Source organism: Mus caroli, unplaced genomic scaffold, assembly GCF_978045245.1.
Source record: "Mus caroli unplaced genomic scaffold, Mus_caroli_1 scaffold_3, whole genome shotgun sequence".
In the NCBI taxonomy this organism is placed as follows: domain Eukaryota; kingdom Metazoa; phylum Chordata; class Mammalia; order Rodentia; family Muridae; genus Mus; species Mus caroli.
Window position 1 is genome coordinate 53,266,789 of NW_028227258.1, and position 144,179 is coordinate 53,410,967.

A 144,179-nucleotide genomic window follows, 5' to 3' on the forward strand; every position below is an offset into this window, starting at 1 on the left:
CTCTCTTTATCTTCATTTTAACCAGTTAATTACTATAAAATTATTATAATTCTTACCCCATACCAAGACCACCTCTAAATCTATTTCTATTTTCAACTTTTTCATTTTAATGAACTAAGGGTGATTTAGCTCTGTGTCTTGGCATCTCTAAAACTTTTTGCTTGGATGCCAAATATTATATATAAAAATGAAGAAGTCTCCATATGATGTTATTTTTCTTTATGGGTGCTCATGTTGTCTATTACTAGACATTTAGAATAGCGATTTTATCTTAGTCTAGTCTTGAGATCAGAATAGGTTCCTTTTAGTGAAGCTATTTGTATATTCTTGGGGCCTGCTACCTAATTAGCAGAAACTGAAACCATTTTCTTTTACGATTACATGCTACTGGGAAATTTCACTGTGACTTACTGGACTGTAAGTCTGAATGGACAAAAAAAAAAAAAAAAGGAAGACAAAGATGAGGCAAGAAGGGAGCAAACAACTATTTTTATTTACTTATAACATTCTTTTTTCCCTTAAAAGATTATTTTTCCCTTAGAATTTAACTAATGTGTTAAAGTGGAAGCCCATTGAATATAGTTTCAGCATTCAAACTGCTTCTTCTTGCTGAAGAGTTATCCCCTGGGGACAACACTAATTTTAATATTATACCCTGGCCCATACAGTCTCAAAGATCTAGTTTCTCTGCCTTTTGACAGCAGAACATAAGTGGAGTGTTCAGATGCTAGTGTGCACCAAATGGGCAAATATTTGGAGTACAGGATGGATGTGAAATATTACACTACCTCTCAACAAAATCCTGATTTCTGGAATTTTTGTACTCTATAGTGATAACTGGTCTATCTTATCCACCAACTTGAAAAAGTTACTGTTGGAAGAACTTTAACTTGGTTCAAGCTTTTCTATCATCATTTAAGCAGAGAAGCCACCACTAACTTTTAAAATATGATAATATGTGATGCAATATATATAAGCATCAAACCAAATCATAATTTATTGATGATTTTCTGTGTAAGATCAATAATAAGGTTACCAGGTTCAGTGGTACAGCATTTGCCTGGCAGGTGCAAAGCTCTGGATACAATTCTAGTAGCACAAAAGAAAATAAGTTATAACATATTCTAAAAAAAATGTTTCTATATGGAATAGATATAAAGTAAAAAGAGAATTTATTTTAATGGCAATCAAAATAAAAAAGAAACCCACAAAATTAATATCTGACAAAAATAAGAGATAATCAAGGGAAATAATCAAATCTTATTTCAATGCTAAATAAGAGAGATCTATCTTAAATGTATACTATAGGATCTGTATTTCCATTAATAGTCAGAGAACTCAATATCATACACACACACACACACACACACACACACACATATATATATATATATATATATATATATGTACATATATATATATATATATGTACATATATATTCTTCACAACTTAGATTATAGATTAAATTTATTCCCAATTAAAAACAGTAACAGAGTCAGGTTTTTTTTTTTTTTTTTTTGGTGGAATCCAAACCTGAAATTCTAACAATTATGTTAAAATGCATAGGGCTTAAACCACTGAGATGTCTTTCGAGAAAAATTTCAATTTGGAATTTGTTTTTAAAATACCAATCCTTTTTGGACACCGGAGGGGATAGGAACTCCACAGGAAGATGAACACAGTCAACTAATCTGGACCCTTGGGGCTCTCAAAGTCTGAACCACCAACCAAAAACCATACATGGGCCTACCTGTACAAATGTAGCAGATGTGTACCTTGGTCTTCATGTGGGCACAAAATAACGGAAACAGGGACCATTCCAAAGCACATGGGATATATCTCCTAGCTGGCCTCAATGGGGAAGGAAGCACCTAGCTTCTCAGAAAATTGAAGTGCCAGCATGTGGGTATACTCAGAGAAGGCCCACCCACTCAGAGGATGAGGAGAGGGGCGTTGCGGGGAGGAAGATTGTGGAGGGGGTGATCTGGAGGGAGGCAGTGAGTGGGATGTAACATGAATAAATAAAAAGTTAAAATAAATTAAAAAATAAAATGCCAATCCTCATTATAAATTTATAATTACGATTTTTTAAGTAACTATGACAGGTTATATTGATTGGAAGATTAAAACACAGATGACATTGTATAGCAAATTGAGAAAAAGGCCCGCATTGAAAGAAGCATCTGCATGGAACAGCTCGATCCAAACAATGGTACCAAAGATTTCACAAAATTATAAGGCTATCAGCCCCTAAAGAACCTTATTCTTGTAAAAAATGCTTTCTCAATAATGCTCAACATTGACTTGAGAAGTTCCTAGCCAAATCTTTCATGAACGATACATGAAGATTCCCTGAACTGTATCTGAGAGCAGTGATTTACAAAATTTGCAATTATAAATACCTTCTCTTTTATTTGAGATGTTCTGCTTTTTAGTTCCAGTGGAAAGGTAAATACTTACATTTCATGGGCATCTTGCTCCAACTTGCATCAAAGCTTTGATGTTTTTCATTCTGCATGTGAGTTTAAACTAGGAAGTCCAGACAATATAATCATATGGTCCCATTCACCTGCTTATCTTTCATTCCCTGTCCTGTAGTGCATAGGTTCTCAACTTGTGGATCACAACCCCTTTTGGGATGGAACAACCCTCTTGACAGGGCACAGGGGAAACTTCTTGAACAGAATAACAATGGAACCAGGCTCTAACATCCAGTATAGACAAATGGGATCTCATGAAATTGAAAAGCTTCTATAAGTCAAAGGACACTGCCATCAGGACATTCAGTATCTTATCAGGCTTCCCTGGAAGGTGGACTATTTCCCCTTTCTTGAGAATATTCTGTGTCATAACAAGCTTATCTCTAAGGTATAATCCTCTATCTCAGAGGAAATTGCTATGTAATATCATCTTTATCAACATCTATGTCCCTGTCAAGGATCAGAGAACATCACTAAAGAGGAGGTGGAAAGAAGGAAAGAGCTGGAGAATTGGGAGGAGTGCTGTGAAAATTTATCTTTTGTATATAACTTCTTAGTATACTCATTAATTCAGTTTTTCTCATTATCTATACAAGATGAAGCCAGTCAAAATTTCAGCATGGATGGAATAGGCACTCACAAGATTGCATCTCTAACTGAGGAGCTGATGGCAGTTGATAGCTGCTGCAGAAGGCAGATTTCTTTGGATATGTACCCACAGCCATGACATTTATTTGACTTAGTAGGTAAATAAGTGGAAAAATAAGATGCTATTTTTTTTTAAAGTTGATGCATGTTCACTTTGAAATATAGAAAGGGGCACCTGGAGCTGATCCTGTGCTATAGGGCTCAATACCCAGATAGCTCCGGGAAAGAACTAACCTCCCAGGAGTGCAGACAAGCCTGTGAGCTCAGGTAAGGCAAACACTGCTGCTCAGAGAAACCCTCCCTGAACAATCAAGGCACAGGAACCTAGGATTAGCCTGAGACAGGAGCCTTCAGGTTTCTGTCTGTGCTCAGAGCTGACACTGTACCACAGCTCTCCATACCTAAATTCCTATGGGAGAGAAATGCTCTCACAGGGGTACTGACACAAAGGCTAGCAGGATGGACAAGCCACAGTGAGAGACAGTAAGTCCAGCTAACACTAGAGATAACAATCTGGAAAAAGGCAAGGGCAAGAATATAAGCAACAGAAACCAAGGCTACTTGGCATCATCAGAACCCAGTTCTCCCATCACATCGAGCCCTGGTTATTCCAACACACCAGAAAAGCAAGACTGATTTAAAATCACATCTCATGATGATAGTAGAGGACTTTTAGAAGGACATAATAACTCCCTTAACAGAATACAAGAGAATAAAGGTAAACAGGTAGAAGACCTTAAAGATGAAAGACAAAAATCCATTAAAGAATTTTAGGAGATCTTGGGTATGATCTTGGCTGAGGGTCCCAAGGTTCCCAGAAGACTCTCCACACTGCAGGCAACCTAGCTCACCCAGGATCTTGAGATCACTGGTGAGTGAAATGCAACATCAGTTCCAAAAAACCCAGAAGGTAATGTGATAGCAGCAACAAGGAACAAGTCAGGCCCTAACACACCCAGAATCTTGGGATTACTGAACAGAATCTACGCAGGAGAGCACATGGGCAGCAGAAGCATTAAAGCTTCTTGGACAGAGTCCCTAAGGGAAAATAGGAATAGATGAGAATGAAGAGTTTCAACTTAAAGGGCCAGTAAGTATCTTCAACAAAATTATAGAAGAAAACTTCCTTTACCTAAAGAAAGAGATGTCCATGAATATACAAGAAGCCTACAGGACTCCAAATAGACTGGACCAGAAAAGAAATTCCTCCTGACACATAACGATCAGAACAACAAATGCACTAAATAAAGATAGAATATTAAAAGCACTAAAGGAAAAGGTCAAGTAACATATAAAGGCAGGCCTATTAGAATTACACCGGACTTCTCACCAGAGACTATGAAAGCCAGAAGATCCTGGACAGATGTTATACAGACCCTAAGAGAACATAAATGCCAGCCCAGGCTACTAAACCCAGCAAAACTCTCAATTACCATAGATGGAAAAACTAAAGTACTCCATGACAGAACCAAATTCACACAATATCTTTTAACGAATGTAGCCATTCAAAGGACAATAAAGGGAAACCACCAACAGAAGGACTGAAATTACGCCCAAGAAAAAGCAAGAAAGTAATCCTTCAACAAACCTAAAAGAAGACAGCTGCAAGAACAGAATCCCAACTCTAACAACAAAAATAGCAGGAAGCAACTACTACTTTTCCTTAATATCTTTTAAATCAATGGTCTCGATTCCCCAATAAAATACATAGACTAACAGACTGGCTACACAAACAGGATCCAACTTTTTGCTGCTTACAGAAAACCCACCACAGGGAAAATACAGACACTACCTCCAGGAAAAAGGCTGGAAAACAATTTTCCAAGCAAATGGTCTGAAGAAACAAGCTGGAGTAGCCATTTTAATATCGAATAAAATTGACTTCCAACCCAAAGTTATCATAAAAGACACAGAGGGGCACTTCATACTCATCAATGGTAAAATCTTCCAATATGAACTCTTAATTCTGAATATCTATGCTCCAAATGCGAGGGCAGTCACATTCATTAAAAAACTATAGTAAAGCTCAAAGCACATATAGAACCTCCCACAATAATACTGGGAGATTGAACACCCACTCTCATCAATGGACAGATCCTGGAAACAGAAACTAAACAGAGACACATTGAAACTAACAAATGTTATGAAAGAAATGGATTTAACAGATATCTACAGAACATTTTATCCTAAAACAAAAGGATATACCTTCTTCTTAGCACCTAATGGTACCTTCTTCAAAATTGACCATATAATTGGTCACAAAACAGGCCTCAACAGATACAAAAATATTGAAATGCATCCTATCAGATCACCACGGACTAAGGCTGATCTTGAAAAACAACATAAATAATACAAAGGCAACATTCACATGGAAGTTGAAGAACACTCTACTCAATGATACCTTGGTCAAAGAAGAAATAAAGAAATTAAAGACTTTTTAGAGTTTAATGAAAATGAAACCACAACATACCCAAACTTATGGGATACAATGAAAGCATTCCTAAGAGGAAAACTCAAGCTCTGAGTTCCTTCAAAAAGAAATTAGAGGGAACATACCCTAGCAGCTTGACAACACACCTAAAAGCTCTAGAACAAAAGGAAGAAAATTCACCCAAGAGGAGTAGAAGGGAGGAAATAATCAAACTCAGGGCTGAAATCAACTAAGTGGAAACAAAAAGAACTGTTCAAAGAATCAACCAAACCAGGAGCTGGTTCTTTGAGAAAATCAACAATAAACCCTTAGCCAGACTCACCAGAGGGCACAGGGACAGTATCCTAATTAACAAAATCAGAAATGAAAAGGGAGACATAACAACAGAACCTGAGGAAATCCAAAACATCATCAGATCCTACTACAAAAGCCTATACTCAACAAAAGTGGAAAACCTGGATGAAATGAAGATATTTCTAGACAGATATCAGGTACCAACGTTAAATCAGGATCAGATGCATGACCTAAACAGTCCGATATACCCTAAAGAAATAGAAGCAGTAAATAATAGTCTCCTATCCAAAAAAAAAAAAAAAAAAAAAAAAAGAAAAAGCCCAGAACCAGATGGGCTTTTAGTGCAGAGTTCTATCAGACCTTCAAAGAAGAAGTAGTTCAAATTCTCCTCAAACTATTCCACAAAATAGAAACAAAAGGTACTTACCCAATTCATTCTATGAAACCACAATTACTCTGATACCTAAACTTCATAAAGACCTAACAAAGAGAGAGAACTTCAGACCAATTTCCCTTATGAATACCGATGCAAAAATACTCAATAAAATTCTCGCAAACTAAGTCCAAGAACACATCAAAGCAATCATCCATCATCATCAGGAATTCAAGGCCCATACCTAAACATAAGAAAAGCAATATACAGCAAACCAGTAGCCAACATTAAAATAAATGGAGAGAATCTCCAAGCAATCCCACTAAAATCAGGAACTAGACAAGGCTGCCCACTTTCTCCCTCCCTATTCAATATAGCATTTGAAGTCCTGGCCGAAGCAATTAGACAACAAAAGGAGGTCAAGGGGATACAAATTGGAAAGGAAGAAGTAAAAATATCACTATTTGCAGATTATATGATCGTATATACAAGTGATCCTAAAAATTCTACCAGAGAACTCCTAAACCTGATAAACAGCTTCAGTGCAGTAGCTGGACATAAACTTAACTCAAACAAATCAGTGGCCTATCTCTACAAAAGGATAAATAGGCCAAGAAAGAAATTAGGGAAACAACACCCTTTACAATAGTCACAAATAATATAAAATAACTTGGTGTGACTATAACTGAGGAAATGAAAGATCTGTATGATAAGAACTTCAAGTCTCTGAAGAAAGAAATCAAAGAAGATCTCAGAAGATGTAAAGATCTCCCATGCTCATGGATTGGCAGGATCAAGATAGACAAAATGGCTATCTTGCTGAAAGCAATCTACCGGTTCAATGCAATCCCCATCAAAATTCCAACTCAATTCTTCAACGAATTAGAATTAGAAAAGGCAATTTGCAAATTCATCTGGAATAACAAACAACCTAGGATAACAAAAAGTATTCTTTTTTATTATTATAATTATTTTTTATTAGATATTTTATTCATTTATATTTCAAATGCTATCCCAAAAGTCCCCTATACCCTCACCCTGCCCTGCTCCCTTGCCCACTCACTCCCACTTCTTGGCCCTGGCATTACCCTGTACTGGGGCATATAAAGTTTGCTAGACCAAGGGGCCTCTCTTCCCAATGATGGCTGACTAGACTATCTACTGCTTCATATGCAGCTAGAGACAGGAGCTCTGGGGGTACTGATTAGTTCATATTGTTGTTCTTCCTATAGAGGTGCGGACCCCTTCAGCTCTTGTGTATTTTCTCTAGCTCCTATATTGGGGATCCTGTGTTCTATCCTATAGATGACTGTGAGCATCCACTTCTGCATTTGCCAGGCACTGGTAAAGCCTCACAGGATAAAGTTATATCAGGGTCCCTTCAGCAAAATCTTGCTGGCATATGCAATAGTGTCTGCGTTCGGTGGCTGATTATGGGATGGATCCCCGGGTAGGGCAGTCTCTGGATAGTTCATCCTTTCATCTTAGCTCCAAACTTTGTCTCTACCAAAATTATTCTTAACAATCAAAGAACCTCTGTTGGAATCACCTTGCCTGACTTAAAGCTGTACTACAGAGCAATTATGATAAAAACTGTGTGGTACTGGTACAGCAACAGACAGGTAGATCAATGGAATAGAATTGAAGACCCAGAAATGAACCCACACACCTACGGTCACTTGATCTTTGACAAGGGAGCTAAAACCATCCAGTGGAAAAAGACAGCATTTTCAACGAATGGTACCAGCACAACTGGTGGTTATCATGTAGAAGAATGAGAATTGATCCATTCTTATCTCCTTGTACAAAGCTCAAGTCTATGTGGATCAAGGAACTCCACATAAAATCAGAGACACTGAAACTTATAAAGGAGAAAGTATGGAAAAGTCTCGATGATATGGGCACAGAGGAAAAAATTCGTGAGCAGAACAGCAATGGCTTGTTCTGTAAGATTGAGAATTGATAAATGGGACCTCATAAAATTGTAAAGCTTCTGTAGAGCAAAGGACACTGTCAATAAGACAAAAAGGCCACCAAAAGATTGGGAAAGGATCTTTACCAATCCTAAATCAGATAGGCGACTAATATCCAATATACATAAAGAACTCAAGAAGATGGACTCCAGGATAGCAAATAACCCTATTAAAAAATGAGGTACAGAGCTAAACAAAGAATTCTCAACTGAGGAATACCGAATGGCTGAGAAGCACCTCAAAAATGTTCAACATCCTTAGTCATCAGGGAAATGCAAATGAAGACATCCCTGAGATTCCACCTCACAGCAGTCAGAATGGCTGATTAAAAATTCAGGTGACAGCAGATGCTGGCATGGATGTGAAGAAAGAGGGACACTCCTCCATTGTTGGTGGGATTGAAGCTGGTATAAACCCTCTGGAAATCAGTCTGGTGGTTCCTCAGAAAATTAGACATACTAGTACCGGAAGATCCAGCAATTCCTCTCCTAGGCATATACCCAGAAGATGTGCCAACTTGTAATAAGGACACCTGCTCCACTATGTTCATAGCAGCCTTATTTATAATAGCCAGAAGCTGGAAACAACCCAGATGTCCCTCAACAGAAGAATGGTTACAGAAAATGTGGTATATTTACACAAAAAAAATGTGGTACTATTCAGCAATTAAAAACAATGAATTCATGAAATTCTTAGGCAAATGGATGGATCTGGAGGATATCATTCTGAGTGAGGTAACCCAGTCACAAAAGAACACACATGACATGCACTCAATGATAAGTGTATATTAGTCCAGAAATGTAGAATATCCAAGATACAGTTGGCAAAACACATGAAACTCAAGAAGAAGGAAGACTAAAGTGTGGACACTTTTCTCCTTCTTAGAATGGGAACAAAATATCCATGGAAGGAGTTACAGAGACAAAGTTCGGACCTGAGAGGGAAGGAAAGACCATCCAGGGACTACCCTACCTGGGGATCCATCCCATATACAACCACCAAACCCAGACACTATTGCATATGCCAGAAAATTTTTGCTGCCAGGACCCTGATATAGCCCTCTCTTGTGAGGCTATGACAATGCCTGGCAAATATAGAAGTGGATGTTCACAGTCATCTATTGGATGACACACAGGGCCCCTAATGAAGGAGCTGGAGAAAGTACCCAAGGAGCTAAAGGGGTCTGCAACCCTATAGGAGGAACAACAATATGAACGAACCAGTACCCCCAGAGCTGTGTCTCTAGTTGCATATGTAGCAGAGGATGGCTTAGTCGGCCATCAATGGGAGGAGAGGCCCTTGGTATTTCGAGGATCATATGCCCCAGTACAGGGGAATGCCAGGGCCAGGAAGTGGGAGTGAGTGGGTTGGGGAGCAGGATGGGGGGAGGGTATAGGGGCCTTTGGGGATAGCATTTGAAATGTAAATGTAGAGAATATCTAATAAAATTCATATTAAATTTTTTAAAATCATATTAAAAAAGCAAAAAAGAATTAATATGAAAACACAACCAAAAATGATGGAACTGAAGAAAATTATCCAGGATCTAAAAATGGAAATAAAAACAGTAAAGAATTCACAAAGGGAGACAACCCTGGAGATAGAAAACCTATGAAAGTGATCAGGAGTCATAGATGCAAGCAACACCAAAAGAAAACATGAGATAGAAGAGAGAAACTCATATTTAGAAGATACCATAGAAAACATTGACACAATGTAAAAGAAAATACAGAATGTAAATAATAAAAAACTAAAGAAAATGTAAAATGCAACAACTCTAAACATCCAGGAAATTCAGGACACAATGAGAAGACCAAACCTAAGGATAATAGATATAGAAGAGAGTGAAGATTCCCAACTTAAAGTGCTAGTAAATATTTTCAATAGAATTATAGAAGAAAACTTCCTTAACCTAAAGAAAGAGATGCTCATGGATATACAAGAAGCCTACAGAACTCCAAATAGACTTGACTGGAAAAGAAATTCCTTTCATCACATAGTAATAGAACACCAAATGCACTAAACAAAGAAAGAATACTTAAAAGCAGTAAGGGAAAATGGTCAAGTACATATAAAGGGAGAACTATCAGAATTACACCAGACTTCTCACCAGAGACTATGAAAGCTAGAAGATCCTGGGCAGATCTCATACAGACTGTAAGCAAATACAAATGCAAGCCCAGACTACTATACCCAGTAAAACATAAAGAGAATTTCAGACCAATTTCCCTTATGAATATCAATAAAAAATACTCAATAAAATTCTTGCCAACTGAATCCAAGAACACATCAAAATGATCATTCACCATGATCAAGTAGGCTTCATCCCATGAATGCAGGGATGGTTCAATATAGGGAAATCCATCAATGTAATCCACTATATAAACAAACTCAAAGAAAAACCCACATGATTATTTCATTAGATGCTGAAAAAGCATTTGACAAAATTCAACATTCCTTCATGTTAAAAGTCTTGGAAAGATCGGGAATTCAAGGCCCATACCTAGGCATAGTAAAAAGGAATATACAGCAAACCAGTAGCCAACATCAAACTAAATAGAGAGAAGCTTGAAGCAATCCACTAAAATCAGGGACTAGACAAGGCTTCTCTCTCCCCTCTCCCCCTTTCCTCCTCTCCCCCTCTCCTCCCCCTCCCCTTCTCCCCTCCCCCTCTCCTCCCCCTTCCCTTCTCCCCCTCCCCCTCTCCCTCTCCCTCTCTCTCTTTCTGTACTCTCTTTCTGTGTATGCATGTGTGTTCGATATTGTATTTCAAGTTCTAGTTAGAGGAATTAGACAACAAAAGGAGGTCAAAGGGATACAAATTTGAAAGGAAGACGTTGAAATATCACTATTTGCAGATGATATAACAGTATACTTAAGTGACCTGAAAACCCCACCAGAGAACTCCTAAACCTGGTAAAGAACTTCAACAAAGTGGCCAGATATAAAAATTAACTCAAACAAATCAGTAGCCTTCCTATACTCAAAGAATAAACAGTCTGAGAAAGAAATTAGGGAAACAACACCCTTCAAAATAGTCACAAATAATATAAAGTATCTTGGTGTGACTCTAACCAAACAAGTGAATGATCTGTATGACAAGCACTTCAAAGTCTCTGAAGAAAGAAATCGAAGAAGACTCAGAAGATGGAACGATCTTCCATGCTGGTGGATTGGCAAGATTAATATAGTAAAAATGCCCATCTTGCCATAAGCAATCTATAGATTCAATGCAATCCCCTTCAAAATACCATCTCAATTCTCCATAGAGTTTGACAGAGCAATTCTCAGATGCATCTGGAATAACAAAAATCTCAGGATAGCAAAAACTATTCTCAACAATAAAAAAACTTCTGGGGGAATCAGCATCCTGGACCTCAATTTGTACTAGAGTAATAGTGATAAAAAAACAAACAAACAAACAAACTGCGTGGTATTGGTACAATGACAGGCAGGAAGATCAATGGTATAGAATTGAAGGCACACAAATAAACCCACACACCTATGGTCATTTAATTTTTGACAAAGAAGCCAAAACCATTCAGTGAAAAAAAGAAAGCATTTCAACATATGGTCCTGGTTCATTGGCAGTCTGCATGCAGAAGTATGCAAATTGACCCATTTTTCTCTCCTTGTACAAAGATCAGATATGCTGAATCTAACAGAAAAAATTGGTAAAGATCATCAAACACATGGGAACAGGAGGGAATTTCCATGAACAGAACACCAATGGCTCAGGCTCACAGATCAACAATTGACAAACTGGACTTCACGAAACCAAAAAGCTTCTATAAGGCAAAGGACAATGTTAATAGGACAAAATGGCAACCTACAGATTGGGAAAATATCTTTACCAACCCTACATCAAATGGAGGGTTAATATCCAAAATATACTAAGAACTCAAGAAGTTAGACTCCAGAAAATCAAATAATCCAATTCAAAACCGGGATACAGAGCTGAACCAAGAATTCTCAACTGAGAAATATTGAATGGCTCAGAAACATCTAAAGAAATGTTCAACATCCTTAGTCATCAGGGAAATGCAAATCAAAATGACCCTGAGATTCCACCTCATACCAATCAGAATGGCTAAGATCAAAAACTCAGGTAATAGCAGACATTATTGAGGATGTGGAAAATGAGGAACAGTCCTCAACTGCTAGTGGGATTGCAAACTGGTACAACTACTCTGGAAATCAATTTGTTAGTTCCTCAGAAAATTGGAAATAGTTCTGTCTGAAGACCCATTTATACCACTCCTGGAAATATATCCAAAAGATGCTCCACCATACCAAGGACACATGCTTCATAATGTTTATAGCAGCCTCATTTGGAATAGTCAGAAGCTGGAACCAACCCAGATGTCCCTCAACTGAATAAAGTATACAGAAAATGTGGTTCATTTACATAATGGAATACTATTCAGTTATTCAAAAAAAGGACATCATGAAATTTTCAGGCAAATGGATGAAACTATAAAATATCATCATCAGTGCAGTAACCCAACCCCCAAAGGACACATATGGTGTGTATTTACTGATAAGTAGATATTAGCCATAAAGTACAGGATATCTAGGATACAATCCACAGACAGTAAGAAGTTTAACAAGATGGAAGTCCCAAGTGACAATACTTCAATCCCACTTAGAAGGGTGGAAGAAAAAAATCATGGGAGGCAGAGGGAGGGAGGTGTTGGGTGGGAGGTGGAGAGAGAAAAGAGGGGCAGGATCAGGTATGGGGAGAGACAGGAGAGGAGCTCAAAAGGTTCAAGGGAATGAATGGAAATATTTAGCTGTGGGGCTTGGGTGGCAGGGGGAACATCTATAAAGTCCCAGTAAACTGGAATGTGAGAGGCTCTCAGGACTCAATGGGAATGACCTTAGATGAAATGCCCAACAGTGGGGAGATGGAACCAGTGGGGAGATAGACCTACTATCTCCAGTAGGTCAAGCACCCAGTGGATAAATGGGGTTACCAACCTACCTTCAAAGGTTTTGACCTGGAATGGTTTCTGCCTAAAAGAAATACAGGGACAAAAATCAAGCAGAGATTGAAAGACAAGACATCCACTGACTAGCCCAAATTTGGTTTAATCCCACGGGTGCACACCAAACCTTGACACTAGTACTTTTACCATGTGCTTGCAGAGGAGCCTAGCATGGCTGCCCTCTGAGAATCTCTACCAACTGCTGACTGAGACAGATGTACATACTCACAGCCAACTATTGTACTGAGGTCAGGGAACCCTATAGAAGAATTATCGGGAAAATTGAAGGAACTGAAGGGAACGGCAACCCCATAGGAAGACCAACAGTGTCACCTAACCTGGACCCCTGGGAGATCCCAGAGATTAAGCCACCAACCAACGAACATGTACTGGTCCATGGCCAGTGAGCCAAATGTAGCAGAGGATTGCCTTGTCTTGCCTCAGTGGGAGAGGATGTACCTAATCCTGTAGAAATTTAATGACCCAGGGAAGGGGGATGCGGGGGCTGGTGGTGACATGAGCTGGTTGTGGGTGAGTTGGTAAGAGCTGTGGGCAGTGGGGTGGGAAACACCCTCTCAGAGGCAAAGGGGAAGGTATATGTGGTGAAGAATTCTTGGAAGGTGGACTAGAAAAGGAATGCAAATAAATGAAACAATAAAAATGTTAAAATTTCAAAAAAATATGCTGTAAACTCTTATCTGAGGATTTGTAAGTTGCTCATTTGGTATGGTTTAAAATATATAAAATATGTAATGCAATTTGAATTTAAACACGTAATCAATGGTTTATAATTTAAAATCCATACATGCAAAAAAAGAAAGAAAGAAAGAAAGAAAGAAAGAAAAGAAAAGAAAAGAAAAGAAAAGAAAAGAAAAGAAAAGAAAAGAAAAGGAAAAGGAAAGAAAAGAAAGAGTATTCTGGATACCTGTATCTAGATGTGGCCAGATGTATAATTTGCCATGTGTTTTTAACATTGGACAAATAATTAATATGCATAACCTATAAAGAACTCAAAAACAAAACAAAACAGAAAACCAACACAAACTCTCAATGGCAAGTAAACCAAGATGGAAGAGGATGCCCCTAAAACACAATAAGAAATTTGGCAATAGGGACTAGCATAATGTTAAGAGCACATACTGTTCTTCCAGAGAACCTAAGTTTGGTTTATAGTATCCACATAGCAATCTGCTCATAACTGCCTGTAATGCTAGTATAAAAAATAAAGGTACAATGTAAAAAATCATCAAATTTAATAAAAACGGAATATTGTTTTCCTACTGCTATGAAGAAGCTATTTTGAGTGGAGCTTTTTCGGTTTTTTGTTTTGTTTTGTTTTGTTTTTGTTTTTGTTTTTCGTTTGTTTGTTTTTTGGTTTGCTTTATTTTTCATTGTTATTATTCACAACTGGATTGCAGTTTCCCCTCTCTCTTCTCCAAGTCCTTCCCCTGCCTCTCCTCTGCACATCTTAATCTACTTCTCCCCCATTTCTATTTAGAAAAGGGCAGGCTTCTCATGGATATCAATGAAGCAGCATTTCAAGTGGTAGTAAGATCGAGTAGTTCCCCTCATATTAAGGCTGGATGAGGTAACCCAGTAGAAAGAAAAAGGCCTCCAAAGCTGGCAAAGGATTCAGACAGCTCCTACTTTCACTGTTAGGTGTCTTACAAGATGATCAAAATACACAACTATAACATAGGCAGAGAAATTAGGTTGGGCCCATGCCAGCTCCCTGCTTTTCTGCTCAGTCTCTATGAGCCCCTGTGAACCCTGATTAGTTGATTCTGTGGGTTTTCTTGTGTTGTCTTTGATCCCTCTAACTTCTAAAATCCTTCTTCCCTCTCTTTAGCAGGATTCCCTAAGCTCCACCTAAAGTTTGGTGGTAGGTCTTTCCATGTGTTTTCATCAGTTGCTAGATGAACTCTCTCTGATGACAACTGGGCTAGGCACCAATCTATGAGTTTATCAGGATATCTTTAGGCATCATTTTGTTGACATCTAGTTCCTGGCATTTTAGGTAGTGTCACGAGTGGGCTTCTTCTTGTGGCATGGGTCTTAGGCTGGTTACTCATTCCCATAATTCTTTATCCTCTTCATCCCAGCACATTTTGTAGGCAGGGCAAATTATAGGTAGCAAGTGATGTGGCTGGGTTGGTGTCCCAATCCCTTCACTGGAAGTCTTGCCTGATTACAGAAGATACCAGTTCAGGCTATGTATTCTCCAGTGCTAGAAGTCTTAACTAGGTTTTTAAGTGACTTCATTATTGGTAAACTGAAAAGCCACTATTTTTTTTTTTTTTTGATTCTTGATTTTGTATCCTGCTACTTTTCTAAAAGTTTTTGTCTTAGGGCTGGAGACTTGCTCAGTAGTTAAGAGTACTCTCTATTCTTGTATATTGCCCAGATTCTCTTCCTAGTGCCCCCCATTGCTGCTCTCCATCTGCAAATCCAGTTCTTGGGTATCCAGTGACCTCTTAAGGTCTCTGTTGAAACCAGGCATACAAGTGAAACAATTTTCCTCAGAAAACTGGACATAGTACTACCCGAAGATCCAGCAATACATCTCCTGGGCATATGCCCAGATGATCTTCCAACTTGTAATAAGAACATATGCTCCACTATGTTCATAGCAGCCTTATTTATAATAGCCAGAACTGGAAAGAACCCAGATGTCCCCCAACAAAGGAATGGATACAGAAAATGTGGTGCATTTACACAGTGGAGTACTACTCAGCTATTAAAAACAATGAATTTATGAAATTCTTAGGCAAATGGATGGATCTGGAGGATATCATCCTGAACTAGGTAACCCAATCACAAAAGAACACACATGATATGCTCTAACTGAAAGTGGATGTTAGCCCAGAAACTTAGAATACACAAGATACAATTTGCAAAACAATGAAACTCAAGCTGAAGGAAGACTAAAGTGTGGATACTTTGTTCCTTCTTAGAATGGGGAACAAAATACCCATGGAAGAAGTTAAAGAGACAAAGTTCAGAGCTGAGACAGAAGGAAGAACCATCCAGAGACTGACCCACTCTGGGATCCATCCCATAAACAACCACCAAACCCAGACACTATTGCATATGCCAGAAAGACTTTGCTGCCAGAACTCTGACATAGCCGTCCCTTGTGAGGCTATGACAATGCCTGGCAAATACAGAAGTGGATGCTCACAGTCATGTATTGAATGGAATACATGGCCCCCAATGAAGGAGCTAGAGAAAGTACCCAAGGAGCTAAAGGGATCTACAACACCATAGGAGGAGCAACAATATGAAGTAACCAGTACCCCCCCCCCAGAGCTTATTTTCTCTAGTTGCATATGTAGCAGAGGATGGCCTAGTCAGCCATCAATGGGAGAAGAGGCCCGTGGTCTTCCTGGCCTTGGCATTCCTCTGTACTGGGGCATATAATCTTAGCAAGACCAGGTCGGGAGCACGGAGGGGGGTGGGGTGGGATGGGGGATTATAGGGGACTTTAGGGATAGCATTTGAAATTTACATGAAGAAAATATCTAATAATAATACAAATTAAATTATAATCTTGAGTGATTATAACCTGTATTCAGAAAGATAAATATATTTTACTTCCATTTATAAGTGGACATTATCTGCTAAATAAATAATAATCAAGTTAAAGTCCAGAGAAGAATGTTCCTGATAAATATAGATGCACAAATTTTTAATAAAATACTTGCAAGCCAAGTACAGGTACACATTGAGAAGATCACCCACCATGATCAAGTTGGCTTTATCCCAGAGACACAAGGATAAAAATGATTCACCACATGTAGGCTAATAAATGAAAACTATAAATGGATTTAAAGAAGAAAATAGAATTCCAATAATAAAGGTCTGGAGATATTGGTCAGCATTTAAAGGTACTGATTTTTCTTCCAGAGGACCTAGCTTTAATTCCAAGCACTCACATCACATCGTAGCTCATAATGATGTATAACTCAAGTCAATTTTCTCATAACCGTTATCTCATTAGATGTAGAAAAAGCTGTTGACAATATCCAACATGCTTCATGATAAAAGTTCTACAGAAGGTAGGACATGGAACAACATAATAACGGCTATCTATGGAAACCCCATGTTTAACATTATTCTAAATTAAAAAAAAAAAAAACCTCAAAGCAATACCATTAAAATCTTCTTGTATATTGGAAGGACTCTTAGTTAACATTTTGCAGAGATGCTTGCATATTCATGTTTATTGTTGATCTATTTGTAATTGGTAGGAAATGGAAATAATCTGTATGCACATTAACAGATGAATAGGTAAAAAAATGTTGGTTTGGAGGGAGAAAAGTGAAGGAGAAATGGTGCAAATATATTATATTCTTTAAAACTCAAAGTAATTAAATTTTAGGCTTGGAGGGAGAGTTTTGAGGGAGGGGAGGAAAAAGAAAATGCTGTAGTTATAATCTCCAAAATATAAAAGTAATTAAAAAAACAGAACAAGAGAGGGATGTCCGTTATTCCTACTCTCAACATGAAAGTAAATCTTTCAGAGTGACCTGGATTACACAGTGAAACCCTGTCTCAAAAAAAAAAATATAGCCCACCCACAAGGCTTGACATTAAAAACATGATATAAAAATTCTAAACAAGGGCTCCATTCTGATAAAAATATACATCTGTGGAGGCAGTAAAAAAGCAAAAGGTGTTTTGGGTGAACTCTTAATAAGGGTGAATTAGTATTTTTACTTGCTGTATTTTCAACAACCTAAAGCATTACTTCTTTAATAAAATGTGCTCAAACATTAATCAAAGAACATAAGATTTCATATTTCCCAAATAAAACAATTCAAACTATATTACAGCTTATCTAGAAATATTTAAGACATAGATTATATGTGGTGAGTTTATACATAAATGTAAAGCCACTTAATGTGTAAGATTTCAACATATATGGATTTTGATATTCTTGATACCGAGACCTTTCAGACACTAAGATTCCATAAAATGTAATATTGCTGAGCAATAGAAAGCAAAGTACTAATATGATACAATATGAATAAATTTTGTATATGAGTGGGTAAGTGAAAAATATCACAAAAGAAAATATACTATATGATTCCATGTACAAGAAGTGTACACAAATGGCAATTTCTACTGAATCATGATGTTGCATAGGATAAATAGGATGACAGTATGGCAAGTGTCCGAAATTACTGATGCTTTTATCTTTCTGAGTATAACTTAAGGGTAAATTTTATGGAATGCAAGTTATACTTCAGTGAAATGATTACTACAAAAAGCAAAAGAATCTAATTAATGTGTTTTGTTCCTATTTATTACTTTGCCGTACACTTTTCTTCTTATTTTTTTTTATTAGATACTTTCTTTATATACATTTCAAATGCTATCCCGAAAGTTTCCTATACCAACTCCCCGCCCTGCTCCCCTACCCACCCATTCCCGTTTCTTGGCCCTGGCATTCCCCTGTACTTGGGCATATACATTTTGCAATACCAAGGAGCCTCTCTTCCCAGTGATGGCCTACTAGGCCATCTTCTGCTACATATGCAGGTAAAGACACAAGCTCAGGGGGTACTGGTTACTTCATATTGTTGTTCCAAATATAGGGTTGCAGACCCCCTCAGCCCAGGAGAGGTATTGCTAGATTTTCCAGTATTATTATGTTCAATTTTCTGAGGAACCTCCAGACTGACTTCTAGAGTGGTTGTATAAGCTTGCAATCCCAACAACAATGGAGGAGTGTTACTCTTTCTCCACATCCTCACCATCATCTGCTGTCACCTGAATTTTTGTCTTAGCCATTCTGACTCTAGTGAGGTGGAATCTCAAGATTGTTTTGATTTGCATTTCCCTGATGATTAAGGATGTTGAACATTTTTTCAGGTGCTTCTCAGCCATTCGGTATTCCTCAGTGGAGAATTCGTTGTCTGGCTCTGTACCCCATTTTAATGGGGTTATTTGAAGTTCTGGAGTCCAGCTTCTTGAGCTCTTTGTATATATAGGATATTAGTCCCATATCAGATTTTTTTTAAAAAAATTTATTAGGTATTTATTTCATTTACATTTCCAATGCTATGCCAAAAGTCCCCCACAGGCTCCCCCACCCACTTCCCCACGCACCCACTCCCACTTCTTGGCCCTGGAGTTCCCCTGTACTGAGGCATGTAAAGTTTGCACGACCAATGGGCCTCTCTTTCCACTGATGGACTACTAGGCCATCTTCTGATACATATGCAGCTAGACACACAAGCTCCGGGGGGTACTGGTTAGTTCATATTGTTGTTCATCCTAAAGGGTTGCAGATCCCTTTAGCTCCTTGGATACTTTCTCTAGCTCCTCCACTGGGGGGCCTGTGATCCATCCAATAGCTGACTGTGAGCATCCACTTCTGTGTTTGTTAGGCCCCAGCATAGTCTCACAAGAGACAGCTATATCAGGGCCCTTCCAGCAAAATCTTGCTAGTGTATGCAATGGTGTCAGCGTTTGGAAGCTAATTATGGGATAGATCCCCGGATATGGCAGTCTCTAGATGGTCCATCCTTTCATCTCAGCTCCAAATTTTGTCTCTGTAACTCCTTCCATGGGTGTTTTGTTCCCAATACTAAGAAGGGGCAAAGTGTCCACACTTTGGTCTTCATTCTTCTTGAGTTTCAAGCGTTTAGCAAATTGTATCTTATATCTTGGGTATCCTAAGTTTCTGGGCTAATATCCACTTATCAGTGAGTACATATTGTGTGAGTTCTTTTATGATTGGGTTACCTCACTGAGGATGATGCCCTTCAGTCCAGCCATTTGCCTAGGAATTTCATAAATTCATTCTTTTTAATAGCTGAGTAGTACTCCATTGTGTAAATGTACCACATTTTCTGTATCCATTCCTCTGTTGAGGGGCATCTGGGTTCTTTCCAGCTTCTGGCTATTATAAATAAGGCTGCTATAAATATAGTGGAGCATGTGTCCTTCTTACTGATTGGAACATCTTCTGGATATATGCCCAGGAGAGGTATTGTGGGATCCTCCCTTAGTACAATGTCCAATTTTCTGAGGAACCGCCAGACTGATTTCCAGAGTGGTTGTACAAGCTTGCAATCCCACCAACAATGGAGGAGTGTTCCTCTTTCTCCACATCCTCGCCAGCATCTGCTGTCACCTGAATTTTTGATCTCAGCCAATTCTGACTGGTGTGAGGTGGAATCTCAGGGTTGTTTTGATTTACATTACCCTGATGAGTAAGGATGCTGAACATTTTTTTCAGGTGTTTCTCAGCCATTCGGTATTCCTCAGGTGAGAATTCTTTGTTTAGCTCTGTACCCCTTTTTTTTAAATGGGCTTAATTGTTTTTCTGGAGTCCACATTCTTGAGTTCTTTATATACATTGGATATTAGTCCCAAATCTAATTTAGGATTGGTAAAAATCCTTTCCCAATCTGCTGGTGGCCTTTTTGTCTTATCAACAGTGTCTTTTGCCTTACAGAAGCTTTGCAATTTTATGAGGTCCCATTTGTCAATTCTTGACCTTACAGTACAAGCAATTATTGTTCTGTTTAGGAATATCTCCCCTGTGCTCATATCTTCAAGGCTTTTCCCCACTTACTTCTCTATTAATTTCTGTGTCTCTGGTTTTATGTGGAGGTCTTTGATCCACTTAGACTTGAGCTTTGTACAAGGAGATAAGAATGGATCAATTTGCATTCTTCTACATGATAACCACCAGTTGTGTCAGCACCATTTGTTGAAAATGCTGTCTTTTTTCCACTGGATGGTTTTAGGTCCTTTTTCAAAGATGAAGTGACCATAGGTGTGTGGATTCATTTCTGGGTCTTCAATTCTATTCCACTGATCTACCTGTCTGTCACTGTACGAGTACTACACAGTTTTTGTCACAATTGCTCTGTAGTACAGCTTAATGTCAGGCATGGCGATTCCACCAGAGGTTCTTTTATTGTTGAGAAGAGTTTTTGCTATCCTAGGTTTTTTATTATTCCAGAAGAATTCGCAAATTGCCCTTTCTAACTCAGTGAAGAATTGAATTGGAATTTTGATGGGGATTGCATTCAATCTATTGATTGCTTTCGGCAGGATAGCCAATTTTACTATAGTAATCCTGCCAATCCATGAGCCTGGGAGATCTTTCCATCCTCTGAGACCTTTGATTTCTTTCTTCAGAGTCTTGATGTTCTTATCATACAGATCTTTCACTTCCTTAGTCTCAGAACAAGCATTTTATATTATTTGTGACTATTGTGAAGGGTGTTGTTTCCCTAATTTCTTTCGCAGTCTGTTTATCCTTTGTGTAGAGAAAGGCCATTGATTTGTTTGAGTTAATTTTATATCCAGCTACTGCACTGAAGCTGTTTATCAGGTTTAGGAGTTCTCTGGTGGAATTTTTGGGGTCACTTATATATACTATCATATCATCTGAAAATAGTGATATTTTGACTTCTTCCTTTCCAATTTGTATCCCTTTGATGTCCTTTTGTTGTCGAATTGCTCTGCCCAGAACTTCGAGTACTATATTGAATAGGGGGGAGAAAGTGGGCAGTCTTGCACAGACTTTAGTGGGATTGCTTGGAGATTCTCTCCATTTAGTTTGATGTTGGCTACAGGTTTGCTGTATATTGTTTTTATTATGTTTAGGTATGTACCTTGAATTACTGATCTATCCATGACTTTTATCATGAAGTGATTCTGGATTTTGTCAAATTCTTTCTCAGCATCTAAGGAAATGATCATGTGGTTTTTGTCTGAGTTAGTTTATATAGTGAATTACGTTGATGGTTTTCCATATATTAAACCATCCCTGCATCCCTGGGATGAAGTCTACTTGGTCCTAATGGATGATCGTATGATGTGTTCTTGGATTTGGTTTGTGAGGATTTTATTGACTATTTTTGCATCGATATTCATAAGGGAAATTGGTGTGAAGTTCTCTGTGTTGAATCTTTGTGTGGTTTAGGAATCAGAGTAACTGTGGATTCATAGAATGAACTGGGTAGAGTACCTTCTATTTCTATTTTGTGGAATAGTTTGAGAAGAGTTGGAATTAAGTCTTCTTTGAAGGTCTGATAGAACTCTGCACTAAACCCATCTGGTCCTGGGCTTTTTTATTTGGTAGACTATTGATGACTGCTTCTATTTCTTTAGTGTAAATGGGACTGTTTAGATCATTAATCTGATCCTGATTTAACTTTGGTACCTGGCATCTGTCTAGGAAGTTGTCCATTTCATACAGATTTTCTAGTTTTGTGAGTATAGCCTTTGGTAGTAGGATCTGATGATGTTTTGGATTTCCTCATATTCTGTTGTTATGTCTCCCTTTTCATTTTTGATTTTGTTAATTAGGATACTCTCCTTGTGCCCTCTAGTTAGTCTGGCTAAGGGTTTATCTCTCTTGTTGATCTTCTCAAAGAACCAACTCCTGGTTTGGTTGATTCCTTGAATAGTTCTTTTTGTTTCCACTTGGTTGATTTCAGCCCTGAGTTTGATTATTTCCTGCTGTCTACTCCTCTTGGGTGAATTTGATTCCTACAGTTCTAGAGCTTCTAGGTGTGCTGTCAGGTTGCTAGTGTATGATCTCCCTATTTTCTTTTTGGTGGCAGTCAGGGCTATGAGTTTTCCTCTTAGTACTGCCTTCATTGTGTCCCATAAGTTTGGGTATGTTGTGACTTCATTTTCATTAAACTCTAAAAAGTTTTTAATTTCTTCCTTTATTTCCTCCCTGACCAAGTCATCGTTGAGTAGAGTGTTCAGATTCCACGTGAATGTTGGCTTCTATTTTTTGGAATTGAAGATCAGCCGTAGTCCGTGGTGATCAGATAGGATGCATGGGATAATTTCAATATTTTTGTATCTGTGGAGGCCTGTTTTGTGATCAATTATATGGTCAATTTTGGAGGAGGTACCATGTGGCGCTGAGAAGGTATATCCTTTTGTTTTAGGATAAAATGTTTTGTAGATATCTATTAAATCCATTTGTTTCATAACTTGTTAGTGTCTGTATGTCTATGTTTATTTTCTGTTTCCAGGATCTGTGCATTTGTGAGAGTGGGGTGTTGAATTCTCCCACAATTATTTTGTGAGTTGCAATGTGTGCTCTGAGCGTTACTAAAGTTTCTTTAATAAATGTGGCTGCCCTTGTGTTTGGAGCATAGATATTCAGAATTAAGAGTTCATCTTGATAGATTTTACCTGTGATGAATATGAAGTGCCCCTCCTTGTCTTTTTTGATAACTTTGGGCTGGAAGTCAATTTTATTCAATATTAGAATGGCTATTCTAGTTTGTTTCTTTGGACCATTTGCTTGGAAAATTGTTTTCCAGCCTTTCACTCTGAGGTAGTGTCTGTCTTTTTCCCTGAGGTGGGTTTCCTGTAAGCAGCAAAATGTTGGGTCCTGTTTTTGTAGCCCGTCTATTAGTCTATGTCTTTTTATTGGGGAATTCAGTCCATTGACGTTAAGAGAAATTAAAAGTAATTGTTGCTTCCTGTTCTTTTTGTTTTTAATGTTGGGATTGTGTTCTTGTGGCTGTCTTCTTTTAGGTTTGTTGAAGGATTACTTTCTGGCTTTTTCTAGGGTGTAGTTTCCGTCCTTCTGTTGGTGTTTTCCCTTTATTATCCTTTGAAGGGCTGGATTCGTGGAAAGATGTGTGAATTTGGTTTTATCATGGAATACTTCGGTTTCTCCATCCATGGTAATTGAGAGTTTTGCTGGTTATAGTAGCCTCGGCTGGCATTTGTGTTCTCTTAGGGTCTTCTGCATAACATCTGTCCAGGATCTTCAGGCTTTCATCGTCTCTGTTGAGAAATCTGGTGTAATTCTAATAGGCCTGCCTTTATATGTTACTTGACCATTTTCCCTTAGTGCTTTTAATATTCTATTTTTATTTAGTGCATTTATTGTTCTGATTATTATGTGTCAGGCAGAATTTCTTTTCTGGTCCAGTCTATTTGGACTTTGTATGTTCATGGGCATCTCTTTCTTTAGGTTTGGGAAGTTTTCTTTCATAATTTTGTTGAAGATATTTGCTGGCCCTTTAAGTTGAAAATCTTCATTCTCATCTACTCCTATTATCCATAGGTTTTGTCTTCTCATTGTGTCCTGGATTTACTGGATGTTTTGACTTAGGATCTTTTTGCATTTTGCATTTTCTTTGATTGTTGTGCCCATGTTCTCTATGGAATCTTCTGTACCTGAGATTCTCTCTTCCATCTCTTGTATTCTGTTTTTGATGCTCACATCTATAGTTCCTGATTTCTCTCCTAGGGTTTCTATCTCCAGTGTTGTATCTCTTTGGGTTTTCTTTATTGTTTCTACTTCCCTTTTTAGGTCTTGGATGGTTTTGTTCAATTCCATCACCTGTTTGGTTGTGTTTTCCTGTAATTCTTCATGGACTTCTACCTCTTTAGCAGTGTTCTCCTGTATTTCTTTAAGTGAGTTATTAAAGTCCTTCTTGATGTCCTCTACCAGCATCATGAGATATCATTTTAAAACCGAGTCTTGCTTTTCGGGTGTGTTGGGGTATCCAGGACTGTCTGAGGTGGGAGTGCTGGGTTCTGATGATGGCGAGTGATCTTTGTTTCTGTTAGTAAGATTCTTATGTTTGCCTTTCGCCATCTGGTAATCTCTGGAGTCAGTTGTTATAGTTGTCTCTGCTTAGAGCTTGTTCATCCTGTGATTGTGTTAGCCTCTGTCAGCAGATCTGGGAGTCAAGTTCTCTCCTGAGTCTCAGTGTTCAGAGTACTCTCTGCAGGCAAGCTCTCTTCTTGCAGGGAAGGTGCACAGATATCTGGTGTTCAGACCTGCCTCTTGGCTGAAGATGAAGGCCTGAAACAGGGCCTGTCCCAGATGTGTTGTCTCTGCAGTCTGCATGCTCACCTGCATAGACTAGTCTCTGAGGGACCAGGGACACAAGATGGCTCTCTCACCTGCTCTGGTGGTCAGAACCCTCCCATGCAGACACCTCTCTTCTGGTGGGGAAGGTGCCAGGATGTCTGTAGCCCTAAAAGGTGTCTGTCCCAGAAGCTGTGTTGCTTCTGTAGTCTGCACTCTCACCTGTGCAGACTAGTCTCTGAGGAATCCGGGACGCAAGATGGCCCCCTCACCTGCTCTGGCAGAGCCCTCCCGGGCAGACACCTCTCCTCTGGCAGGGAAGGTGCCTGGATGTCTGGAGCTCAAAACGGGGTCTGTTCCAGAAGCTTTGTTGCTTCTGTCTGTCCCAGATGCTGTGTAGCTTGTGCAGTCAGCTTGCTCACCCTGCTGACCTGTGGAGACTGCACACTTTTTCCTTTTTGTTCCTACAATTTTCTGGATTGAATTTCTAGATTTTTTTTTTTTTTTTTTTTTTTTTTGAGACAGGGTTTCTCTGTGTAGCCCTGGCTGTCCTCGAACTCACTCTGTAGACCAGGCTGTCCTCGAACACAGAAATCCACCTGCCTCTGCCAAGTGCTGGGATTAAAGGCGTGCACCACCACCACCCGACTAGGTATTTCTTAATAGTTTAACTTGCTAGTCTTGCTAGTCAGCTCCAGGTGTTCACTATAGTCTTAAACTATCCCAAATGAAAAATTAACCAGAGGAAATGGATGCTTCTAAAGAAAAACTATAGTGAGAAAAGTCTTAGATGTGATTACAGTCTAGATCTCAAGTGCTCTTAACTGCTGAGTGATTTCTCCATAAATGTTATCGTTGTAAGACATAATTTGTAAGCCAAAAATAAAGTATACCACCAAATAGCCTAAAGTTCAAACCTTTCTTTAGGAATACAATATTGTAGACATGCAAAACAAAAAACAAAACAAAAAAACAAAAGCCCATACATCTTTCACATTGAAAAATATCTGAATACGTTTATTATAATAGATTTTATTGAGGAAATAAAAATAACAATATCAAATAGATCATATTAAACTCAGTGGTAAAGTTATGCTTACAGCTGACTTCATACCTTGGGTTGTAGAATTTATACACAATATTCTTAGGGTAAGACCTGAGGAATTTAGTTGAAAACATTTAACAGAAACCCTATACAAAATGCTCAAATTTGGAGAATTGCATTTCACAGAAAAATACCCAACTTTTCTTCCAAAACAAGTAAGTCAAAATACTTCATGTAGGTTATTGACAAGTCATGACTCAACCCTTTTGGGAACTTGTTTCACATACAAAGAAACTTTCATAGCGCCTTTACAATTAACAGAGTAGTCCCTTATAACTTGCAGTTACTTTTGTTTTTAGTTCCTCATCATACACAGGTGTCTAAGTATAGATGAGAAACTCCAGAAAGAATGAATTTGTAACTTTTAAATTACTTTCTGAGTTGTGTGACAAAAATTCCAGTTTTTTGTTAAGGATATAGATTATCCTCTTCATTCAGTATATTTATATAACTTGCTTGATATATCTAAGTAGACATTTAGTTGTTAACGCCATGACTTTACAGTGATTTTATACAAGATTTGGTATCATCTCCAGTTTCAGGCATCCAATGGGGATCCCTGATAGGTAGGAGAGAACTACTGTAATAATATAAGTCTTTAACCCATAGAGATTTTATTGTTTTTGGTACATCTTCTTACGCAATTCTTCAAGAGCTGCTTCTTTTTCTCTTAAAATTTGCTTAAGTCTTCTTATTTTTTCATCTCTGATGGTTTCTTCTAGTTCTGGTGGTGTCACTGGAAAAATATCTTCCATAAAGTTTTTATTTAAAAAAGTACTTTGTTCAAAAGATGTGCTTGAACTTAATGTGCCTTTTTCCTGCTTCTCATGAGAACAGTGTTCTGCTTCAGTTCTCTTGTCTTCCCTGGTTGTACTATGGCTTGTGACAATGTTATGTTGTGATATGTCTGATGTTGGTAAAATACTACTAAGGAGTTGGGAACTAGCAACATCAGTTCCATTCATGATATTCATGACTGTGTCATCAGCATTCTCAATTTTTATCTTTTTTGTGTTACCCATCTTCATGCTTTCCACTTTTCTTTTCTTAGAGAAACTCTGTTGCAATGTTGAAAAGGAAAAAAAATATGTTATTACTGTGCCACATGCTCCCAAATCAAAGTTGGCAGACAAATAATAGCAATTAAATTTGACTCCACAAATTTCAGTGCAGACAACTATGGTAAAAACTGAATGCTACTAAGTGGTAGCAAAATGAAAAGTCACAATCATAAGTCTTGGAGAACAAGCTAGTTTATTTACACTTTCTGGCTTAAATTGGGTATTAGAAGCCATGCTGACCCATCAGTAAAATGAAGCCATAATTAAGAAGTACCAAGTTTTTTACTTCATTTGCAAAGTAGGCACATAAAGAAACTTTTCCTTAAGAAAGTTTATCTGAAAAGGTTGAAGATCAGAATGCTAGATTATAATGCTCATAGGCATAACTATAGTGATATATATATTAATGACTATGCTGCTTAAAATATAAGTGTTAATATTCTAATGAATATACATGCTTATATTTTCCCCTCACTTATCTCCTTTAAGAAATTCTTTAAAATAGGATAACTACTTGTAAGGCTTTTGACTATTTTCTTACATTACAAATGGAAGAAAGGTGACTAAAAATACTTAGAACTCAAATAAACCAGGAATATATTTTTATCTCTGTGTAAGATTTGTCATTGTTTAATGTGAGATATCTGCAAATTTGGCAAAAACCATCACTCAACCTAAAGTACATTGAAAACTAAATAAAAGATTATTATAGTCATATGTTTGTCACACCTAAAAAAATGCCATATACTTTAAAAACTGTTACCTGGTTTTTTTCTTCTTTCTTCACCACAAAGTTTGCATCTTTGTAAGAACTACTTTTCACCAAACTGTTAAAGGAATTAAAACTTTTTCCAGAGCCCAGATGGTCAGGAATTCGAGTAAGACATACTCTCAAATCTTTAGTGAGACCAAATAGCTTTTTAAATTCAGCATCATTCTTCAGACATGATGCCTTAATATTAGTATGGCTTCCTTGAGAATATTTCTTGTTATTTCCTTTTTCTTGAATTTCCTTTTTTACTATTGATGCCATCTCATACTGGGTCTGGAAATGAGAAAAAAAAAAAAGACCACATATTGCTAATTCCTTGTTACTTTATAGGACTAGCAAATAAACAATTTTCTAATCTTCCACAAGACACCAGTTCATGTTTTAAAACAATTGCATTACAATTATATTTACCATGCATTCAAACAACTGGATTTAAATACAAACTTAAAATATTCACAAAATTAATCTTTAGGTTATTGTACAGAATAGTAACACAGGTCTGTTCTCAAGTAAATGAGGTGATGCTAGGTATTACAACAACTTTAAAATAATCTAGGCTAGGCATGGTACCCTGTAAATAAGGCACTTGCACGCAGTAGGCAGATGCAGGATGATGATAAATTCAAGGCCAGCGTCAGCTACATATTGAAACACTAAAAAACAAAGTAAAGCAAACCAAAGCAAACCAAACCAAACCAAAATTACAGTAAAATCTGTACAGAAAGTCTGGAGTTTTCTGGAAAACTCTGCTGTCTTCAACCCATCTTGCTTGTATTACAATTTATCTCCTTGTATTTAAAATTCAATGATTTCTGTACTGAAGGGGACTGCCACTAACATTAAGTCATCAAGTAAGCAAGGACAGTGGCTACACACGTATTTTAAGAAGAGAATGGTAGCTGATAGATGTTATTCAATTAGAGTCAACAGAAAAAAAGGCTGAAAGAAACACACATGTCTTAAAAAAACAAAACTCCTGCTATGTCTTAAGTTTAAGGCACCAATAGTCAACGATATGGATAAAATCTTATTTAACTTACAGGTTCTGATGACTTCTACTTCACCCCTTTCATGGCACTTTAAAAAAATGAATTTTTTCTTTTGACCATCACCAAAAACAAAGCAAGAAAATATTTTAAACCCTGTCTCTTATATATATAAAACTATATACAGTATACACATGTACCCATAGTCACATAATTTTACTCATCTTTGAAGACCTATCACTCTCCAAATCTTCTGAACTTTGTTCTGTAATTGACTTTGTCTTATGGATTTGGCAAGCTAAATAATGAAAGAGAAAGATATTGCTTAGGCTCTACTACTTGTACTCAAATATTTATTCAGATAAAAATTTTATGCAAGCATGTGTGATAGGGTGTGTAGGAGACAGGTATCAGATAATTTTGAGAATTAAGAAATAGTTTCCACACACATATATAAATATATATATATATATATAAAGAGCATCCTGACATGGGAAAATTACCTGTGATTCTTGGTCTCTGAAAACACACTGTTGAGAAGTAACAGTTGCTGCATCAACAGAGGAACATATTTTCTCTATGTTCTGGACGAGATTTCCTTTTCTGGGGGCATTCTGTCCTGTCCTAAATCCATCTGGAAAAACTGGGTTTATAAATACAGTCTTACTCTGTTTAAGGCAGTGAGTGGACTGGTTCATAGTATGTGGATTTGTGACAGAAAAAGATGGTCTCTCCACTTTTTCATTCTTCTCTGCTCTTAGATTGGCCATGGAAGCAAGCTGGGAATTTGAAAGTGATTTTGTCTTCAACTGAAAAGATTTACTTTTAACCAAAACACTATTTAAAACCTTTCTGGATATTTCTGTGACTATACTTGAACTTACTAGCTGTGATGAATTTTTTAGTGGAATATCAGAAGAAACAGAATTCTGCTGGTTAATTTTTGATGGCAGAACGTATGTTCCCTTTTCATTCAACCAGACTTTCCCATTAAACATTATCAAAGCATTATCTTTAATAGGTTCACTTACGGACTGTGTCCTGCTAGAACTGTTGGTACTCAACAGAGGTGTATCTACTGTATTATCTCCCAGATTTTTCCTACCTACAAAAGTGTTTAAAATCTTTGTAGTCACATTATTTGAAGACTTAACAGGAATTCCAGGCCGTAGGTACTCCTGAAAAATCGAGTTCACTGGAGCAGCTTGAGGATGCTGATCACCTTTTAATTGTGTTTCTGTAGCAACATTTGGTGGAATTTGCAAAGTATTGAATGTCACTGGTTTGGGGTAAATAGTCTGAGTTTTCTTGGTAACAACAAATTTCACTGAATTTACAGGATGTACATAAACAACTGTTGGTATTTGGGAGGCCTCAACTGTTCCTGAGGTACTTGTGGTTGCAGTTCCAAGTATCTTTTGCTGAACCAAAGGAGGCAAGGATGATGCAAGTACAGATTTCACTTCAGCATGGACTGGAATCTTTAAATGATTCCCAGAAGGCAAAATTGAAGAATTCACATTTGGTAGGAGACTTGGGGTATTGACTATAAAATAAGATGAATCATTTTGTGTTGAGGGAGGAATAGTAAATGTTTGCCTGGTGAGTTTATGACTTTTCACACCATGATTCTGAATGTTAGAAACTGGTGGTGTAAAATTTCCAGTCCTCACAGAAGTAACTCTATCTTTTCCTGTTGTATCTATTGCTCCTGTAAAAACACATTTTGTAGTATTGGCTGGCTGAAAAACAGGCAATTGAATGGATGCACTTGTGGAAGAGCTGGAAATCTGAGTTTGAAAAGTAACTTGAACTGGTTTTTCAGTATTCGCTTTCAAACCATGAGACATGACTGGAGACTGAACTACTGGGATAAGACTTCCAGAAGATTTAGGAATTGGAAGTAATTGCAGAAGTTTTTTTCCATCGGTGCCAATCGTAGGAACTACTTGATACATGCACCCTGAAATACTTAAAAGAACATTTTAAGTAAATAAACACAACATACTACAAGTTCTATACATTTTATTTTAAAACAAGTATTTTCGATTATTTTAGATAGTAAAATTTAATAACAGTATGTAATGTTGAATTTGCAATGTAACACATCATGGAATAGACTTTGAAGAGAAGATAAAATTATATCAACTTTAATTCAGATCTTACAAGCAAGTTATGAAATCTTAACATTTATTCCAAAATGAGAAGGTTTCTAATTTTTTATTCAAATAGTAATGCTATTAGAAAAGACTCATTACACTATAATCATTCTTTTTCTTTAATTCTTTCTATTCTCTTCCTTTACTTTTAATGAGGACTTTAATTCCAACACTAATTATGCTACTTTTATCACTCTCCCCACCTCCAATTTATTCTATCTTCTTTCTTCACAAATTCTACTGCCAACTTTTTTCTCCTGTTTGAGATCTCTCATATGGTGATACTTTAATTTCCCATGTTTTTATATTGTAGACTTAATGGGCATGCTCATGTATCAAAATTTCCTTTTTATTATTTCTGTGTACATTAGGTTTCAAGTTCCACATTGAGTATAGCAATTGTTTCTAATAATTTACTATCAAGCAATTCAAACTTAATACCATGGAAATTTTATTTGAGAGGTGGAGCATACTGGAGAGAGAGAAAAGTTTAAAACTATTCCACTGCAATGTCATTATGAGCCATGTTTTAAATACAAATTTTCAGTTTTACAAAAAACCAAGATAGATAAGTCTCCGTATAATACATTTTTTGTATATTACTTTGTATAGACTTACCAAATTGTTTATACTTAAAATCAGATCCTCAAAAGTATAGTGCTCTCAAGGAATGCAGGACAGTCACATCACTCTAGCTGAGTGCTTCTTTCCTATACAACTCTACTTGGAGCTCCAGTCTCAACATAAATGATACTTCCTAAGTGATACATTCTGTAGCCAATTTAACTATTTTGTCCTTCATAATAAAATGTCATTTAATTTCCTTCATGCCAAATAATTATTATATATCTATGTTTAGGTGTCTACAGACTCTTTCATGCTATTGCCTAAAAATATAACTGGGGAGTACATATTCCATTGAATCAATATATCCTTAGATGACTAAGAACAAATGAAGAAACACTTAAAAAGACAAACATTAATTTTTAAAAGTGTAGAGTTCTGTTTTACCGATGTGATTTTAAAATCAAGTATAAATGAAAAAATTCCATACCCAACATTCTATGTATCCTCATTATAACCCAAATAACATACTATCTTCAGAAAGTTTTGAAATAGTCCTCTATGTATAAAAATGCATACTAGTTTTTAGCAAAGTTAAAGAGAAATATGTTGGAGGGGAGCCTTAATTCTTGCTTTTGGAGTTTGAAGACCCACCTGCATTACCACTGCACAAAGTACACTGTAAGCTCAACATCAATTTATTCAGAAGTAAATAAAAATGTATTCAGTGTGGGTCAAGCATGGTGGCTCATGCATGTAATCTTAGAACTTAGGGGTGGGAGCAACTGGAGTTGAACTTGAGCAACAATACGATACCAAGTCTTGAAACCAACCAACCAACCAACTAACCAACAAGTACTGAGTTTTATGGTTCAAATACTAAGCTCTGTTAGGGAAAAGGGTCAATGATTTACAGCCTGTATCCTAAACCTAAGCCATACCTATGTATAATTTTCACATTTTAAATAGATGAAAAATACTTCAAACAGTAATTCTGTACTATAAAAAATCATGAGACTAAATTACAGTATCCAAAACTAAAGTTTTATTATTACACAGTGGCTGCTGCCTGCAGCAACAGAGTTGAATATTTACAAGAGAAAGGATGGTTCTCACAGTCTAAGTTTTTGCTATTATAATCTATAAACAACATACTTACTAAATCCTTCACTAAAACTAGATAAACAGAAAGAGGTAATTATCATGAAGTAAAATGAATGACATATTTGAAGAGATGGTTTATAACTGCACCTTTCCCTTAAATATACTCATTCTAAAACTTTTAACCATTTTGACAACTTTTCCTAGCTAAAATTATAGAAATCTTTTTTATTCTATACTTGTCACCACATTGTCTCTTAAGTACTAATTGATTCTATTTCATCAATAAAAATATTGCTCTATCATTTTTGGGATACAAGATGTATATGTGACCTCTCCTTTGCCATTTTATTCAAATCTTGTGAGCTTCTGAAATTCCACATGGCCAGAATGTCTTCCATACTCTCAAAATTCCTTGGAATTTTATCTTAGGTGCCGGTATCAAAGTATATAAATTCTGCCTTCTCACCTTGCTATTTAACCTATTCAAAATATCCTGCTGACATTACCTAACTTTCTCTTATCTGTTAAAACTCTTTCCACACTGCTTTTTAAACTTTCTGGTTCAAGGAAACATTATCTCTGTTTTAGCCTACAGTAGCTTTATAATTGATTTTTTCTTCCCCTTTAGGTAGGTGTATATGTGTATTCTTTGCCTTTCAGTTCAATGGGTATATTAGTCTTAATATGCCTAAGCCATATCAGTGATTTCCAACCATTCTTTAAGCAACTGAAAGAGAATAATTATTTTTGATGCAATGGAAGCCAAACAAAGAAAGAGTTTGAACAAAATTATATTAAAAGTTTCTTGGAGTCAAATAGGATTAAGGCTAAACATCTACAGTAGAAACAATGACATGAGTCCTTAATAGTTTTAGTAAGACTAATTTAGGGGAGAAAATCATTGACTTGTAGACATAAAGACAGTGAGTATGGTACAGCAAAAGACAGGGAGATCAATGGAATAGAATTGAAGATCCAGACACACCTAAAGTCACTTGATCTTTGATAAAGAAGCCAAAACCATTCAGTGGAAAAAAGACAGCATTTTCAACAAATGGTGTTGGCTCAACTGGAGGTTATCATGTAGAAGAGTGCCAATTAATTCATTCTTATCTCATTGGACAAAGCTCAAGTCTAACTGGATCAAGGAACTCCACATAAAACCAGAGACACTGAAACATACAGAAGAGAAAGTGGGGAAGAGCCTGGAAGATATGGGCACAGGGGGAAAATTCCTGAACAGAACGGCAATGGCTTGTGCTGTAAGACAAAAAAAATCAACAAATGGGACCTCATAAAATTCCAAAGCTCCTGTAAGGCAAAGGACACTGTCAATAAAAGAAAAATGTAACCAACAGATTAGGAAAATATCTTTACCAATCCTAAATGTGCTAGGGGACTAATATACAATATATATAAAGAACTCAATAAGTTGGACTCCAGAAAACCAAATAACCCTATTAAAAATGGGGTACAGAGCTAAACAAAGAATCCTCAACTGAGGAATACCGAATGGCTGAGAAGCACCTGAAAAAATGTTTAACATCCTTAACCATCAGGGAAATGCTAATCAAAACAACCCTAAGATTCCACCTCACACCAGATCAAAAATTCAGGTGACAGCAGATGCTGGAGAGGATGTGGAGAAAGAGCAACAGTCCTCCATTTCTGGTGGGATTGCAAGGTGGTACAACCACTCTAGATATAAGTTGGCTGTTCCTCAGAAAATTGGACACAGTACTACCTGAAGGTCCATATACCCAGAAGATGTTCCAACTTGTAATAAGGATACATGCTCCACTATGTTCATAGCAGCCTTATTTATAATATAGCCAGAAGCTGGAAAGAACCCAGATGTCCCTCAACAGAGGAATGAATACAGAAAATGTGGTACATTTACACAATGGAGTACTACTTAGCTATTAAAAACAATGAATTCATGAAATTCTTAAGATAAATGGATGGACCTGAGGATATCATCCTAAATGATGTAACACAATCACAAAAGAACATGCATGATATGCACCCACTGATAAGTGGATATTAGCTCAGAATCTCAGAATACCCAAAATACAATTTGCAAAACACATAAAACTCAAGAAGAAGGAAGACCAAAGTGTGGTTATTTCCATCCTTCTTAGAATGGGGAACAAAATACCCATGGAAGGATTTACAAAGACAATGGTTGGAGCTGAGACTGAAGGAAGGACCATCCAGAGATGCCCCACCTGGGGACCCATCCCATAAACAACCACAAAACCCAGACATTATTGCAGATGCCAACAAGATTTTGATGGCAGGACCCTGATATAGCTGTCGACTGTGAGGCTATGCCAGTGTCTGGCAAATACAGAAGCGGATGCTCACAGTCATCTATTGGATGGAGCACAGGGTCCCCAATGAAGGAGCTAGAGAAAGTACCCAAGGAGATGAAGGGGTCTGTAGCCTTGTAGGAGGAGAAACAATATGAACTAACCAGTACCTCCAGAGCTCCCTGGGACTAAACCAACAATCAAAGAAAAACACATGGTGGACTAGTGTTTCTAGCTGCATATGTAACAGAGGATGGCATAGTTGGTCATCTATGGGAGGAGAAACCCTTGATCTTGTGAAGATTCTATGTCCCCTTATAGGGGAATGCCAGGGCCAGGGAATGGGAGTGGATGGGTTGGGGAGCAGGGGGAGGAGGGAGCGAATAGGGGGTTTTGGAGAGGAAACTAGGAAAGGGGATAGTATTTGAAATGTAAATGAAGAAAATATCTAAAAAATAAAAATAAAAAAGAATGATAATAAAAAAGAAAAATAGGAGTACAAGAAAAAGAAAAGTAGAGGTTATGAGGGATATTTTCACAGTGTAAAATATACACTTGTATGGAAATTCTAAACATATAAAATTTATATTTCTACATTATAGACAAAAAGACAGTAAGTATATATAGCTAACAACTTTAACTGTCAGGAGGAGAAAATCGTACAAAGTAGCCAGAGGGGAAGTGGAGTCAGAGGGGATTTTTTTTTTTCTTAAACTGAAATAAACCAGAGCATATATAAATCAGTACTTTATTTTTTCTTCCTTTCTTCCTCTTTCTTTTTATTTTTTTTTCTATTGTGATTTTGAAGAAAATAAGATTTCGTTTTTAAAGGTTGGAGTCATATAGGATTATAAAAAGATTATAAGGCAGATATAAGACCAATGAGAGGAACTTGTTATATAGTGTTAATAAACTACAACAAAGAAGTAGTATTCTATAAAGTTGTCTTGAAGTTATCTTTTGTGGTTTATTTTCTGTGACTCTACTAAAATGTCGCTCTCAAAGTTTATCAAGTATGCCTTCAAACTTAAGCCTGTCATTCTTTCACCTGTTCTTTACATGGGGTGATAGTTACTACACCTTCCTTATGAAGTTCTCCTTTCATGCTTTCTATTGAGCCCAATGTGTTTGTTTTTCTTGACTTTAATATCTCTGTATTAACTTTTCTGCACTTTACATATTCATCTTTGATTATTTTTCCAAATATACTTCTTGCCCAGTTCAGTTTAACCCTGTTTTACTCCTTCAAGATTTTCCCCTTAAGAAGAGACTGAACTAATTTTTAAGGCTTTAACTATTTCTCTCAATTATTTCCTTTGCAATAAAGACCATTTTAGTATATACTTTTACTCCTAACCCACATTTAATCTTCATTTTATATTTGTGGTCTTTTGACAAATACTTTAATTTAAATACCAGCATTTAAAATTCAACAAGTTAAAATTAATCTTTATTAAAACAAGTACTATACTCTACTTTCCAACCATGTAACAGCATTAATTTCTGTTCACATATTGAGCTCACATAGACTAATCATTCAATTAGCTTTGACTTATTCATATTACTTTTTAAATCCATTTATAGCACCACAAATACATGCTTACAAACTGTACAGAGCTCTGAAATATAACTGAACAAATTAAGAGACTTTTTAATATTTCATATGCTATGTTAAAAGGTGTCCCTACTGTTGCTTGACAAAAAATAAACTATATGCAGTATTATCTCTCTCTCCCTCTCTCTCTCCAACTGCCACTTACTCACCAAAGACAGAAAAACAAATGTGGCTTTCTCAAGTCTACATATTATTAGAAATTCATATAATCTATCACAGACCACAAATTCTTTAAGGCTAGCTTATTCTATTCATATCTCCTCTGTGTCTAATACAGCAAATTAACATGTTAGCTGAATTAATTCCTACAAGCTATTAAAATATGATTTGATTTACTACAACAAAATTAAATGAGTTCTTAAAACGGAAATGTGGACTTCCAAAGAGAAAAGTGGTAAGTCAGAATAAAATTCATACATACTCTTTCAACCAATATATACATTTTTCAGATTTAGTAGGAATCTTTGACTTAATAATTTAACTAAAAATCACTACACTTTCTTCAATATATTCCACTTTCTTAGAGATCACATTGTGTAGTCTAATGTCATCAATAGGTTACTTAGAATTATTAGGCAGTTTAGTCACTTAGAATGTTTAGCGCATTAATTATACATTAGACTATTTGAACTGAGAAATGACACTGAAAAAAAAAACAAACAAAATTTTAAGACTTAAAAAGAGAAAGGAGGGATCAAGGAACTTTACATAAAACCAGAGACACTGAAACTTATAGAGGAGAAAGTGGGGAAAAGCCTCGAAGATATGGGTACAGGGGAAAAATTCCTGAATAGAACAGCAATGGCTTGTGCTGTAAGATCGAGGATTGACAAATGGGACCTCATGAAACTGCAAAGCTTCTGCAAGGCTAAAGACACCATCAATAAGACAAAAAGACCACCAACAGATTGGGAAAGGATCTTCACCTATCCTAAATCAGATAGGGGACTAATATCCAATATATATATAAAGAACTCAAGAGGGTGGACTCCAGAAAATCAAATAACCCCATTAAAAAATGGGGCTCAGAGCAAAACAAAGAATTCTCACCTGAAGAATATCGAATGGCTGAGAACACCTGAAAAAATGTTCAACATCCTTAAGCATTAGAGAAATGCAAATCAAAACAACCCTGAGATTCCATCTCATACCAGTCAGAATGGGTAAGATCAAAAATTCAGGTGACAGCAGATGCTGGTGAGGATGTGGAGAAAGAGGAACACTCCTCCATTGTTGGTGGGATTGCAAGCTTGTACAACCACTCTGGAAATCAGTCTGACAGTTCCTCAGAAAATTGGACATAGTACTACCGGAGGATCCCGCAATACTTCTCCTGGGCATATATCCAGAAGAGGTCCCAACCGGTAAGAAGGACACATGCTCCACTATGTTTATAGCAGCCTTATTTATAATAGCCAGAAGCTGGAAAGAACCCAGATGCCCCTCAACAGAGGAATGGATACAAAAAATGTGGTACATTTACACAATGGAGTACTACTCAGCTATTAAAAAGAATGAATTTATGAAATTCCTAGGCAAATGGTTGGACCTGGAGGGCATCATCCTGAGTGAGGTAACACAATCACAAAAGAACTCAAATGATATGTACTCACTAATAAGTGGATATTAGCCCAGAAACTTAGTATACCGGAGATATAAGAGATACTTTGTAAAACACATGAAACTGAAGAAGAATGAAGACCAAAGTGTGGACACTTTGCCCCTTCTTAGAACTGGAAAAAAATCACACCCATGGAAGGAGTTACAGCGACAAAGTTTGGAGCTGAGATAAAAGGATGGACCATCTAGAGACTGCCATATCCAGGGATCCATCCCATAATTAGCCTCCAAACGATGACACCATTGCATATACTAGCAAGTGTTTGCTGAAAGGACCCTGATATAGCTGTCTCTTGTGAGACTAGGCCGAGGCCTAGCAAACACAGAAGTGGATGCTCACAGTCAGCTAGTGGATGGATCACAGGGCCACCAATGGAGGAGCTAGAGAAAGAATCCAAGGAGCTAAAGAGATCTGCAACCCTGTAGGTGCAACAACATTATGAACTAACCAGTACCCCGGAGCTCTTGACTATAGCTGCATATGTATCAAAAGATGGCCTAGTCGGCCATCACTAGAAAGAGAGGCCCATTGAACATGCAAACTTTATATGCCCCAGTACAAGGGAAGGCCAGGGCCAAAAAAATGGGAATGGGTGGGTAGGGAAGTAGGGGGGAGGATATGGGGGCCTTTTGGGATAGCACTGGAAATGTAATTGAGGAAAATACGTAAGAAAAAAAAATTAAAAAAAAAAAAGAGAAAGGAGAAATATAAAGATTACAGGCTTCTAATTCTGACTCTTAGACATACTGGCTAACTAAGTTTGGAAAACCTACATAACCACAGTCGCATATATTTATAGTTCCAGGTACTTAGAAACTCAAGTAGGAGCAGGAGGATCACTAAGTCTCGGTTTAAGACAGCCTGATCAATGCAGTCATAGCCTAGCTCAAAATTAAAAGTCCCGATAAACATGCTAACAAAACTAATTTCTGCGGTGTCTGGTTTTGTTTTTTACTACTCTATATGGATATTTATCACCCATGGATTAGAAATGAAATAATTAACATGTTGGAGGCTAATGAAATTTTATGGTTTTGAAAATAACGTATTTTCATCTGTTAGGAGACCAAACTTTCCCTTCTTGCTATTTATAAAAATACGTAAGAAGTTATATGTTACAATTCATATAATATTAAATACTATACATTATTAATGGAATAATATCACCATTAATTCTAATCCTAAAAGCCAAGCAATATAGACCTCCACTGTCATCAACATTTTAGCTGAAAAAATAATACAAGGGTTTAAAATATTTTCAATAACTTATACAGAATTACATGCTTTCCTTAAGGAGTCTTATTCATACTTTATTTACAAAGCAAGGTTCAACAATTCAATTGCATAAGTCCAGTTAGCTTATATGGTGTTAATGTCTCTCCAAGTTCACTCTGAAGTTGTAAAGATAAAACTTCACAACCATAGACATCAACCAGCAATGAAACATTTCCTTCCCAAGTCAATGAAGCCACATGCTGAGAGCAGTAATTTTAACTGAACATTTATTTGTCTTTGTCTCATTTAATTCACAAATATTGACAAGAAAACTGGTATAACAGCTTCTCAATAAATCTTAGTAATTTCCTAATAAGGTATGTGTAATTTTAATTCCATTTCTTTAAATCTAATCCCTATTCTCTACCATCTTATCCAAGCCCTAGGATTTCTGAAGTCATCTGAAATACAATCTTCATTCTAAATCAGCACTGTCACTAGTTACTCAAACTATACACCTAATCTCATCAATTCTATTCCAAAAATTTTCTGCACACTCAATCTCCAATAGATGAAATAGTTACCACACCAAAGCAAACTTTAGAGCTATTATGCTACCTGTGGTACACAACTGAGTAAATAAGAATTCAATGCAAATCTTAATAAATTAAATGACTACTACACTGCAAATATACAGATTTTTGCACTGCTCTTAGAAAATTGAGTTTCCGCTGGCCGTGGTGGTGCACAACTTTAATCCCAGCACTCGGGAGGCAGAGGCAGGCAGATTTCTGACTTTGAGGCCAGCCTGGTCTACAAAGTAAGTTCCAGGACAGCCAGGGCTATACAGAGAAACCTTGTCTCACCACCACCACCCCCCCAATACCCCAAAAAACCAAAAAACCAAAAAAACAACTGAGTTTCCTATTTTTATGCTTGATTAAATTAGATACATTAAGTAAAAAATATTCTCTATGACAATACTGCTCTGAATATGTTTATGATAATATCAGAAAATTTAAGAAATAAAAGCATGAAAATATAACAAGGCACAATAAACTAATGAATTAAAGAAGTTGAAAGTACTTATGAAAGTAACCAAAACATAATTGAATTTAAAATATTTTTCTGACTTAAAAATTTGCCAAAATTGTTAGAAAGTGTTTAAAAGAGAGCCCAAGGGCATAATAAAAAACTTTAATGCATCACTTAATCTTGTAGGATTGGAAAAGAATATGATCTTTAACACATAAGTTTTATCATCTATAATATATCATATACAGGTAAAACATATAAAATTATTTACTAAAAAGCATTTCTTCTACTTTTGCTTCTCCTTATAGGATACAATTATCTTTAAATTTCCACAAAATACAGACTACCAAAGAGCTGTCTCTATTGATATATAACAGTTCTTTCTATATCAACAGCTAACTAGTTACTGTTAATGACTTTTTTTTGGGGGGGGGGTGGTACTTGCATAGTAACAGCTTCCTATAGATTAAGCTACTGGCAAGGCTGACACAGGATGGTCACTTGTTTTTGTTAGAGCAGTGTTTTAAAGGAAAATGTGTGTGTGGGTTTTTTTAATCACTATTGGTTTTTCATTGCAATTTGGGTTTGTATATACTTGTAACTAAAAGAAACCTAGAAACAGGACACAAATTCATGTTCTTAAACTTGGAGATAATATTTAAATAATCCTTTCTTTCTTAAATTATTTCTTTTCTATTGTTATCAAAATATTCCCTGGTACCATTATTTTTATTAGAAAGTGAAACATTTTTCTCATAAATGGTAACAAACAAAGCTGCAATAAACACCAGGTAGATTTTCTTTTTCAACCACAATCCCCTTTCATGAGTTTTGCTCTTAGATTTTATGTTGTTCATTTACCTTCTACAGATTTACTAATCTTTGCTTCTCAACAAACACACTCATTAACTCTGGAAAGCAAGAATTATTCCTTAAGGAATATTTTGTTGTTCCTGCTTTTATTTCATCTAGAGTAACACAAAATTAAAAGAAAAATGTTACTGGTGATACAATTCCAAACCAAAGAAGACTGTCAGAACCCTTGGTAATCTTGATACTAGGTAAACCCAGGCTGGATTGTGGGCAGTCCTGGCTATAAATAGTGAGTTTCCTACCTAACCAGAGCCATACAGTGTTCGAACTGTTCCTTTGTAGAGACAACCAATGAGATGCACTCCTTTTAGACCTGTTTCAAATGCGTTATCTGGAAAAACACATTTCACATTTCAAGTTTTTACTTTTCTCCGTATTAGTTGAAATTTTCAAATACTAAAGTCCCTTGTTCTAGAACACATTTTCTAAGTACATTAAAATGGGACTATTTTCACTTGAAGTTACAGCGCCGCGGGGCTGCAGTTGCTAATCCACGATGGGTGTTTTGGTAAGTGTTTGAGATTCTTGGAGCATCGCCAAGTTGGTTTTTCTTCCGTGGGTATCTACTTGTTCCGCCTATGAAATTCGAGCGGATGGCGTAGGGCGCGCTGGGGGCCAGGAGACGGTAGCTGCGTTGTAATCGCGGGCTGCTTTACATTTCGGAGAGGACTGGGAGCCAGGGGCTCTGGAGCGCGTGGCGTGGGGTGGGTGCGGTGTAAGGAGGTGTGCTGTGATGGCGCTGTGCTCCCACAGCCCCGCAGCTAGCTCCCGGTGCGCACGGCTGAACGTCAGCTGACGCGGCCATGACAACCTAAGTCACAGGGTGTGGGCGGGCGCGTGAAGGACTGGGAACTGGTACTTACCAGCGCGAGCCCGACTTTTCCTCTGCGGTTTTCAGAATGACGCTCTGGAGACTATTAGACATTTTAGATGGGTGGGAGGGGATAGGGCAGTGAATACTGGGGGGGACAGCGTCCCCAAGTAGGCGCGAACCAGAGCGTGGGTGTGGAGGGGCAGCGTCTGAGGCGAGCGAACAGAAGGGTGTGACGGGAGATAGTTGAGAGGGCGGTTCCCCCAGCTTCCGTGGGAAGTGGCTGTAGAAGCAGGAAGACGCATTCCTCAGGCAAGCTTACCGTTTTCCGGCGAGTCTCCTCTGGCTACGTGATGCATCACAGCCAGTCAGAGAGGACGTGGAGGGCGTGGCATCAATAGTACCACCCACAACAGGGCTGAAACAGAGTGTGTGCACACTAAAACCGAGCCCCTAGAGCCAGCGATCCTAAGCATACAGCTACGTCACATACGGCTACCAAGGCGAACGGATCGCCATGGCCCCGCCCTTATGACGTAGTCCAATCGACAGCGAAGGTTGATGACTCTTCTTCCGGATCAAAGGAGGAACCAAAAGAGAAAGTGCGTTCATTGCCTACATGAAATGAAATACTTCCGGTGTCAGGCTTAAATTTGCACTTGTACATGCTCTTTTGCAAGCCAATGTAATAATGTCCTCCTTAGCAGTTTTATTCAGTAGACACGGGCAGGCATTTGGTAGTTGCCATAAATTGTTGAAAACCTTTATATCCCTTCTCATGGCTAGAAGTGATTATTTTTTCTGTTTCTTGAAGTTTTGCCTCTACATTAATTGGATTAACCATTTTCTCCATTCCCACACTAACACCTCAGTTAAAACTGTATCGTATTGTTATGTATTCAATTCTTTGAGTGTCTGTGTATTAAATCTCCTGTATAAACTTTTTGAAACTCTTAATTTCCAGAAACCAGCTCTCAGAATTCTCTAGAGTCCTGCAGTTAATGACTATTTGAGAATTGGGATCATACTGTTTAATGGGTAGGAGGAATTATAATTTAATTAGGTGTGGAATATTATGAAAGTGTTTTCAAAGATAAAATTTTATTTGACATAGGCAATCTTGTATGCTGCAGTGTTCAAATTCAGGACACTGAAAAGGTTAGACAATTTGAAGGTTTGCATGGTTATTTAAAAATGGAATTACCAGGCTTGGTGACACACATATGCAATTCTAGCACTTGTAAAGTACAAGCAGGAGGATAGGGGTTTTAAGGTCACCCTTGGCTACATAAGTAGAAGGCCATCAAGAACTACATGAAATCTTGTCTTACAAGAAGGGAAGAAGAAAGGTTTACTCATACCCCTAACTGCTAAACGTTAAAGATTTTTAAGAACTTCAGGTTTTGATATGTCAAGAGAAAGTAACATTTTCCTATTTCTGTATAACACATTTATTTGTCAGTAAAGTACCCTGTTCTCATACTAAAGACATCAGGAAAGATAGGCAGCCCTTAATGCTTTCAAGCTTTATGGCATCTTTTGCCTATTAAATCAAAGTTACTAGGAAAAAACAACAATGACAACAACAAAAACAAACAAACAAACAAAAAAATCAAATGCCTTTTTGCTACACATTGTGGTGCACACCTTTTATTCCAGAACTCAGGAAGAGGCAGGTGGGTCTCTGAATTTAAGGTCAGCCTAGTTACCAAAGTGAGTTCCAGGTTAGCCAGGGTTATACAATGAGACCCTCTCTAAGAGTATGTGTGTGTCTAAGTGTGTGTGTGTGTGTGTTGCGGGGGGGCGGTGTGAGTACGGCAGTTGGGAGGCTGCCTACCTTGTTTGCTATCTTATCAATTGCCATTTATTTATTATATTTTCCAGTCGGGTTTTTCTTATTTATCTGGGCTAAAGCTTCAAGACTAATTGTCACAGGTTGGGCTATCCAGATGTTGGGAGGACAGGAAGTTTATTAGATTATCAGTTTCTTTGAAAGAAAAATTTGGCAGATAGAGAAATTAGCCTGAGATACATTTCAACAAAAATCTTCTCTGCCTCATTTCAAATCTGAAATAGCCCTCAAAGTTTTTCCCGTAGAGGAAGAAAACATGAGGGTTTATGCTTATAATAATCAGTCACTGCACCCTTACTGTGACCAAAAGAAAAATGGAGTTTCATCCCCACGTTTAAGAAAGAATTCTGTAGTCAAGGCAATTATGGAAAGAGGCTGATATTTGAGGCATGTCTATTGGCAAGAGTCCAAGTGCTATAATAATAAGACCATAGCCACATCAGAAAAAAATCCTGGGAGTTGGATCACAACATCCTACATACTTATTAAACAATTCATGTAGCTCTTTATTACAATTAATGCAGTTTATCTCACACTTAAAATCTTTAGTCAGCAACATCATTATTCTCTTACTCTTGAAGAAACGGCAATATACTTTTCTTTCTAATTTTTGATCTACTTGGTGTGTTATAAGGGTCCATTTCTGTTTATTAAATAAATGAGTTCTCATTCCTTGTTTCTCTTACTTTCCAAAATTATTGGTCCCCATCTGATAATATTCCTTCCCATGATTTTAATTACTACCTCTTACCTATTATTACTCTACAAAATGTATACATAATAGCATATTCTAGGCACTGATAAGTGCTTAATAAATAGACACTCATTTATGGCAAAAACCCCCAGTAAAATCATTATACAAAAAATTAAGAAATTAAGAAACTAGCCTTTGAAAGAGCAAATAACTCTCTGGAAAACAGTTGGTGATTGGTAGAGCTAAGTTTTAAATTTAGGTTGTTTGTCTGAAGATTCTATGTCTCTCACTCTTAATTCACAAATATATATTCAGTAATTATTATCATTACATGTAGCTGGGTTTTAATGTACATTGGTGAGATCTATTGAGTGTTTTAAAAAAATCATCTTTAAATGAAATATGTTCAAAAATAGCCAGAAGCAGGAAATAACCCAGATGTCCCTCAACCAAAGAATAGATACAGAAAATGTGGTTCATTTACACAATGGAATGGTATTCAGCTATTAAAAATGAAGACATCATGATTCTTTCAGGAAAATGGATATAACTAGAAAATATCATCATGAGTGAGGTAACTCAGACCAAAAGGACATGCATAGTATGTACTCACTCACTGATAAGTAGATTGTAGCCAAAAGGTACAGAATACCTAGAATACAACTTACAGAAGGATAACAAGCAGAAATGCCCAAATGAGGAGGCTTCAACCCCACTTTGAAGGGGGAAGGATATGGGTGGGAGACTGGAGGAGGGAAAGGAGAACAGGATCAGATATTGAGGGAGAAGTGGACAGGGGAGAAGCCCAGAGGGCCTAGAGAATAAATAAAAATAAGCAGCATCAGGGAGTGGGAGGTGGGGAACCCTCTAGAGAGTATCAGTACAAGAGACATAGGAGGTGAAACACTCTCAGGACTCATTGGGTGTGACCTCAAACAAAATGCCTAACAATGGAGAAAGGTAACTCAAAGACTCCACCTCAAGTAGATAAGACTCGGCTTCAAGTGGAGGGACAGAGTTACTAACTAACCCACAGTCAAATTCCTGATCCAGAATTGTTCCTATCTAAAAGAACAGCAGACTTCTACATGATAACCACCAGTTGTGCCAGCACCATTTGTTGAAAATGCTGTGTTTTTTCCACTGGATCGTTTTACCTCCCTTGTCGAAGATCAAGTGACCATAGGTGTGTGGGTTCATTTCTGGGTCTTCAATTCTATTCCATTGGTCTACTTTTCTGTCGTTATACCAGTACCATGCAGTTTTTATCACAATTGCTCTGTAGTAAAGCTTTAGGTCCGGCATGGTGATTCCATCAGAGGTTCTTTTATCCTTGACAAGAGTTTTTGCTATCCTAGGTTGCCCTTTCTAATTCCTTGAAGAATTGAGTTGGAATTTTGATGGGGATTGCATTGAATCTGTAGATTGCTTTTGGCAAGATAGCCAGTTTTACAATGTTGATCCTGCCAATCCATGAGCATGGGAGATCTTTCCATCTTCTGAGATCTTCTTTAATTTCTTTCTTCAGAGACTTGAAGTTCTTGTCATACAGATCTTTCACTTCCTTAGTTAGAGTCACGCCAAGGTATTTTATATTATTTGTGACTACTGTGAAGGGTGTTGTTTCCCTAATTTCTTTCTCAGCCTGTTTATTCTTTGTGTAGAGAAAGGCCATTGACTTATTTGAGTTAATTTTATATCCAGCTACTTCACCGAAGCTGTTTATCAGGTTTAGGAGTTCTCTGGTGGAATTTTTAGGGTCACTTATATACACTATGATATCATCTGCAAAAAGTAATATTTTGACTTCTTATTTTCCAAATTTGTATCCTCTTGATCTCCTTTTATTGTCGAATTGCTCTGGATTGGACTTCAAGTACAATGTTGAATAGGTAGGGAGAAAGTGGGCAGCCTTGTCTAGTCCCTGATTTTAGTGGGATTGCTTCCAACTTCTCACCATTTACTTTGATGTTGGCTACTGGTTGGCTGTAGATTGCTTTTATCATGTTTAGGAATGGGCCTTGAATTATCTACTTGTACTAAGGTCAAATCTAAGTGGATCAAGGAACTCCACATAAAACCAGAGACACTGAAACTTTTAGAGGAGAAAGTGGGGAATAGCCTAGAAGATATTGGCACAGGGGAAAAATTCCTGAATAGTACAGCAATGGCTTGTGCTGTAAGATCGAGAATTGACAAATGGGACCTCATGAAACTGCAAAGCTTCTGTAAGGCAAAAGACACCATCAATAAGACAAAAAGGCCACCAACAGATTGGGAAAGGATCTTTACCTATCCTAAATCAGATAGAGGACTAATATTCAATATATATAAAGAACTCAAGGAGGTGGACTCCAGAAAATCAAATAACCCCATTAAAAATGGGGCTCAGAGCTAAACAAATAATTCTCACCTGAGGAATATCAAATGGCTGAGAAACACCTGAAAAAATGTTCAGCATCCTTAATCATCAGGGAAATGCAAATCAAAACAACCCTGAGATTCCATCTCATACCAGTCAGAATGGCTAAGATCAAAAAACCAGGTGACAGCAGATGCTGGCAAGGATGTGGAGAAAGAGGAACACTCCTCCATTGTTGGTGGGATTGCAAGCTTGTACAACCACTCTGGAAATCAGTCTGGCGGTTCCTCAGAAAATTGGACATATTACTACCGGAGGATCGCGCAAAACCTCTCCTGGGCATATATCCAGAAGATGTCCCAACCGGTAAGAAGGGCACATGCTCCACTATGTTCATAGCAGCCTTATTTATAATAGCCAGAAGCTGGAAAGAACCCAGATGCCCCTCAAGAGAGGAATGGATAGAGAAAACTGGTACATTTACACAATGGAGTACTACTCAGCTATTAAAAAGAATGAATTTATGAAATTCCTAGGCAAATGGTTGGACCTGGAGGGCATTATCCTGAGTGAAGTAAACTAATCACAAAAGAACTCAAATGATATGTACTCACTAATAAGTGGATATTAGCCCAGAAACTTAGGATACCCAAGATATAAGATACAATTTGTTAAACGCTTGAAACTCAAGAAGAATGAAGACGAAAGTGTGGACACTTTTCCCCTTCTTAGAATTGGAAAAAAATCACACCCATGGAAGGAGTTACAGAGACAAAGCTTGGAGCTCAGACAAAAGGATGGGCCATCTAGAGACTACCATATCCAGGGATCCATCCCATAATCAGCCTCCAAATGCTGACACCATTGCATACACTAGCAAGATTGTGCTGATAGGACCCTGATATAGCAGTCTCTAGTGAGAGTACACCGGGGCCTAGCAAACACATAAGTGGAAGCTCATAGTCAGCTATTGGATGGATCACAGGGCCCCCAATGGAGGAGTTAGAGAAAGTACCCAAGGAGCTAAAGGGATCTGCAACCCTATAGGTGGAACAACATTATGAACTAACCAGTACCCTGGAGCTCTTGACTCTAGCTGCATATGTATCAAAAGATGGCCTAGTAGTCCATCAGTGGAAAGAGAGGCCCATTGGACTTGCAAACTTTATATGCCCCAGTACCGGGGAATGTCAGGGCCAAAAAGTGGGAGTGGGTGTGTAGGGGAGTGGGGGGAAGGGTATTGGGGCCTTTTGGGATAGCATTGGAAATGTAAATGAGGAAAATACCTAATTAAAAAAAAATGAGAAAAAAAAAAAAAGAACAGCAGAGACAAAAATGGAGAAGAGACTGAATTAAAGGAGGTCCAATGACTGTCACAACTTGGGATCCATCTCATTGGGAATGTGTGTGCGGGGAACGAAGGCCTGATACTACTATGCTATGATGTGCTTACAGACAGGAGCCTAGCATAGCTGTTCTCAGATAAGCTCTACCAGCAGCTGACTGAGACAGAAGCAGATACTTATACCCAACCATTGGACTGAAATCAGAGACTGATATGGTTGAAATAGGGGAAGGACTGAAGAAGCTGAAAGGGAAAGCGACCCCATAGGAAGATCAGCAATCTCAACTAACCCAGACCCCAGGGAGCTTCCAGAGTCTGAGCCACCAACCAAAAGCATACATGGGCTGGTTTGAGGGCCCTGGCACATATGTAGCAGAGGTCTACCTGGTCTCGCCTCAGTCAGAGAAGCTGCACTTAATCCTGGAGAGCTCTAAGGCCCCAGGGAAGGAGAGGAGGAGCTGTGGGAGGGGTACTGAGGGTAGCAACCCTGAGTAGCCTAGCATATTCAGGACTTATCTCCACCACATCCACACCCCTGCACAAACTCTGCCAGTGCCTTCCACCTGGGAAGATCATCAGTGAGTCTGTGCCTCTTAAGATCCTAGAGTCTGAAAGCCTCCAAGGATACCTGCAGCAATTTAAGGACACCAGAGGCAGGCTTCAGACAGAGACACGCAGGCCAGTTAGCAGAGATAACCAGATGGCAAGAGGCAAGCACAGGACCATAAACAAGAGAAGCCAATATATTCTGGCACGATTAGAACTCAGTTCTCCCACCTCAACAAGCTCTGGATACACCAACACACCTGAAAACCAGGATACTGAACTAAAATCCTATGTCATGAAGATAAGAGAGTTCTCTAAGGAGAATATAAATAACTCACTGAAAGAAATACAGGAAAACACAGGCAAACAGATAGAAGCTATAAAGAGGAAACAAACTCCTTAAAGAAATACAGAACCAGGCGGTGGTGGCACATGCCTTTAATTCCAGCACTTGGGAGGCAGAGGCAGGCAGATTTCTGAGTTCTCGGCCAGCCTGGTCTAAAAAGTGAATTCCAGGACAGCCAGGGCTATGCAGAGAAACCCTCTCTGGAAACAAACAGACAGACAAATACAGGAAACCACAAACAGTTGAAGGAATTGAACAAAGCAGCCCGAGACCTAACATTGGAAGTAGAAACAATAAAGAAAACAAAAAAATACAGATACAAGCATCAACAACATTATAAAAAAGATAGAATACAGAATCTCAGGCATACAAGATACCTTAGAAGATACTGACACAACGGTCAAAGAAAATTCAAAACATAAAATACTCCTAACCCAAAATATCCAGGAAATCCAGGTCAGTGAAAAGATCTAAGAAAATAGGAATAGAAGAGAGTGAAGATACCCAGCTCAAAGAGCCAGAAAATATCTTCAACAAAATCATAGATGAAAACATCCCCAACTTAAGGAAATAAGGGTTTAGTGCAGAGCTCTATCAGACCTTCAAAGAGGACCTAATTCCAATACTCCTCAAACAATTCCAAAAAACATAAACAGAAGGTACTCTACTCAATTCATTCTATGAAGACACAATTACTCTGATACCTAAACCACACAAAGACCCAACAAATTAAAAGAACTTCAGACCAATTTCCCTTATAAATATCGAAGCAAAAATACTCAATAAAATTCTCAAAAACTGAATCCAAGAACACATCAAAACAATCATCCATCATGATCAAGTAGGCTTCATCCTAGGGATGCAGGGATGGTTCAATATATGAAAATCCAACTATGTAAACCACTATATAAACAAACTCAAAGACAAAACAAAAAACAAACAAACAAAAAAACCCACACAATCTACAGACTCAATGCAATTCCCATCAAAATTCCAACTCTATTCTTCACAGAGTTTGAAAGTACAATTTGCAAATTCATCTGGAATAAGAAAAAACATAGGATAGCAAAAACTATTGTCAACAATAAAAGAACCTCTGGTGGAATCACCATCCCTGACCTCAAGCTGTACTACAGACCAATTGTGATTAAACAAAACAAAACAAAACAAAACAAAACAAAACAAAACAAAACAAAACAAAACAAAAAAACTGCATGGTACTGATACAGTGACAGACAGGTAGATCAACAGAATAGGATTGAAGACCCAGAAATGAACTTACACACCTATGGTCACTTGATCTTTGACAAAGAAGCTAAAACCATCCAGTGTAAAGAAGACAGGGCACGGGTCTGTGCTAGCAGCAGGGATGCAGGAAACCCACCTGACCAAGGGCTCAAGTCCCATCCAGTCGGCGCCAGCTCCAGGTCACCTTGGGTGGGAACTCGGCAGATGGTCCCAAGGTCTCCAGAGGACTCTCCAGGAGATCTTAGGATCACTGGGGAGTGGAACACAACATCTGTTCCAAACTAATTGTGATGGGCCTGTGACAGCAGGAGCAAAGACACAGGAGCCCTGCCTGACCAGCAGCTTGGGTTCCTTCTGGTCGATGCTAGAATACCTTGGTTTCAAACACACCACACAGTCCCACAATCCCCAGAGGAGACACCACTTCCAGGCGCTATAACACGCCCAGGATCTTAGGATTACAGTATACCAGGAGCTTGGACACACCAGGATCTCAGGGTCTCAGAGGAAGTTTGACTGCCAAGAATTCTGACACACCCAGAATCTCAGGTTCACAGGATCCCAAAATCACAGGATCACAGAGAAAACTAGATTCTGAGGAGTCCTGAATCAACCATGATTATAGGAAGGACAGGCTCCAATCAGATATATTGAGGGCAGCAAGCACTTGAGATAATCAGATGGCAGGAGGTAAGCATAAGAACAGAAGCAACAGAAACCAAGGCTAGTTGGCATCATCAGAACCGAACACTGCCACCATAGCAAGTACTGGATATACCTTCACACTAGAAAAGCATGATATGGATCTAAAGTCACTTCTCATGATAATGATAGAGAACTTTAAGAAGGAAATAAATAACTCCCTTAAAGAAATACAGGAGAACACATCTAATCAGGTGAAAGAATTGAACAAAACCATCCAGGATCTAAAAATAGAAGTAAAGACAATAAAGAAATCACAAAGGGAGACCACTCTGAAAATAGAAAACCTAGAAAAGAAGTCAGGAGCCAATGATAGCCAACAAAATACAAGTGATAGAAGAGAGAATCTCAGATACAGAAGATATCATAGAAAACATTGACACAACAATCAAAGAAAATGAGAAATGCAAAAAGATTCTAACACAAAACATCCAGGAAATTCAGGACACAATGAGAAGACCAATCCTAAGCATAGTAAGTATAGACGAGAAGGAAGATTTCCAACTTAAAGGGCCAGTAAATATCTTAAACAAAATTATAGAAGAAAACTTCCCTCACCTAAAGAAAGAGATGCCCATGAACATACAAGAAGCCTTCAGAATTCTAAATAGTTTGGACCAGAAAAGGAATTCCTCCCATCACATAATAATTAAAACACCAGATGCACAAACCAAAGAAAGAATATTAAAAACTGTAAGGGAAAAGGGTCAAGTAACATATGAAGGCAGATCTATCAGAATTACACCTGACTTCTCCCCAGAGGCTAAGAAAGCCAGAAGATCCTAGGCAGATGTCATATAGACCCTAAGAGAACACAAGTGCCAGCCCAGGCTACTATACCCAGCAAAACTCTCAATTACCATAGATGGAGAAACCAAGGTATTTCATGACAAAATCAAACACACACATTATCTTTCCATGAATCCAGCCCTTCAAAGTTATCAAAGGGAAAATTCCAATACAAGGGAAATCTAGGGAAAATATGCCCTAGAAAAAGTAAGAACGCAATCTTTCAAAAAACCTAAAGAAGATAGACACATGAACAGAATACCAACTCTAAGAACAAAAATAACAGGAAGCAAAAATGACTTTTCCTTAATACTCTTAATATCAATGGACACAATTCCCCAATAAAAAGACATAGACTAACAGACTGGTTATGTAAAAAGGACCCAAATTTTTTCTGCATATAAGAAACCCACCTCAGGGACAAAGACAGAGACTACATCAGAGTAAAAGGCTGGAAAACAATTTTCCAAGCAAATGTCCCAAGAAACAAGCTGAAGTAGCCATTCTAATATCCAATAAACTCAACTTTCTACCTAAAGACCTCAAAAAAAGATAAGGAGGGACACTGTTTACTCATCAAAGGTAAAATTTACCAAGATGAACACTCAATTCTGAACATCTATGCTCTAAATGCAACGGCAACCACATTCATTAAAGAAACTTTGCTAAAACTCAAATCACACATTACACTTTACACAATAATAGCAGGAGACTTCAACACCCCAATCTCATCAATGGACATATCCTGAAAACAAAAACTAAACAGAGACACAGTGAAAATTAGAGAAGTTATGAAACAAATGGAATTAACAGATATCTATAGAACATTTCATCTGAAAACAAAAGCATATAGCTTCTTGTCATAATCTCATGGTACCTTCTCCAAAACTGACCATATAATCGGTCACCAAACAGGCCCCAGTAGATACAAAAATATTGAACTAATCCCATGCACCTTATCTTATCACCATGGACTAAGGCTGATTTTTAATAACAAAATAAAGAATAGAAAACCCACATACACGTGGAAGCTGAACAATCTACTCAATGATACCTTGGTCAAGGAAGAAATAAAGAAAGAAATTAAAGAGGTTTTAGAGTTTAATGAGAATGAAGCCACAAAATATCCAAACTAATGGGACACAATGAAAGCAGTCCTAAGAGGAAATCTCATAGCTCCGAGTGCCTCAAAAAAAAAACAAAAAAAACAAAAAACAAAAAACTGGAGTGAGCATACAGTAGCAGCTTGACAGCACACCTAAAAGCTCTTGAACAAAAGGAAGCAAATTCACCCAACATGATTAGAAGGCAGGAAATAATAAAACTCAGGGCTGAAACCAACCAAGTGGAAATAAAAAGAACTATACAAAGAATCAACCAAAGCAGGAGCTGGTTCTTTGAGAAAATCAACAAGATAGATAAAACCCTTGTCAGACTAACTTAAGGGCACTGGGACAGTATCTTAATTAACAAAATCAGAAATGAAAACGGAGATATAACAACAGAATCTGAGCAAATCCAAAACATGATAAGATCCTACTACAAAAGCCTATAGTAAACAAAACTGGAAAACCTGGATGAAATGGAAAAATTTCAAGACAGATACCAGGTGCCAAGGTTAAATCAGAATCAGATTAACCATCTGTGATGGTTTGTATATTCTTGGAACAGGGAGTGGCACCATTTGGAGGTGTGACCTGGTTGGAGTAGGTGTGTCACTGTGGGTGTGGGCTTAAGACTTTCACTCCAGTTGCCTGAAAGTCAGTCTTTCACTAGCAGCCTTTGGATGAAGACATAGAACTCTCAGCTCTGCCTGCGCCATGCCTGCCTGGATACTGCAATGCTCCCACCTTGATGATAATGAACCTGTAAGCCAGCCCCAATTAAATGTTGTTTTTTTTTAATAAGACTTGCCTTGGTCATGGTGTCTGTTCACAGCAGTAAAACCCTAACTAAAACACCATCTAAACAGTCCCATATACCCTAAATAAATACAGTCATTAAAAATAGTCTGTCAATGAAAAAAAAACACTCAGGACCAGATGGGTTTAGTGCAGAGGTCTATCAGACCTTCAAAGAAGACCTAATTCCAATACTATTCAAACTCTTCCAAAAAATAGAAACAGAAGGTACTCTACCCAATTAGTTATATGATGCCACAATTACTCTGATACCTAAACCACACAAAACCTCAACATATTAATAGAACTTCAGACCGATTTCCCTTATGAATATACATGCAAAAATATTCAATAAAATTCTCGCAAACTGAATCCAAGAACACATCAAAACGATCATCCATCATGGTCAAGTAGGTTTCATCCCAGGGATGCAGGGATGGTTTAATATATGGAAATCCATCAATGTAATCCACTATATAAACAAACTCAAAGATTAAAAACCACATGATCATCTCCTTAGATGCTGAGAAAGCATTTGACAAAAATCCAACACCCACTGATGATAAAAGACTTGGTAAGATGAGGAATTCAAGGTCCATACCTGAACATAATAAAAGCAATATACAGCAAACCAGTAGCCAACATCAAACTAAATGGTGAGAAACTGGAAGCAATCCCACTAAAATCAGGAACTAGACAAGGCTGCCCACTCTCTCCCTATCTATTCAATATAGGACTTGAAGTCCAAACCAGAGCAATTAGATAACAAAAGGAGATCAAAGGAATACAAATTGCAAATGAAGAAGTCAAAATATCACTATTTGCAGATGATATGATAGTATTTATAAGTGATCCTAAAAATTACACCAGAGAACTCCTAAACCTGATAAACAACTTCAGTGAAATAGCTGGTTAAAAAATTAACTCAAAAAAATCAGTGGCCTTTCTCTACACAAAGGATAAACAGGCTGAGAAAGAAACTAGGGAAATAACACCCTTCAAAATTGTCACAAATAATATAAAATACCTTGGTGTGACTCTAACCAAGGAAGTGAAAGATCTGTATGAAAAGAATTTCAAGTCTCCTAAGAAAGAAATTGAAGATCTCAGAAGATGGAAAGATCTCTCATGCTCATGGATTGGCAGGATCAATTTAGTCAAAATGTCTATCTTGCTGAAAGCAATCTACAGATTCACTGCAATCCCCATCAAAATTCCAACTCAATTCTTCACAAAGTTAGAAAGAGCAATTGGCAAATTCATCTGGTATAACAAAAAAAACAAAAAACCAAAAACAGAAAAGAAAAGAAAAGAAAAAAGACCTAGGATAGCAAAAACTATTTTCAACAATAAAAGAACCTTTGTTGGAATCACCATGCCTGACCTCAAGCTGTACTACAGAGCAATTGTGATAAAAACTGCATGGTACTGGTACAGCAACAAACAGGTAGATCAATGGAACAGATCTGAAGACCCAGAAATGAACCCACACTCATATCGTCACTTGATCTTTGAAAAAGGAGCTAAAACCATCCAGCGGAAAGAAGACAGCATCTTCAATAAATTATGCTGCCTCAACTGGTGGTTAAAATGCAGAAGGATGTGAATTGATCCACTCTTATCTCCTGTACAAAGCTCAAGTCTAAGTGGAACAAGGAACTCCACATAAAACTAGAGACACTGAAACTTATAGAGGAGAAAGTGGGGAAGAGCCTCGAGCACATGGGTACAGGGGAAAGATTCTTGAATAAAATAGCAATGGCTTGTGCTGTAAAATCAAGAATTGACAAATGGGACCTTATAAAATTGCAAAGCTTCTGTAAGGCAAAGGTCAGTGTCAATAAGACCAAAAGGCAACCAACAGATTGGGAAAAGATCTTTACCAATTCTAAATCTGATAGGGGACTAATGTCCAATATATATGAAGAACCCAAGAATTCAGACTCTAGAAAACTAAACAACTCTATTAAAAAATGTGGCACAGAGCTAAACAAAGAAGTCTCAACTGAGGAATACTGAAAGACTGAGAAGCACCTAAAAAATGTTCAACATTTTTCATCATTAATGTTTCAACATTAATCATCAAGGAAATGCAAATAAAAATAATCCTGAGATTCCACCTCACACGAGACAGATGGCTAAGATCAAACACTCAGGTGACAACAGATGCTTCTGAGGATGTGGAGAAAGAGGAACACTCCTCCATTGCTGGTGGGACTGCAAGCTGGTACAACCACTCTGAAAATCAATTTGGTGGTTACTCAAAAAATTGGACAGAGTTCTACTAGAAGGTCCAGCAATACCACTCCTGGACATATACCTAGAAGATGCTCCACCATGTAATAAGGACACGTGTTCCACTACGTTCATAGTAGCCTTATTTATAATATCCAGAAGCTGGAAAGAAACCAGATTTCCCTCAACAGAGGAAAGGATACAGAAAATGTGGTACATTTACACAATGGGGTACTACTCAGCTATTAAAAATCAATGAATTTATGAAACTCTTAGGCAAATGGATGATCTGGAGGATATCATCCTGAGTGAGGTAACCCAATCACAAAAAAAAGCATACATGATACGCACTCACTGATAAGTGGATATAAGCCCAGAAGCTCAGAATCCTTTTTAGAATGGGGAAGAATATACCCAAGGAAGGAGGTACAGAGACAAAGTTTGGAGCAGAGCCTGAAGAAACAACCATCCAGAGACTGCCCCACTTGGGTATCCATTCTATAAACAACCACCAAAAACAGACAGTAGGCAGATGCCAACAAGAGTCTGCTGAGAGGAGCCTGATATAGCTGTATCATGTGAGGCTCTGCCAGTCAGTGACTGGAAAATACAGAAGTGGATACTTACAGTCATCCATTGGACGGAGCACAAGGTCCCCAATGAATGAGCTAGAGAAAGTACCCAGGGAGCTAAAGGGGTATAAGTCCCATAAGAGTAACATCAATATGAACTAACCAGTACCCCCAGAGCTCCTTGGAACTATACCACCAATCAAAGAAAACACATGGTGGAACTTGTGGTTCTAGCTATATATGTAGCAGAGGATGGCCTTGTCAGTCATCAATGAGAGGAGAGGCCCTTGGTCCTGTGAAGGTTCTATGCCCCAGTATAGGGGAACCCCTGATCAGAAATGAGAGTGGGTCGGGTGGGGAGCAGGGGGAGAGGGAATGGAATAGGGGATTTTTGGAGGGGAAACTAAGAACAAGAATAACATTTTAAATGTAAATAAAGAAAATATCTAATAAAAAACTGAAAAGAAAAAAGAAAAAAAATAAACAAATACAGACCACAGGTAAACAGGTAGAAGCCCTTAAAGAGGAATCCCCAAAAATACCTTAAAGAATTATATGAAAACACAATCAAACTGGTGAAGGAAAGAAACAAAACCATGAAGGATCTAAAAGTAGAACTAGGAACAATAAAGAAATCACAAAGTGAGGCAACTCTGGAGTTAGAAAACCTGGGAAAGAGGTCAGGTGTCAGAGATGCAAGCATCACCAACAGAATCCAAGAGATAGAAGAGAGAATTTCAGGTGCATAAGATACTATAGAAAACATTGGATCTTCAGCGCAAACCCAGTGGAGGGTCCCAAGGTACCGAGAGGACTCTCCACTTTGCAGGCCCCCTAGCACACCCAGGATCTTGGGATCACTGGTGAGTGGAATGCAACATCAGTTCCAAAAAAAACCTGGAGGGTCTTATGCCAGTAGGAACAGGGACAAAGGAACCCCACCCAACCAGAGGCTGGGATTCCTTCTGGTGGCTCCAGCTCCATGACATTTTGGGTGGGAACTGGGGAGTCCCTAGCACACCCAGGATCTTGGGATCACTGAGACCAGTTTAAGCAGGAGAGCAGGTGGACTGGAGAAGGAAAAGAGCTTCTTGGACAGGATCCCTTAGGGCTTTCATCCTCGACCAGGAGGCAGAGCTGAGACACAGAACCCTGGGCACCTTCCTTGCCAGGGGAGAGTCTCCAGGGAGGGCTCTGAACCCAGGACTCAGAGGAGTATCTGAACTCCAGACTTCTGGCCGCCTGCCTTGCAAGAAGAGAGCTTGCCTGCAGAGAGTGCTCTGACCACTGGAACTCAGGAGAGAGTTGGAATCCCAGGAGTGCTGACAGAGGCTAACAGAATCACAGGAGGATCAAGCTCCAGCCAGAAACAGCTAGAACATCTAAAACCAGAGATTACCAGATGGTGAAAGCCAAACATAAGAATCTTACTAACAGAAACCAAGATCACTGGGCATCATCATAACCCAATAAGCCCACCACAACGAGTCCTGGATACCCCCAACACACCCGAAAAGCAAGACTCAGATTTAAAATCATATCTCATGATGGTGGTAGAGGATTTTGAGACGGGCATTAATAACTCACTTAAAGAAATACAGGAGAACACTGCTCAACAGGTAGAAGCTCTTAAAGAATTACAGGAAAATATTGCTAAACAGGTAGAAGTCCTTAAAGAGGAAACACAAAAATCTCTTACAGAATTACAGGAAAACACAACTGAACATGTAATGTAAGTGAACAAAAACCATACAAGATCTAAAAATGGAAGTAGAAACAATAAAGAAAACACAAAGGAAGACAACTCTGGAGATAGAAACCCTAGGAAAGAAATCAGGAACCACAGATGCAAGCATCAGCAACAGAATACAAGAGATGGAAGAAAAAAATCTCAGGTGCAGAAGATTCCAAAGAGAACATGGAAATAACAATCAAAGAAAATGCAAAATCCAAAATATCCTAACTCAAAACATCCAGGAAATCCAGGACACAATGAGAAGACCCAACCTACCAAAAATAGGAGTACATGAGAATGAAGATTTTCAATTTAACGGGCCAGCAAATATCTTCAACAAAATAATAGAAGAAAACTTCCCTCACCTAAAGAAAGAGATGCCCATGAAAATACAAGAAGCCTACAGGACTCCAAATAGACTGGACCAGAAAAGAAATTCCTCCAGACATACAATGATCAGAACAACAAATGCACTAAATAAAGATAGAATATTAAAAGCAGTAAGGGAAAAAGGTCAAGTAACATATAAAGGCAGACCAATTAGAATTACACCAGACTTCTCATCAGAGACTATGAAAGCCAGAAGATCCTGGACAAATGTTATACAGACCCTAAGAAAATACAAATGCCAACCCAGGCTACTATACCAGCAAAACTCTCAATTACCATAGATGGAGAAACCAAGGTATTCCATGACAAAATCAAATACACACAATATCTTTCCACGAATCCAGTCCTTCAAAGGATAATAAAGGCAAAATTCTAATACAAGGAAGGAAAGTATGCCCTGGAAAAAGCAAGATAGTAATCCTTCAACAAACCTACTAGAAGACAGCCACAAGAACAGAACCCCAACTCTAACGACAGAAAAATAACAGGAAATAATAATTACTTTTCTTTAATATCTCTTAATATCAATGGACTCAATTCCCAAATGAAAAGACATAGACTAACAAACTGGCTATGTAACCAGGACCCAACATTTTTCTCAATACAGAACACCCACCCACCTCAGGGAAAAAGACAGAAATTACCTCAGAGTAAAAGGCTGGAAAATTTTTTCCAAGCAAGTGGTCCGAAGAAACAAGCTGGAATAGCCATTTTAATGTCGAATAAAATTGACTTCCAATCCAATGTTATTAAATAAGACAAGGGGCACTTCATACTCATTAAAATTAAAATCTTCCAAGATGAACTCTCAATTCTCAATATCTATGCTCCAAATGCAAGGGCAGCCACATTCATTTATAAAAGTATAGTAAAGCTCAAAGCATACATTGCACCTAACACAATAACAGTGGGAGACTTCAACACACCACTCTCATCTTTGGAAAGATCCTGGAAACAGAAACTAAACAGAGATACTTTGAAACTAACAGAAGTTATGAAACAAATGGATTTTACAGATGTCTACAGAACATTTCATCCTAAAACAAAAGGATATACCTCCTTCTCAGCACCTCATGGTACCTTCTCCAAAACTGACCACATAAAGGTCACAAAATAGGCCTCAACAGATACAAAAATATTGAAATTATCCCATGCATCCTATCAGATCACCACAGACTAAGGCTGATCTTCAATAACAACATAAATAATAGAAAGCCAACATTCACATAGAAGCTGAATAACACTCTACTCAATGATACTGTGGTCAAGAAAGAAATTAAAGACTTTAAAAAGTTTAATGAAAATGAAGTCACAACATGCCCAAACTTATGGGACACAATGAAAGCATTCCTAAGAGGAAAACTCATAGCTCTGAGTGCCTCCAAAAAGAAATTAGACAGAGCATACAGTAGCAGCTTGACAGCACACCTTAAAGCTCTAGAACAAAAGGAAGCAAATTTACACAAGAGGAGTAGACAGCAGGAAATAATCAAACTCAGGGCTGAAATCAACCAAGTGGAAACAAAAAGAACTATTCAAAGAATCAACCAAACCAGGAGCAGGTTCTTCGAGAAAATCAACAATATCAACAAACCCTTAGCCTGACTAACTAGAGGGCACTGGGACAGTATCCTAATTAACAAAATCAGAAATGAAAATGGAGACATAACAACAGAACATGAGGAAATCCAAAACATCATCAGATCCTACTACAAAAGTTTATATTCAACAAACCTGGAAATCCTGAATGACAGGAACAACTTTCTAGAAGATATCCGGTATCAAAGGTAAATCAACATCAATCATTTAAATAGTCCTATATCCCCTAAAGAAATAGAAGCAGTCATGAATCGATTTCCAAACAAAAACAAAAAACAAACAAACAAACAAACAAAAAACAAAAAAAGCCCAGGACCAGATGGGTTTAGTGCAGAAGTCTACCAGACCTCAAAGAAGACCTAATTCTAATTCTTCTCAAACTCTTCCAAAAAAATAGAAACAGAAGGCACTCTACCAAATTCTTTCTATGAAGCCACAATTACTCTAATGCCTAAACCACAAAAAGACCTAAACCAGCAAAGAAAGAGAACTTCAGACTACTTTCCCTTATGAATATAGATGCAAAAATACTCAATAAAATTCCCACAAACCAAATCCAAGAACACATGTAAATGATCATCCATCATGGTCAAGTAGGCTTCATCCCAGGGATTCAGGGAAGGTTTAATATACGAAAATCCATCAATGTAATCCACTATATAAACCAACTCAAAAACAAAATCCACATGATCATCTTGTTAGATACTGAGAAAGCACTTGACAAAATCCAACACCCACTGATAATAAAGTCTTGGAAAGATCAGAAATTCAAGGCCCATACCTGAACATAATAAAAGCAATATACAGCAAACCAGTAGCCAACATCAAACTAAATGGAGAGAAACTCGAAGAAATCCCACTCAAATGAGGGATTAGACAAGGCTGCCCACTTTCTCACTACCTATTCAACATAGTACTTGAAGTCCTAGCCAGAGCAATTCAACAACAAAAGGAGATCAAGGGGAAACAAATTAGAAATGAAGAAGTCAAAATATCACTATTTTCAGATGATATGATAGTATATATAAGTGACCCTAAAAATTCCACCAGAGATCTCCTAGACCTGATAAACAGCTTCAGTGCAGTAGCTGAATATAAAATTAATTCAAAGAAATCAGTGGCTTTTCTCTACACAAAGGATAAACAGGCTGAGAAAGGAATTAGGGAAACAACACCCTTCACAATAGTCAAAAAAATAACATAAAATACCTTGGTGTGACTCTAACTAAGGAAGTAAAAGATCTATATGATAAGAACTTCAAGCCTCTGAAGAAAGAAATCAAAGAAGATCTCAGAAGATGGAAAGATCTCCCATGCTCATTGATTGACAAGATTAATATAGTAAAAATGTCTATCTTGCCGAAAGCAATCTACAGATTCAATGCAATTCCCATCAAAATTCCAACTCAATTCTTAACTGAGTTAGAAAGGGCAATTTGCAATTTCATCTGGAATAACAAAAAAACTAGGATTGCAAACACTATTGTCAACAATAAAAGAACCTCTGTTGGAATCACCATGCTTGACCTCAAGCTGTACTACAGAGCAATTGTGATAAAAACTGCAAGGTAATGGTACTGCGACATACAGGTAGATTAATGGAATAGAATTGAAGACCCAGAGATGAATCCACACCTATGGTCACTTGATCTTTGACATGGGAGCTAATACCATCCAGTGGAAAAAAGACATAATTTTTAACAAATGGTGCTGACACAACTGGCAGTTATCAAGTAGAAGAATGTGAATTAATCCATTCTTATCTCCTTTAAAAAGCTCAAATCTACGTTGATCAAGGAACTCCACATAAAACCAGAGACACTAAAACTTATAGAGGAGAAAGTGGGGAAAAGCCTCGAAGATATGAGTACAGGGAAAAAAAATTCCTGAACAGAATAGCAATGGCTTGTGCTATAAGATTGAGAGTTGATAAATGGTACTTCATAAAATTGCAAAGCCTCTTTAAGGCAAAAGACATTGTCAATAAGACAAAAAGGCCACCAACAGATTGGGAAAGGATTTTACCAATCCTAAATCAGATAGGGGGACTAATATCCAATATATATAAAGTAAACAAGACGATGGGCTCCAGAAAATCAAATAACCACATTAAAAAATGAGTCTCAGAGTTAAACAAAGAATTCTCACCTGAGGAATGGCTGAGAAGCACCTGAAAAAATGTTCAGCATCCTTTAATAATCAGGGAAATGCAAATTAAAACAACCCTAACATTCCACCTCACAGGAGTCAGAATGGTGAAGATTAAAAATTCAGGTGACAGCAGATGCTGGGGAGGATGTGGAAAAAGAGGAACACTCCTCCATTTATGGTGGGAATTCAAGGTGGTACAACCACTCTGGAAATCAGTCTGCTGGATCCTTGGAAAATTGAACATAGTACTACCTGAGGATCCAGCAATACCTCTCCTGGGCATATATCCAGAATGTGTTCCAAATGTTCCACTATGTTCATAGCAGCCTTATTTATAATAGCCAGAAGCTAGAAAGAACACAGATGTCCTTCAACAGAAGAATGGATACAGAAAATGTGGTACATTTATTTACACAATGGGGTACTGCTCAGCTTTTAAAAACAATGAATTTATGAAATTCTTAGGCAAATGGATGGATCTGGAGGATATCATCCTGAGTGAGGTAACCCAATCACAAAAGAACCCACATGATATGCACTCACTCATTAGTGGATATTAGCCCAGAAACTTAGAATACCCAAGACATAAGATACAATTTACAAAACACATGAAACTCAAGAAGAAGGAAGACCAAAGTGTGGATACTTTGTTCCTCCTTAGAATGAGGTACAAAATACCCATGAAAGGAGTTACAGAGAAAAAGATTGGAGCTAAGAGGAAAGGAAGGACTATTCAGAGACTATCCCACCCAGGGATCCATACTATAATCAGCCACCAAACTCAGACACTATTGCATATGCCAGCAAGATTTTGCTGAAGGGACCTTGATATAGCTATCTCATATGAGGCTATGCCAGTGCCTAGCAAATAGAGAAGTGGATGCTCACAGTCATCTATTGGACGGAACACAGGGTCCCCAATGATGACGCTAGAGAAAGTATCCAAGGAGCTGAAGGGGTCTGTAACCCTATAGGAGAAACAGCAATATGAACTAACCAGTATCCCCTGAGCTTGTGTCTCTAGCTGCATGTGTAGCTGAAGATGGCCTAATCAGCCATCATTCAGAGGAGAGGCCCTTAGTCTTGCAAAGATTATATGCCCCAGTACAGGAAAATGTCAGGGCCAGGAAATAAGGAGTGGGTGGGTTGGGGAGTAGGGCGGGGAAGGTATACTTTCAGGATAGCATTTGAATTGTATAAGAAGAAAATATCTAATAAAAAAATGTTTAAATAAAAAAAAGAAAAAAGTGTAAAATTTGCTACAGAATATGACTATTCATTTAAAAAGTAAATTTTAAAATATTAAAATTATTGACTCCCTTGAACAACAAAACAACAACAACAAAAACTACAACAAAACGTTGACACAACAGTCAAAGAAAGTGCAAAAAGCTCCTATCGAAAAACATCCAGGAAATCCAGGACACAATGAAAAGACCAAACTAGGGAAATAGGTAGAGAAAAGAGCAAAGATTCCCAAATTAAAGAGTCAGTAATATCTTCAACAAAATTATAGGAGAAACCCCCCTTAACCTAAAGAAAGAGATGCCTATGAACATGCAAGAAGCCTACAGAACTCCAAATAGATTGGACCAGAAAAAAAATCCCTCCTGTCATATAAAACCAAAACACCAAATGCACTAAACAAAGTAAGAATATTGAAAGCAGTAAGGGAAAAAGGTCAAGTAACATATAAAGGCAGATCTCTCATAATTATACCAGACTTCTCACCAGAGACTATGAAAACCAAAATATCCTGGGTATATGTCTGAAAGACCCTAAGAGAACACAAACACCAGCCCAGGCTACTATACCCAGCAAAACTCTCAATTACCGTAGATGGAGAAACCAAGATAATCCATGACAAAACCAAGTTAACACTATCTCTCCACAAATTTAGCCCTACAAAGGATAATAGATGGAGAACACCAACACAAGGAGGGAAAGTACAACCTAAAAAAGGAAGAAAGTAATCTTTCAACAAATCCAAAAGGAGATAGGAACACAAACATAATGGCCCCCCAAACAACAAAAATAACAGGGAATAACAATCACTTGTCCTTAATATCTCTTAACATCAATGGACTCAATTCCCCAATAAAAAGACATAGACTATAAGACTAGATACATGAACAAGACCCAGCATTTTGCTGCATACTGGAAACACACCTCAATGACAAAGACAAACACTACCTCAGAGTAAAAGGTTGGAATACAATTTTCCCAGCAAATTGTCCCTAGAAACAAGCTGGAGTCAACATTCTAATATCAAATAAAATCAACTTTCAACCAAAAATTATCAAAAAGGATAAGGAAAAACACTTCATATTGGTCAAAGGAAAAAAATCTACCAAGATGAACTCTCAATTCTGAATATCTATGCTCCAAATGCAAGGGCATCCACACTCATAAAAGAAACTTTAGTAAAGCTCAAAGCACACATTGCACCCCACACAATAATAGTGGAAGACTTTAACACCCCACTTTGAGCAATGGACAGATCATGAAAACAGAAACTAAAAAGACACAGTGAAACTCATATATAGTTATATCTATTTGGTTCATAACTCAGAAGTTATGAACCAAATAGATATAACAGATATTTATTGAACATTTCATCCTAAAGCAAAAGAATATACTTTCTTTTCAGCACCTCATGGTACCTTCTCCAAAATTGACTATATAATTGTCCACAAAATAGGCCTCAACAGATAAAAGAAGACTGAATCAATCCCATGTGCCCTATCAGATTATGTGGACTAAGACTGGTCTAAAGTTCCAACAAAAACAACGGAAAACACACGTAGACAGGGAAAGTGAACAACAATCTACTCAATGATAACTTGGTCAAAGAAGAAATAAAGAAAGAAATTAATGGCTTTTTAGAATTTAATGAAACATACCCAAACATATGGGACACAATGAAAGTAGTCCTACGAGGAAAACTCATACCTCTAAGTGACGCCAAAAAGAAACTGGAGAGAGCTTACACTAGCAGCTTGACAGCACAACTAACAGCTCTAGAACAAAAAGAAGTAAACACACCCAAGGGGAGTGGTCTGCAGGAAATAATCAAACTCAGTTCTCAAATCAACCAAATAGAAACAAAGAGAACTATATAAAGAATCAACAAAACCAGGAGCTGTTTCTTTGAGAAAATCAACAAGATAGAGAAACCCTTAGCCAGAGTAGCCAGAGGGCTCAGAGACAGTATCTAAATTAATAAAATCCAAAATGAAAAAGGGAGACATAACAACAGAAAACATGGAAACTCAAAAAATCATCAGATCCTACTACAAAAGTTTATATTCAACTAAATTGGAAAATCTGGATGAAATGGACAATTTTCTAGACACATACAAGTGCTAAAGTTAAAACAGGATCAGATAAACCATCTAAACGGTTCCATAACCCCTAAAGAAATAGAAGCAGTCATTAAAAGTCTCCCAACCAAAAAAGCCCAGGAACAGATGGGTTTAGTGCAAAATTCTATCAGATCTTTAAAGAACTAATACCAATACTCTTCAAACTATTCCGCAAAATAGAAACAGAAAGAACACTACCCAATTCTTTCTATGAAACCACAATTACTCTGATACCTAAACCACACAAAGACCAAACAAAGAAAGAGAACTTAATGCCAATCTCCTTCATGAACACTGATGCAAAAATACTCAGTAAACTTCTTGCCAACCGAATCCACGAACACATCAAAATGATCATTCACCACCATCAAGTAGGCTTCATCCCAGGGATGCAGGGATGGTTCAATATATGGAAATTCATCAACTTAATCCACTATGTAAACAAACTCAAGTTAAAAACCCAAATGATCATCTCATTACATGCTAGAAAGCATTTAACAAAATTCAGCATCCCTTCATGTTTAAAGTCTTGGAAAGATCAGAAATTAAAGGCCCATACCTAAACATAGTAAAATCAATACACAGCAAACCAGTAGCCAATATCAAACTAAATGGAGAGAACCTTAAAGCAATCCCACTAAAATCAAGGCTGCCCACTCTCTCCCTATCTACTCAATATAGTACTCCAAGTTCTAGCTAGGGCAAGAAAAGGATGTCAAAGGGAAACAAATTGGAAAGAAAGACATCAAAATATCACTATTTTCAAATGATACGATCATATATTAAGTGACCCCAAAAATTCCACCATAAAATTCCAAGAGGTGACAAACAACTCCCGCAAAGTGGCCGAATATAAAATTAACTCAAATCAGTGGCCTTGCTCTACTCCAAGGATAAACAGGCTGAGAAAGAAATTAGGGAAACAACACCCTTCACAATAGCCACAAATAATATTACATACCTTGGAGTAATTCAAAGTAAAGAAGTGAAAGATTTATATGACAAAAACTTCAAGTGTCTGAAGAAAGAAATCAAAGACGATCTCAGAAGATGGAAAGATCTCCCATGCTCATGGACTGGCACAATTAATATAGTAAAAATGGTCATCTTGACGAAAGCAATCTACAAATTCACTGCAATCCCAATCAAAATTCTAACTCAATTCTTCATAGAGTTAGAAAGAGCAATTTGTGAATTCTTTTGGAATAACAAAAGACCCAGGACAGCAAAAACTATTTTCAACAATAAAAGAACCTCTGAGGGAATCACCATTCCTGACCTCAAGCTCTATTACAGAGAAATAGTGATAAAAACGGAATGGAATTGGTACAGAGAAAGGCAGGAAGATCAATGGAATAGAATTGAAGATCCAGAAATGAACCCACACACATACCATCACTTGATATTTAACAAAGGAGCTAAAACCATCCAGTGGAAAAAAGACAGCATTTTTAACAAATGGTGCTGGTTCAACTGGTGGTTAGCATGTAAAAGAATGTAAATCAACCCATTCTTATCTCCTTGTACAAAGATCAAGTCCAAGTGGATCAAGGACCTCCACATAAAACCACAGACACTCAAACTTATAGAGGAGAAAGTGGGGTAAAGCCTCGAAAGTATGGGCACAGGGGAAAAATTCCTGAATAGAACAGCAATGGCTTGTGCTGTAAGATCAAGAATCAACAAATGGGACCTCATAAAATTACAAAGCCTCTGTAAGGCAGACACCGTCAATAAGACAAAAAAAAAAAAAAAGCCACCAACAGATTGGGAAAGGATCTTTAACAATCCTAAATCAGATAGGGGACTAATATCCAATATGTATAAAGAACTCAAGAAGGTGGACTCCAGAAAATCAAATAACCCCATTAAAAAATGGGGCTCAGAACTAAACAAAGAATTCTCACCTGAGGAATATCGAGTGGCTGAGAAGCACCTGAAAAAATGTTCAACATCCTTAATCATCAGGGAAATGCAAATCAAAACAACCCTGAGATTCCACCTCACACCAGTCAGAATGGCTAAGATAAAAAATTTAAGATCTGAGAGCAGATGCTGGCTAGGATATGGAGAAAAAGGAACACTCCTCAATTGCTGATGGGATTGCAAGCTGGCACAACCACTCTTGAAATCAGTTTGACGTTTCCTCAGAAAAATGGACACAGTACTACCTGAGGACCCAGCAATACCACTTCTTGGCATGTACCCAGAAGATGCTTCAACACATAATAAGGGCACATGCTCCACCAAGTTCACAGCAGCCTTATTTGTAATAGCCAGAAGCTGGAAAGAACCCAGATGTCCCTCAACAAAGAATGGATACAGAAAATGTGGCATATTTACACAATTGAGTATTACTTAGCTTTTAAAAACAATGAATTTATGAAATTCTTAGGCAAAGGAATAGAACTAGAAAATATCATCCTGAGTGAGGTTACTCAATCACAAAAGAACACACAAGGTATGCACTCAAAAGTGGATAGTAGGCCAGAAGCGCAGAATACCTATGATACAATTCACAAACCACACGAAGCTCAAGAAAAAGGAAGACCAAAATGTGAATCCTTCTGTCCTTCTTAGAAGGGGGAACAAAATACCCATGGAAGGAGTTATGGAGAGAAAGTATGGATCAGAGACTGAAGGAAAGGCCCAGAGACTGCCCCACCTGGGGATCCATCTCATATACAGTCCTCAAACCTAGACACTATTGTGGATGACAAGAAGTGCTTGCTGACAGGAGCTTGACATAGAGGTCTCCTGGGGGAAGGGGCTTTTCCAGTACCTGACAAATACAGAGATAAATGCTTTCAGGCAATCATTAGACTGAGCACAGGGTCCCTGTAGGGGAATGCCAGGACTAGGAAGCAGGAGTGTGTGGGGGAGGGGGGAGTAGGGGGGGATAGGGGATTTTCAGAGGGGAAACCAGGAAAGGGGATAACATTTGAAATGTTAATAAAGAAAATATGTAATTTAGAAAAAACACCAAAAAAAAACGAAGAAAGAAGAAAGAAGAAGAAGGAGGAAGAGGAGGAGGAAGAGGAGGGTGAAGAGGAGAAGAAGAAATGGGCATATATATAATTGTATAAGGATTCATGGAATATATCCAATTGGCCTCCCTGTCAGGTACTTGGAAGAAATGGAATTTTGAAATTTATGACAAAACATTGAAGGAAGAGGTATGTGGATAGGGATACCTGAATGACTATAAATATATATTTAATGTAAAAATGGCAAAGATCTGAGTAGAACTCTCATTAAAAAAGTTATATAGACCATTCTTTAGTCTATTTCTGAATCAGTTACAATTTAGACTAGATAATTTACAAAGAGAAATTCCCTCTAATTCCAGAAACTAAGAAATACAATGTGGGGAAACTAAAATCTTATGATGGCTGCTATCTAACTCTAACATGAACTTTTGTTGTTCTGCTCTCAGATGGAGTTGAGTGGAAGAACAAGTCTCATGAGGGCAGACAGCTCACAGTCTAATCATGGTCTACGGCCGCTACTTCTTAATAGCATCACATTGGTTCTTACTTTTGCAGATGTGAATTGTGAAGGAACAAAAAACACTCATATCATTGCATCTGGTCAATTAATAAATTAAAAGAAGTATTATTTACTACTTCCCACCTATTACAATGGCCAAAATCAATAGGCAAAAATAAATGATAGTGAAAATATGAAGAGATACTAGACATAGTGAGCACAGAACTTTATAGTTACTCTGAAAATAAAAGTTTGAAATGAATTTTTCTTTGTTTATTTGGTTGATTTGGTTTGAAATAAATCTTCTGGGTATTTACATAAATTGAAAACTTGTGTCCACATGCCATATAATAGTTTATTCTGAGATTAAAAGTCTCAATCTTGGAGGGAAATTCCTTAAGACATCAGATGATATTTTAAGACACAGTATTTACAGGAAGGTTAAACAACTGGGTATTAACTAAGAGGAGGTGAAACATTTTATCCTCCAGAGATGGTCTTAAACTCACAAAGTAAACTCAAAGAGTTTCAGGAAGTTCCTGAAACTAACCAGATTCACTAGGTGCCTCCTTCCCAAATGTATAAAAGCAGTAAAGATTGCTAATAACCACTCTCAGGAAAATGGAGCTGTCTAGAAAATTCATACCAGTAAAGCTTCCTGGAAGTATCAGAGAGCAGCCTAGCTGCCTGAGAGTAGCACAGAGCAGCCCAACTACCTAGAAGAAATTCAGACAAATGGAACTACTTGGAACCTGTTGAGCAGCCAGCAGGCTATGAAGTGTGCTCCAGCTTTCCTACTTTCATAAGCTTCCACTTATGTTGGTTTGGGCTTTTATTGATGCTTCTGTCTTTGAATCATTTTCCTCTTGTAAGCAATCATTCACACACACTCCTCTAAGTAACTCCAATGAAACTCACCAAGTTGGAGTTTTGGGATAGCTGTTCTTTGTTCTGTTATCAGTTCCCTAGCTGAGGCAAGTTGTTCATGTCTTCCCAGGAATAATGTCACGCAGTATCATACTAAACCTTAAATACATGCCTTCATAACCACTTTCCTTATAATTGTAAAAATTCAGAAACAACCAGGATGTTTTCCAATAGGCAAATGACTAAGGAAATATGACATAGCCAAATGATGGAAGTTTTAAAATGACACATCCAACTGTAAAAAGTCATGGAAGAATCAAGTAGATATTGCTAGCTAGAGGTTATCTGAAAGCCTGTGTGCTTCATAATTCCAACTACATGGCATGCTGATAAAGGCAAAATTATAGAGGTATTAAAAGAGCTATGGTTGCCATGCTCAAAGGAAAAGGAAGAATGAATAAGTAGGCATAGAAGATTTTTACAGCAATGAAACAATGATTTTGTAATAGTAAATACATACATTACTTATGTTTATAAATGTAAATGTATTCATGGATTGGTAAAAATAAACATAGCATATAATAACACCAAGAGTAAACATTTGTATCATTATTGGCCTATAAATTGTAACAAGTAAACCACAGGAATATACCATACTAACAATATGGGGGAAAATGGTTGGAGGTAAGAGGGTAAATGCAAAGTTTCCAGTTCCTGTTTAGTTTTTCCTGGCTCTCTAAAACTATTTAAAAACAAACCATTTTTAAACATGAAAGAATACCTCCCAAGGAGTAAATATCTACACTAAAAAGTGTGGTTTCAATCAATGACCGTGACTCACTTGCATTAATGGGAGTTCTTCAGAGCAACCAACACATGTTTTGTTTTGTGTTTTTTGTTTTTTTTGTTTTTTGGGTTTGTTTGTTTGTTTTTTGTTTTGTTTTGTTTTGTTTTTCAAGACAGGGTTTCTCTGTGTAGCCTTGGTTGTCCTGGAACTCACTTTGTAGACCAGGCTGGCCTCGAACTCAGAGATCCGCCTGCTTCTGCCTCCCAAGTGCTGGGATTAATGTGTGCACCACCACGCCTGGCCAACACATGGTTTTTATTGACTATACATTTTTATTTATCCACAATATTTACCAGTGGGCAATTACCTTTTATCCCTCTCCTAAGCTCTTGGTAATAATTTTGCATTCTACTTCAGTGGAATAAACTATACCTGACAGTGCATATACACTTAAACTGTTGGAATGTTTTGTGTTTGCCTAATCCTTTTTATCAATATGCTTCTGAACTCAGGTCCAGTTGTTGCATGTGCCAATGCATCATTTATTCATGTATAGTATGGTATCTTAATGCATTTCACCAGTTGGTGGGCATTTGGACTGTTTCACTTTGGGCCACTGGAAATGCTGCTACTATGAACACACTAGTAGAAAGTTTTGTTTGGGAAGCTGCCAGACATGGTGGTATATACTTGAAATCACAGCACAGGGACATGGAGAAGGAGAATCAACAGTTTAAGGTCATCTTTACGTACCCAGAAAGTTCAAGACAAGCCTGAACTACACATAAAACCTTATCTCAAAAACATTCAAAGAAATAACATTTTATGGATTGATTAGGTATGTGTATAAATAAAGACAATTTGTTGAAAAGAGGTTCATGAATTTGAAGCAGAATTGGGAGGGGTTTATGGAAGGTTTTAAAGAAGAGAGTGAAGGGGACAATGTTTTAATTATATTATTGTCTCAAAAATAAAAATAAATGTTAAGAAAAACAAGCAAAAAAAAAAACCATCTTGTTTTCATGTCTTTACAACTGCTGGGTCAAATGGTAAATTTTTCATTTAGTTTTTGCAAAACTGCTAACCTGTTTCCAATAGTAGATATTTCATTTATGATCTCAGCCAAAACATGTAGCTGTTCAAATTCTTCCCCATACTGGCTGTTATGCAATATTTAAAAATCACAGCCATCCTAGTGAATAAGCTGGACTCCATGATTTGCATTTTCCTATGACTAAGGGTTTGTTTTCATCTTCACTATTTATGTACTTTCTGAGGAGAAATGTCCACTAACATCCTTTGTCAACTTATGAATTGGCATTTAAATTTTATGTAGTTATTCACATCCTATTGTATTGTAAATATATTTCAGCTGGCACAGTAATTGTATGTTTCAGGGGCAGTGTGACATTTCAATACATTATGCAATATGCACTGATCAGAGTAACTGGCATATCTTCACTTCAGGCATTCTTCATTTCTTTATAGTAAAAAAAAAATTGGTTTACTCTTTACACGCTTTTCCACAGGAGGTTCTCTTGACCAGTGAAGATCCGAGAGCCTCTGCCGCTCACTCAAGCTGCACAGTCAGCTGGTCCTTCAGCGCCAGCGGTACTCACCGGCTTTGCCTTGTTTGCCCTGCTCCTTGCGCGGGTCCCGCCAGCCATGACAGCCAAGCGATGCAAAGTGCTTGGGAGAGTGAGCTCCGGATCTAACGATCTAGGAACGCTCAAGTACACAGCTCCCAAGTCAAAGTCCTGCACCAGCTATTGTAGCTTCGGTTGTGACATCACGCCCGGAAACTGCGGATCCCGCGAGATAGCGGCTGAAGTAGGTTGCCTGGGAAACACGCATAAGTAGAAGACTGGTTAGGGATGTAGGCGGAGACATCCTTGAGGTCTTTGCTGCCAAACCTTTCAGCCCCAGAGCTGGAGCCAGAGGTAAGCTGCTGCTGCAGACTGCTTTTAGTCAACCAGGTGGGGCAATTTTGAGCTGTGATCATAGAACAAACATTTAACTTTGTAAAACAGAGTAAAAGAGTGCTTTTCAACTTAAGTTGGAAAAGGCAAGCAAGTACATAGTAGCTTTTCATTTAGACATCTAGCAATTATATTTTATATCTTAATTACTAACAATTTATCGACATGTACCTTATGAAGATTAGGTTTCTCCACACATGTACCTTAAAGAGTTCTCAAAATCAAAAGGACGAAATATCTTGTGTAGCTCAGGTTGGTCAGTAACTGGATTGAGGCTAAAGATGACTTTCAACTCATGTTTCTACTTCCAGTTTTGGAGTGCTGGCATTAAAGGCTTGTGTGCCACTATTTTGGTTTAGTCAGTTTGGAGAACCCATGGCTTCTTCAGGTTAGGCCAGCAGCCAGCATAATACCAACTGAAGAATAATATAAAATAACTTTTATAACCTGTCCAATTTCATCAAATATGAATAGGCTACTTGCAATGTGCTTGATCAGGAACAATAAATATATTTAATCCACGGGTATTATTCAAAATTCTATCCATACTCTTGATTTTACACTTTTCTTTTTTTATGGGTTATTTATCCCCCTTCCTATTTTTCTGCCCCAAATTCACTATTCCCCCGCCCCCTGCTTCTATGAGGGTGCTCTACCACCCACCCACCCATTCCTACCTCACCACCCTGGAATTCCCCTTTGTTGAGGCATGGAGCCTCCACAGGAACAAAGGCTTCTCCTCCCATTGATGCCAGACAAAAAATCCTCTGCTGCGTATGCAGCTGGAGCCATGGGTCCCTCCATGTGTACTCTTTGGTTAATGGTTTATTCTCGGGGAGCTCTGAGGGGTCTGGTTGGTTGATACTGTTGTTCTTCCTATGGAGTTGCAAACACCTTCAGCTCCTTCAGACCTTCCCCTAACTCTTCCATTGGGATCTCCATGCTTAGTCCAATGCTTGGCTGCAAGCATCTGCATCTGTATTGGTCAGGCTCTGACAGAGCCTCTCAGGGAACAGCTACACCTGGCTCCTGTCAGCAAGTGCTTCTTGGAATCAGCAATAGTGTCTGGCTTTGGTGTCTGAAGATAGGCTGGATCCCCAGGTGGGGCAGTCTCTGGATGGCCTTTCCTTCAGTATCTGTTCTACCTTTTTGTCCCTGAATTTCATTTAGACAGGAGCAATTCTGGGTTGATGTTTTTGAGATGAGTGGGTGGCCCCAACCCTCAACCAGGGGCTGTGTCTAATCACTGGCTAGGGTTTCTATAGGTTCAATCTCCCCTTTGTTGGGTATTTCAGCTAATGTCATACCAGTTGGATCCTGGGAACCTCTTGCTTCCTTGGCAATAGGAACTTTCTAGTGGCCACTCTCAGTTCCCCATCCCCCATTGCTACACAGCTCTGTTCTCCTGACACTCTGTACTTCTCCTGGTCTCAGTCTCTACTCACACCTGATCCTTCCCCCCTTTCCCTCTTCCTCCTCTCCCCCCCAGACCCCTCCCTCCCTCTACTTCCCATGATTATTTTGTTCCATTCCCCCTCCTAAGTAGGACTGAAGCACTGACCATTTGGTCTTCCTTCTTTTAGAGCTTCATATGGTCTGTGAGTTGTATTGTGGGTATTTCAGACTTTTTGCCTAATAGCCACTTATCAGTGACCACATACCATGTGTGTTCTTTTGTGACTGGGTTACCTCACTCAGGATGATCATTTCTAGTTCCAACCATTTGCCTGCATATTTCATGAAGTCTTTTTTTTTTTTTAATAACTGAGTAGTATTCCATCGTGTAAATGTACCATCCTCTGTTGAGGGCCATCTGGGTTTTTTCCAGCTTCTGTCTATTAGAAATAAGGCTGCTAAGAACATAGTGGAGCATGTGTACTTGTTATATGTTGGAGCAACTTTTAGGTATATGCCCGGGACTGGTATAACTGGGTCCTCAGATATTACTATTTCCAATTGTCTGAGGAGCCACCAGACTGATTTCTGGAGTGGAAGTATCAGCTTGCAATACACCAACAATGGAGGAGTGTTCCTCTTTCTCCACATCCTTGCCAGCATCTGCTGTCACCTGAGATTTTCATCTTAGCCATTCCTACTGGAATGAGGAGGAATTTCAGGGTTATTTGATTTCCATTTCCCTGATGACTAAGGATGTTGTCTACTTCTTGGCCATTTGATATTCCTCAGTTGAGAATTATTCGTTTAGTTCTTTACCCCAATTTATGATAGGGTTATTCGGTTCTCTGGAGCCTAAGAAGTGAAGATATCACTATTTATTTATGGATGATATGATAATAAACTTAAGTGACCCCAAAAAGTTTGCTAGAGAACTCCTAAACCTGATAAACAACTTCAATAAAGTGGATGGATATAAAATTAACTCAAACAAATCTTTAGCCTTCCTTTATTCAAAGGATAAATGGCTGAGAAAGAAATTAGGGAAAGGGCACCCCTCACAATATTCACAAATAACATAAAATATCTTCGTGTGACTCTAACCAAGCAAGTGAAAGATCTGTACAACAAAAACAGCAAGTCTCTGAAGAAATCAAAGAAGACCTCAGAAGATGGAAAGATCTCCCATGCTCATGGATTTGCAGGATTAATATAGTATTAATGCCCATCTTCCCAAAAGCAATCTATAGATTCCATGCAATCCCCATCAAAATTCCAACTCAATTCTTCACAGGGATAGGAAGAGTAATTCTCAAATTTATCTGGAATAACAAATTCCTCAGGAGGGCAAAAGCTATTCTCAACAGTAAGAGAACTTTTCACCATGCCTGGCCTCAAGCTGTACTATAGAACAATAGTGATAAAAACTGCATGGTATTGGTACACAGACAGACAAGTAGATCAATGAAATAGAACTGAAGACCCAGAAATAAATCCATACACCTATGGTTACTTGATCTTTAACAAAGGAGCTAAAATCATCCAGTGGAAAAAAAGACAGCATCTTCTTTTTTATTTTTATTTTTTGAGTTTTTTAAGACAGGTTTTCTCTGTGTATCCCTGGTTGTCCTGGACCTCACTCTGTAGACCAGGCTGGCCTCGAACTCAGAAATCCACCTGCCTCTGCCTCCCAAATGCTGGGATTAAAGGCATGCACCACCACTGCCTGGCAGCATTTTCAACAAATGGTGCTAGTTCAACTGGTGGTCAGCATGTAGAAAAATGCAAATTGATCTATTCTTTTGTTTGTTTGTTTTTCTTTTTTTAAAATTGGATATTTTATTTATTTACATTTCAAATGTTATTTCCATTCCTGGTTTCCCCTCTACCAACAACCTATTCCACCCTCCCCCCCCTTGCTTCTATGAGGGTGCTCCCCCACCCACCTACCAACTTTCACCTCACTGTCCTACATTCCTCTACAATGGGGCTTCATGCCTTCACAGGACCAAGGTCTCCCCCTCCCATTGATGCCAGACAAGGCTCCTTCAGCTCCTTCAGCTCTTTCTCTAACTCCTCCATTCGGGTCCCTGTGCTCAGTTCAATGCTTATCTATGAGGATCCACATCTGTATAGTTCAGGATCTGGCAAAGCCACTCAGGAGACAGCTGTATCAGGATCCTCTCAGCAAGCAATTCTTGGCATTAACAAGAAGTGTCTGGATTTGGTATCTGCACATAGGATGGATCCCTAGGTGGGGTAGTCTATGGATGGCCTTTCCTTCAGTCTCTACTCCATTCTTTGTCCTTGCATTTCCTTTAGACAGGAGCAATTCTGGGTTAATATTTTGGAGATTGGTGGATGGCCCCATCCCTCAAACAAGAGCCATGCCTAACCCCTGGATATGGTCTCAACAGGTTCTCTTTCCCCTTTGAGGGGTATTTCAGCTAATGTCATCCTGGTGTGGTGTAGGAGGCTTTTGCTTTCCTTGTATCTGGGTCTTTCTGGTTGCTACCCTCAGTTCCCCATCCCCCATTGGTACCTACCTCTGTTCAATTTCCTGACCCTTTGTCCATTCCCTCCATTTACTACCATACCTTATTCTTCTCCTCTTTTTCTCCTTCCACTCTCCTCTCCTTACCAAGTCCCTCCCACCCTCTACTTTTTTTGTTTGAATTAACTTTATATCCAAAAACTTTGCTGAAATTGTTTGTCAGCTGTAGGAGTTCTCTGGTGGAATTTTTGCAGTCACTTAAGTATACTATCATATCATCTGCAAATCATGATATTTTTACTCCTTACTTTCCAATTTGTATCCTTTTGACCTCCTTTTGTTGTCTAATTTCTCTAGCTAAGACTTCAAGTACTATATTGAATAGATAGGGAGAGAGTGGGAAGCCTTGTCTAGTCCCTGATTTTAGTGGAATTGAGTGAAGTTTCTCTTTATTCAGTTTAATGTTGGCTACCGGTTTACTGTATATTGATTTTAGAATGTTTAGGTATAGGCCTTGAATTCCTGATATTTCCAAGACTTTTAACATGAAGGGATGTTGGATTTTGTCAAATGCTTTTTCAACATCTATTGAAATGATGTGGTTTTTTTCCCTTTGAGTTTGTTTATGTAGTGGGTTATATTGATGGATTTCCATATTTTTGAACCATCCTTGCATCCCTGGGATGAAGCCTACTTGATTGCGCTGAATGATCATTTTAATCTGTTCTTGGATTCAGTTTGCAAGTATTTTATTGAGTATTTTTACATTGATATTCATAAGGAAAATTGATCCGAAATTCTCTTTTTTTTGTTGGGTCTTTGTGTGGTTTTGGTATCAGTGTCACTGTGGCTTCATAGAACAAATCAGGTAGTGTTCCTTCTGTTTCAATTTTGTGGAATAGTTTAAAGAGTATTGGTATTAAGTTTTCTTTGAAGATCTGATAGAAATCTATACTAAACCCATCTGGTCCTGGGCTTATTTTGGTTGGGAAACTTTTAATAGCTGCTTCTATTTTTTTAGAGGTCATGGGACTGTTTAGATGTTTTATCTGACCCTGATTTAATTTTGGTATCTGTCTAGAAAATTGTCTTTTGCATCCAGATTTTCCAGTTATGTTGAGTATAGGCTTTTGTAGTAGGATCTCATGATTTTTTAAAATTTGCTCTGTTTCTGTTGTCATATTTCCCTTTTCATTTCTGATTTTGTTAATTTGGATAATATCTTTGCATCCTCTGGTTAGTCTGACTAAGAGTTTATCTATCTTGTTGATTTTCTTAAAGAACGAGCTCCTGGTTTGTTTAATTCTTTGAATAATTCTTTTTCTTTCTACTTGGTTAATTTTAGCCCTTAGTTTGATTATTTCCTGCTCTTTACTCCTCTGGGGTGTATTTGCTTCTTTTTGTTCTAAAGCTTTCCTGTGTGCTTTCAAGCTGACAGTGTATGCTTTCCTCAGTTTCTTTTTGCAAGCACTCAGAGCTATGGGTTTTCCTCTTAGGACTGCTTTCATAGTGTCCCATGAGTTTGGGTATGTTGTTCCTTCATTTTCATTAAATTCTAAAAAGCCTTTAATTTCTTTACTTCTTCCTTGACAAAGCTATGATTAAGTAGAGTGTTGTTCAGCCTCCATGTATATGTGAGCTTTCCATGGTTTTTCGTTGTTATTGAAAACCAGCCTTAGTCTATGTTGATATGATAGGATGCATGGGATTATTTCAGTCTTCTTGTATTTGTTGAGGCCTTTTTTGTAACAAACTATATGGTCATTTTTAGAAAAAGTACGATGAGGTTCTAAGAAGGTATGTTCTTTTGTTTTAGGATGAAATGTCCTATAGTTATCTCTTGGATCCATTAGGTTAATAACATCTGTTAGTTTCACTGTGTCTTCTTTTCTTGTTCATTTCCTAAGATTTCTGTTAATAACACTATCACATTATAAACATTCTAACATTTAAAAACTACAATATTAGAAGAAATGATGGAGGGGAACACATAGATTTCACTGAGAGGGGAAATAAGATAGATTTGTACAGATGTACTAAGTTCAGGGGCCAAGGAACAGGAAGATAGGATGGGACGATGCAACAGATTGAGGGAGGTAATGTAATGCAGAGAGAGAGAGAGATCTAGAAGTGAGGGGCATTTGAAGTACAGTAAGAAAATTTAGAGCAGTAGAAACTTCCTAGAATATATGAAACCAATCCTAATGAAGTCTCCAAAGAATGAGGGAAATGTATCCCAACTGACCATCTCTTGTCACCAAACAAAGCTTTCCATTTCTAGGACTGGATTACATACAACTGTTGATCAAAAGAGTCCCAAGTAAATCCCCATACAACCCAAAATGTTGCCAGATAATAATAGGCTGCTTTCCAACATTCGACAGTAAAGCCCAATTGCTGCAGACAACAGCCACACAACTCATTGAGCATGGAGGTAGACCTGGTGTTTCCATAAAACTTTTACCCCTTATCCAATGTTCTAGCGGCTATGATATAATAAAGTAGTCTGCAGGCTACCAAAAAGAGAAATATAAACACCAACTCAGCTTCAAAACCTTTGATCTATAATCTTTAGTGCCTGCAAAATATGCTAGGGCAATGGTGGCACAAAGCTTGTTGGGAGTAAGGAACCAATGTATGATTTGAATTGAGGACAACTTAACATATAAAACTCATACACAACACTACTTGGGTAACCAAAAACTGAAGACTACATAGTCCATAGATCTAGGGTAAAACCAAATTACTTCTTTAAAAAATTAAAATAACCCTTATTGATATTATTTTATATTCATAGATCAATTCGCTGTTTAACCATCATCAGAGAAGCTTCCTCCTGAAACAGATGATAACAAACACAGAGACCCACAGACAGGAGAGAGAGAGAGAGAGAGAGAGAGAGAGAGAGAGAGAGAGAGAGAGAGAGAGAGAGAGAGAGAGAGAGAGAGAGAGAGAATCCTGGAATACACATCTTTCAGTGGGATATATTCATCAAATCCCTCTCCTCAGAGCTCAGGGAACCCTGAAGAAGAAGAAGCAGAGGGAGAGGGAGTATGGAAGTTAGAGGAGATGGGGGAAATCAGAAAAAAAGCCCTCTGATCAAATGAGAAGAGCTCATATGAACTCACAAAGACTGAAACTACAGGGGCCACATGAATCTGCACCAAGACTTCTGTGCAATCTACTCAGAAAAAAAAAATATATATATACATGCATACATATATATGTATGTATGTATGATTTTCAGCTTATTTCTATTATGGAAATACTGTAGGTGCAAATAAGTGGGTGTCTAATTCTTGTGTCTTGTCTTGTTATTTTTCTCCTGTTTGTCTCTTCAAATTTTGATGTGATGGTTTTGTTTTATCATATTATATTTTGTTTAAAAACTAATAATTTAAAAAAGTCTCACAGTCTTAAAAAAACAAACATTGTAAAAGTTCAGGCTCTTTAAAACATCTAAAGTATTTTAAAAAGTTCAAGACTCTCTAATACATCTAAATGTCTTAGTCAGGGTTTCTATTGCTATGAAGAGACACCATAAACATAGCAACTCTTATAAGTAAAACATTTTATTGGAGCTGGCTTGCAGCTTAGACTGTTGACATCACATCAGGGAGTATAGCAGCATGCATGGAAACAAAGTACTAGAGAGGTAGCTGAGAATTTTACATCTGGGTCAGCAGGCATCAGGAAGAGCAAATGAGCCCCTGGGCCTGGATTGAGCTTCTGAACCTACCCTCAGTGAACACTTCCACCTACAAGGCCACACCAACTTCAACAAGATCCAATCACATTATAGTGCTATTCTCTATGAACCAAAAGGGGCCATTTTTAGTCAAACCATATTTAACGTTATGGCTGCCCTAGACTTGTAGTTATATCTTAATGCAAAACTGCACTCAATCCGATTTCAAAAGTCCTCATCCAGGTTACAATCCCACCAACAATGGAGGAGTGTTCCTTTTTCTCCACATCCTCGCCAGCATCTGCTGTCACCTGAATTTTGATCTTAGCCATTCTGACTGGTGTGAGGTAGAATCTCATGGTTGTTTTGATTTGCATTTCCCTGACGATTAAGGATGCTGAACATTTTTTCAGGTGCTTCTCAGCCATTCGATGTTCCACAGTTGAGAATTCTTTGTTTAGCTCTGTACCCCATTTTTAATAGGGTTATTTGATTTTCTGGAGTCCATCTTTTTGAGTTTTATATATATATATATATATATATAAAACTCAATATAATATATATATATATCATATATATCATATTAGTCCCCTCTCTGATTTAGGATTGATAAAATACTTTCCCAATCTGTTGGTGGCCTTTTTGTCTTATTGACAGTGTCTTTTGCCTTACAGAGGCTTTGCAATTTTCTGAGGTCCCATTTGTCAATTCTTAATTTTACTGCACAGGCTATTGCTGTTCAGTTCAGGAGTTTTTCCCCTGTGCCCATATCTTCGAGGCTTTTCCCCACTTTCTCCTCTATAAGTTTCAGAGTCTCTGGTTTTATGTGGAGTTCCTTGATCCACTTAGACTTGAACTTGAACTTGGTACAAGGTGATAAGAATGGATCAATTCGCTATCTTCTTACATTCTAACCACCAGTTGATCCAGTACCATATATTGAAGATATTGTCTTCTTTCTGCTGGATGGTTTTAGCTCCTTTGTCAAAGATCAAGTGACCATAGGTGTGTAGGTTTATTTATGGGTCTTCAATTCTATTCCATTGGTCTACCTGTCTGTCGCTGTACCAGTTCCATGCAGTTTTTATCACAATTTCTCTGTAGTACAGCTTGAGGTCATGCATGGTGATTCCACCAGAGGTTCTTTTATTGTTGAGAATAGTTTTTGCTATCCTAGGTTTTTTGTTATTCCACATGAATTTGCAAATTCAGTGAAGAATTGAGTTGGAATTTTGATGGGGATTGCATTGAATCTGTAGATTGCTTTCAGCAGAATGGCCATTTTTACTATATTAATCCTGCCAATCCATGAGCACGTGAGATCTTACCATATCCTGAGAACTTCAGTTTCTTTGTTCAGAGACTTGAAGTTCTTGTCATACAGATCTTTCAGTTCCTCAGTTATAGTCACAGGAAGGTATTTTATATATTTGTGACTATTTTAAAGGGTGTTGTCTCCCTAATTTCTTCTTCTACCTATTTATCCTTTTGTAGAGAAAGGCTACTGATTTGTTTGAGTTAATTTTATATCCAGCTACTGCACTGAAGCTGTTTATCTGGTTTAGGAATTCTCTGGTGGAATATTTAGGATCACTTTTATATAAGATCATATCATCTTCAAATAGTGATATTTTGACTTCCTCCTTTCCAATTTGGATCCCCTTGACCTCCTTTTGTTGTCTAATTGCTCTGGCTTGGACTTTAAATACTATATTGAATAGTGAGGGAGAAAGTGGCCAGCCTTGTCTAGTCCGTGATTTTAGTGGGATTCCTTCGAGTTTCCCTCCATTTAGTTTGATGTTGGCTACTGGTTTGCTGTAGATTGCTTTTATTATGTTTAGGTTTTGGCCTTGAATTATTGATCTTTCCATGACTTTTATCATTAAGGGGTGTTAGATTATGACAAATGTTTTCTCAGCATCTAATGAGATGATCATGTGATTTTTGTCTTTGAGTTTGTTTATATAGTGGATTACATTGATGGATTTCCGTGTATTAAACCATCCCTGCATCCCTGGGATGAAGCCTACTTGGTCATGATGGATGATCATTTTGATGTGTTCTTGGATTCGGCTTGTGAGGATTTCATTGAGTATTTTTGCATCTATATTCATAAGGGAAATTGATCTGAAGTTCTCTTTCTTGTTGGATCTTTGTGTGGTTTAGGTATCAGAGTAATTGAAGCTTCATAGGATGAATTGGGTAGAGTACCTTCTGTTTCTATTTTGTGGAATATTTTGAGGAGTGTTGGAATTAGGTCTTCTTTGAAGGTCCCATAGAACTCTGCACTAAATCCATCTGGTCCTGGGCTTTTTTGGATGGGAAACTATTAATGATGGCTTCTATTTCTTTAGGTGAAATGAGACTGTTAAGATCATTAATCTGATCCTGATTTAACTTTGGTACCTGGTACCTGTCTAGGAAGTTGTCCATTTTATCCAGGTTCTCCAGTTTTGTTGAGTATAACTTTTGTAGTAGGATCTGATGATGTTTTGGATTTCTTCATGTTCTGTTGTTATGTCTCCTTTTTCATTTCTGATTTTGTTAATTAGGATACTGTCCCTGTGCTCTCTAGTTAGTCTGCTTAAGAGTTTATCTATCTTGTTGATTTTCTCAAAGAACAAGCTCCTGGTTTGGTTGATTTCAGCCCTGAGTTTGATTATTTCCTGCTGTCTACTCCTCTTGGGTGAATTTGCTTCCTTTTGTTCTAGAGCTTCTAGGTGTGCTGTCAAGCTGCTAGTGTATGCTCTCTCTAGTTTCTTTTTGGACGCACTCAAGGCTATGAGTTTTCCTCTTATGACTAAGTTCATTGTGTCCCATAAGTTTGGGTATATTGTGGCTTCATTTTCATTAAACTCTAAAAAGTCTTTAGTTTCTTTCCTTATTTATTCCTTGACCAAGGTATCAGTGAGTAGAGTGTTGTTCAGTTTCCATGTGAATGTTGGATTTCTATTACTTATGCTGTTATTGAAGATCAGCCTTAGTCTGTGGTGATCTGAAAGGATGCATGGGATAATTTCAATATTTTTGTATCTGTTGTGGCCTATTTTGTGACTGACTATATGGTCGATTTTGGAGGAGGTACCATGAGGTGCTGAGAGGAAGGTATATGGATAAAATGTTCTGTAGATATCTGTTAAATCCATTTGTTTCATAACTTCTGTTAGTGTCCATGTGTCTCTGTTTAGTTTGTTTCCAGGATCTTTCCATTGGTGAGAGTGGGGTGTTGAAGTCTCCCACTATTACTGTGTAAGGTGCAATGTGTGCTTTGAGCATATAAAGTTCCTGTAATGCATGTGGCTGCCCTTGCATTTGGAGCATAGATATTTAGAATTGAGAGTTCCTCTTGGAAGATTTTACCTGTGATGCGTATGAAGTGCCCCTCGTCTTTTCTGATAACTTTGGGTTGGAAGTCGATTTTATTCGATATTAGAATGGCTACTCCAGCTTGTTTCTTCAGACAATTTTCTTGGAAAATTGTTTTCTAGCCCTTCACTCTGATGGAGTCTCTGTCTTTGTCCTTGAGGTGGGTTTCCTGGAAGCAGCAAAATGTTGGGTCCTATTTGTGTAACCAGTCTGTACTGGCTAGTTTTGTGTCAACTAGACACAGTTGGAGTTATAACAGAAAAAGGAGCTTCAGTAGAGGAAATGCCTCCATGAGATCCAACTGCAAGGGATTTTCTCAATTAGTGATCAAGTGGGAAAGGCCCCTTGTGAGTGGGAATATCTCTGGGTTGGTAGTCTTGGTTCTATAAGAAAGCAGGCTGAGCAAGCCAGGAGAAGCAAACCAGTAAAGAACATCCCCCCATGGCCTCTGCATCAGCTCTTGCTTCCTGACTGCTTGAGTTCCAGTCCTGAACGTCCTTGGTGATGAACAGCAGTATGGAAGTGTGTAAGCCGAATAAACCCTTTCCTCCCCAACTTGCTTCTTGGTCATGATGTTTATACAGGAATAGAAACCCTGACTAAGACAAATTGGTACCAGCATAGTGGAGTATTCATGTGACAACGAGTCCATGTTTTCAGGAGGACTGTGGAAGGATTTTGGAACTTTGAGCCAGAAAATCCATTCGCTGTTAAGAACTCTGTGAGATGTTGTGTAGGGGCTTGGAAGATAATGTTGAGAACAGTGCAGAAAAATGGAGACCTGGCTTGTGAAATTTCAGAGGGAAAATTAAAGACTCTTTTCAGGGCCATTGCTATTTTGATTGGGAAGATTCTGTGGTTCTGGTTAGTTGGGGCTGAAGAATCAGCTGTCATTAACAAGATGCCAGAATTACTAAAGTGAAATTTTTGCTTTACTGGGACTATTGATGCTGGTTAGCTGGAGCTAAGAAATTAGCGGTGATTAATAAGAGACTGGCATCACTGAGGTAACATCTTCTGGGAAGTGTTTTCTGAGAGCACAGAGGCTGTGTTCCAGAGATAGCTAAGGTTGTACCTTGTGCTGTGGCTGCAGTTGGTAATGTGTAAGAGTCACCCAGATGGTACTGGTTTTGAAGGCATGAAGGGGTCATACAGAGAAGGTGAGGCTCAGCACTGTGAGAGACCATGGAAGGCCATTGGTGAAGGTGCAGCCTCAGTTGCAATTGATGGCCCAGGACTGAAGGGGTCATGCAGTGTTTTGAAGATGCCCGTACCATGAGATGACCACCAAGAACAGCAGTGGTGGAGAACAGGCATCTGGAGCCTAGAGGACGACACGTGTGCTACAAAGGGCATGACTGGAGAAGTGACTCAAGCCCTTGGAGGAGCCCAGAAGATTGTGATTTGAATCCCAGACATTGGATGGTTGGAGATTGATTTTAGCTTTTGATCATGACTGTGTCCTGATATTTTTCCCTCTTGAAGGAAGTTTTTTTTTTAGTAAAGCCTACAGTTAAGAGACTTTTAATTGTAAATACTTTGGATTTTAAGAGAGATTGAAATTTTTAGAATTTGTAAAGTCTGTGGGACTTTTAAAGTTATTTAGATCTTGGGGATGAATAAGAAACTAAGGGTTGAGGCTTACCAGTGATGTGTTTGTGTGTCAAGTTGTCAAGGGGTCAATTGTATTGTCTAGTTTTGTGTCAACTTTACACAGCTGGAGTTATCACAGAAAAAGGAGCTTCAGTTGAGGAAATGCCTCCATGAGATCCAACTGCAAGGCATTTTCTCAATTAGTGATAAAGGGGGAAAGACCCATTGTGGGTGGGACCATTTCTGGGTTGGTAATCTTGGTTCTATAAGAGAGCAGGCTGAGCAAGCCAGGGGAAGCAAGACAGTAAAGAACATCCCTCTATGGCCTCTGCATCAGCTCCTGCTTTCTGAATTCCAGTCCTGAACTTCCTTGGTGATGAACAGCAGTATGGAAGTGTAAGCCGAATAAACCCTTTCCTCCCCACTTGCTTCTTGGTCATGATGTTTATACAGGAATAGAAACCCTGACTAAGACACAGTCTATTAGTCGATGTCTTTTTATTGGGGAATTGAGTCCATTGATGTTAAGAGAAATTAAAGAAAAGTAATTATTGCTTCCTGTTATTTTTGTTGTTAAAGTTGGGATTCTGTTCTTTTTGATGTCTTCTTTTATGTTTGTTGAAGGATTACTTTCTTGCTTTTTCTAGGATGTAGTTTCCATCTTTGTGTTGATGTTTTCCCTTTATTATCCTTTGAAGTGCTGGATTCATGGAAAGATATTGTGTGAATTTTGTTTTGTCATGGAATTCTTTGGTTTCTCCATCTATGGTAATTGAGAGTTTTGCTGGGTATAGTAGCCTGGGCTGGCATTTGTGTTCTCTTAGTGTCTGTATAACCTCTGTCTAGGATCTTCTGGCTTTCGTAGTCTCTGGTGAGATGTCTGCAGTAATTCTAATAGGCCTGACTTATATGTTACTTGACCTTTATCCCTTACTGCTTTTAATATTCTGTCTTTATTTAGTGCATTTGTTGTTCTGATCATTATATGTCGGGAGGAATTTCTTTTCTGGTCCAGTCTATTTGGAGTTCTGTAGGCTTCTTGAATGTTCATGGGCATCTCTTTCTTTAGGTTTGGGAAGTTTTCTTCTATAATTTTGTTGAAGATATTTGCTGGCCCTTTAAGTTGAAAATCTTCATTCTCATCTACTCCTATTATCCGTAGGTTTGGTCTTCTCATTGTGTCCTGGATTTCCTGGATGTTTTGACTTAGGATCTTTTTTCATTTTTCATTATCTTTGATTGTTGTGTTCATGTTCTCTATGGAATTTTCTGCACCTGATATTCTCTCTTCCATCTCTTGTATTCGTTGCTGTAGCTCACATCTAGGATTCCTGAATTCTTTCGTAGGGTTTCTATCTCCAGAGATGTCTCCCTTTGTGTTTTCTTCATTGTTTCTACTTCCATTTTTAGGTCTTGGATGGTTTTGTTCAATTCCATCATCTGTTTGGTTGTGTTTTCCTGTAGTTGTTTAAGGGATTTTTGTGTTTCCTCTTTAAGTTCTTCTACCTGTTTAGCAGTGTTTTCCTGTAATTCCTTGAGGGATTTTTGTGCTTCCTCTTTAAGGGCTTCTGCCTGTTTAGCAGTGTTCTGTATTTTTGAGTGAGTTATTAATGCCCTTCTCAAAATCTTCTACCACCATCATGAGATATGATTTTAAATCTTGTTTTTTGGGTGTGTTGGGGTATCCAGGACTCGCTGTGGTGGGCATATTGGGTTTTGACGATGCCCAGTGTTCTTGGTTTCTGTTACTTAGATTCTTACCTTTGCCTTTCGCCATATGATAATCTCTGCTGTTAATGTTCTAGCTGTCTCTGCCTGGATATTGATCCTCCTGTGATTCTGTTAGCCTCTGCCAGCACACCTGGGAGTCCAACTCTCACTTGAGTGCCAGTGGTCAGAACACTCTCTGCAGGCAAGCTCTCCTCTTGCAGGGCAGGTGTCCAGAAGTCTGGAGCTCTGATCCACCTCTTAAGTTCTGTGGTCAGAGCCCCCACCCCTGTAGGCCAACTCTCCTCTGGCAAGGAAGGTGTTCAGGCATCTGGGTCTCAGCTCTGTCTCCTGGCTGAGGATGAAGGCCCGAAGTTACCCTGTCCAAGAAGCTCTGTTGCTTTTGTCACCCACATGCTCTCCAATGATCACGAGGTCCTGGTTGTGGTATGGGTCCTTTGGTGTGGAGAGTCCTCTGGGGCCTTCGAAGCCCTCAGCTGGGTTCATGAGGAAGATGGCGGGGCTGGCCCGACTGGAAAGAATCCAAGCCTCTGGTTGGGAGGGTTTCCTTTGTCCCTGTTCCTGCTGGCACAAGACCCTCCGTGATTCTTTGGACCTGATGTTGCATTCCACTCACCCTTGATCCAGAGGTGATTCAAAGTTCCTGTGGTGTAGAGAGTCCTCTGGGGTTTTTGGCAGCCTCTGCTGGGTTCAGGTGGAAAATAGTGGGGCTGGCCCCGACTGGAACTTTAAATAAGCCACAATTAAATTATTTATCTTTTAAGAGTTACTATGGTCATGGTATCTCTTTACAGCATTAGGGCACTTAAGACAATTTAGATATATGGCTAGGAACAATCTAGTTAGGTCATTTAGTAGTTCCATTTTAAATATTTTGATAAATTCCCAGACTGTTTTTGATCATGGTTGCATCATTTACACTCCTATCTAGAATATATAATGGATCTTACTTTTGCCATATCATCTTCAGTATTTGTTGGCATTTGTTTTCTTGAGGATTGCCATTTGGTTGGGGTAAGATGAAATTTCCCTGGCTAATATGCATGTTAACTTTTTTTAGACAACCTATTCACTTTTTTGTTTTACTTATGATACCTGTATATTCAGTTCATTAGTCCATTTATTAAATGGCATGTATTTGATGTTTGATGTTTGTACTTATTTATGTATTCTAGATAGTAGCACCTATGTGAAGTAAAGCTGATAAGTATTTTCTATCATTCTATGGGCTTACTGTTCATTCTCTGATAGTTGGTTTTCTTTTTAATTTTATCTAATCTTATTTGTTAAATTTTGGGACAATTTTATGTGTTATTAGGTTCCTATTTAGATCCATTTTGCTTGTATTTATATTCCAAAATTCATTACCTTTCTTTTATTTTAGCAGTTTCAAAATTTCTGGTTATAAACTAAGGTCTTTGAAATGCCTTGAATTGTTCTTTTATTTTTTCTTTTTGTATAGGAAATTAGATATAGATCCAATTTTATATATTAGCAGGTGAACACTCAGTTTTGCCAGCACCATTTATTACCAGTGTATGTATTTTGCACCTATTAGAAATCTGGTGTTCACAGATATACTTGTTTATCTCTGGGTCCCCCATTATATTTCACTCATCTCTACTTTTGTACCACACTATCTTTGTTACTATGGTGGTATTGTATTGTTTGAGGTTGGGTAAAGTGTTATCTCTAGCTGTTTTATTTTCTGTTTAAGATTGCTTTAGCTTTTTGTAGCTTTTATATTTCCATGTGAATTTAAGGATTGGCTTTCATATTCTATGTAAAATGGCTTTGGGACCAGGCTTAAGAATGAGCAAAGTGTTCCTCTTCTCCACATTCTCTCCAGCATCTGCTGTCACCTGAGGTTTTGATATTAGCCACTCTGATTGGTATGAGGTAGAATCTCAGGGTTGTTTTAATTTGCATTTCCCTGATGATTAAGGATGTTGAACATTTTGTTAGGTAATTCTCGGGCATTGAATATTCGTCAGTTGAAAATTCTTTGTTTAGCTCTGGACCCCATTTTTAATAGGGTTATTTGGTTCTCTAGAATCTAACTTCTTGAGTTCCTTGTATATATTGGATATTAGCTCTCTATCGGATGTAGGGTTGGTAAAGATCTTTTCCCAATCTGTTGGTTGCCATTTTGAAGACCCAGAAATGAATCCACACACCTATGGTTACTTGATCTTTGACAAAGGAGCTATTGTGGATACCAACAAGTGCTTGCTGACAAGAACCTGATATAGCTCTCTCCTGAGAGTCTCTGCCAGAACCTGACAAATACATTGCCAAATATTGGACTGAGTGCAGGATCCCCAGTAGAGGAGAGAGGATCCAAGGAGCTAAAGTGGTTTGCAGCTCCATAGGAGGAACAACAATATGAACCAACCACTAACCCAAACCCAGTTTGGCAGTTCCTCCTAAAATTTGGACATAATACTACCTGAGAACCCACTAGTACCACCCCTGGGCATATACGCAGAAGATGTTACAACATGTAATAAGGACACATGCTCCACTGTGTTCACAGCAGCCTTATTTATAATAGCTAGGAGTAGGAAAGAATACAGATGTCCCTCAGCAGAGGAAAGGATACAGAAAATATAGTACATATACAGAATGTAGTATTACTCAGCTATGAAAAAACAGTGAATTTATGAAATTCTTTTTTTTTTCCTCTTCCTCTTTTCCTGGCATAGAATTGTGAGCCCCACAGTGACTATTAAAAGTATTTTTCCTTCATATCAAACGATATATAAGCATGTGTTTGTGTTTCCATTCAGCTCCAAGCTAAGGTTCTATGTGGCAGAAGAAGAAGACAGCATGAAGTCAAGAACTGTCTAGCAAAGAGCAAATGTTCACCAGTGGATGGAAACTAACTGAACTTGGGGCTCTAAGTGCAGGTCTTGGGGCTGAACATCAACATGATCAGTCTTAAGAAGGGGTGACATTCAATGCATGGATCACTGCAGTGTTGAAATATCAGATCTCTTGAGTACCATTTGGGGAAGTGTCTGCTACTGGACATCATCATTTGAGGATCTCTGAAATCTATCAGGTTAATTGTTCAACATGCCGCGAGTTCTTTTTTTTTTTTTTTATTTCTTTTTTTTTTGATTTTTAATATTTTTATTACATATTTTCCTCAATTACATTTCCAATGCTATCCCAAAAGTCCCCCATAGCGCCCCCCATTTCCCTACCCACCCATTCCCATTCTTTTGGCCCTGGCATTCCCCTATATTGGGGCATATAAAGTTTGCAAGTCCAATGGGCCTCTCTTTCCAATGATGGCCGACTAGGCCATCTTTCGATACATATGCAGCTAGAGACAAGAGCTCCGGGGTTCTGGTTAGTACATCATGTTGTTCCAACAATAGGGTTGCAGATCCCTTTAGCTCCTTGGGTACTTTCTCTAGCTTCTCCATTGGGAGCCCTGTGATACATCCAATAGATGACTGTGAACATCCACTCCTGTGTTTGCTAGGCCCCGGCATCGTCTCACAAGAGACAGCTATATTTGGGTCCTTTCAGCAAAATCTTGCTAGTGTATGCAATGGTGTCAGCATTTAGAAGCTGATTATGGGACGGATCCCTGGATACAGCAGTCTCTAAATGGTCCATCCTTTCATCACAGCTACGAACTTTGTCTCTGTAACTCCTTCACTGGGTGTTTTGTTCCCAATTCTAAGAAGGTGCACAGTGTCCACACTTTGGTCTTCATTCTTCTTGAGTTTCATGCGTTTATCAAATTGGATCTTATATCTTGGGTATCCTAAGTTTTGGGCTAATATCCACTTATCAATGAATACATATTGTATGAGTTCTTTTGTGATTGTGTTACTTCACTCAAGATGATGCCCTCCAGGTCCATCCATTTGGCTAGGAATTTCATAAATTCATTCTTTTTAATAGCTGAGTAGTACTCCATTGTGTAAATGTACCATAATTTCTGTATCCATTCCTCTGTTGAGGGACATCTGGGTTCTTTCCAGCTTCTGGCTATTATAAATAGGGCTGCTATGAACATAGTGGAGCATGTGTCCTTTTTACCGGTTGGGACATCTTCTGGATATATGTCCAGGAGAGGTATTGCTGGATCCTCCGGTAGTACTATGTCCAGTTTTCTGAGGAACCGCCAGACTGATTTCCAGAGTGGTTGTACAAGCTTGCAATCCCACCAACAATGGAGGAGTGTTCCTCTTTCTCCACATCCTCGCCAGCATCTGCTGTCTCCTGAATTTTTGATCTTAGCTATTCTGACTGGTGTGAGGTGGAATCTCAGGGTTGTTTTGATTTGCATTTCCCTGATGATTAAGGATGTTAAACATTTTTTCAGGTGTTTCTCTGCCATTCGGTATTCCTCAGGTGAGAATTCTTTGTTCAGTTCTGAGCCCCATTTTTTAATGGGGTTATTTGACTTTCTGGAGTCCACCTTCTTGAGTTCTTTATATATATTGGATATTAGTCCCTTATCTGATTTAGGATAGGTGAAGATCCTTTCCCAATCTGTTGGTGGTTTTTTTGTCTTATTGATGGTGTCTTTAGCCTTGCAGAAGCTTTGTAGTTTCATGAGGTCCCACTTGTCAATTCTCGATCTTACAGCACAAGCCATTACTGTTCTATTCAGGAATTTTTCCCCTGTGCCCATATCTTCAAGGCTTTTCCCCACTTTCTCCTCTATAATTTTCAGTGTCTCTGGTTTTATGTGAAGTTCCTTGATCCACTTAGACTTGACCTTAGTACAAGGAGATAGGAATGGATCAATTCGCATTCTTCTACATGTTAACAACCAGTTGTGCCAGCACCATTTGTTGAAAATGCTGTCTTTCTTCCACTGGATGTTTTTAGCTCGCTTGTCGAAGATCAAGTGACCATAGGTGTGTGGGTTCATTTCTGGGTCTTCAATTCTATTCCATTGGTCTATTTGTCTGTCACTATACCAGTACCATGCAGTTTTTATCACAATTGCTCTGTAGTAGAGCTTTAGGTCCGTCATGGTGATTCCACCAGAGGTTCTTTTATCCTTGAGAAGAGTTTTTGCTATCCTAGGTTTTTTGTTATTCCAGATGAATTTGCAGATTGCACTTTCTAATTCGTTGAAGAATTGATTTGGAATTTTGATGGGGATTGCATTGAATCTGTAGATTGCTTTTGGCAAGATAGCCATTTTTACAATGTTGATCCTGCCAATCCATGAGCATGGGAGATCTTTCCATCTTCTGAGATCTTCTATAATTTCTTTCTTCAGGGACTTGAAGTTTTTATTATACAGATCTTTCACTTCCTTAGTTAGAGTCACGCCAAGATATTTTATATTATTTGTGACTATTGAGAAGGGTGTTGTTTCCCTAATTTCTTTCTTAGCCTGTTTATTCTTTGTGTAGAGAAAGGCCATTGATTTGTTTGAGTTAATTTTATATCCAGCTACTTCACCGAAGCTGTTTATCAGGCTTAGGAGTTCTCTGGTGGAATTTTTAGGGTCACTTATATATACTATCATATCATCTGCAAAAAGTGATATTTTGACTTCATCTTTTCCAATTTGTATCCCTTTGATCTCCTTTTGTTGTCGAATTGCTCTGGCTAGGACTTCAAGTACAATGTTGAATAGGTATGGAGAAAGTGGACAGCCTTGTCTAGTCCCTGATTTTAGAGGGATTGCTTCAAGCTTCTCACCATCTACTTTGATGTTGGCTACTGGTTTGCTGTAGATTGCTTTTATCATGTTTAGGTATGGGCCTTGAATTCCTGATCTTTCCAAGACTTTTATCATGAATGGGTGTTGGATCTTGTCAAATGCTTTTTCCGCATCTAACGAGATGACCATGTGGTTTTTGTCTTTGAGTTTGTTTATATACTGGATTACGTTGATGGATTTCCGTATATTGAACCATCCCTGCATCCCTGGGATGAAACCTACTTGGTCAGGATGGATGATTGTTTTGATGTGTTCTTGGATTCGGTTAGCAAGAACTTTATTGAGGATTTTTGCATCAATATTCCTAAGGGATATTGGTCTGAAGTTTTCTATCTTTGTTGGGTCTTTTTGTGGTTTAGGTATCAGAGTAATTGTGGCTTCATAGAATGAGTTGGGTAGAGTACCTTCTGTTTCTATTTTGTGGAATAGTTTGTGAAGAACTTGGATTAGATCTTCTTTGAAGGTCTGATAGAACTCTGCACTAAACCCATCTGGTCCTGGGCTTTTTTTAGTTGGGAGACTATTAATGACTGCTTCTATTTCTTTGGGGGATATAGGGCTGTTTAGATCATTAACCTGATCTTGATTCAACTTTGGTACCTGGTATCTGTCTAGGAACTTCTCCATTTCATCCAGGTTCTCCAGTTTTGTTGAGTATAGCCTTTGGTAGAAGGATCTGATGGTGTTTTGGATGTCTTCAGGATCTGTTGTTATGTCTCCTTTTTCATTTCTGATTTTGTTAATTAGGATGCTTTCCCTGTGCCCTCTAGTGAGTCTGGCTAAGGGTTTATCTATCTTGTTGATTTTCTCAAAGAACCAGCTCCTTGATTGGTTGATTCTTTGAATAGTTTTTCTTGTTTCCACTTGGTTGATTTCACCCCTGAGTTTGATTATTTCCTGCCGTCTACTCCTCTTGGGTGAATTTGCTTCCTTTTGTTCTAGTGCTTTTAGGTGTGTTGTCAAGCTGCTAATGTGTGCTCTCTCTAGTTTCCTTTTGGAGGCACTCAGATCTGTGAGTTTTCCTCTTAGAAATGCTTTCATTGCGTCCCATATGTTTGCGTATGTTGTGGCTTCATTTTCATTGAACTCTAAAAAGTCCTTAATTTCTTTCTTTATTCCTTCCTTGACCAAGGTATCATTGAGAAGGGTGTTGTTCAGTTTCCACGTGAAGGTTGGCTTTCTATTATTTATTTTGTTATTGAAGATCAGCCTTAGTCCATGGTGATCTGATAGGATGCATGGGACAATTTCAATATTTTTATAGCTGTTGAGGCCTGCTTTGTGACCAATTATGTGGTCAATTTTGGAGAAGGTACCATGAGGTGCTGAGAAGAAGGTGTATCCTTTTGTTTTAGGATAGAATGTTCTGTAGATATCTGCCAGATCCATTTGATTCATAATTTCTCTTAGTTTCACTGTGTCCCTGTTTAGTTTCTGTTTCCATGATCTGTCCATTGGTGAAAGTGGTGTGTTGAAGTCTCCCACTATTATCTTATGAGGTGCAATGTGTGCTTTGAGATTTACTAAAGTTTCTTTAATGAATGAGGCTGCCTTTGTATTTGGAGCATAGATATTCAGGATTGATAGTTCCTCTTGGAGGATTTTACCTTTGATGAGTATGAAGTGTCCCTCCCTGTCTTTTTTAATGACTTTGGGTTGGAAGTCAATCTTATCAGATATTAGAATGGCTACTCCAGCTTGTTTCTTCATGCCATTTGCTTGGAAAATTGTTTTCCAGCCTTTCATTCTGAGATAGTGTCTATCCTTTTCTCTGAGATGAGTTTCCTGTAAGCAGCAAAATGTTGGGTCTTGTTTGTGTAGCCAGTTTGTTAGTCTATGTCTTTTTATTGGGGAGTTGAGTCCATTGATATTAAGAGATATTAAGGAAAAGTAATTGTTGTTTCCTGTTATTTTTGTTGTTAAAGTTGGCATTTTGTTCTTGTGACTGTCTTCTTTTAGGTTTGTTGAGGGATTACCTTCTTGTTGTTTCTAGGGCGTGGTTCCTGTCCTTGTATTGGTTTTTTTCTGTTATTATTCTTTGAAGGGCTGGATTCGTGGAGAGATAATGTGTGAATTTGGTTTTGTCGTGGAATACTTTGGTTTCTCCATCTATGTTAATTGAGAGTTTGGCTGGGTATAGTAGCCTGGGCTGGAATTTGTGTTCTTTTAGTGTCTGTATAACATCTGTCCAGGATCTTCTGGCTTTCATAGTCTCTGGTGAAAAATCTGGTGTAATTCTGATAGGCTTGCCTTTATTTGTTACTTGGCCTTTTTCTCTTACTGCTTTTAGTATTCTATCTTTATTTAGAGCATTTGTTGTTCTGATTATAATGTGTTGGGAGGTATTTCTTTTCTGGTCCAGTCTATTTGGAGTTCTGTAGGCTTCTTGTATGTTCATGGGCATCTCTTTCTTTAGATTTGGGAAGTTTTCTTCTATAATTTTGTTGAAGATGTTTGCTGGTCCTTTGAGTTGAAAATCTTCATTCTCATCCACTCCTATTATCCGTAGGTTTGGTCTTCTCATTGTGTCCTGTATTTCTTGGATATTTTGAGTTAGGATCTTTTTGCATTTTACATTTTCCTTGATTGTTGTGCTGATGTTCTCTATGGAATCTTCTGCACCTGAGATTCTCTCTTCCATCTCTTGTATTCTGTTGCTGATGCTCGTATCTATGGTTCCAGATTTCTTTCCTAGGGTTTCTATCTCCAGTGTTGCCTCATTTTGGGTTTTCTTTATTGTGTCTACTTCCCTTTTTAGGTCTAGTATGGTTTTGTTCATTTCCATCATCTATTTGGATGTGTTTTCCTGTTTTTCTGTAAGGACTTCTACCTGTTTGATTATGTTATCCTGTTTTTCTTTAAGGATTTGTAACTCTTTAGCATTGTTCTCCTGCCATTCTTTAAGAGATTTTTGTGCTTCCTCTTTATTGTCTTCTGCCTGTTTAGCAGTGTTCTCCTGTATTTCTTTAAGTGTGTTATTAAAGTCCTCTTTGAAGTCCTCTATCATCATCAGGAGATATGCTTTTAAATCCGTGTCTAGCTTTTCCGGTGTGTTGGGTTCCCTGGACTGGGCGAAGTGGGGGTGCTGGGTTCTGATGATGGTGAGTGGTCTTGGTTTCTGTTAGTAAGATTATTACGTTTACCTTTCGCCATCTGGTAATCTCTGGGGTTAGTTGTTATCGTTGTCACTGTTTAAAGATTGGAGCAGAAGCTGTGTTCCACTCACCAGCAGTCTCTAAATCCTGCGGCGGGGGTCGTGGGTAGCTGACGGTACCCCGGTGCTGGTCCAGCCGGAAGAGGCCTGTGGTCCTACTCAGGCCGGTTTTCTGCTTCCCTAACTAATGCAGTCTCTGGTCCCGCGTGCAATTGGATTGGAGCAGAAGCTGTGTTCCACTCTCCAGAAGTCTTAAGATCCTGTGGCGGGTGTTGTGGGTAGCTGGCGAGTGTCAGCCGACCCTGCGCCCCAGCTGCCCCGGTGCTTTTCTGACCGGAAGAGGGTTGTGGCCCTATGTAGGCCGGATTTCCCTCTCCCCAACCAGAGCAGTCTCAGGTCCCGCATGATTGGACTGGAGCAGAAGCTGTGTTCCACTCACCAGCAGTCCCAAAATCCTGCGGCGGGGGTCGTGGGTAGCTGGCGGGTGTCAGGCAACCCTGTGCTCCCGCTACCCCGGCGCTGATCCGGCCAGATGAGGCCTGTGGCCCTACTCAGGCCGGTTTCTGCTTCCCTAACTAATGCAGTCTCAGGTCCCGCGCAATTGGATTGGAGCAGAAGCTGTGTTCCACTCACCAGCAGTCCCAAAATCCTGCGGCGGGGGTCGTGGGTACCTGGCAGGTGTCAGGCAACCCTGCGCTCCCGCTACCCCGGCGCTGATCCGGCTGGATGAGGCCTGTGGTCCTACTCAGGCCGGTTTCTGCTTCCCTAACTAATGCAGTCTCAGGTCCCGCACAATTGGATTGGAGAATTTATGAAATTCTTAGGCAAATGGATGGAACTAGAAAATTTCATCCTGAGTGAGGTAACCCAATCCCAAAGAACATACATAGTATGCACTCACTGATAAGTGCATATTAGTCCAGAACCTAAGAATACCCAAGATACAATTCACAAACCACATGAAACTCAAGAGGAAAGAAGACCAAAGTGTGGATACTTTGATCCTTCTTAGAAGAGGGAACAAAAATCCCATGGAAGGAGTTATAGAGACAAAGTGTGGAGCAGAGACTGAAGGAATGACCATCCAAAGGTTGCCCTGCCTGGGGATCCTTCCCATATACAGTCACCAAATCCAGATACTTTTGTAGACGTCAACAAATGCGTACTAAAAGAAACCTGTTATAGCTGTCTCTGGAGAGGCTCCTCCAGTGCCTGACAAATAACAGAGGTTGATCCTCACAACATACCATTGGACTGACCACAGGATCCCCAATGAAGGTGCTAGAGAAAGGATCCAAGGAGCTGAAAGGGTTATCAATCCCATACAAGGAACCATATGAACCAACCAATACCCCCAGATCTCCCAGGGACTAAGTCACCAACCAAAGAGTACACATGGTGTAATTTATGGCTCCAGCTGCATATGTGGTAGACCTAGTTCGTCATTAATAGGAGAGGCCCTTGGTTCTGTGAAGGCTGTATGCTTCAGTTTAGGGGAATGCCATGGCCAGGAGGCAGGAGTGGGTAGGCTGGTGAGCAGGAGGATAGTGGAGGGGATATGGGGTTTTCATAGGGTAAATGAGGAAAGGGGACAACATTTGAAATGTAAATAAAGTAAATAATAAAAAAATTCTGAAAAAAAAACCAGAAAATATCTAATAAAAAGTAAGTAAAAACAAAAGGGGAAAGAGAGTCTGCACAGGTGAGAGTGCGGACTACTGAAGCTACACAACTTCTGGGGCAGGTGGAAGCCACAAAGCTTCTGGGGCAGACCCCATTTCAGGCTCCAGACATCCGGGCACTTTCCCTTCCAGAGGAGAGGTGTCTGCCCAGCCCAGGAGGGCTTTGCTGGAGCACCTGGGGGAGCCATCTCTGGTCCAGGATCTCTCAGAGACTAGTCTGTGTACGTGAGAGTGCCAACTACAGAAGCTACACAGTTTCTGGGACAGGCAGAGGCGATACAGCTTCTGGGACAGGACCTGTTTTGGGCCTTCATCTTCTGCCAGGAGGCAGGTCCGAACGCCAGATATCTGTGCAACTTTCCTGCAAGAGGAGAGCTTGTCTGCAGAGAGTACTCTGACCACTGAAACTCAGGAGAGAGTTAGTCTCCCAGGACTGCTGATAGAGGCTAACAGATTCATGGGAGGAGCAAGCTCTAACCAGAGACAACTATAACAACTAACTCCAGAGATTACCAGATGGTGAAAGGCAAATGTAAGACACTTACTAACAGAAACCAAGACCACACACAATCATCAGAACCCAGCACTCCCACCTCAGCCAGTCCTGGGCACCCAACCACACCAGAAAAGCTAGATCCGGTTTTAAAAGCATATCTCATGATAATGGTAGAGGACATCAAGAAGGACTTTAATAACTCACTTTAAGAAATACAGGAGAGGCCTCAACAGATACAAAAATATTGAAATTATCCCATGGATCCTATCAGATCACCATGGACTAGGGTTGATCTTCAAAAACAACATAAATAATAGAAAGCCAACATTCACATGGAAACTGAACAACACACTTCTCAATAATAGCTTGGTCAAGGAAGGAATAAAGAAAGAAATTAAGGACGTTATAGAGTTTAATAAAAATGAAGCCACAACATACCCAAACTTATGGGACATAATGAAAGCATTTCTAAGAGGAAAACTCATAGCTCTGAGTGCCTCCAAAAGGAAACTAGAGAGAGCACACACTAGCAGATTGACAACACACCTAAAAGCTCTAGAAAAAAATGAAGCAAATTCACCCGAGAGGAGTAGATGGCAGGAAATAATCAAACTTAGGGGCAAAATTAACCAAGAGGAAACAAGAAGAACTATGAAAAGAATCAACCAAACAAGGAGCTGGTTCTTTGAGAAAATCAACAAGATAGATAAACCCTTAGCCAGACTCACTAGAGGGCACAGGGAAAGCATCCTATTTAACAAAATCAGAAATAAAAAGGGAGACATATCAACAGATCCTGAAGAAATCCAAAACACAGTCATATCCTTCTACAAAAGGCTATACTCAACAAAACTGGAAAACTGGATGAAATGGACAAATTTCTAGACAGATACCAGGTACCAAAGTTAAATCAAAATCAGGTTAATGACCTAAACAGTCCTATATCCCCTAAAGAAATAGACGCAGTCATTAATAGTCTCCTAACCAAAAAAAAGCCCAGGACACTAGAGGGGTTTAGTGGAGAGTTCTATCAGAACATGAAGGAAGATCTAAATCCAGTTCTTCACAAACTATTCCACAAAATAGAAGCAGAATGTAGTCTACCCAACTCATTCTATGAAGCCTCAATTACTCTGATACCTAAACCACAGAAAGACCCAACAAAGATAGAGAACTTCAGACCAATTTTCCTTATGCATATCAATGCAAAAATACTCAATAAAATTCTCGGTAAGCAAATCCAAGAACACATCAAAATAATCATCCATCCTGACCAAGTAGGTTTCATTCCAGGGATGCAGGGATGGTTTAATATACGGAAATGAATTATATAAACAAACTCAAAGACAAAAACCACATGATCATCTCCTTAGATGCGGAGAAAGCATTTAACAAAATCCAACACCCATTCATGATAAAAGTCTTGAAAAGATCAGGAATTCAGGCCCATAACTAAACATGATAAAAGCAATCTACAGCAAACCAGTAGCCAACATCAAAATAAATGGTGAGAAGCTAGAAGCAATCCCACTAAAATCAGGTACTAGACAAGGCTGCCCACTTTCTCCCTACCTATGCAACATTGTACTTGAAGTCCTAGCCAGAGCAATTCGACAACAAAAGCAGATCAAGGAGGTGCAAATTGGAAAGGAAGAAGTCAAAATATCACTATTTTCAGATGATATGATAGTATATATAAGAGACCCTACAAATTCCACCAGAGAACTCCTAAACCTGATAAACAGGTTCAGTGAAGTATCTGGATATAAAATTAACTCAAACAAGTGAATGGCCTTTCTCTACACAAAGGATAAATAGGCTGAGAAAGAAATTACGGAAACAACACCCTTCTCAATAGTCACAAACAATATAAAATACCTTTGTGTGACTCTAACTAAGGAAGTGAAAGATCTGTATAAGAACTTCAAGTCTCTAAAGAAAGAAATTAAAGAAGATCTCAGAAGATGGAAAGATCTCCCATGCTGATGGATTGGCAGGATCAATATAGTAAAAATGGCTATCTTGCCAAAAGCAATCTACAGATTCAATGCAATCCCCATCAAAATTCCAACTAAATTCTTCAACATATTGGAAAGGGCAATCTCCAAATTCATCTGGAATAACAAAAATACTAGGATAGCAAAAACTCTTCTCAAGGATAAAAGAACCTCTGGTGGTATCACCATGCCTGACCTAAAGCTGTACTACAGAGCAGTTGTGATAAAAACTGCATGGTACTAGTATAGCAACAGACAAATAGACCAATGGACTAGAATTGAAGACCCAGAAATGAACCCACACACCTATGGTCACTTGATCTTTGTCAAGGGAGCTAAAAACATCCAGTGGAAAAAAGACAGCCATTTTCAACAAATGGTGCTGGCACAACTGGTGGTTATCATGTAGAAGAATGCAAATTGAGCCATTTCTATCTCATAGTTCAAATCTAAGTGGATTAAGGAACTCCACATAAAACCAGAGACACTGAAACATAGAGAGGAGAAGGTGTGGAAAAGCCTCGAAGATATGGGCACAAGGGAAAAATTCTTGAATAGAACAGCAATGGCTTGTGCTGTGAGATCAAGAATCAACAAATGCGACCTCATAAAATTGCAAAGCTTCTGTAAGGCAAAAGACTCCGTCAATAAGACAAAAAGGCCACCAACAGATTGGGAAAGGATGATTACCTATCCTAACTCAGATAGGGCACTAAGATCCAATATATATAAATAACTCAAGAAGGTGGACACTAGAAAATCAAATAACCCCATTAAAAAATGGGACTCAGAGCTAAACAAAGAATTCTCATATGAGGAATACTGAATGGCTGGGAAGCACCTGAAAAAAATGTTCAGCATCCTTAATCATTAGGGAAATGCAAATAAAAACAACCCTGATATTCCACCTCACACCAGTCAGAATGGTTAAGATCAAAAATTAAGGTGACAGCAGATGCTGCCAAGGATGTGGAAAAAGAGGAACACTCCCCAATTTTAGGTGGGATTCTAAGCTTGTACAACCACTCTGGAAATCAGTCTGGCGGTTCCTCAAAAAATTGGACCTAGTACTACCAGAGGATCCTGCATTACCTCTCCTGGGCATATATCCAGAAGATGTCCCAACCAGTAAGAAGGACACATGCTCCACTATGTTCATAGGAGCTTCATGTAAAATATCCAGAAGCTGGAAAGATCCCTGATGCCCCTCAACAGGAGGAATGGATATAGAAAATGTGGTACATTTACACAACGTAGTGCTACTCACCAATTAAAAGGAATGAACTTATGAAATTTCTAGGCAAATGGATGGACCTGGAGGGCATCATCCTGAGTGAGGTAACTCAATCACAAAAGAACTCACATGATATGTACTCACTTATAAGTGAATATTAGCCCAGAAACTTAGAATACCCAAGATATAAGATACAATTTGTGAAACACATGAATCTCGGGAAGAAAGAAAACCACGGTGTGGATACTTTGCCTCTTCTTGGAATTGGGAGCAAGGCACCCATGGAAGAAGCTACAGAGACAGAGTTTGGGTCTGAAATGAAAGGATGAACCATCTAGAGGCTGCCATACCCGGAGATCCATCCCATAATCCGCCTCCAAACGCTGACACCATTGCGTACACTAGCATGATTTTGCTTAAAAGACACTGATATAGCTGTCTCTTATGAGACTATGCTGGGGCCTACCAAACGCAGAAGTGGATGCTCACAGTCAGCTATTGGATGGATCTCAGAGCCCCTAATCGAGAAGCTGAACGAAGTAACCAGGGAGCTGGGGGGATCTGCAACCCTATAGGTGGAACAAAAAAATGAACTAACCAGTAACATCCCCCACCCCAGAGCTTGTGTCTCTAGTTGCATATGTATCATAAGATGGCCTAGTCGGCCATCAGTGGAAAGAGAGGCCCATTGGTCTTGCAGACTTTTTATGCCTCAGTACATGGGAACGCCAGGGCCCAGAGGTGGGAGTGGGTGTGTAGGGGAGTAGGTGTGGGAGGGTGTAGGGGACTTTTGGGATAGCATTGGAAATGTAAATGAAATAAATACCCAATAATAATAAGAAAAAGGAAAAAAAAAAGAAATACAGGAAAACACTTCTAAAGAGGTACAAGTACTTAAAGAAAACCAGGAAAACACAACCAGATGATGGAATTGAACAAAACCATACAAGACCTAAAAAGGGAAGAGAACACAATAAAGAAAGCCCAAAGTGAGGCAACACTGGAGATAGAAAACTTAGGAAAGAAATCTGGAACCATATATGCGAGAGCTAGAGAAAGTATCCAAGGAGCTAAAGAAATCCGCAACCCTGTAGGTGCAACAACAATATGAACTAACCAGTACCCCGGAGCTCTTGACTCTAGCTGCATAGGTATCAAAAGATGGCCTAGTTGGCCATCACTGGAAAGAGAGGCTCATTGGACTTGCAAACTTTATATGCCCCAGTACAGGGGAACGCCAGGGCCAAAAAGTGGGAGTGGGTGGATAGGGGAGTGGGGGGGAGGGTTTGGGGGACTTTTGGGATAGCATTGGAAATGTAATTGAGGAAAATACGTAATAAAAAATATTTAAAAATGGGGTAGATTTTTTCTTTTTTTTCTTTTATTTATTTATTTATTTATTTATTTATTTATTTATTTATTTATTCATTTATTTATTTATTTAATCACTATAGTAGTACAGCTTGAGGTCCCGGATGCTGATTCCCCCAGAAGTTCTTTTATTTTTAGAATATGTTTTGCTATCATGGGTTTTTTGTTATTCCAAGTGAATTTGAGAATTTCTCTTTCAAACTCTATGTAGAATTGAGTTGGAATTTTGATAGGGATAGCATTGAATCTGTAGATTGCTTTCAACAAGATAACCTTTTTTTTATGAGCATGGGAGACTTTTCCATCTTCTGAGGTCATCGATTTCTTTCTTCAGAGACTTGAAGATCTTGTCATATAGATCTTTTACTTGTTTGGTTAGAGTCACACCAAGATATTTTTTAATTTTTTGTGACTATTGTGAAGGGTGTTGTTTCCCTAATTTCTTTCTCAGCCTGTTTAGTCTTTGAGTAGAGAAAGGCCACTGATTTGTTTGTTAATTTTGTATCCAACCACTTCGCTGAAGTTTTTTTATCAGCTGTAGGAGTTCTCTGGTGGAGTTTTTGGGGTCACTTAAGTTTACTATTGTATCATCTGCAAATAGTGATATTTTGAGTTCTTCGTTTCCAATTCATATCCCTTTGACCTCCTTTTGTTGTCTAATTTCCCTAGCTAGAACTTCAACTAGTATATTGAATAGATAGGGAGAGAGAGGGTAGCTTTGCCTAGTCCCTGATTTTAGTTGGATTACTTCAAGTTTCTCTCCATCTAGTTTGATGTTGGCTACTAGTTTGCTATATATTGATTTTACTATGTTTAAGTATGGGCCTTGAATTCCTGATTTTTCTAAGACTTTTATCATGAAGGAATGTTGGATTTTGTCAAATGCTTTTTTAGCATCTAATGGAATGATAGTGTGCTTTTGTTCTTTGAGTTTGTTTATGTAGTGGATTACATTGATGATTTCCCTATATTGAACCATTCCTGCATCCCTGGGATGAAGCCTACTTGGTCGTGGTGAATGATCATTTTGATGTCTTCTTGGATTCAGTTGGCAAGAATTTTATTGATTATTTTTGCACAAATATTCATAAGGGAAGTTGGTCTGAAGTTTCCTTTCTTTGTTGGGCCTTTGTGTGGTTTTGGTATGAGCATAATTGTGGCTTCATAGAATGAATTGGGTAGTGTTCCTTCTGTTTCTATTTTGTGGAATATTTTGAAGAGTATTGGTATTAGGTCTTTGAAAGTCTGATAGAATTCTGCACTAAAATCATCTGGTCTTGGGCTTCTTTTTTTATTTTTATTTTTATTTCTTGGAAGAATTTTAATGGCTGCTTCTATTTCTTTAGGGGTTACTGTTTAGGTGGATTATCTGATCCTGATTTTCCTGATTCAACTTTGGTATTTTGTATCAGTCTATAAAATTGTCCATTTCATCCAGATTTTCCAGTTGTGTTGAGTATAGGCTTTTTTTAGTAGGAGCTGATAAGGTTTTTAATTTCCTCAGTTTTTGTTGTTATGTCTCCCTTTTCATTTCTGATTTTGTTAATTTGGGTACTGTCTCTGTGCCCTCTGGTTAGTCTGGCTAAGGATTATATATCTTGTTGATTTTTCTCAAAAACCAGCTCCTGGTTTTGTTGATTCCTTGTATAGTTCTTTTTGTTCCTACCTGGTTGACTTCAGCCCTTAGTTTATTTCCTGCCAACTACTCCTCTTTGATGTATTTGCTTCATTTTGTTCTAGAGCTTTCAGTTGTGTTGTTTAACTGCTAGTGTATGCTCTGTCTAGTTTCTTTTTGGAGGTACTCAGAGCTATGAGTTTTCCACCTAGCACTACTTTCATTGTGTCCCATAAGTTTGGATTAAAAGCAATGAATTGATGAAATTCCTAGGAAAATGGATAGAGCTAGAAAATATCATCCTGAGTGAGGTAACCCAATTCCAAAAGAATACACATGGTATACACTCACTCACTGATAAGTGGATATTAGCCCAAAATCACAGAATACCCAAGATACAATTAACAGACCAAATAAATCTCAAGACGAAGGAAGACCAAAGTATGGAATCTTTGGTCCTTCTTAGAAGGGGGAAAGACAGAAGATGTTCCAACTGGTAATAAGGAAACATGTTCCACTATGTTCATAGCAGCCTTATTTATAATAGCCAGAAGCTGGAAAGAACCCAGTTGTCCCTCAACAGAGAAATGGATACAGAAAATGTGGTACAATTACACAATGGAGTACTACTCAGCTATTAAAAAGAATGAATTTATGAAATTCTTGGGCAAATGGATGTATCTGGAGGATATCATCCTGAGTGAGGTAACCCAGTCACAAAAGAAGTCACTTGATATGCACTCACTGATAAGTGTATATTAGCCCAGAAACTTAGAATACCTAAGATACAATTTGCAACACACAAGAAAATCAAGAAGAAGGAAGACCAACGTGTGGATACTTCATTCCTATTTAGAATAGGGAACAAAATACTCATTGAAGGAGTTATAGAGATAAAGTTTGGAGCTAAGACAAAAGGATGGACCATCCAGAGACTGTCCCACACAGGGATCCATTCCATAATCAGCCACCAAACGCAGACACTATTGCATATGCCAGCAAGATTTGCTGAAAGGACCCTGATATAGCTGTCTCTTGTGAGGCTATGCCAGTGCCTGGCAAATACAGAAGTAGATGCTTACAGTCATCTATTGAATGGAACACAGGGCCTCTAATGGAGGAGCTAGAGAAAGTATCCAAGGAACTGAAGGGGTCTGCAACCCTAGAGGTGGAACAACAATATGAACTAACCAGGACCCTCAGAGCTCATGTCTGTAGCTGAGGATATCTTCTTGGATATGGTGGGGGGAGAAATGGAATGAGAAACTGTGGGAGGGCAGACCAGGAGTGGGGAGTAAAGAGTGGACTGTAGAAACATAAAAGCAATAAAAAATGGTGGGAGACTTCAACATCGCACTCTCATGAATTGATAAGACATCCAGACAAAAACTAAATAGAGAAATAATGAATCAGACATGAATCAAATGGTCCTAACAGACATCTATAGAATATTTTACCCAAACACGAAAGAATATACCTTCTCAGCAACTCATGAGTATTTCTCCAAAATTGGCCATATAGTCTGCCACAAAGCAAGTCACCAGATACAAGAAAGTTGATGTAATGCCTTGTATCTTATGAGAACATCATGGATTAAAACTGGACTTCAAGAACAACAAAAACCCTGGACAGGTTCCACAGTCGTGGAATTTGAACAACTGTACTCAGTGATGTATGGGTCATGGAAAAAATGAAGAAAGAAAGAAATGACTTTCTAAAATTTAATGAAAATGAATTTTAGAGAGATTTATTTAGAGAATTTTTGGGAGGCAATAGAAACAGAGCTAAGAGGAAAGTTCTTAGTACTTAGTGCCTCCATAAAGAAATTGGAAAGTTCTCATGTCAGCAATTTAAAAATATTTCTGAAAGCTCTAGAGGAAAAAAAGCAAACACATTAAAGCTGAGTAGAAGGCAGGAAATAAAATCAGTGCTGAAATCAATAAGTTATAAACAAATAAAACAATGCAGAAGTCAATAAAACTAAGAGCTGGTTCTTTGAAAAAAAATCAAGATAGACAAACTAACCAAAAGACAGAGAGTCAATATCCTAATTAAAAAAAAAATCAGTAATGAAAAGGGAGACATAACAACTGAGGAAATTTCAAAGAATCATTAGGTCTCACTTCAAAATCCTGTACTCCACAAAATTGAAAATCTTAATGACATGGACAATTTTCTAGACAGATACCACTTACCAAAGTTAAATCAACGTTAGGTAAACAGCCCCATAACCCCTAAAGAATTAGAAGCAGCTATTAAAAGTCTCCAAACCGAAAAACAAAACAAAACAAAGCAAAACAAAAAACAAAAACCAGAGCCAGATGGTTTTAGTATAGAATTCAACCAGACTTTGAAAGAAGACCTAATACTCCTCAAACTATTTCACAAGTTAGAAATTGAAGAAACACTGCCAAATTCATTCTATAAAGCCACAGGCACCCTGATACCTAAACCATGTAAAGACACAATATAGAGAACTTCAGACTGATTTATGGATGTTGATGTAAAAATACTCAATAAAATACTCAAAAACTGAATACAGAAGACATCATCCATCAAGTAAGCTTCATCCCAGGGAATAAAAAAATCATTCAATCGAAAATCCATCAATACAATCTACTGTACAAACAAACTGAAAAAAAATCAGATGATTATCTCATTAGACAGTCAAAAAGCCTATGATAAAATCTAAATCCCCTTCATGTTAAAGTATTAAAGAAATCAAGGATAAGGGCACATAGCTAAACATAATCAATACTATATACTGCAAGCCAATAGCCAAAATCAAACTAAATGAAAAGAAACTTAAAGCAGTTCCACTAAAACCAGGGACAAGACACATCTGTCCACTCTATCCCTATATACTCAATATAGTACTTGAAATTCTAGATAGAGCAATAAGACAACTAAAGGAGATCAAGGAGATACAGATTGGAAAGAACCAAGTCAAAGAATTGATATTTGTGGATGATATAATATACATAAGAAACCCAAAAACTTTTACAAAACTCCTACAGCTGATGAACATCTTCATCATGTTGGCTGGATACAAAATTAAAGAAACCAGGAGCTCTCTTTTATTCAAATGATAAATGCACCAAGAAAGGAATTATGGATCCAGAACCCTTTATAATAGCCACAAATAATATAAAATATCTGGCTGTAACTCTAATCAACCAAGTGAAAGATGTATAAGTCAAGAACTTCAAGTCCCCAAAGAAAGAAATTGAAGAAGACTTCAGAAGATAGAAAGGTCTTCCATGCTCATGGACAGGTAAGCTTAACATAGTGAAAACTGTCATCTTATCAGAAGCAATCTACAAATTCAATGATGTCCATATAAAAATTCCAACACTATTTTTTTATAAAACTTGAAAGAGCAATTCTCAGCTTCAAATGGAAAAACAAAACAATAAAAAAACTGAATAACCAAAACAATCCTGAAAAATAAAAGAACTTTGGGTGGAATCATCAAACATGACCTCAATCTACACTATAGAGCAATAGTGATAAAAAGTGTTCCAACACCTATGGACACTTGACTTTTGGTAAAGAATACAAAACCATACATTGCAAAAATGAAAGCATCTTCAACATAGGGTGCTGGACTAACTGGATGTCTACATATAGAAAAATGAAAATAGATCCATAGTTACCCCTCTGCATAAAACTCAAGTCCAAGCAGATCAAGGAAATCAACATAAAACTGGATATACTAAATCTTATAGAAGAGAAAGTGGGAAATATACTTGAATGCATTGATAAAAGAGACAATATAGTGAACAGAACACCAATGACTCAGGCTTTAAGACTATACATGGATAAATGAGAAATCATAAAATTGCAAAGTAAGGCAAAAGACACTGTCAATAAGATAAACAGAAGCCTTCAAATTGAGAAAGAATCTCCAACACACCTATATCTGACAGAGGGCTTGTATCCAAAATTTACAAAGAACTAAAGAAGTTCTAACAACCCAAATAACCCAATTAAAAATTGGGACACAGATCTAAACAGAATTCTCAACATAGGAATATCAAATATTGGAGAAGCAGTTGAAGAAATGATGAAAGTCCTTAGTCCTCAGGAAAATGCAAATCAAAAGAAATGTGAGACTCCATCTTACAGTCATCAGAGTGGCTAAGATCAAACACTCAAGTGATTGCATCCTGGACAGATTGTGGATCAAGGAGAACAATTCTTCACTGCTGGTGGGCATACAAACTTGTACAACCACGTGGAAATCAATTTAGCAGTTTCTCAGGAAACAGAATAGTTCTGCCTCAAGAATCAGCTATACTATTACTTGGCATATACCCAAAAGATGCTCCAACAGCCCACAAAGACATTTGCTAAATTATTATCACAGCAGCTTTATTTATAATAACTAGAAAATGGAAATAACCTAGATGTCCCTCAACACTAAATCTAATAGAACAGAAAATCTGGGATAGACTTGAACCCATTGGTACAGGAGACAGCTTCTTGAACAGGACACCAATGAGTCAGGCACTAGGCTAAGCTCAACAATTAATAAATGGGACCTCATGAAACTGAAAAGCTTTTGTAAGTCAAAGTACTTTGTCAACAGAACAAAACAGCAACCTACAAATTGGGGAGAGATCTTCACCAACCTTATACCTGACAGAGGGCTAATATCCAAAATATATAAAGAACTCATGATATTAGACACCACCAATCCAAATAACCGAACTAAAAATGAATACAAAGTTAAACAGAATTATCAACAGAGGAATCTCTAATGACTGAGAAACTTAGTCTAAAAGAAATGTTCAGTGTCCTTAGTCATCAGGGAAATGGAAATCAAAACAACTCTGAGATTCTACCTCACACCCATAAGAATGGCTAAAGTTAAAATTTCAAGGAACCATGCATGTTGGCAAGGATGTGGAGCAAGGGGAACATACCTCCATTGCTGATATGAGTGTAAATTTGTACAATTACTCTGGAAGTCAATTTGGTGGCTTCTCAGAATATTGGGAATAGCTCTATCTCTAGACCCAACTATACCACTTTTTGGCATATACCCAAAAGCTGCTCCATCATACTACAAGGACATTTGATCATCTATGTTCATGGAAGCTTTATTAGTAACATCCAGAAACTAGAAACAACCTAGATGTCTCTCAGCTAAATAGTGAATAAACTAAATGTTCCTTATTCACACAATGGAATACTACTCTGGTATTAAAAACAAGGACAACATGAGTTTTTGCAGGAAAAAGGAGGGAACTAGTAAATATCCTGAGTTAGGTTATCCAGGCCCAAAATGGCATATATGGTACATATTCACTTGTAATTAGATATCAGTCATAAAGTATAGGATAACAATCTACAGACACAAGAAGCCCAGTAACAAAGAGAGTCTAAGGGAGGGTGGTTGAATCTTTCTTAGAATGGGACATAAAATAGATATCAGAAGTATAAGAAGGGAGGGCATTCTGAGTCCTGCATGGCCATGTGGAAGGGAAGGTATGACACAGTTCCTCCCTATGGAGAAATGGAACTAGGGCATGAGCCTGCATGTGGGTTGATAGTTGCAAGGTGCAAGGCTTGCTTGTATAATGATGTACATAACTTATTTTATTATTCCCTCAGGAGATTTTCTCCCACCAAGATTAATGAATCTATGATTATCAGAAGCTTAGGAGTCTGGGAGGTAAAGGTGTATCTAATGTCCTTAGTAAAATGGTAAATTCTGTGACCTTCATGAGAACCCTTAAGGCTGTGTGAAAGAACTCTAAAAGCATGATTTCAAAAATATATAAACAAGACTTCTCAACTAGTTAAAATATAAGGATGCAGAATGAATTATGTGAGGGGCTTCATGGACCTAAAAACCCAGAGGCAACTCTACGATCAGCCAGCTTGTCAGAAAGATATCAATAAAGTAGATAAAGAGACATGGAAAGTAATGGTTGTGGGACAAGGTCCCACCCACCTAATTGTATTTTTTATTTTTTTTTAATTTTATTTTTTATTAGGTATTTATTTCATTTACATTTCCAGTGCTATCCCAAAAGTCCCCCACCCACTCCCCCACCCACCCACTCCCACTTCTTGGCCCTGGCATTCCCCTATACTGAGGCAGATAAAGTTTGCATGACCAATGAGCCTCTCTTTCCACTGATGGCCAACTAGGCCATCTTCTGATGCATATGCAACTAGAGACAAGAGCTCCTGTAGGTACTGGGTAGTTCATATTGTTGTTCCACCTATAGGGTTGCAGATCCCTTTATCTCCTTGGTTACTTTCTCTAGCTCCTCCATTGGGGGCCCTGTGATCCATCCAAAAGCTGATTGTGAGCATCCACTTCTGTGTTTGCTAGGCCCCGGCATAGTCTCACAAGAGACAGCTATATCAGGGTCCTGTCAGCAAAATCTTGCTGGTGTCTGCAATGGTGTCAGCGTTTGGAAGCTGATTATGGGATGGATCCCTGGATATGGCAGTCTCTAGATGATCCATCCTTTCATCACAAAGGAGACAATACAAGGAGAAAATAAGTATTCTTATTAAGCATGATATGATTCTGTACATGAGACCCTAAATGTTCAGTAATGTAATTCTATACATGAGACTGTTGGAGTATGCTGTGTGGAGGCATGCCTCTCTACAGTCAATTGTTAATTCAGAGAGCAAAATACTGGCAGGATCTTGATATTGTTATTTCTATGGTCCATCATCAGTCTCATACTTTGTAAATATTATGTCTCCCTCACCTGCCGTAGGCAATATAGATTTGTATCTGATGGGCTATAATAAAGAGCTGATGGCCAATATCTAAGTAGGAAGTTGAAGGCAGAGAGATACATGGATGATGAGAGGAGAGGTAGATGTGGTCTCTTGCTCTTAATCTTCTTATTCCCCTTACTCTTCTCTCTCCTCTCCTCTGTCTTCTCCTTTGTCCTCTCCTCTCTCCTCTCACTCTCTCCCTCTTACTCTCTAGCCTTTCTTCTCTCTCTCTCTCTCTCTCTCTCTCTCTCTCTCTCTCTCTCTCTCTCTCTCTCTCTCTCTCTCTCTCTCTCTCTCTCTCCTCTCTCTCCTCTTGGCCATGGCTGGTCTCTCTCTCTTCTGCCTTCTCTTTCCCCCTACCTTTCTATAATAAAGCTCTAAAACCATAGACTGGTCTCTGTTCATCAAGGCCCTCTGCTGCACTTTCTCTCACCTGTGTAGGAACCTTTCTCCCTCAGCCCTCTCTCCCATAACCCCAGGGCTACAGGATGTCATCCCAGGGCCCCCAGTCTGGGGCTTCCCCTTGTTTACCACTCTCCCCCCTCCCCCCGGGTGGCTTAGAAGCCCACCCGGGGCCAAGTGGAAAGTGTCTGGCAGCCCTCCTTCGTCCTCCTGCCCATGGCATAGGAGGAACTCTGTCCAGGCACAGCTATCCTCCCTTTCCCCCTCCTTCCCCTACCCCCTTTTAGTTCCCACAGAACTGACCAGAGTAGAGCAGAGACTCCACTAGAACTGGACACATAGAGGACCTCCTGATAGGATTAGTCAAGTTAAGTTAGATGAGGCAGCTTAAAGATTGCCCAAGGTGAAAGGCCTAAACTTTAAAATATTAAAAAGCCTCTGTGTCATTATTTATATTGCTGGCAGTCAGGTCTGAGATAGTCCCACTATATGAGAACCAAATGCTCAATGATATGAGACACTAAAGGTTCAATAAGATTATGTACATGAGATCCTAAATGGTCAATGGCATTATTCTATACATGAGACTCTAAATGCTCTTCCAGAAAACTTTTTTTTTGGGTATTTTTTTTTATTACCTATTTTCCTCAATTACATTTTCAGTGCTATCCAAAAAGTCCCCCATACACCCCCCCACACACTTCACTACCCACCCATTCCCATTTTTTGGCCCTGGTGTTCCCCTGTACTGGGGCATATAAAGTTTGCGTGTCCAATGGGCCTCTCTTTCCAGTGATGGCCTACTAGGCCATCTTTTGATACCTATGCAGTTAGAATCAAGAGCTCCGGGGTACTGGTTAGTTCATATTGTTGTTGCACCTACAGGGTTGCGGATTTCTTTAGCTCCTTAGATACTTTCTCTAGCTCCTCCATTAGAGGCCCTCTGATCCATCCAATAGATGACTGTGAGCATCCACTTATGTGTTTGCTAGGCACCGGCCTAGTCTCACAAGAGACAGCTATATCAGGATCCTTTAAGCAAACGCTTGCTAGTGTATGCAATGGTGTCATCGTTTGGAGGCTAATTATGGGATGGATCCCTGGATATGGCAGTCTCTAGATGGTCCATTCTTTTTTCTCACCTCCAAACTTGGTCTCTGTAACTCCTTCCATGGGTGATTGTTTCCAATTCTAAGAAGGGGCAAAGTGTACACACTTTGGTCTTTGTTCTTCTTCAGTTTCATGTGTTTTGCAAATTATATCTTATATCTCGATATAATAAGTTTCTGGGCTAATATCCACTTATCAGTGAGTATATATCATATGAATCCGTTGTGATTGTGTTACCTCACTCAGGATGATGCCCTCCAGGTCCAACCATTTGCCTAGGAATTTCATAAATTCATTCTTTTTAATAGCTGAGTAGTACTCCATTGTGTAAATGTACCAAATTTTCTGTATCCATTCCTCTGTTGAGGGGCATCTGGGTTCTTTCCAGCTTCTGGCTATTATAAATAGGGCTGCTATGAACATAGTGGAGCATGTGTCCTTCTTACCAGTTGGGACATCTTCTGGATATATGCCAAGGAGAGGTATTGCGGGATCCTCCAGTAATACAATGTCCAATTTTCTGAGGAACCTCCAGAATGATTTCCAGAGTGGTTGTACAAGCTTGCAATCCCACCAACAATGGAGGAGTGTTCCTCTTTCTCCACATCCTGGCCAGCATCTGTTGTTACCTGAATTTTTGATCTTAGCCATTCTGACTGGTGTGAGATGAAGTCTCAGGGTTGTTTTGATTTGCATTTCTCTGATGATTAAGTATGTTGAACATTTTTTCAGGTGCTTCTCAGCCATTTGGTATTCCTCAGGTGAGAATTCTTTGTTTTGCTCTGAGCCCCATTTTTTAATGGGGTTATTTGATTTTCTGGAGTACACCCTCTTGAGTTCTTTATATATTGGATATTAGTCCCCCTATCTGATTTAAGATAGGTAAAGATCCTTTCCCAATCTGTTGGTGGCCTTTTTATCTTATTGACAGTGTCTTTTGCCTTGCAGAAGCTTTGCAGTTTCATGAGGTCCCATTTGTCAATCCTCGATCTTACAGCACAAGCCATTGCTGTTCTTTTCAGAAATTTTTCCGCTGTGCCCATATCTTTGAGGCTTTTCCCCACTTTCTCCCCTATAAGTTTCAGTGTCTCTGATTTAATGTGAAGTTCCTTGATCCACTAAGATTTGACCTTAGTACAGGGAGATAGGAATGGATCGATTCACATTCTTCTACATGATGACAACCAGTTGTGCCACTACCATTTGTTGAAAATGCTGTCTTTCTTCCACTGGATAGTTTTAGCTCCCTTGTCGAAGATCAAGTGACCATAGGTGTGTGGGTTCATTTCTAGGTCTTCAATTCTATTCCATTGTTCTACTTGTCTGTCACTATACCAGTACCATGCAGTTTTTATCACAATTGCTCTGTAGTAAAGCTTAAGGTCAGGCATGGTGATTCCACCAGAGGTTCTTTTATCCTTGAGAAGAATTTTTGCTATCCTAGGATTTTTGTTATTCCAGATTAATTTGCAGATTGCTCTTTTTAATTCATTGAAGATTGAGTTGGAATTTTGATGGGGATTACATTGAATATGTAGATTGCTTTTGGCAAGATAGCCATTTTTACAATGTTGATCCTGCCAATCCATGAGCATGGGAGATCTTTCCATTTTCTGAGATCTTCTATAATTTCTTTCTTCAGAGACTTGAAGTTTTTATCATACAGATCTTTCACTTCCTTAGTTAAAGTCACGCCAAGATATTTTATATTATTTGTGATTATTGATAAGGGTGTTGTTTCCCTAATTTCTTTCTCAGCCTGTTTATTCTTTGTGTAGAGAAAGGCCATTCACTTATTTGAGTTAATTTTATATCCAGCTACCTCACTGAAGCTGTTTATCAGGTTTAGCAGTTCTCTGGTGGAATTTTAGGGTCACTTATGTATACTATCATATCATCTGCAAAAAGTGGTATTTTGACTTCATCTTTTCCAATTTGTATACCCTTGATCTCCTTTTGTTGTCGAATTGCTCTGGCTAGGATTTCAAGTACTATGTTGAATAGGTATGGAGAAAGTGGGCAGCCTTTGTCTAGTCCCTGATTTTAGTAGGATTGCTTCAAGCTTCTCACCATCTACTTTGATGTTTGCTACTGGTTTGCTGTAGATTGCCTTTATCATGTTTAGGTATGGGCCTCGAATTCCTGATCTTTCTAAGACTTTTATCAGGAATGGGTGTTGGATCTTGTCGAATGCTTTTTCTGCATCTAACGAGATGATCATGTGGATTTTGTCTTTGAGTTTGTTTATATAATTGATTACATTTATGGATTTCCGTATATTAAACCATCCCTTCATCTCTGAAATAAAACCTTCTTGGTCAGGATGGATGATTGCCTTAATGTGTTATTGGATTCGGTTAGCGAGGATTTTATTGAGAATTTTTGCATTGATATTCATAAAGGAAATTGGTCTGAAATTCTCTATCTTTGTTGGATCTTTCTGTGGTTTAGGTATCAGAGTAATTGTGGCTTCATAGAATGAGTTGGGTAGAGTTCCTTCTACTTCTATTTTATGGAATAGTTTGTGCAGAATTGGAATTAGATGTTCTTTGAAGGTCTGGTAGAACTCTGCACTAAACCCATCTGGTCCTGGGCTTTTTTTGTCTGGGAGACTATTAATGACTGCTTCTATTTCTTTAGGGGATATGGGACTGTTTAGATCATTAACCTGATCCTGATTTAACTTTGGTACCTGGTATCTGTCTAGGAACTTCTCCATTTCATCCAGGTTCTCCAGTTTTGTTGAGTATAGCCTTTGGTAGAAGGATCTGATGGTGTTTTGGATGTCTTCAGGATCTGTTGTTATGTCTCCTTTTTCATTTTTGATTTTGTTAATTAGGATACTTTCCCTGTGCCCTCTAGTAAGTCTGGCTAAGGGTTTATCTATCTTGTTGATTTTCTCAAAGAACCAGCTCCTTGATTGGTTGATTCTTTGAATAGTTTTTCTTGTTTCCACTTGGTTGATTTCACCCCTGAGTTTGATTATTTCCTGCCGTCTACTCCTCTTGGGTGAATTTGCTTCCTTTTGTTCTAGTGCTTTTAGGTGTGTTGTCAAGCTGCTAATGTGTGCTCTCTCTAGTTTCCTTTTGGAGGCACTCAGATCTATGAGTTTTCCTCTTAGAAATGCTTTCATTGCGTCCCATAAGTTTGGGTATGTTGTGGCTTCATTTTCATTGAACTCTAAAAAGTCCTTAATTTCTTTCTTTATTCCTTCCTTGACCAAGGTATCATTGAGAAGAGTGTTGTTCAGTTTCCACGTGAAGGTTGGATTTCTATTATTTATTTTTTTATTGAAGATCAGCTTTAGTCCATGGTGATCTGATAGGATGCATGGGACAATTTCAATATTTTTGTATCTGTTGAGGCCTGTTTTGTGACCAATTATGTGGTCAATTTTGGAGAAGGTGCCATGAGGTGCTGAGAAGAAGGTATATCCTTTTGTTTTAGGATAGAATGTTCTGTAGATATCTGCCAGATCCATTTGATTCATAATTTCTCTTAGTTTCTCTGTGTCCCTGTTTAGTTTCTGTTTCCATGATCTGTCCATTGGTGAAAGTGGTGTGTTGAAGTCTCCCACTATTATTGTATGAGGTGCAATCTGTGCTTTGAGATTTACTAAAGTTTCGTTAATGAATGTGGCTGCCTTTGTATTTGGAGCATAGATATTCAGGATTGATAGTTCCTCTTGGAGGATTTTACCTTTGATGAGTATGAAGTGTCCCTCCCTGTCTTTTTTAATGACTTTGGGTTGGAAGTCAATCTTATCAGATATTAGAATGGCTACTCCAGCTTGTTTCTTCATACCATTTGCTTGGAAAATTGTTTTCCAGCCTTTCATTCTGAGGTAGTGTCTATCTTTTTCTCTGAGATGAATTTCCTGTAAGCAGCAAAATGTTGGGTCTTGTTTGTGTAGCCAGTTTGTTAGTCTATGTCTTTTTATCGGAGAGTTGAGTCCATTGATATTAAGAGATATTAAGGAAAAGTAATTGTTGTTTCCTGTTATTTTTGTTGTTAAAGTTGGCATTCTGTTCTTGTGGCTGTCTTCTTTTAGGTTTGTTGAGGGATTACCTTCTTGTTGTTTCTAGGGCGTGGTTCCTGTCCTTGTATTGGTTTTTTTCTGTTATTATCCTTTGAAGGGCTGGATTCGTGGAGAGATAATGTGTGAATTTGGTTTTGTCGTGGAATACTTTGGTTTCTCCATCTATGTTAATTGAGAGTTTGGCTGGGTATAGTAGCCTGGGCTGGAATTTGTGTTCTTTTCGTGTCTGTATAACATCCGTCCAGGATCTTCTGGCTTTCATAGTCTCTGGTGAAAAATTTGGTGTAATTCTGATAGGCTTGCCTTTATATGTTACTTGGCCTTTTTCTCTTACTGCTTTTAGTATTCTATCTTTATTTAGAGCATTTGTTGTTCTGATTATTATGTGTAGGGAGGTATTTCTTTTCTGGTCCAGTCTATTTTGAGTTCTGTAGGCTTCTTGCATGTTCATGGGCATCTCTTTCTTTAGAATTGGGAAGTTTTCTTCTATAATTTTGTTGAATCTGTTTGCTGGTCCTTTGAGTTGAAAATCTTCATTCTCATCCACTCCTATTATCCGTAGGTTTGGTCTTCTCATTGTGTCCTGTATTTCTTGGATGTTTTGAGTTAGGAGCTTTTTGCATTTTACATTTTCCTTGATTGTTGTGCCGATGTTCTCTATGGAATCTTCTGCACCTGAGATTCTCTCTTCCATCTCTTGTATTCTGTTGCTGATGCTCGTATCTATGGTTCCAGATTTCTTTCCTAGGGTTTCTATCTCCAGTGTTGCCTCATTTTGGGTTTTCTTTATTGTGTCTACTTCCCTTTTTAGGTCTAGTATGGTTTTGTTCATTTCCATCATCTGTTTGGATGTGTTTTCCTGTTTTTCTTTAAGGACTTCTACCTGTTTGATTGTGTTATCCTGTTTTTCTTTAAGGACTTCTACCTGTTTGATTGTGTTATCCTGTTTTTCTTTAAGGACTTGTAACTCTTTAGCCATGTTCTCCTGTAATTCTTTAAGTGAGTTATTAAAGTCCTTCTTGATGTCCTCTACCATCATCATGAGATATGCTTTTAGATCCGTGTCTAGCTTTTCCGGTGTGTTGGGGTGCCCTGGACTGGGCGAAGTGGGGGTGCTGGGTTCTGATGATGGTGAGTGGTCTTGGTTTCTGTTAGTAAGATTATTACGTTTACCTTTCGCCATCTGGTAATCTCTGGGGTTAGTTGTTATCGTTGTCACTGTTTAAAGATTGGAGCAGAAGCTGTGTTCCACTCACCAGCAGTCTCAAAATCCTGTGGCGGGGGTCATGGGTAGCTGGCGGTACCCTGTGCTGGTCCAGCCGGAAGAGGCCTGTGGTCCTACTCAGGCCGGTTTTCTGCTTCCCTAACTAATGCAGTCTCTGGTCGCGCGTGCAATTGGATTGGAGCAGAAGCTGTGTTCCACTCACCAGAAGTTTTAAGATCCTGTGTCGGGTGTTGTGGGTAGCTGGCGAGTGTCAGCCGACCCTGCGCCCTAGCTACTCCGGTGCTTTTCTGACCGGAAGAGGCTTGTGGCCCTACGTAGGCCGGATTTCTGCCTCCCCAACCAAAGCAGTCTCAGGTCCCGCGTGATTGGACTGGAGCAGAAGCTGTGTTCCACTCACCAGCAGTCTCAAAATCCTGTGGCGGGGGTCGTGGGTAGCTGGCGGGTGTCAGGCGACCCTGCGCTCAAGCTACCCCTGTGCTGATCCGGCCGGATGAGGCCTGTGGCCCTACTCAGGCCGGTTTCTGCTTCCCTAACTAATGCAGTCTCAGGTCCCGCGCGCAATTGGTTTGCAGCAGAAGCTGTGTTCCACTCACCAGAAGTCTTAAGATCCTGTGGCGGGTGTTGTGGGTAGCTGGCGAGTGTCAGCCGACCCTGCGCCCCAGCTGCCCCGGTGCTTTTCTGACTGGAAGAGGCTTGTGGCCCTATGTAGGCCGGATTTCTCTCTCCCCAACCAGAGAAGTCTCAGGTCCCGCGTGATTGGACTGGAGCAGAAGCTGTGTTCCACTCACCAGCAGTCCCAAAATCCTGTGGTGGGGGTCGTGGGTAGCTGGCGGGTGTCAGGCAACCCTGCGCTCTAGCTACCCCGGTGCTGATCCGGCCGGATGAGGCCTGTGGCCCTACTCAGGCCGGTTTCTGCTTCCCTAAGTCCCTGTATTTCTTTATGTGAGTTATTAAAGTCCTTCTTGATGTCCTCTACCATCATCATGAGATATGCTTTTAAATCTGGGTCTAGCTATTCGGTTTTGTTGGTGTGCCCAGGACTAGGTGGGGTTGGAGTGCTGCATTCTGATGATAGTGAGTGGTCTTGATTTCTGTTCGTAGGATTGTTACCTTTGCCTTTCACCATCTGGTAATCTCTGAAGCTAGCTCTTATAGTTGTCTCTGGTTAGAGCGTGTTCCTCAGGTGACTCTGTTAGCCTCTTATCAGCAAACCTGGGAGGCTCGATCTCTCCTTAGTTTCAGTGGTTAGAGTATTCTCTGCAGTCAAGCTCTCTCCTTGCAGGGAAGGTGCCCAGATATCTGGTGTTCGAACCTGCCTCCTGGCAGAAGTTGTCTTAGGATCCCGTGGGTAATCTTGTGTGGGTCCTTGAGGGTGTCTGGAGACTCCGCTGGCAAGGCACCCCGGTGCTGGAGTGGACAGGAATTTAACTGAGATTAATAGCTTTTTGACTTTTTGTAGATCTATCTGTTCCCCATTTCCACCCTAAGTGTACTAATTTCTGTTTAAATTATCTATGTTTGCAGAAAACTCTGATACTAAAATACCATCTATAGGATTTCAGCAACAAGAAGGCTTAGAAAAAAAACTGTGTACATGTCCCGAAGTCCTAGAACATAAGAAATGGCTAAGTCTCCTAAATTACCCATGAGCTCATGTCAGCATAAAATGGACCTAGCAGAGACATGTCAATATGATGTACCAGGAAGAGACATTCTGTGTTGCCAGCTACACAGGTGGAATCTGAGAAAGCACTTGGGTCCAGCCCTTCTTGGCAATGGTCAGAAATAAGATTAACTGGCAGCACTGAATCCCATGGAAATACAGAGCTGTGTTTCAAGCCTCAGTTACCACAGCAGAACCTAACATGGCTCTAAGTTTTGACCTTATTCTTTTTCAGTAGTGGTCTAAAATCTGTCCCAATACTGGTCCTGAAACTCCGAAATAATTATGACTTCCTGAATCTTTTTTGTTTACCTTGGTGCTGAGAAGGGCCCTATTACAACCCTGAAACTCAATTTCCTTCTCCTCAAAAATTGAACTGGCAGAACTGTTAGCCTAAAAATCTACCCAGTGACCTTGTAAGACTCTTCCATGGACTCAAAGGAAGCTACATTTATTTATACACCCAATAGTAGGCCCACTGTTTGCAGTTACTGAAGTGGATCATCATATCAGAACAGCTACCAGACACCGTGGTAACAGCTGTGTTAATCATACTTTTTTTTCACTGTCACTAAATACTAAAACATTTTAAAAGGGTAAGTTTTGAATTGGATTATAGTTTTAGAGGGTTTAGTCCATTGTAGTAGGAAGAACATGGAAAAGCAGATAAGCCTGAGATCATAGAAAGCAGGGGAGAGAGAATGTTGGCACTAGAACTCTTATTTTATCTGGCCTCACAATCAATAGATTATACTACTCATATCCATTTGTGTGCCTGGAAACGTTCTCGGACATGTCTACTTTACTAATCTTAGATGCTTCAGATTCTAGTTAAACTTAAAGCCAAAGTTAATCATTTCTGATTCCCAAGAGGTTGATGAACATCTCCTAATGTAAAATACTTTCAGTCCATCTTCAGTAGTCCCCAGAGTCATAATAAATTCAGTAGAGCAGTAGAACTCACAGAATTACAGTTCGTGCAACATATTCTCTGTGTGGTTTTATCTCAACAATTGAATGGCTCTTGAATTTCTGACTACATTTAATCTGAGTGTGAACAAAAGAGCTTGCTTAGCTGTACTAGTTGAGATGTTTGCTTTCATTCTCTCTAATTATTTCATAAAATATTGGTAATATATATCTTGAGCTACTGAATGATTTGAATAATTATATTCCTTTGTTGGTAATGGTTTTTCCCTTGCTAAAGAATATGTAGATTGAGAGAAACTTCAAAAGGGCCTTGGCTATAAATGGTAGTGGTGTCATTACAAATTCCTCAAGTATAACATATTAGTCTTTCGGTATAGGTTGACTGGGTACTTATCTGAAATCTAGGCTTGTCTTCATTAGATAGTCTGGAATTTTGTGAGCAGCCTCCTAAATTTTAGGAGAGAAACTGGGATTTAGTATATGAAGAAAGTGCCCTACCTACCCTAGATAACCAGGAATATGTGCTTTCTTTTTTCTTTTCTTTTAAATTTGAGATTATTTTAGAAAGAAAATTTCACTCTTTAAAAAAAAAACCTTTTTATTATTGGTTCTTTGTGAATTTCACATCATGTACTCCAATCATCTCCCCATTTCCTCATATCTGCCTTTGAGTTTGCAATCTATCCCCCAACAACAACAAAAAAATTGTTGCAGAAGCTGTAGTGTGTCATGTGTCCCTCAGTATACCCTGTTGTTAACACTTATTTTCTTGAAGATTTTCATACCAATAAGTCTTTGGTCTGGTTTGAGGCCTGTGGATTCTACTACACTAACAATATTGTATGCTCACTGGGAATTTCTCTTGTATATCCTATGTTGCCCTATGTCATGATGATTTGTAGGAATGGCCGCATTATGTGTATTCTAGAAATTCATCGATGGGGTAGATATTGGGGTGGGCCATCTCGAAGCCCAGGATCTGGGCCTGGAAGATAACTGAGCTGGCCAGCTTGTCAGCTTTTCAACATGCACATTACCAGGGCAAACTCTCTAGCACTTCCCTGGCTAAGAGCTGGCACAGAACAAAGCCAGTTCCCTGTTCATGCCCTTGGGGGTGGCCCACACACAATCCCCACAACCAGCTCTACTTTGCTATCCAGATGATGTGCAGCCAATAAGGGACAAGGACAGCTCTCCTTTTCTTATGAACCCAGGGCTAGCTCTCCTGCCTGCCACAGGTGGTGAGGGCTGATCGAGGGGCATGGAGAGAGGTCATCCCTTGTTCATGCCCTCATGGCTGGCTGGCTAACCAACAATTTCTACAATAAAGGCCAGTTCTATTGTGTTTCTCAGACAAGGTGCAGGGCCACATCTCCCAAATGCTACTGCTGTTGATGGCTAGGGCCAGATCTACTAGGATGCCTAGTTGAGGGATGGAGACAGTTCTGCATAGCCCTCAGACATCAACATTGAACCAGTTGGCATCTCTGACCAGAGACATCTGCTTGACTTTTGGTACTAACCTACCCCTGATTCTTCAGGGCCACAAACCTAGATATGGCCGTCAGTGACAGCACAGGCCAGCATATCACCATGGTCTTTGGTAGCATTGACTGGTTACTCACATCAGGTTGTTCCTCAGTACCCTTGAGTCTCCAGTTCTGCTGCTCTTCATTGTGCACACATCTTTCTCTTCCATTTCTACACCACTTGCTCAGAGTAATTGTGGCTTCATAGAATGAGTTGGGTAGAGTTCCTTCTACTTCTATTTTGTGGAATAGTTTGTGCAGAATTGGAATTAGATCTTCTTTGAAGGTCTGATAGAACTCTGCACTAAACCCATCTGGTCCTGGGTTTTTTTGGCTGGGAGACTATTAATGACTGCTTCTATTTGTTTAGGGGATATGGGACTGTTTAGCTCGTTAACTTAATTCTGATTTAATTTTGGTACCTGGTATCGGTCCAGAAATTTGTCCATTTCGTCCAGGTTTTCCAGTTTTGTTGAGTATAGCCTTTTGTAGAAGGATCTGATGGTGTTTTGGATTTCTTCAAGATCTGTTGTTATGTCTCCCTTTTCATTTCTGATTGTGTTACTTAGGATGTTGTCACTGTGCCCTCTAGTGAGTCTAGCTAAAGGTTTATCTATCTTGTTGATTTTCTCAAAGAACCAACTCCTCGTTTGGTTAATTCTTTGAATAGTTCTTCTTGTTTCCACTTGGTTGATTTCACCCCTGAGTTTGATTATTTCCTGCCATCTACTCCTCTTGGGTGAATTTTCTTCCTTTTTTTCTAGAGCTTTTAGATGTGTCGTCTAGCTGCTAGTGTGTGCTAGTGTGGGGATTCAAATTGGAAAATAAGAAGTCAAAATATCACTTTTTGCAGATGATATGACAGTATATATAAGTGACCCTAAAAATTCCACCAGAGAACTCCTAAACCTGATAAACAGCTTCAGTGAAGTAGCTGGATATAAAATTAACTCAAACAAGTGAATGGCCTTTCTCTACACAAAGAATAAGCAGGCTGAGAAAGAAATTAGGGAAACAACACCCTTCTCAATAGTCACAAATAATATAAAATATCTTGGCGTGAATCTAACTAAGGAAGTGAAAGATCTGTATGATAAAAACTTCAAGTCTCTGAAGAAAGAAATTATAGAAGATCTCAGAAGATGGAAAGATCTCCCATGCTCATGGATTGGCAGGATCAACAATGTAAAAATGGCTATCTTGCCAAAAGCAATCTACAGATTCAATGCAATCCCCATCAAAATTCCAACTCAATTCTTCAACGAATTAGAAAGTGCAATCTGCAAATTCATCTGGAATAACAAAAAACCTAGGATAGCAAAAACTCTTCTCAAGGATAAAAGAACCTCTGGTGGAATCACCATGCCTGACCTAAAGCTTTACTACAGAGCAATTGTGATAAAAACTGCATGGTACTGGTATAGTGACAGACAAGTAGAACAATGGAATAGAATTGAAGACCCAGAAATGAACCCACACACCTATGGTCACTTGATCTTCGACAAGGGAGCTAAAACCATCCAGTGGAAGAAAGACAGCATTTTAAACAAATGGTGCTGGCACAACTGGTTGTTATCATGTAGAAGAATGTGAATCGATCTATTCCTATCTCCTTGTACTAAGGTCAAATCTAAGTGGATCAAGGAACTTCACATAAAACCAGAGACACTGAAACTTATAGAGGAGAAAGTGGGGAAAAGCCTTGAAGATATGGGCACAGGGAAAAGATTCCTGAATAGAACAGTAATGGCTTGTGTTGTAAGATCGAGAATTGACAAATGGGACCTCATGAAACTGCAAAGCTTTTGCAAGGCAAAAGACACCGTCAATAAGACAAAAAGACCACCAACAGATTGGGAAAGGATCTTTACCTATCATAAATCAGATAAGGGACTAATATCCAATATATATAAAGAACTCAAGAAGGTTGGACTCCAGAAAATCAAATAACCCCATTAAAAAATGAGGCTCAGAACTGAACAGAGAATTCTTACCTGAGGAATACCGAATGGCAGGGAAGCACCTGAAAAAATGTTCAACATCCTTAATTATCAGGGAAATGCAAATCAAAACAACCCTGAGATTCCACCTCACACCAGTCAGAATGGCCAAGATCAAAAATTCAGGTGACAGCAGATGCTGGCGAGGATGTGGAGAAAGAGGGACACTCCTACATTGTTGGTGGGATTGCAAGCTTGTACAACCACTCTGGAAATCAGTCTGGTGGTTCCTTAGAAAATTGGACATAGTACTACCGGAGGATCCAGCAATACCTCTCCTGGGCATATATCCAGAAGATGTCCCAACCGGTAAAAAGGACACATGCTCCACTATGTTCATAGCAGCCTTATTTATAATAGCCAGAATCTGGAAAGAACCCAGATGCCCCTCAACAGAGGAATGGATACAGAAAATGTGGTACATTTACACAATGGAGTACCACTCAGCTATTAAAAAGAATGAATTTATGAAATTCATAGCCAAATGGATGGACTTGGAGGGCATCATCCTGAGTGAGGTAACACAATCACAAAGGAACTCACACAATATGTACTCACTGATAAGTGGATATTAGCTCAAAACTTAGGATACCCAAGATATTAGATACAGTTTGCTAAATACATGAAACTCAAGAAGAATGCAGACTGAAGTGTGGACACTATGCCCCTCCTTAGAATTGGGAACAGAACACCCATGGAAGTAGTTTCAGAGACAAAATTTGGAGCTGTGACTAAAGGATGGACCATGTAGGGACTGCCATATCCAGGGATCTATCCCATAATTAGCTTCCAAACGCTGACAGAATTGCATTCACTAGCAAGATTTTGCTGAAAGGACCCAGATATAGCTGTCTCTTGTGAGACTATGCCGGGGCCTGCAAACACAGAAGTGGATGCTCACAGTCAGCTAGTGAATGGATCACAGGGCCCCCAATGGTGGAGCTGGAGAAAGTACTGAAGGAGCTGAAGGGATCCGCAACCCTATGGGTGGAACAACATTATGAACTAACCAGTACCCTGGAGCTCTTGACTCTAGCTGCATAGGTATAAAAAGATGGCCTAGTTGGCCATCACTGGAAAGAGAGGCCCATTGGACATGCAAACTTTATATGCCCCTGTACAGGGTTACGCCAGGGCCAAAAAATGGGAAAGGGTGGTTAGGGAAGTAGGGGGGAGGGTATGGGGGACATTTGGGATAGCATTGGAAATGTAATTGAGGAAAAGATGTAATAAAAAATAGTTTTATATGAAAAAAAAAGAAATACAGGAGAACACAGGTAAACAGCTAGAAGCCCTTAAAGAGGTAACACAAAAGCCCCTTAAAGAGTTACAGAAAAATAAAATAAAACAGGTGAAGGAAAGGAACAAAACCATCCAAGATCTTAAAATGGAAATAGAAACAATTAAGGAATCATAAAGTAAGACAACCCTGGAGTTAGAAAACCTAGGAAAGAGATCAGGAGTCAGAGATTCAAGCATCTGCAACAGAATATAAGACATGGAAGAGAGAATCTCAGGTGCAGAAGATAACATAGAAAACATTGACACAACAGTCAAAGAAAATGCAAATGCAAAACGCTCCTAACCCAAAACATCCAGGAAATCCAAGATACAATGAGAAGGCCAAACTTAAAAATAATAGGTGTAAAAGAGAGTAAAAATTGCCAACATAAAGGGCCAGCAAATATTTTCAACAACATTATAGAAGAAAATTTCCCCAACCTAAAGAAAGAGATGCCCATGAACATGCAAGAAGCCTACAGAACTCCAAGGAGATTGGACCAGAAAAGAAATTCCTCCCATCACATAATAGTCTAAACACCAAATGCACAAATCAAAGAAAGAATATTAAAAGCAATAAGGAAAAAAGCTCAAGTAACTTTTAAAGGCAGAACTATCAGACATTTGGGAATAGATCTACCTCAAGACCCAACTATACCACTCTTGGACATATACTCAAAAGATGTCCCACCATGCCACAGGGGCACATGCTGCACTATGTTCATAGTGACCTTATTTGTGATAGCTATAAGCTGGAAACAACACAGATATCTCATAATGGAAGAATGGTTACAAAAAATGTGGCTCCTTTACACAATGGAATACTATTCAGCTACAAAGAATGAGGACATCATGAGTTTTACAGGCAAATGGATGGTTTGTATATTCTCGGACAAGGGAGTGGCACCATCTGGAGGCGTGGCCTTGTTGGAATAAGTGTGACCTGGTTGGAATAGGTGTGTCACTCTGAGTGTGGGTTTAAGACTCTCACTCTAGTTGCCTGGACAGGCAGAGCTGAGAGTTCTACTTCTTCATCCAAAGGCTGCTAGTAGAAGACTGACTTCCATGGTGGCAGAGATGAGCTCAAATAATATGGACTTCAAGGTTAATCTGGTTGTTAACTCAAAAAATTAATCTGGCTACATCTGCTACTGAGTGCCAGATCAGTCAACAGAAGAGACTAACACTAAGCCTCAGATATGACACCATTCTCCTAAGTGACAAGCCAGCAGCCTAGTGGCAGGTTGACTATATTGTATCAGTTTCTTCATGGAAGAGATAATTAACACTTTGTACATACTTACTCTGGTTGTGGATTGCCTTTTCCACATGCAGTGATTCTTTCAAAACCACATTCCATGGACTTACATAGTACTTTTATCCACCTTCATGGTATTCCACACAGTATTGTTTCTGGCCAGGGAAATCACTTCACAGCCAGAGAATTATAACAGTGGGCCTACAATCATGGAATCTAGTGATCTTACCATGTTCTACACCATCCTGCAACAGCTGTCCTGATAAATGCAACACACTCTTGAAGATACAGTAATAGCATCAAATCAGTTGGTAGCAGCCTGGAGGGCTGGACTAAGATTGTCCAGAAGGTAGTACCTACTTTGAATTGCGTCCAATGTATGGTTTCTCCAATACCCAGAATCCATGGGTCCACTAAATAAGGGGTGAGAAAAGGGAATAGCTCCACATGTTCCACATGAAAACATTTTGTTTCCTGTTCCAGGAACTGTAAGTTCTGCTGGAGTAAAAATACTGGTTCCAGCTTCTGGCTACTATAAATATGGCTGATTTGAACATAGTGGAGCATGTGTCCTTATTACATGTTGGAGCATCTTCTGGGTATATGCCCAGGAGTAGTATAGCTGGCTCCTCAGGTAGAACTATGTCTAATTTTCTAAGGAACTGCCAGACTGATTTCCAGAGTGGTTGTACCAGCTTGCAATCCCAAGAACAATGGAGGAGTGTTCCTCTTTCTCTGCCTCCTTGCCAGCATCTTCTGTCAACTGAGGTTTTGATCTTAGCCACTCTGTCTGGTATGAGGTGGAATCTCAGGGTTGTTTTGACTTGTATTTCCCTGATGGCTAAGTACGTTGAACATTTATGTAGGTGCTTGTTGGCCATTCAAGTTTCATCAGTTGAGAATTCTTTGTTTAGCTCTGTTTCCCTTTTTTGATAGGGTTATTTGGTTCTCTGAAGTCTAACTTCTTGAGTTCTTTGTATATATTGGATATTAGCCTTCCATCAGATGTAGGATTGGTAAAGATCTTTTCCCAATTTGATGGTTGCTGGTTTGTCCTATTGACAGAGTCCTTAAAGATGACCTGCAATTTTATGAGGTCCCATTTGTCGATTGTTGATCTTAGAGCATAAGCTATTGGTGTTCTGTTCAAGAAATTTTCCTCGGCGCACATGTGTTTGAGGATTTCCCCCACTTTCTCTTCTATTACATTCAGTGTATCTGTTTTTTTAAAATATATTTTTTATTACATATTTTCCTCAATTACATTTCCAATGCTATCCCAAAAGTCCCCCATGCCCCCCCCCCACTTCCCTACCCACCCATTCCCATTCTTTTGGCCCTGGCATTCCCCTATATTGGGGCATATAAAGTTTGCAAGTCCAATGGGCCTCTCTTTCCGACTGGCTATCTTTCGATACATATGCAGCTAGAGACAAGAGCTCCGGGGTACTGGTTAGTTCATCATGTTGTTCCAACTATAGGGTTGCAGATCCCTTTAGCTCCTTGGGTACTTTCTGTAGCTTCTCCATTGGGAGCCCTGTGATGCATCCAATAGCTGACTGTGAGCATCCACTTCTGTGTTTGCTAGGCCCCAGCATAGTCTCACAAGAGACAGCTATATTTGGGTCATTTCAGCAAAATCTTGCTAGTGTATGCAATGGTCAGTGTATCTGTTTTTATGTGGAAGTTCTTGGACCATTTGGACTTGAGCTTTGAACAAGGAGATAAGAGTGGATCAATTTGCATTCTTCTGCATGATGACCACCAGTTGAAGCAGCACCATTTGGTGAAAATGCTCTTTTTTTCCACGTGATGGTTTTAGCTCCTTTGTCAAAGATCAAGTGATCATAGGTGTGTGGGTTCATTTTTGGGTCTTCAATTCTATTTCATTGATTGACATGCCTGTCACTGTACCTGTGAGGAATGGGTGCGGCCGCCGCCCCAAGATGGTGCCCCAGACAGATGCCAGGTCTTATGACCTGTGCCTGACTTCCTTATTATCTCAGATTTAGCCACATCCCAGCCGCCTGCACTGTGCAGATGCCATGCCTCATCAACTCGCCTGAGGTGCCCTCACTTGCTGTGAACCTGTGGATTGCCATTACATGTCTGGGGTAATTGGGAGGAGTCAGTAGGGTATTTAAGGCGTGCCCCCAGCGTTGTTCCAGAGATTCCTGTTCCTGCATTGCAATGCTAAGTGTTCCTGAATAAACCTGCCTGAAGAAGGACAATGTGGTGTTTCGTCTTTCCTGCTGGTCGGGGTGGATGCGACATGTACCAATACCATGGAGTTTTTATCATGATTGCTCTGCAGTATAGCTTAAGATCAGGGATGATGATTCCCCCAGAAGTTCTTTTATTGTTGAGAATAGTTTTCACTATCCTGGGTTTTTTGTTATTCCAAATGATTTTGAGAATTGCTTTTTAACTCTATGAAGAATTGAGTTGGAATTTTGGTGGGGATTGCACTGAATCTGTAGATTGCTGCTGGAAAGATGGCCATTTTTACTATATTAATCCTGCCAATCCATGAGAGTAGGAGATCTTTCCATCTTCTGAGGTCTTTGATTTCTTTCGTCAGAAACCTGACATTCTTTTTCTTTGTTTGTTTGTTTGTTTGGTTGGTTGGTTGGTTGGTTGGTTTTTGAGATAGAGTTTCTCTGTATAGCCCTGGCTGTCCTGGAACTCACTATCTAGACCAGACTGGCCTTGAACTCAGAAATCTGCCTGCCTCTGCCTCCCAAGTGCTGGGATTAAAGGAGCACACCACCACTGCCCGGCGAACCTGACATTCTTTTCATACAGATCTTTCACTTGTTTGGTTAGAGTCACACCAAGCTATTTTATATTGTTTGTGACTATTGTGAAGGGTGTTCTTTCTCTAACTTCTTTCTCAGTCCATTTATTCTTTGATTAGAGGAAGGCTACTGATTTGTGTGAGTTAGATTTATATCCAGCCACTTTGTTGAAGTTATTTATCAGGTTTAGGAGTTCTCTGGTGGAATTTTTGGGTCACTTAAGTATGTATACTAGGATATCATCCTCAAATAATGATATTTTGACTTCTTCCTTTCCAGTCTGTATCACTTTGACCTCCTTTTGTTGTCTAATTGCCCTGGATAGATCTTCTAGTTCTATATAGAACAGAGAGGGAGAGAGTGTGCAGCCTTGTCTAATCTCTCATTTTAGTGTGATTGCTCCAGGTTTTCTCCATTTAGTTTGATGTTGGCTACCTGCTTTATATTGCTTATACTGTGTTTAGGTATGGTTCTTGAATTTCTGATCATTCCAAGACTTTTATCATGAAGGGGTGTGTTAGATTTTGTGAAATGCTTTCTCAGCATCTAATGAGATGATCATGTGGCTTTTTCATTGAGTTTGTTTATATAGTGAATTACATTGATGGATTTCCATATATTGAACCATCCCCGAATCACTGGGATGAAGACTACATGATCATGATGCATGATCATTTTGATGTGTTCTTATATTTGGTTTGTGAGAATTTTATTGAGTATTTTTGCATCCGTTTTCATAAGGGAAATTGGTCTGAAGTTCTCTTTGTTGGGTCTTTGTGTGGTTTAGGTATGAGAGTAATTATGGCTTCATAGAATGAGTTGGGTAGAGTTCCTTCTGTTTTTATTTTGTGGAATAGTTTGAAGAATATTGGTATTAGGTCTTCTTTGAATGTCTAATAGAATTCTGCACTAAACCTATCTGTTCCTGGCTTATTTTGGTTGGGAGACTATTAATGACTGCTTCTATTTCTTTAGCGGTTATGGTTTATCTGATCCTGATTTAACTTTGGTACTTGGTATCTGTCTAGAAAATTGTCCATTTCATCCAGATTTTCCAGTTATGTTGAGAATAGGTTTTTGTAGTAGGATCTCATGATTTTTTTAAAATTTTCTTCAGTATCTGTTGATATATCTCCCTTTTCATTTCTGAATTTGTTAATTTGGATACTGTCTCTGTGCCCTCTGGTTAGTCTGGATAAGGGTTTAATCTATCGTGCTTATTTTCTCCAAGAACCAGCTCCTGGGTTTGTTGATTCTTTGTATAGTTCTTTTTGTTTCTACTTGGTTGACTTCAACCCTGAGTTTAATTATTTCCTGCCATCTACTGCTCTTGGGTGTATTTGCTCCTTTTTGTTCTAGAAATTTCAGTTGTGCTGTTAAGCTGCTAGTGTTTTCTCTCTCCAGTTTCTTTTTGGAGGCACTCAGAGCTATGAGTTTTCCTTTTAGCACTGCTTTCATTGTGTCCTATAAGTTTGGGTATGTTGTGCCTTCATTTTCACTAAATTCTAAAATGTCTTAAACTTCTTTCTTTATTTCTTCCTTGACCAAGTTATCATTGAGTAGAGTGTTGTTCAACTGCCAAATGTTTTCGGGCTTTCTGTTATTTTTGTTGCTCTTAAAGAGCAGCATTAGTCCATCGTGATCTAATAGGGTGCATGGGATTATTTCTATGTTCATGTATCTGTTGAGGCCTGTTTTGTGACTGATTATATGGTCAATTTTGGAGAAGGTACCATGAGGTACTGGTAGTTCTTCAACTATTCTTTCTTCTTCTGGACCATCCTTCTTCCAAGATTCATGTAGTATGTATGTAAATGCACATAATAATGTACCATGAGATCTTTAGCCTCAATCTGGCCACTTTCCCAGCCAGAGGATAGGGGCTCGCCCTGCGCAGGAGCTCTTTGCCTGAGCATCGGCAGCAGACATCTTGGTTCCAGGACCCAGCCAAGAGTATTCTGCACAGGCCCCAGACATCCCCCACTTTCCCAGCCAGAGGATAGGGGTCCGCCCGGCCCAGGATCACTTTGCATGAGCATCAGCAGCAGACATCTTGGTTCCGGGACCCCACCTAGTGTATTCTGCACAGGTGAGAGTATGGAATAGAGAAGCTAACAGCTTCTGGGACAGGCGGGAGCCACAGAGCTTCTAAGGCAGCTCCCTATTCAGGCCCCAGATATCCGGCCACTTTCCCAGCCAGAGGATAGGGGTTCGCCCAGGCCGGGAGCACTTGGCCTGAGCATCGGCTGCAGAACCTTGGTTCCAGGACTCCTCCAAGAGTATTCTGCACAGGTGAGAGTGTAGAATACAGAAGCTAACAGCTTATGGGACAGACCAAAGCAACTCAGCTTCGGGAGAGGTCCTGTTTTGGGCCTTGGCCTTCGGCCAGGAAGGAGGTCCTAAGGCCAGATATCTGTGCAAATTTCCTGTAAGAGGAGAGCTAGCCTACAGAGAGTGCTCTGACCATTGAAACTCAGAGGAGAGATCTAGTCTTCCAGGTCTGCTGATAGAGGCTAACAGAAGCACCTGAGGAACAAGCTCTAACTAGAGACAACTATAACAACTAGCTCCAGAGATTACCAGATGGCAAAAGGCAAACATAAGAATCCTACTAACAGAAATCAAAAACACTCACCATCATCAGAACGCAGCACTCCCAAACCACCTAGTCCTGGGCACCCCAACACAACCCAAAATTTAGACCCGGATTTAAAAGCATATCTCATGATAATGGTACAGGACATCAAGAAGGACTTTAATAACTCACTTAAAGAAATACAGGAGAACACTGCTAAAGAGTTACAAGTCCTTAAAGAAAAACAGGAAAACACATCCAAACAGGTGATGGAAATGAACAAAACCATACGAGACCTAAAAAGGGAAGTAGACACAATAAAGAAAACCCAAAGTGAGGCAATGCTGGAGATAGAAACCCTAGGAAAGAAATCTGGAACCACAGATGTGAGCATCAGCAACAGAATACAAGAGATGGAAGAGAGAATCTCAGGTGCAGAAGATTCCATAGAGAACATCGGCACAACAATCAAAGAAAATACAAAACGCAAAAGGATTCTAACTCAAAATATCCAGGAAATACAGGACACAATGAGAAGACCAAACCTACAGATAATAGGAGTTGATGAGAATGAAGATTTTCAAATTAAAGGGCCAGCAAGTATCTTCAACAAAATTATAGAAGAAAACTTCCCAAACCTAAAGAAAGACATGCCCATGATCATACAAGAAGCCTACAGAACTCCAAATAGACTGGACCAGAAAAGAAATTACTCCTGACACATAATAATCAGAACAACAAATGCACTAAATAAAGATAGAATATTAAAAGCAGTAAGGGAGAAAGGTTAAGTAACATATAAAGGCAGGCCTATCAGAATTACACCAGACTTTTCACCAGAGACTATGAAAGCCAGAAGAGCCTGGACAGATGTTATAGACACTAAGAGAACACAAATGCCAGCCCAGTCTACTATACCCCACCAAAGTCTCAATTACCATAGATGGAGAAACCAAAGTATTCCACCACAAAACCAAATTCACACATTATCTTTCCAGGAATCCAGACCTTCAAAGGATAATAACAGAAACAAAAAACAAAAAACAAAACAATACAAGGACGGAAATCACGCCCTAGAAAAAGCAAGAAAGTAATCCCTCAACAAACCAAAAAGAAGACAGCCACAAGAACAGAATGCCAAATCTAACAACAAAAATAAAAGGATGCAACAATTACTTTTACTTAATATCTCTTAATATCAATGGACTCAATTCCCCAATAAAAAGACATAGACTAACAGACTGTCTACACAAACAGGACCCAACATTCTGCTGCTTACAGGAAACCCATCTCAGGGAAAAAGACAGACACTACCTAAGTGTGAAAGGCTGGAAAACAATCTTCCAAGCAAATGGTCTGAAGAGACAAGCTGGAGTAGCCATTATAATATCGAATAAAAGTAACTTCCAACCCCAAGTTATCAAAAAAGACAAGGAGGGACACTTCATATTCATCAAAGGTAAAATCCTCCAAGAGGAACTCTCAATTCAAAATATCTATGCTACAAATGTAAGGGCAGCCACATTCATTAAAGACACTGTAGTAAAGCTCAAAGCACACATTGCACCTCACACAATAATAGTGGGAGACTTCAACACACCACTTTCATCAATGGACAGATCGTGGAAACAGAAACTAAACAGGGACACAGTGAAAATAACAGAAGTTATGAAACAAATGGGCTTAACAGATATCTACAGAACATTTTATCCTAAAACAAAAGGATATACCTTCTTCTCAGCATGTCACGGGTCCTTCTCCAAAATTGACCATATAATTGGTAACAAAACAGGCCTCAACAGATACAAAAATAATGACATTGTCCCATGCAACCTATCAGACCACCATGAACTAAGGCTGATCTTCAATAACAAAATAAATAATAGAAAGCCAAAACACATTTGGAAACTAAACAACATTCTTCTCAATGATACCTTGGTCAAGGAAGGAATAAAGAAAGAAATTAAAGACTTTTTAGAGTTTAATGAAAATGAAGCCACAACATACTAAAACTTATGGGAAACAATGAAAGCATTTCTAAGAGGGAAACTCATAGCTTTGAGTGCCCCCAAAAAGAAAATGGAGAGAGCACACACTAGCAGCTTGACAATATATCTAAAAGCTCTAGAAAAAAAGGAAGAAAATTCACCCAAGAGGAGTAGATGGCAGGAAATAATAAAACTTAGGGGTGAAATCAACCAAGTGGAAACAGGAAGAACTATTCAAAGAATTAACCAAACGAGGAGTTGGTTCTTTGAGAAAATCAAGAAGATAGATAAACCCTTAGCTGGACAAACTAGAGGGCACAGGGACAACATCCTAATTAATAAAATCAGAAATGAAAAGGGAGACATAACAATAGATCCTTAAGAAATCCAAAACACCATCAGATCCTTCTACCAAAGGCTATACTCAACCAAACTGGAAAACCTGGACGAAATGGATAATTTTCTAGACAGATACCAGGAACCACAGTTAAATAAGGATCAAGTTAACAATCTAAACAGTCCCATATCTCCTAAAGAAATAGAAGCAGACATTAATAGTCTCCCAGACAAAAAAAAAGCCCAGGACCAGATGGGTTTAGTGCAGAGTTTTACCAGACCTTCAAAGAAGATCTAATTCCAATTCTGCACAAACTATTCCACAAAATAGAAGCAGAAGTAACTCTACCCAACTCATTCTATGAAGCCACAATTACTCTGATACCTAAACCACAGAAAGATCCAACAAAGATAGAGAATTTCAGACCCATTTCCTTTATGAATATCGATGCAAAAATACTCAATAAAATTCTTGCTAACCGAATCCAATAACACATTAAAGCAATCATCCATCCTGACCAAGTAGGTTTTATTCCAGAGATGCAGGGATGGTTTAATATATGGAAATCCATCAACATAATCCATTATATAAACAAACTCAAAGACAAAATCCACATGATCATCTCGTTAGATGCAGAAAAATCATTCGACAAGATCCAACACCCATTCATGATAAAAGTCTTGGAAAGATCAGGAATTCAAGACCCATACCTAACTATGATAAAAGCAATCTACAGCAAACCAATAGCAAACATCAAAGTAGATGGTGAGAAGCTTGAAGCAATCCCACTAAAATCATGGACTAGAAAAGGCTGCCCACTTTCTCCCTACCTATTCAACATTGTACTTGAAGTCCTAGCCAGAGCAATTCGACAACAAAAGGAGATCAAGGGGATACAAATTGGAAAAGATGAAGTCAAAATACCACTTTTTGCAGATGATATGATAGTATACATAAGTGACCCTAAAATTCCACCAGAGAACTCCTAAACCTGATAAAGAGCTTCAGTGAGGTAGCTGGATATAAAATTACCTCAAACAAATCAATGGCCTTTCTCTTTACAAAGGATAAACAGGCTGAGAAAGAAATTAGGGAAACAACACCATTCTCAATAATCACAAATAATATAAAATATCTTGGCATGACTCTAACTAAGGAAGTGAAAGATCTGTATGATAAAAACTTCAAGTCTCTGAAGAAAGAAATTAAAGAAGATCTCAGAAGATGGAAAGATCTCCCATGCTCATGGATTGGCAGGATCAACATTGTAAAAATGGCTGTCTTGCCAAAAGCAATCTACAGATTCAATGTAATCCCCATCAAAATTCCAACTCAATTCTTCAACGAATTAGAAAGAGCAATCTGCAAATTCATCTGGAATAACAAAAAACCTAGGATAGCAAAAACTCTTCTCAAGGATAAAAGAACCTCTGGTGGAATCACCATGCCTGACCTTAAGCTTTACTACAGAGCAATTGTGATAAAAACTGCATGGTACTGGTATAGTGACAGACAAGTCGACCAATGGAATAGAATTAAAGACCCAGAAATGAACCCACACACCTATGGTCACTTGATCTTCGACAAGGGAGCTAAAACCATCCAGTGGAAGAAAGACAGCATTTTCAACAAATGGTAGTGGCACAAGTGGTTGTTATCATGTAGAAGAATGCGAATTAATCCATTCCTATCTCCTTGTACTAAGGTCAAAACTAAGTGGATCAAGGAACTTCACATTAAACCAGAGACACTGAAACTTATAGAGGAGAAAGTGGGGAAAAGCCTTGAAGACATGGGCACAGGGGAAAAATTCCTGAATAGTACAGCAATGGCTTGTGCTGTAAGATCGAGGATTGACAAATGGGACCTCATGAAACTGCAAAGCTTCTGCAAGGCAAAAGACACTGCCAATAAGATAAAAAGGCCACCAACAGATTGGGAAAGGATCTTTACCTATCTTAAATCAGATAGGGGACTAATATGCAATATATATAACGAACTCAAGAGGGTGTACTCCAGAAAATCAAATTACCCCATTAAAAAATGGGGCTCAGAGCGGAACAAAGAATTCTCACCTGAGGAATACTGAATGGCTGAGAAGCACCTGAAAAAATGTTCAACATACTTAATCATCAGGGAAATGCAAATCAAAACAACCCTGAGATTTCACTTCACTCCAGTCAGAATGGCCAAGATCAAAAATTCAGGTGACAGCAGATGCTGGCGAGGATGTGGAGAAAGAGGAACACTCCTCCATTGTTGGTGGGATTGCAAGCTTGTACAACCACTCTGGAAATCAGTCTGGCGGTTCCTCAGAAAATTGGACATAGTACTACTGGAGGATCCGGCAATACCTCTCCTGGGCATATATCCAGAAGATGTCCCAACTGGTAAGAAGGACACATGCTCCACTATGTTCATAGCAGCCTTATTTATAATAGCCAGAAGCTGGAAAGAACCCAGATGCCCCTCAAGAGAGGAATGGATAGAGAAAACTGGTACATTTACACAATGGAGTACTACTCAGCTATTAAAACGAATGAATTTATGAAATTCCTAGGCAAATGGTTGGACCTGGAGGGCATCATCCTGAGTGTGGTAACACAATCATAAAATAACTCAATAGATATGTACTCACTGATATGTGGATATTAGCCCAGAAACTTAGTATATGGAAATATAAGACACAATTTGCAAAACATATGAAACTGAAGAAGAGCAAAGTGTGGACATTTCCCACTTCTTAGAATTGGAAACAATCACCAATGGAAGGAATTACAGAGACAAAGTTTGGAGCTGAGACAAAAGGATGGACCATCTAGAGACTGCCATATCCAGGGATCCATCCCATAATTAGCCTCCAAACGCTGACACCATTGCATACACTAGCAAGATTGTGCTGATAGGACCCTGATATAGCTGTCTCTTGTGAGATTAGGCTGGGGCCTAGCAAACCCATAAGTGGATGCTCACAGTGAGCTATTGGATGGGTCACAGGGCCCCCAATGCAAGAGCTATAGAAAGTATCCAAGGAGCTAAAGATATCTGCAACCCTGTAGGTGCAACAACATTATGAACTAACCAGTACTCCGGAGCTCTTGACTCTAGCTGCATAGGTATAAAAAGATGGCCTAGTTGGCCATCACTGGAAAAAGAGGTCCATTGGACAGGCAAACTTTATATGCCCCAGTACAGGGGAATGCCAGGGCCAAAAAGTGGGAGTGGGTGGGTAGGGGAGTGGGTGGGAGGGTATGGGGGACTTTTGGGATAGCATTGGAAATGTAAATGAGGAAAATACCTAATAAAAATTAAAAAAAAAAAAAGATCTTTAGCCTCTACTCAACTCTCTTTTTGTGACCTGTCCAGCAGGTCCTGTTATTCAAGGGTCTCGAGGGGACCTTCTCCTAAGAACCAAATGGGTGAAAGAGAAGTACGAACACCAAGTGTGAGAAATGGCATGTAAACAGTCTGATTAGCATCAAGGTGTTGCTGTATTCAGAAAGGCCCAAGGCTTAAGTGCACAAGCAAAAAGGGAAGTACTTTTCAGCAGGAGGGGTGAGGCAGTAATCATACACAAGTAAGTGGGGAAGTACAAGTACTTCTCAGCAGGAGGTGTGGGGCTGTGGAAATGCACAAGCAAAAGGGGAAGTACAAGTACTTCTCAGCAGGAGGGGTGGGGCAGTGGAAATATTTCTTTTGGCAGGTACACGGGGAAACAGGAACTTGGTAGTATCAGGGTGTGGTCAGGACATCTGGCGCTGACTTAGGGGTGGAACATTCTGTGGCTGTTCTCGGAACAGTGCGTTGGTGGCCCACTTTTGACCCCCTTTTCTTCTCGGGGGGAGAGGCCCAATTCAGAGATCAGTACAATAGCGTTGTCTTAATAGCTCCCAATATCTCCCCATTTTAATATCTTTATAAAGGCATATTGTATAATAAATTTGTGGCCATGTTTTTAACGACCACCTAAATGTCTGTTTGCTCACCGGGTGATTCTCTAAAACCAAGAAGGACACAAGGACAAGTCATCTATGAGCCTTGAATTAGTGGTTCCAGTCTGTTGGGTATAACCTGGGCTAGCCAAGGGTTTTAGGAATGAAGCATGCTCCGTGGGTAGAGGTAGAGGTCTGATCCCCAGTGTGCAATGTTAGGGGCCATGTACAGGATTGACTCTCAGGCCCACAGATTTTTACCCAGAGTAACCCTGACCTGCTCCCATGCTGTTTTTCCTGGGGGAAGGACCCTAGGACACTCAACCTTCATGCAATCAGACATGCCTCTCAGAGACTGTCGTACAGCTTCCAGACTAATCTCTGTGCAGTGCTTTAGCCTTACAACTCTCACAGGCGATGGCTTCAAGTTCCAATTTTTCGATATGTCTAGCCTGGGATGACTGTTTAGTTTCCAATGTGGGGAGAATGTATATTACCATGTCAGAAGCACAGACTATGACAATCTATAAATCATTTGTGGCATGAGACTGATGGCTGAATTTAGGGGGAGGGGAATGATCTTACTTAAGCATTTTATGGAAATTGAGTCTCTCTCCCTGAGACGAGGGTGATGAAGCAGTATCCATGTCTGATTCTTCTCCAGTAACCTGCTTGTTATCGCCAACATCCAGCCGATGGTAATGAACTGAAACAGATGCGCTTGAAAGAGATGAATCAATTTGAGAACTAACAAATCAGGTCAATTTCTGAAATGCCCAAGGACCAAAGGAAATCAATAATAGGAGTCCCAATAGGGGCCCCAAAAGTGGGGGACAAGGTCGAAAGCCAGGGGGAGGTTGAAAACCAATTTTGGTACCATGACTCTTGTTGTTCTCTCTCTCTCTTTTTCTTTTTTCTAAACTGGCAGTAACCTTGGCAATGCTATCTTTAACTAATCCAGTTTTATCAACATATACGCAGCATTCTTCCTTAAGTGCAGCGCATAAGCCTCCTTGTTGTAGAAAGAGCAAATCTAATCCCCTTCTATTTTGAAGGGCAACTTCTGAAAGGGAGACCAAGGAATCAGTAAGATCATCTAGGCCCCTTTTTATATTCTCTATATCTTGGCTAATCGCCTCATTGAGCAGATGGTAATTGTGCGCATTCTGTTGAGACGACATAAAGGCTGCAATACCGGTCCTGGTCCTGGTAGCACCCAGGCCAAGAAGGACTGCAAGGGTCACCACCGAGATAGGCTCCCTTTTGTGGTGGGATGGCAAGGAGGCACCTTGATCCCAAAACTTCAGTAAGTCATCTGACTCATGAATACTAAAATTTGGAAAAAGCTGAACCAAGACACAATAATCTCTATTATTTATAAAATCTTGTATAATAATGTACCGTGTAAGGCCCGTAGAACATGCCAAAAAGGAATCATTTGGGGCAAGAAGATAAGAATACCTATTTTTATTTACTCTAAACGTGTTATTGAAAATCTCTAGCAAGGGCCGCGGCGGAAGCATGTCTGGGCCCAACACACAACTTCCTACCCCAGAGAGTTCTGTCAAAGAAAGCTGAACTGACTCGAAGGGAAGCTTCCTAGCATCTGAAATCAGGGTAAATTTTCCAAATAAGGCTATGCCCTCATAAAAGGGCGGGGAAGCAGAAACGCACATCCAACAATCTTCAAATTCTGATGCATTATCTCTTTGTGTCTTATCCAGCAAGGCTAAAGCAGAAGCATTTAATATAGACCACAGTAAATCAGTGGAAGAGCCCCCCCCCCCAGCAGGAAGAGTGGGCTAAAACAGGGTTGTAGCATGCCCTGGGGCAGGAACAATGGGGCGGGTACCTGGAAGTCAGGGACTGTTTGGGAAATTAGGGTGATGTAATTGGGGGTTAGGTCCTATAGATGCTTTATATTTGTTGGGGATTTCCTTTTGTAGTTTAATCTTGAATGTCAATCCCCAATCTGTGCCCTCTTTATATATGCGCAACCCCCAAGAGAATCCTCTCTTGGTCCAGTCAGCTGTCCTTGTGGCTGTTGTAAAGCCAATTTGTAATGGGTTGCACCACCCTTGTCTAGAAGAATTGGGGGAACAATAACTATTGAGGGGTTGTTTTCCAGGGGAGGTGACTTTGGAATTGGGGTGAAGTCATTTAACTGTGATATAATCCCAAGAGGAGAATGGGGTCCAATAGGTATCCCCAGTGGTTTCACAGCCGCAAGAGGTGCAGTAAAAATCATTTTCATAGCCACATTTATAATTTAGAGATCGATCTCGATGAGTTCCTGGACAGACATATATACCTCCAGTATGTAAGGCCAGGGCAGTACGACGTATATTACTGCTGTAACCTGGATCAATCTTTTTATCACCTGTGTTAACTGCTGTTAATTGAGGCATATAATAATCAGGGGTGCCCCAGGCGGCATCTGCACCCAATGCGAGGACACAGATGTCTACTTCTAACTCGGGCCAATGGGGCTCGGCACCAATCTTGGAGCTCGAGTTAACTATGTCTCCAGCCTGATTTTGAATAATCCAGGTATAGTTTAAAACCTGATAGGTCTGGGCTTGCCTGGCTGTCGCTGTCATGACCAGCATCATCAATATTGTGAGAGATCTATCCATGGTGATCCTACAAGAGAAAACATAAAACATCTCAGGCACCACCCTGGGTGGTTATATAAATGGCTTAATTAGTCTTTCAGGGAGCCATCTGGCTCCCCATTCCTTGGAATTATAGATGCAGGCTGAGCCTTTTGCCCAGATGATGATAGGATCTGGCCCATTCCAATTCCCTGTAAGGGGATCTTTCCATAGTGTTTGAGCATATTCTAGACTGGTTTTAGGATGCCAAAGTCGGTCAGCTGCTGAGCGACCACTTATGTCTAGAGTTAAAAAGTTAAGCACAAAAAGCGCATGAGACAGTAGCTGTTTTGAATTTCCTTTGAGGGTGTAGACAGTCTCTTGGGCCCGAGCTTAGTCAGGGTATTCTTCAAGGTCTGATGGGCCCTTTCAACAATTCCCTGCCCCTGAGGGTTATAGGGAATTCCAGTAATGTGCTTGATCTGTAATTGTGCACAAAACTGTTTAAACTTAAGACTGCTATATCCAGGATCATTGTCTGTTTTGATAATTTTGGGCTGTCCCATGACAGAAAAGGCATACAATGAATGATTTATAACATCTTTGGTAGCTTCTCCAGTGTGGGCGGAGGCACACAAAAACCCACTGAAGGTATCGATGGACACATGTACAAACTTAAGCTTCCCAAAAGATGGGATGTGAGTTACATCCATTTGCCAGAGTTCGAGGACGAAGCCCCGTGGGTTAACTCCTAAATGTGGTTCTGGCAACAGGGTAAGACAATTTTTACACTATTTAACAATTTGTCTGGCTTGTTCCCTGGTTATGTTGAATCATAGTCTGAGTGTCTGTGCATTGAGATGATGTAAAGTATGGGCTGTCTGAGCCTGTGACAGTGGGTCAGGCTCAATAGTAAGGCATGTAAGCCGAGTGGCCTGATCAGCAAGATCATTTCCGAGGGACAAGGGTCCAGGAAGTTCCGTGTGGGCTCGAATATGCCCCACAAAAAAACGGGTAGGCTTGACTTCTTATGAGCATTTGTATTTTAAGAAACATCTGAAAAGTGGCAGTGGTGGGTTGAATACTAGGGGCCACCTCTAAATCTCTCAAAGCCCTTACCACATAATGGCTATCTGAATACAAATTAAAGGGAGATGAGACCGATTAAAACACTTGTAAAGCTCCTCGAAGCTCCACCAGCTGGGCCGAGGTGTAGGTGGTCTCAATGATTTGGTGTTGTCCTTTGACAACGATAGCAGCCCTTCCATTACTGGACCTATCAATGAACACAGTTAAGGCTTTGGATATAGGCTGCAGCTGGGTAACCTTGGGGAAGACAAAAGGGGTAGTTTGCAAAAACTGAATCAACCTATTGGCTGGTAAATGTGTATCAAAGGTTCCCTGAAAGGAGGATAGTAATATAGTCCACTCATCAAATTGTGACTGTAACCAAGAAAGCTGCTTAGAAGAATAAGGTAAAATAACAGTATCAGGAGATTTTCCAAAATGACGGGTAGCCATCTTGATTCCTAGGATAATCACCTGACATATAAGAGAAGGATAAACAGGGAGAACCTTTGAAGGTGTGGCTGGCAAATGGATCCAGAAAAGGGGATTATCATCTTGCCACAATAGGCCAGTTGGTACAAAGGGTGTGGAAAAGACTATCAAAGACAGGGGTTGAAGGGGGTTATAATAGCCCATGGTTTGTTGATTAATGGCTGACTCTACCCTATGGAGAGCCTCTAGGGCAGCAGGAGATAAATTTCGCGGGGAGTTTGGGTCAGAATCTCCCCAGAGTATATAAAAAAGGGGCTTTAGTTAATTTTAAATAGGGATGTAACCAATTTATATCTCCTAGCAACTTTTGGAAATCATTTAAGGTCCTCAGCTGTGAGGTGCGGATGGTTAATTTCTGGGAATGTACTCTAATGGGTTCTAATTGAAAACCTAAAAACATAAAAGGGTACTGAACTTGAATTTTATCAGGAGCTATGACAAATTCCCACCTTTGGAGGGCCCTAACCACGGCCTGGGCAACCACATGGGTGGAGGATAATTCTTTTGTGGCAATGAGCAAGTCAACCATATAGTGTATTATATAGGCATCAGGGAATTCTTGTCTCAAAGAGTTAAAAATCTGTGCCACATATTTCTGGCATAAGCTAGGGCTATTAGCCATTCCCTGGGGTAAAACTCGACATTGAAAACGGGGATTTGGTCCCACATGATTTACAATGGGAATGGAAAAGGCACAATGGACACAATCTTGGGGATGAAGTGGGATAGAAAAGAAACAATCTTTAATATCTATGACAATTTTAGAATAACCTCTGGGAATTGCGATAGGAGATGGTTAGCCTGGTTGAAGTGCCCCCGTCGGCATCATGGTCTTATTTACAGTTCAAAGGTCCTGTAACAGCCTCCAGGCTCCACTTTTCTTTTTTATGACAAATATCGGTGTGTTCCACGGGGAGGTAGAAGGCTCAAGATGTGACAGTCTCAATTGTTCCTGCACCAACTGTAAGGCTGCCTGAACTTTCTCTTGAGGCATAGACCACTGATCGATCCAGACAGGATCATTGGACTTCCAAGATATTTTGTCTGCCTGGAATGCAGGAGGAGCAGTGGTCTCTAAGAAAAAGGGTCTGCCCCTAAACCCTTTTTATCATTTTTGTGTGTGGGCATAATGGGAGAAATCCTTCCTTGTTCATCTTTCCCTAGACCCTTCCCTGGGAGGTACCCTGTTTTTAGCATCAAATTGGTGACAGTCTCGTTGGGACTAAACATTATCATCCCCATTTGGGATAGTATGTCTCTTCCCCATAGATTTACAGGAAGGCCTTTGACCACAAAGGGTCGAACAGTTCCAGTATTGTTTTCTTTGTCTGACCATGTTAGCAATTTAGAGCTTTGTAAAGTGTCCTGTGTTTGACTTATGCCTTTTAAATGAGTGGCAGTGGGCTGTAAGGGCCAAGCTGCAGGCCAATGTGTTAAGGAAATTACTGTCGCATCTGCCCTGGTATCCAGGAGCTCTTGAAACTGTTTG

The 144,179-nt window shown here is 39.0% G+C and overlaps 1 protein-coding gene across 6 annotated transcripts; it reads right to left on the bottom strand.

Moving 5' to 3' along the window:
* Positions 1-26,021: 26,021 nt before the first annotated feature.
* Lrif1 (ligand dependent nuclear receptor interacting factor 1) lies at positions 26,022-72,986 on the bottom strand. Of its 6 annotated transcripts, none has more exons than XM_029475366.2 (4): positions 42,565-42,914; positions 29,437-30,904; positions 27,939-28,220; positions 26,022-27,172 (listed from the first exon to the last, which is right to left on the bottom strand). In XM_029475366.2, the coding sequence occupies exons 2-4, from the start codon at positions 30,889-30,891 to the stop codon at positions 26,729-26,731; spliced, it is 2,181 nt and encodes a 726-aa protein (XP_029331226.1). In that variant the 5' UTR covers positions 30,892-30,904; positions 42,565-42,914; the 3' UTR covers positions 26,022-26,728. The 6 variants fall into 6 exon arrangements, with proteins under 6 accessions (XP_029331226.1, XP_021014695.1, XP_085691714.1 ...); XM_021159036.3 differs by lacking the exon at positions 42,565-42,914 and adding an exon at positions 42,295-42,556; XM_085835588.1 differs by lacking the exon at positions 42,565-42,914 and adding an exon at positions 42,295-42,549 and having other exon boundaries at positions 29,965-30,904.
* Positions 72,987-144,179: the final 71,193 nt, after the last annotated feature.

What these genes read in the sequence shown, in the direction of transcription:
- Lrif1 (XM_021159036.3), bottom strand. Translation starts at nt 42,356, where the DNA reads ATGTCTAATAGTCTCCAGAGCGTCATTCTGAAAACCGCAGAGGAAAAG. An exon ending in GAAAAGTCGGGCTCGCGCTG is followed by an intron (nt 30,905 to 42,294) that starts GTAAGTACCAGT and finishes TGTTCTTTTAAG; the next exon opens with TATTTCAGGGTGCATGTATC. An exon ending in AGAAAGAAGAAAAAAACCAG is followed by an intron (nt 27,173 to 27,938) that starts GTAACAGTTTTT and finishes ACATTGCAACAG; the next exon opens with AGTTTCTCTAAGAAAAGAAA.